General features: G+C 39.8%; 4 protein-coding genes across 7 annotated transcripts in view; 3 read left to right on the top strand and 1 right to left on the bottom strand.

Moving 5' to 3' along the window:
• The first annotated feature begins 13126 nt into the window (after positions 1–13126).
• ntd5 (ntl-dependent gene 5) lies at positions 13127–29691 on the top strand. Its single transcript, XM_036595590.1, has 8 exons — positions 13127–13238; positions 16444–16590; positions 20261–20452; positions 24124–24253; positions 24348–24424; positions 27232–27411; positions 28316–28513; positions 28700–29691. The coding sequence occupies exons 1-8, from the start codon at positions 13169–13171 to the stop codon at positions 28792–28794; spliced, it is 1089 nt and encodes a 362-aa protein (XP_036451483.1). The 5' UTR covers positions 13127–13168; the 3' UTR covers positions 28795–29691.
• A 3788-nt stretch (positions 29692–33479) lies between these two features.
• LOC118824961 (transcription factor Sp2) lies at positions 33480–46176 on the top strand. Of its 4 annotated transcripts, none has more exons than XM_036595457.1 (2): positions 33480–33587; positions 40155–46176. In XM_036595457.1, exon 2 carries the CDS (start codon positions 40474–40476, stop codon positions 42985–42987), a length of 2514 nt encoding a protein of 837 aa, XP_036451350.1. In that variant the 5' UTR covers positions 33480–33587; positions 40155–40473; the 3' UTR covers positions 42988–46176. The 4 variants fall into 4 exon arrangements, with proteins under 4 accessions (XP_036451350.1, XP_036451358.1, XP_036451374.1 ...); XM_036595465.1 differs by lacking the exon at positions 33480–33587 and adding an exon at positions 33609–33645; XM_036595481.1 differs by lacking the exon at positions 33480–33587 and adding an exon at positions 34016–34150.
• A 13865-nt stretch (positions 46177–60041) lies between these two features.
• On the top strand, positions 60042–92030 carry si:dkeyp-69b9.3 (myocardin). Its single transcript, XM_036595750.1, is given in 17 exon segments — positions 60042–60399; positions 63302–63448; positions 77758–77820; positions 78900–78955; positions 80541–80607; positions 81324–81449; positions 84278–84471; positions 85402–85494; positions 85496–85543; positions 86144–86448; positions 87181–87325; positions 88482–88922; positions 89564–89659; positions 90345–90485; positions 90609–90663; positions 91292–91457; positions 91459–92030. Coding segments are annotated over 16 exon segments (2298 nt in total). The 5' UTR covers positions 60042–60399; positions 63302–63393; the 3' UTR covers positions 91706–92030.
• Positions 92031–136480: 44450 nt separating this feature from the next.
• pitpnc1b (phosphatidylinositol transfer protein cytoplasmic 1b) overlaps positions 136481–136972 on the bottom strand; it is a 32562-nt gene continuing 32070 nt past the window's right edge. The window contains exon 10 of the mRNA XM_036595625.1: positions 136481–136972. This exon is cut by the window's right edge and continues 227 nt beyond it. The gene's annotated coding sequence lies outside the window, so the exon portion shown is untranslated.

Genomic DNA, 136972 nt, shown 5'->3' with positions numbered 1-136972 from the left:
TTTTCAGGAGTACGGGACTTTAATTTTGGCTTCTTCTTTGGACAGTTGAGCGAAAGAATGGGACGGATCATGACGCCGTGCATGCGCCTCTTTTTTTTCTTTTTTTCTTCCTTCTCCTCGTTTCTTTGAATCACGAACTGATTGAGATTAGTGTAAAGACGAGTCTTGGTTACACATGTACTCACTTTTTCCTTTTCTTGTGTTACTGGAACGCACACGTCTAGTTCTCCCACACGGCTTAACACTACAGCAGACATCCCAGGACTACAATACCCACAGTACCCCAGCGCTGGAGGGTGCCACAGTGTTTAAGTTCCCTAGTGTACTTGAACCCTCTGCAGAAACTATCCTTGCTGTGCAAAGCATAGATCTGTACTATATTGATACGAATAGTGAGAATTGCCCTTATTTGATTGTGTAGAAGATATCGTCTGTATTGTACACAGATATATGTATTTTTTTCAATTTTTCAAAAGAAAAAACAGGTTTGCATGAGGACATTTTGGAACGATTGTGCTTTTTTTGCAGGTATATGCAAACCAGTCCCAGGAAAACGTGCATTTTTAGCGTCTCCGCTTTACTGGAACGATGTTTGATTCTCAGAAACTGGCAGGAAACAGCGAGGAATCAGCTGCTAAAGACTGCCGAAGCGTTTGGTTGAACTTCTGTGGTCACACAGAAAACATTCGAGGATAAGGATGAGCGCATCAGCGGCGACTCGGTTGACTCGTTTGACTCGTTTTTTGACTCGGTTCTCCCTTCTGCTTCTCCGTGTCTGTTCCTTTCTTCAGAAGACCATTTTCTTTCGATCCATATTGTGCTATGATTGTTATTACTTTTAATATAATGATTAAATTTTTTGTTCTTCCTTTGTTTTCCTCTGTTTTTCTTTCTTATGTTCATTCCTTTTAAGAGCGAATGCAGTTGACCCTTCGCTATGCTCCGCCCCCTTTGGTAACTGTCGCCATGTCTGACAAGCTTTCCCAGAAATCCCCAGAAGTCCCTTCATCTTTATGTATCCTAAGAAGGTCCAGCTCGATGTTTAGGCCTCAAATGATCACAAAATCAACATTAATGCTGATTAAGATGTGATGATGATAGTCAATAATTCACTCCCGTCAAAGTTTTGACTGAGTTCTCTTCCAATCATCAGATTCATCCACTCAGGGAAGGGGTCTGAAGCGCAACCCACGCTACAAAATGTTCTTCTGCAAACCCCAAATCTTACGTAGTGCAGCTTTAAATTGAAAAACACATCAACTTGTACATTGAGAGCCACGAAAAAGCGCCATACATCATCACAACTGACCAATCAAAGAGTTTTCAGTTTATATGAATCAATTTCAAAATGTTAGTGCTCGTCTTTGCCTTAAATGTTCTACCTACTTGTCAATCAAATGCATTGACTGGGCCACTTTAGAAGGCGCCCTGCTTTTGAAAAGGACGAGGCCTTTTTGCTATTGTTATAATGAAACACATGCATTCGGACGCTGTTTGTGTCGGCTACGCAGCAAACGTTGACCAATCAGATCACAGGGAGGGCGAGTTTTCAGTGACAGCTGTAATGAAGGAGGGCTTAGCCATTAATTTGTAGTTAGCCTGAACTGTATGACCTCACAGATTAAAATTATCATGCCATAAACAAAAAGCAACTTCGTTTTTAGGATTAGCTTGTTCTGCTAGCAGCTCCATGCTTGCTAGTTAACAGTAGATCACTTTCTGAAAGCTTTCTACCACATTGCAAGACGATAGCATGCTAGCACAGCTGCTTGACAATAACAATGCTATTGTTAGCAACAGCAAGACGGGCAGCCAAAAGCAGCGCTTAAAAACACAGAAAGAACCCCCAAGAAAAGAGAGAGTAGCCTAAAGTAGGGTCAAAATGTGCTTTTTCTAAAGGCTAGCTGTGCTGGCTAGCCATTGTTTCAATGTACTGACAGAAATGTGGACTAACTCTGTTTATTAAGTGATCTACTGTTAACTAGCACATGTGGACCGGCTAGCAAAACAAGATAAACTAAGAAAAAGCTGCTTTTTGTTTATGTTGTGCTCATTTTGATCCATGAAGTTTTACAATTTAGGCCAACTCAGTGACCTCCTTCCTTCTGATCTGACTGGTCATCACAGAACCCATGGCTGAGGCTACTTTAATGCAAAAGTGATCAAAAAACATCTCAAAAGGGGCATCAGTCCTCAAAGAACACGTACAGTGTGGACCAATAGCGCTAAAACGGCTAAAGATAGAAGCTAAAGCCAACAGATCAATGTAGAATAGTGATAAGCCCCATCAAATAGTGATCCATGTAGGTGAAAATAAAAGAGCAGACATGAGTATCGTTTTGTTTTTGACAAGTTTAATCAGTAATGCGGTCTTCCACCATGTTTAATCCAAAACCACTTCAGTTTAGCGACCTTAAATGTCTGGACGATCTCCGGTGTTTTTTCACATTCACTGATTTATTCTGTGTCATCACATCACGTCAGTAAGGCTGCTGAGCTGTAAATTTGTAAAAATTGCTGCATAATGAAATGTTCGAGATGTAAACCAAGTCATTCAGACTGGTTTGGTGGGAAATGCTCCATTCTAGAGTAACTTACCGAGTCAGTGGTGGAAATAGGAGTTTAATGCCTCCAAAATACATTAAATGGTTATGAATATGCTGCCCGAGACACTGTCATTTGTTAGTTTTGAGTTAACGTTTTGGCCTAAAATGTACTTTTTAAACGTATCCATTCATAGTGGAGGGATACATGCAGGGCGCTATGAGGCAAAATAGTCCCCATTGGTAACTAACTTTTTCTGATTTACTGTTTTCAACATCAAATGATGCTCAGAAGACACATCCAGGTCCAAACCTGAGTCTCTGCAATGAACCATTTCACATCAAACCACTCTGAATGACCTTGTTTACATCTCAACCAATGAATTGTACAGAATTGTGGAAAAATTAGCAGAATTCCACTTTAAAATAAATTCACAGTTACGGCACTTGAATTACATGTTACGTACATTCTAAAATATACATCATTTGTCATAATATCCATTTCAAATGTAGGGGAATTCCACAGGCTGGGATCCCTGCTTGTGGACTAGATCAGATTAGAATTAAACTCAATCAGAATCCGATGAACCTAAAACGTTTTATTAAGTCCACATTAAGTCCATAAGTCTGCAAGTCCGAAGGTCTGAGACTTGTGGGCGATCGAGTATTTGATTTACCCTACAAGTATGCTTGTCAGAGGTCCCAAGGCCTAGCTACAGTTGCTAAGCTACTATCAGACAATCAGTATTTGTGGGAGGGACTTAGCGAAGTGGTCAACTGTGCCTCTTTCTCTTTGTTAGCTCCCACTTAGCTAACAATGGCAGCTGGACTGAAGGAGTGGCCACAGCTACCAGGTGGATCTGTTGATCTGAAGAACGTGTTGGAGACCATAAACTGTTTTCCTGTTGAGGAACTGAACCACCAGACAATCGTAGAACCGTTTCCACATTCTGTCGTTCTTCTTTTATTTCTGTTCTGAGGATGTAGGTGTTGTAGCACTTGCTAAACCTGCCACCTGTTCTCCTCAGAGACTGTACGACTTCCCAGCTGGATTTTGGGTAACGTAGTTTTTACCGTTTCACCCCTTCACCATAAGGATGATCATCAGCCTCTTGTATTGTATCCCACAATGCATCAGTGACCACGCTGCTCCTAAAGTGTTGCAGGGGAATGTAGTCTTTTCTCTGAAAAACATGAATAAACTGTTCCTACTCACCAAACTCAACCTGTGGCTTTTATCCCTTCAGGCTTCTCTCACTTCATAACTGCACATTATGAACTGAAACCAAATTTCTGAACACAGATAATCTGGCTGGAGTAGTTCAGCTCCACCCACTCACGTTGAAGTTAGAAGGAGTGTTTCAGCCAAGACTGCTTTTTCAATGAGGCACAGCCACTCAGAACAGAGCTCATTTACATATATCAGTCTTAAAGGCGCAGTAACAAGAAAACGTTTAATTCTAAGAGAGTTTGAAAAACAATTATGTAAAAATGATTTATGCCTGTTTTTTATGCAACAATCCACAAGTGGCCGTGCACTACAGTGATTTTATAACAGGTAAGGGTGTAATTAGGTGAACCGCAAGGTATAGAGTATGGTATTGTTGCCAAGCAGGGTTGGGCAGAATACTTTGGCAAAGTTTTGATGGCTGAATACTGAGTACACTGTCCTAAATGTATTCAGTAATGTATTTAATTACAATACATACATTTAGAATACATATTTACTTTTACTTTTACAGCATTTAGCAGACACTCTTATCCAGAGCGACTTACAAAAAGTGCTTTGTCTATCTAGAGAAAGTGTCTTTGCTAGTTACAAATAGGTTAGAGAGAAAGCCAGTCCTGAGCTCAGATACTGATAGAAACAAACTGCCCATGTTGATACCCAGAGGAAAAGAAACAGAGTTAAACACAGTGCAATACAATACATTTCAATAAGTGCAGTGCAATACATTACAGTAAATAACTCAGTGCTCACTTAAGTGCTATACTGACAAAGTACATGGGAAAAATTGTATACTGACAAAGTACTGTATACTGTGCTATAAAGTGCTGTATACTGACAAAGTACATGGGAAAAACTGCTGTAATTTTTTTTTTATTTCATACTGTTCTTCACTGTTAGTGGTTGGCAGTTTTGCTCATGTAATTCTTCTGTTAATGTTTCTTTAAAATAAAAAATTATTCACATGAATACCAAAATGAATACAAAATTCTAAACATTGTTTTGGATTTCATCGTCTGCTTTGGTCCACTGCTGCTCCTATAATCCCACTGCTGCTCCTATAATCCCACTGCCCTTTCATGACCTAAGTCAACAATTAGCCATATCCCAATAACAAAATCTTGCAAATTTGACTATAATGTGAGTAGCTGTGTGACTCTCGGTTTATGTTATGTATTTAGCTTAGAACCAAACACAGGAACACATGCACAAGTCCAATACAACACCAAAGCCTATCACAAGTTTATCACTTGTGAACATGTTCACTACTGAGGACTTTTCAGTTCAGCCCCCCCCTGAAAAGTTTACTAACACTCAGATTAATAACTGGCTCGTCAGTTTGGTTTATCCGTCTACTCAGTCTTTAGCAGGAACTTCAGTGTTTGTAAAGAAGCTGTTTTTTGAGTTCTTCCTTAGAATAAGTCTTTACGTGCTGTGTGTTGATTTTGAAACCATTACTAAACAAGCAGTGAAGATGTTTCTTTAAAAGATGGTATGTATTTTTTACATTTATGGGTATGTATTCTAAAAGTATACTCCTAAAATTGTAAAAAGTAACTCTGCTCTAAATACTGCCCTTACAGAATGTAAATTGGACTGAATACAGATATATCAGTATTCTGAATACGTATTCCTAGTACTTGATTTCCATTATGTCCCAACCCTGTTGCCGAACAACAATGGACTGCTGAAAGTGAACAAGAACGTTCAGCCACTCATCATTGATGATATATTCAACTATATTTCATGAACTATATGTTCATGAAATGACCGAAATACCCTGCTGGGAAAAACAGCACAGACCAGTACGAATTCTGTGGTGGTCTATGCTGATGTTGTGCTGGTCTGGGCTGGTTCAGCTGGTCACCCAAAATGGTCATGCTGGTTGACAAGCATACCAGCATCCACAAAACACCATGTGCTGGTATATGCTGTTTTTTTCTAGCAGGGTTTTGGCCTGTTAGCTAGCCGATCAGCCCAGTTCTAATCAAGAAAGTGACTTTTAGTTTTAACAAAACCAGGTTCTTGCTTCAAGAGATTTTTTGTGACTTGGTACAGTAATACAGAGTTCAGTTGTTGTAATGTGGTCATATCTGCGTGTTTGTATTGTGTTTTACAGCAGCATCAAACACAACTCAGCCAATCAGATTTTGGGAGATACTTCACATCTGCTTTTCATTTTGGCCACGTTTTCCACATGTTACTGTTTAAATGCAATCTCTGCACTGCATCTCACTATTTTGGCTGCTTTTCAATGAGACAAATACATTGAAGTACAAAAGAGAGGTCAAGCGTCATGAAAACAGCATAGTAGAGATTTTGCTTTTCATTTTGGGACGTATTCTGCTTGTCACCTGTGGAAAGGTAATGTCATGTGTGTGAGTTTCACTGTTTTCACTGTTTGCATTTCAATGAGAAAAAAACATTAAAAGTACTGCACAGTGAAAAGCAGTATAGCCATGCTTTGATAATACTTTAAAGTAGACTGTCCCCAATTCTGACACCAATTCAGCATTTCACTTTTAAAATGCAAACTCTTATGATTTGTTTTGCAGTAAAGAGGTCAAGTGATGTGAAAACAGCGTAGTAGAGGTTTTGCTTTTCAAGTTGGCACATATTTTGCTTGTCACCTGTGGAAAAGTAATGTGTGCATTGCATTTCACTATTTTCACTGTTATAATTGCATTTCAAAGAGGGAAATTAAAGTACTGCACAGTGGAAAGGAGTGTAGCTGTGCTTTCATTATACTTAAAACATATACATAAAGTGGATTGAATTCAACTCTGACACCAGTTCAGCTTTTAGAAGAGGTCAAGCGATGGGAAGACAATGTAATAGAGGTTTGTTTTTCATGTTGGCACATATTCTGCATGTCACTGTCATGCATGCATTACATTTCATGTTTGTCCTCTGTAGTTATTGCTTTTCAATTATATGTTAGCCTTGTGGCTTTAGTGCAAAACTAATGAAGTATAAGTACATTTGGAGTAAAGGGGTTTTCACTAAGCCATTTCCTTTTTCACAATCCTGAAAAAGAGAATATGATTACATTCTTCCAGCATAAAGGCACAAGTCTTCTCCTATAATGTTTAATATGTATTGTTTGAACTTGACTGAATTCATGCACTATGTATTCCAACAAGGTTTCCAGGGTCCTGGGAAGCAACGTGATTGTTCGTATTTTATGCCAAACCTGTCACTAATCTTGGTCAATCAAAGTTCCAATCATGTTTGGCAGATCCACAAACATGTTGTGATTTGATAAGGAAAGAGTCTTTCTTCTGTCAAAGCTTCCAAACAATCTGCTGGCATGGAGGTTGGCTCTTGCTGACCTGATGATGCAACTGACTTCTGCAATTCTGCATCACTTTTTTGCCTCTGTGCGTCATTTTCCTCGCTGAGGGTGAAGATAACAGGCACATGCATCACTGTCCTGTCAGGTTTACCACATCTCCACTTTGTCACGTTTCTGCCAAAAATCAAATGTAAACAGTTTTTCCCTTTACCCTAAATGCAGTCGATCAACCAAGACATGTTGTTGTCATTGCTTTGGCACTAGAGCTATGAGGCTACAGTGGAAGCTTATAGCCGCTAAGCTAACATGGTGCTAACTGCAGGCCTAAATGATCACACACTCGGGTGGAGATGTTCAGTATCTCCAATAGACTCTAATCTATCTCTAATCTGACATTGTATGTCTCACTCTTAGCTATAAACATGGCCTGAGGTACAGATGTTAGACTTTAGCTTGGCTGCTGTTTTTTAGCACTGTGGTGCACTGTTGTGTTTTTTGTTTCTAAGCACTGGTAAGACAATAACAAACATTTTGTAAACTGATTTTGGTCCGAACCATTGCTTTAGCTTCAAGAATATTCCGCTAATGTTAGAGAATGGCATTTTCCGTAGCCATAGCTATTATTGCTAGCAGTTCTTTGTCATCCTCTATCTGCCCATTTCAGTCCACTTTTAACATAAGGAAGCCCATTTTCCAGTTCTGTTACCTCAGGTGAAGTTTGTTAGAGCCCTTGCAGAGGTGAGGGATCGAGTGAACACACGTGTCGACTTCAGCAGCAGAACTTACCCAGAAATCATTGCAACCTGTTGCATCAAATGGCCCAAAAATGCTAGACAAAGCTCTTCATAAAACATAGCAATTAAATCTCTGCTGAAAAACAGCTTAGGTCAGCATGAACACCATTAAGCTGGTGTATGCTAGTCTTGTGCTGATTCAGCTAGTCACCCAGCATGGTCATGCTGGTTGACCAGTATACCAGGATTCAGAGCACAACACATGCTGGTTTTGCTGGTGATTAGCATAAGACCTTCCAAAACACATTGTCGCTGTCCAAAAAAACAACAACACATGTATCTCCATTATCTGGAAAAAAATGTTACGTACATGTTTTTGCTTTATTCTGTAACGTAATCAATTTTTTTTGACAGCAACGATGCTGGTTTTGCTGCTGACCAGTTATGCTTGTGATGGATTACAGACTCCATCTGTTATGACTGCTGATACAACTTCATTACTCTGCTAGCTTGCAAGTTAGCAAGCTAAATGCTACAAAACTAGCAACAACAAAATAAGTGCAATGAACGAGTTGTAAGCCAAACCTTACGGCCAATTTATGTACATTATGTTCAAACTTCTCAATACTTTTTTGCAAAGCTAGCTAATTAGCTCAACGAGGCTAACCTAGCTGAGGGCACGTGTGTTCTGTCCACTTAACGTAGGTGCGGCACACTTTTGATTGGTGAGTCGAAGTCGGAGAGGGAATGTTAATGAAGTGTTGAAACGATGAAGACGAGTATGGGAATAAAGCACGAGTGTCATGTGTTTTATACACTAATGAAGCAGGAAGTCATGGTTGACTAATGGTAAGTTCTTCAAGACTCCTCAATACAGTAAGTTTAAATATAAACGGCTAGTTAGATTTTTGTAATAAATCACAAAGTCATTTTTCTTGTCTTTGGGAAATACTGCGAAGTTCTTAAAGGCTGAAAATGATAATACAAAAATATTGAATTTGCTACTATTATAAATGTACAAATGTAAATGAGATTTTACTACTATTAGATTTTGTTTGTAAAGCAAATCTACCAATGGCAAATATTATGACAAGAATACTTTTGAGAACAATCTTTTGTTGAAGAAAGTCTTCTCCTATTTTCTGAATATACGATCGAGCTGGGAAACATCAATGACATCAATGGCATTTTTTCCCTCCAGGGTCAGTGATTCCAGAGGGCACTGTGTTTCCCTTTGGTTTGATATCCTATCACCCATTTACCCATCAGGAATGTAGCTGGACGGAACAGAATACCTTTAAATGACCAGAGGCCCACATCCACAATCAGAGATGAGAACAGAACACAGATAAGTGACAATGATGTCCCATAGCTGAGTGATAAAGCTGTTCTCTGACTGGCTGCTGCCTTAAAGAGGAACTCCATTTTGAAATTTCTGTCTAATTCCGTGGTTAAGATGTCATTCAGAGTCGTTTAGCCATTTTATTTACTATCCAAAACCACCAGTGAACCTACATGTGTCTTCTGAGTGTTTATATGAATGTTGATGATGGTAAAATAGTGGAAAATCTGAAATAATACGTTTTCTAGGGACTATTTGGCCTCACAACGCCATGTATATTATGGATCCCTCCACCATGATTAAATTTTAAGGTCGAAATCTTCTCAAAACTATCATAAAATAATGTTTCAGACATCAGGCAGTGAATTCATAACCATTTCATGTAGTAACTTTCTGTGAGGGAGCTTTTAGAGGTGGACGTCTGGTTCCTACCACCACTGTTAGCAAAGTTTCTCTAGAACAGAGCGTTTCACCCCAAACCACTGTGAACCACTCTGTTTACATCTCAACCATTTAATCATGCAGTAATTTTTTAAGATCAGGCCCTCTTAATCTCAATGAAGGACGTTTTTCTGATCAAACAGATTCTAACAGAGGATCTGCGCTGTGAAAATGAACTGACTAATGCGGTTATTTCAGAATTATGGTTGTCTAATACAAATATAGGTCTGGATGTGAGTAAGTGAGGGGGGAAGGTGTGACATTCATCACAGGGGTGAGAAAAAAAAGATCAGTGGACTTTCTGGAAGTGTTTGTATGGTTTACGTTGTTGGTTTAGCTGGTGACTCTTTGTTCAACTGTGTCTGTATCTGAGTTTAGCTGATTAGATTGTGTGCGTTTCCTAGACTTACAGCGGTGCTTGAAAGTTTGTGAACCCTGCAGAATTTTCTATATTTCTGCATAAATTTGACCTAAAACTTCAGCAGATTATCACACATTTATTTATTGAGGAAAATGATCCAATATTACAGATCTGTGAGTGGCAAAAAATATGTGAACCTTTAGGATTAGCAGATAATTTGAAGGTGGAATTAAAGTCAGGCAGTTTTTAATAAATGGGATGGCAATCAGATGCGAGTGACCACCCTGTTTTATTTAAAGAACAGGGAACAGGTTACATAACCATCTCTAAAGAGTTTGAACTCCACCAATCACAGCCAGACAGACTGTATACAATTGGAGGAAATTCAAGACCACTGTTACTCTCCCAGGGAGTGGTTGACCAACAGAAATCACACCAAGAGCAAAGCGTGTAATAGTCCGCGAGGTCACAAAGGAACCCACGGTAACTTCTAAGCAACTAAAGGCCTCAAAGTGGCTACTGTTAATGTTCATGAGTCCACCATCAGGAGAACACTGAACAACAACAGTGTGCATGGCAGTGTTGCAGGGATAAAGCCGCTACTCTCCAAAAAGAACATTGCTGCCCGTCTGCGGTTTGCTAAAGATCACATGGACAAGCCAGAAAGCTACTGGAAGATCTTTTGGTTTAAATGAGAAGCGGAAAACACTGCATTCCAGCGTTAAAAACCTTATCCCATCTGTGAAACATGGTGGTGGTAGTATCATGGTTTGGGCCTGTTTTGCTGCATCTGGGCCAGGACAGCTTGCCGTTATCCAGCAAATCCTAAAGGAAAATGTCAGGACATCTGTCCGTGAGCTGAAACACAGGAGAATGTGGGTCATGCAGCAAGACAACGACTCTAAGAACACAAGTTGTTCTACCAAAGAATGGTTAAAGAAGAGTAAATTTAATGTTTTGGAATGGCCGAGTCAAAGTCCTGACCTTAATCCTATAGTAATGTTGTGGAAGGACCTAAAGCAGCTGTTTATGGAGGAAACCCACCAACATAAGAGCTGTTTTGTATGGAGGGCTAAAACTCCACCAAGCCGATGTGCAGGACTAATCAACAGTTACTGGAAGCGTTTAGTTGCAGTTATTGGTCACACCGGGTACTGAAAGCAAAGGTCCACACACTTCTGCCACTCACTGATACGTAATATTGAATGATTTTCCTCAATAAATCAATGACCAAGTCAAGTATTTTTGTCCCATTTGTTTAATTTGGTTCTCTTTATCTACTATTAGGACTTGTGTGAAAATCTGATGAAGTTTTAGGGCAAATTTATGCAGAAATATAGAAAATTCTAAAGGGTTCACAAACTTCATCAGCATCACTGTACGTATGATGTGGTCTGAAAACGCTTCCCTTCATTCAAGTGTGAGTAAATCTATGGTCATCAGTCTGTCATACTGAAAAACATAAATACAGTAGTGTGCAAAAGTTTGGGCACCCCTGGTTAAATTATAATTACGTTTATGTTTATTTGCTGAGTTTAACATGTTCGGAAGAAAATAAGACCTAAAATGTGGCTTGTGCAAAAGTTATGGCACATTTCATGCTGTATGCTTCATTTTTCAGCAAAAAACATGCTTTTTAAAACTTACTTTCACAATCAACAAAATGTGTAGTCTGACCCAGGGGTGTTCAAACTTTTGTATATGACTAAGTCTAAATCTTACCAATTTCACAAACTCAAACAGGAGTCATTGCTCAATGTATTTAGTATAAATGTTGAAAATATTTTATGGTTTCTTAATTAAGTCCTTTAAAAAAATATCAGCAAAAAAATTAAATTTAAAGAATTTAGAGAAAAGAAAATCAGTAGATCTTGCTATAGTTTAAGACACTCGACTAGACATGCATGTATGAGATTAATCAGTGAGTTTTTAGAGTCTCTGTCTTAATTAGACACATTAGCTCTTACACAGACGAAATTAAATAAGACATTTATGTTTTTTAGTATGACAGACTGATGACCATAGATTTACTCACACCTGAAAGAAGGGTAGCGTTTTCAGACCACATCTGAACAGTTTTCCACTATGAAAGAAGAAAATTCAACACAACTTTGTTTATTTTAAGATTTTAACTGGACAAGCTTTCTAATCTTTACCACATTCCAAAACATTGCATTCGTAAAATAAGCAAAGTTGTCTTAAAATTTGCATGAAATTTGAATGAAATTTGAATGAAAATGAATGTAGCAGGTTATTGTATGGCTTTGTGTGCCTCATTTTAAGAAGTATTTTCAGGAATGTGTCTAATTTTAAGTATTGGACTGTTAATTTAAGACTGTTTTAAAGACACTTTGTTTACTTATGTGCAAAGTTTCTTCTATAGTGTTGAGCTGGACGCATTTTCATTTCAATACATTTTGAAAAATTTTAAGAAAATGCTTAAAAGAAGTTTTATGCTAGTTTTTGCTAGTTTTACATTATTTTTATGACATCATATCAAATTAGTGTTGCTGAAATCCAGCCACAATGTCTTACACCAATGACATATTTCTGTCTTATGACTGATTTCTAGATTATAAGGTCATTTACAGCACAAGATCTTTTTTCTAATTCTAAGAAATCTTATTAAGTAAAAATTTATTGCTGTATCTGCAGGTAATTTTGCTTGATTCATCAACATTTTTTCTTTATTTACTTTTATTTTTCTTCTTTTTTGACCGTGTGACCCTCCGGTCTGAGACCTTTGAATCTGGGCTAAATTAAACAGATACTTTATTATGGACCAATCAGCCAATCAGACCCCGCATATTACATCACAGCCTCCTGTAGTAAAGCTAAGCCAACTCCAGCTGCCCTCTAGGATGGGTTTTGCTCGGTGCCTCTGTGGACACTTAAGGAGTGACGTGCATCACAGAGCGAGGATGAGGATGAGCTTGTGGGTGAGAGAGTGTGCGGGACACCGTGAGGGTCACTGTTTGTGCTCGCTCGGCATTAAGAGAATTGGGTGAAAGGTCCTTTATAGGGAATTTTACCCAGAGTTCAAAACACAAACCAGATGTCCGTGTGTGTGTGTGTTCCTGCGTTCGGCCTCTGCTCCACTCCTCCCTCATGATCACCCCATCACAATACCCCCTCCTACCCCCCCTCCTCACATCTCCCCCATCTTTATAGCCCCCTCTTCTCCTTTACTCCCTCAGTAGCTCTCCAGCGAGCAGAAGCGAAGGATGGAGAAGTCTGTGCTGTTTCTTCTGCTGCTGAGCGTCTGGGCCCTCAGCAGCCTCGCCCAGCCTGCAGGTGAGTCTCACTCAGCACTCAGGATGAGAGTGGATGCATGAGAGAGAGAAAGACAGAGAGAGAGAGAGACAGAGAGAGAGAGAGAGAGAGAGAGAGAGAAAGAGAGAGAGAGAGACTTTAAGCTGTACACTAATGTGCCTCATTTTGTATCCACTGTGAATTATTCAGCCTCCATTATGAATTGTTCAATAACTGCAATAAATTATTTAGTATGTACTATGAATTATTCAGTTATGAACTGTTTAGTATCCACTTGTTCAGTATCTATTATGAATTGTTCAGTATTCACTATGAATCAGTCAGTATTTGTTACAAATTGTTCAGTATCCACTACGAATTGTTCAGTATCTAGAATGAATTATTCAGTATCCACTATGAATTGTTCAGTATCCATTATGAATTGTTCAGTATCTCGTATGAATTATTCAGTATCCAGTATGAGATATTTAGTATCCACTATGAATAGTTTAGTATCTAGTATGAATTATTCAGTATGCAGTATGAATTTTTTAGTATCTATTATAAATCATTCAGTATCCACTATGAATTTTTCTGAATCTATTACGAATCATTCAGTGTCCACTGTGAATTATTCAGTATCTGCTATGATTTTTTCAATATCTATTATGAATTATTCAGTACCTATTATAAGCCTTTAGTTTTCACTATGAATTGATTAGTACCTACTATAAATTATTGAGTATCTACTGTGAATTGTTCAGTACCCAGTATGAATTGTTTAGTATCTGCTATGAATTATTCTGTATCCACAATAGGTGTAAATGTATTTTTGATGAATCTATCCCTAAATGGATAAATGTAAATAATGCATTAACTCTAATTAGGTTGGAATTAGTAACATTTTATCATTCTTCAATTACACTATTTTCCATTTCTCCTTCCTTTTTCTTTTCTTCCTTTAAAAGAGAAAGGCACTGCTTACATTATTTTCCTACTCAGTGCATTTCAAGAAGTTCCAAAAGGGGTTCTTTGGAGTGATATAAAAGAACCACTTTTGGTTCCTAAAGAGCCTTCGAGAGGATTTTTGTGAATGAGATGTGCGAGTGTGAAGAACCTTTTTACACTTTTAACAGCTTCCACATCCTGTAAATGTTCTACACTGATAAAGGTTTTTATTCCTAAAAGCAAAGAAGCATTTAGGAATGTTTTTTTTACCTTTTTAAGAGTGTAGTGTAGCATTCAGACGAGCATGAGTAATTTAAGCGGCACGTGTTGACTTAAACCCCCACCCTTCTATATACATTAGACGGGTACATTGGGCTTTTAGAAGGAGGCCCTTCATCAGCATGGAATTTCCTGAAATCGCCTCAATCAGCACAGCTTCCATATACCTCACAAGTAATCAGGCCTAAATGCAGTGCACATGGAGTCCAACCCCCACCATCCCCAGTGGGCGAACTGGAGAGCACTGCACAGCCCAGTGTCCAGGATTCTTTAGATTCTCCTCTTATCACTGGTGTGTCTTATCAGTGCTCTGTTGTCATGCCTCCTGTGGAGAACATGAACCCTTTGGGAGGTTATTTGATTTATAGAGCCTTATAGTCCCACAAAGAACCCTTGAGGAACCCCTTTAAGAGTGTGTGAAGGTTGAGGGGAATGTTTAGTCTTTGAAGGAGGTCTGCAGCTCTGTGAGTCTATACATCAGAGTTAATCCATAGAATTTACTGAGGTCATATCCAAACTCCATTTTAAAGGTTTTCTAATGACAGCACTGATAACGTTTTACAGTTATGATTTTTTTATGATAACAAATGATTGTTTTGTTTTATTCAGTATCTGAATTATTCAGTAACTACTTAGAATTAATTAGTATATACTATGAATTATTCAGCAACTACTAAAACTACTAAATAATTCATAGTAAAAAAAATGACAATTTTAAGTAGTTATCAATCATAGTAGTTACTGAATAAATCATAGTAAAAATTATTTTTTTTTAGTAGTTACTGAGTAATTCATAGCAAATATGAAACAATTTTAAGTAGTTACTGAAAAATTCATAGACGTTACTGAGTAATTCATAGCAGATATTAAATACTTTAAAGTAGTTACGGAATAATTTATAGAAGTTACCGATTAATGCATAGCAAATATTAAATACTTTAAAGTAGTTCCTGAATAATTCATAGATGTTACTGATTAATTCATAGCATACATTAAATCATTTTTAGTAGTTACTGAAAAATTCATAGAAGTTACTAAGTAATTCATAGCAGATATTAAGTACTTTTAAATAGTTACTGAATAATTTATAGTAGTTACTGAATATTCAAAGTAAATATTAAATAATTTTAAGTACTTACTGAACAATTAATAGAAGTTACTGAGTAATTCATAGCAAATATTAAATACTTTTAAGTAGTTACTGAATAATTCATATTAGTTGCTAAATAATTAATGTTATTGAATAATTGTTGTAGTTTCTGAATAATTCAGAGTAGCCTTAGAGTAGAATAATATTTAGTAGTAATGTAATATAAAGGTTCTATATTACATAAAGGTTCTAATGTACACTGCTATGAATTATTCAGTAAATACTTCAAATTATTTAATATTTACAGTGAATTATTTAGTAACTACTATCAATTATTCCGTGTTTAAGTATTATACAGTAACTATTAAGAATAAGTTCAATAACTATTAATTATTATGTAGCATTTACTATGAGATTCAGTATCTATTATTTATTTAACATTTGCTTTGAATTATTCAATATTTACTATAAATTATGCAGTAACCACTAAGAATGATTCAGTCAGAGACAATAAACTATTATCCAGTCATGTTTTATATCAGTGTTAAGATTCAGTTTAGACTATATTAACATATAACTTATATGTTAAAGTCTCTGCTGTTTGATTTTCTCAATTATGCACTGAGTAATGTGGCTCTTTTAGACTTGCAACTAAAATCTCTAAAAACTGAAAAGATAAAAAAAATTGAAACTGTTGTTAAAATGCCAGCACTTCTCACGACAATGCGTCTTTGCGGCTGTACATCACGTGCATGTTTCATTATAAAATGAAGTAGAAATGGTCCAAAATTACATAAAAGTGATTCAATTCCATTTACATTAACATGCATTGAGGTTAAGAGTGTTTTTTTCCTCCTGCTATAAAGTTCCGAGGTTTTCTAATGACAGTTTATGGTATTTGTTTTATGTGTGATTTGCTGTGTCCTGTAGCGGAGCTGATCGAACAGTGCCCTGATAGGATTCTGGGTAACGAGAGGAGGAGAACATGCCCGAAAAAGTGCCAGCAAGACAAAGACTGCGCCAACAAGCGTCAGTGCCTCTGTGACGGACAGTGTGGACTCAGCTGCGTGGCCCCAGGTCAGACTATTAACATCACAACACCAACACTTACAGCCATAGACATCTGCAGTGTCATAAAAGAGGTCATAAGGACCTGGACAGCTCCAGTTAACACTTTAATTCAAGGTTCTAACTGCATAAAACACGTCTTTCATAACATATAATGAAAAGGCATGCATGAATGCTTATGTGTAATATTACCATAAGCGCTAAATAACCAAGGAAAAGGTTCTCTATAGCACCAAAAAGGGTTCTTCTATTGTTAGGATGTTGAGCTTGTTACAATAAAAAAACCCTTTTGGTGCTATATAGAACCCTTTTCAAAAAGGTTCTGTATGGAACCATCTGCAGCACATTCTCCATCAATCTAAAGAACGCATGATTAAAGGGTTCTTTGCATCATGAAATCGTTCTTTAGATTGATGGAGAATGTGCTGCAGATGGTTCTATACAGAACATTTTTGAAAAGGGTTCTATGTAGCACCAAAAAGGAAGAAGAACCCATTTTTGGTGATATGCAGAACCTTTTCCTTGGGTTTTCAGCACTTATGGTAATATTATACATAAGCATTCATGTGTGGCTTCACCCTTTCTTTGAGTGTTCATGGTTCTATACAGAACCATTTTCTTTACTAAAGAACCCTTGAAGAACCATCTTTTTTAAGGGTGTAGTGCTGGTCTGTTGCTGGTTTAGCTGGTCACCCAGCACAGTCATGCTGGTTGACCAGCATACCAGCATCCAAAACACACTATATCGCTGCTCTCCAAAGAACTTTACAGGAGAACCAAAGCGTTCTTAACTTTTAACATAAGTTAATGTAAATAGATTTTATTTCAAGCAATTTTGGAGCACTTCTGTTGGTCCATTCATCATGAAAGTCCCAGATGATGCACTGGGCAACTGCTGTGTACAAATAATATAGAAAACAAATGGACATACTTGGGATTTTTGGACAGCAACAATATGCTGGTTTTGGTGGTGACCAGCATATTAACTTACATTGCTGCTGACCTGAATACCAGCATCCAAAACACAACATATTCTGGTTTTGCTGGTGAGCCAAGCTGGTCTGTGCTGGTATTTCTAGCAGGATTAATTTAAACATTCATTAGAAGTGACTCAAATTTACACTACACTTTAAGCCCAGATGTAGTCAATCCATCTCTGACCAAGACATGCTCTGTTGCTGTTTTAGCTTAGTGCTGGGGGCTAACATTGCTAGCAAACAATAGAAGTCAAATCTTTTCTATAAATACATCCTCAAAACGTCTCTCAGACCACATCCAGCTCTTCATTAAGGTGGTCCAGGCTTATCAATGTGGTTTAGAACACAGTATGACTTACTGTGAGTATAAAAATGAACAAAACAGATGCTAGGTAAACAGGTGCTACATAAAATGGCTAGCTAGCTTTCAGCTACACGGTATTTTGTTCATTTTAGAAGTCTTTCCTGTAAATATATCCTTAAAACTTCCCTCAAACTACATCCAGCTCTTCATTAAGGTGGTGCAGGCTTGTCGATGTGGTTTAGAACCCAGTATGACTTACTGTGAGCTATAAACATGAACAAAACACTGTGTGGCTTAAAGCTAGAGGCAGCACCTGTTTACCTAGCATCTGTTTTGTTAATGTTTATAGCTCACAGTAAGTCCTACTGAGTATAAAACCACACTGACATATCTGCACCACCTTATCTAAGAGCTGGATGTAGTTAGAGGGAAGTTTTGGGATATATTTACAGGATAGATTGAACTTCTACAATGAACAAAACACTAAGCTAAAAGCTAGAGGCAGCAATTTTATGTAGCACCTGTTTACCTAGCATCAGTTATGTTCACTTTTATAGCTCCCAGTAAGTCATACTGGGTACTAAACCACACTGACATATCTGCACCATCTTACTGAAGAGCTAGATATGGTTTAAGTGAGCTGAGAGAAGTTTTGGGGATATATATTCACAGGAAAAACTGTTAGCCTCACCGCTCAAGCACTAAACAAAAAAGTAACATTTGGACACCAAACATGTCTCGGCTGGTCTGGGGTAAGTGGAAAATTGTGTAAATTTGTGGAACCGAAGAGGGTTTAATGGGATTTCTTGGGCAGCCAAGATGTTTGGTGTCTAAAGTTTCTTTTGCACTGGAGCTACAAGGCAAATGTAGCTAACAAGCTGACAAGAATGATGGCTGCTACTGTTCTGAGCTGTATGAGGTACTTTAGTCCATGTTTGTAGATAATAGTGAGTCATACAGTGTCAGAAACCACATCATCGAGTCTATTACACTGTAAAAGTAGAAGGCAAGTTCAGAAGTAGGCGAGTTCACCCAAGTCAAACCTCTTGAGTCAAGAGTTCTCCCATCTTCCTTTTCTAGCTCTGCGTCTCAGTTAGGTAAACAATGTAGAATTCGTCCTCTGATAGCTGGAACTCTTTCCATCACACAATCCCATCAGACATTTTCTCCTTTTGGGCTTTCAGACATGGACAGCTGTAGCTAATGGGCTTCAAACTCACCACCTCCTGTTATTGGGGTGAATTATTAGATAGTTGCACCTCATGTGACCATGCTGCTCTTCACAGTAAAAAAACACATTTTCTACAGTGTATTAAACATTTTTGGACACATAAATCTAAATAAATTAGTCTGTATTGAGTTTGAACCCCAGTGCTGCCATAGCCCTCCGTAAGTGACGCCCAAGAGCAGAAAATATGTGATGTAACAAGTTCCATGTGGGAAAATGTAAAACAAATTCAATATTATACACTAAACAGCAATGCAGAACTAAAAAATGAGAGTTGGAAGAACTTTAGACTAAACTAAGATGTCTGATTTGGGTGAACTCAGGTTGATTAGGGTTCTCAGGTTGTGTTAACTCTAGAAAAGCTGTGTAATCAGCTACTTTATCATTTTAAATTGAGCTGACTTTCATTTTAACAATGTAGACAGTGTGTGAAATACTCCTTGGTGTTTGGGGGGGGGTCCCATCTTGGTTGTCCAGCGTTGGCTAACTGCTAACTTACTCGCCTTAGCGGTACTGGTGCTAGCTTCAGTGGCACCAAAATGTTTGGAAATGCTCTTTTCTAGTTTGGTAATACACTCTTCCACAGATTAACTAAGATCTTACACATCACCTCTAGTGTCTTTAGTTTGAGAAATGAGTAATAATTTGCAAAATTGGTTTTCAGATTCCCAAATATGCTACGGCACACTGGAAAGTTTTCCAAAGGTATTCCAGTTGCAGTTGCTAAGCTTTGAATGACCAACAGGGTGAACTAATTTGCTACAGCGCCACCCTAGTTAGTTAAGAATAGTTAAGAACAGTGAAATACAGAAACTCGCTAATTGTCAAGTAGGACAAACGGTGACCTTTCCCTGAATTTGTATTTGAGTGTCTTTTTTCCTTAATGGACAGCATAACTTTATGATAAGTTTATTTCCAGGGGGTCCAAGAGATTAATTAGGGGGTCTTGGACCCCCCACGGCCCCCTGTATTTCACACCTTAATTGTAGAGATCACTTAACAACTCCAAACACTTTGAGGCAAATGTGTAATTTAGGCATGCAGTTAGCATGATGCTAAATGGTATGCATTGCTAGCTAGACTAGCCTCGTAGCTCCAGTGCTAAAACACCAAACATGTCTTGGCTGACTGAGTACACAATATAAACTGAGGACAGCTCTGTTTGAACAGGACGGACGTGTCCATGGCCTCTTTCTACCGGTCAACACTTCGACGTGGTGCTCCTCTCTCCATCCCCCTCTTTCTCTGCTCTTCTGGAGGTGCGCTGCCACTCTGGCTACACCATGGCCAACGGTCTGGACGCCATGATACGCCGGTGCCAGGGTGACCGACAATGGAGCGGTGATGAACCTGTGTGCATAGGTAGGCAAAGCTAAAACTGACCATTGATGAGGATATTTAACACAGATTGTGTGTCAACAGATGGGCTACAGTCTCTAACTGTACACCAGCAAGGTAGAGCTACAACAGAGGTGTTTCTAATAAAGTGGCCAGTAAGTGTGCACAGTGTGTAAAACCCCAGCAGCACCTCTGTGTCCAGCAGAAAACAATATCTTGCAATAGTTATAGTAATAAGAATAATACCCAAATAATGATATAGGCTATGTTCTGTAAACCTACAATGTGCACCTATATGGTAACTGTTTCTGATAAAATGACCAATGAGTCTACAAGTTTGGTGGACATAATGAACTAGCAACTCTGTCCAACTCCTTAGTTCTATTAGGATGTACACAGCAGTAGGGAACCCTCAGAACAGACCTAATGACTTCTATCTACAATTTTTAGTTACTTTTTATTTAATATAATCATCATGTTTGTTCTATTTAAACTCTGCAAGTACTCTTAATTCATTGTTAAGCTTTGGCTGGGAAAAAAGGGTTAAAATCTTGAAATGAAAAATGATCTAAGCAGGATTGTTTTCTCTGTGGTATCTAGAAAGCTACAGCCAAGCTGCTCTCCCACTGGTTGGGACTTCAGGAGCTGAAGAGAAGGCCTTACATGTCAGACTGAATACTAACATAATTAGAAAATGACAGACCTGAAAAATAGCCAAACAAATACAAACATAAACACCAGTGAAGGCCAGTTTGAGCTATAAATGTCATTACTTGTTCAACAAAGAGAAAAAAAGCCTCTAATAATAATAATAATGTTCATTTTCTAGCACATCTATGAGGTTTCTAATAGTATGTTATGCTAACAGCAATTCACACAAATGTTTTTTGGCTGTTCTCATTAAACACGGACCTCTGAAGCTTGTAAAAGTCAATACATGCATTTTATTTGAGTCTTGTAACAGACATAAGCCTGTGATTGAGCTTGTATGTGTCAGATTTAAGTCAGTTTTTCGGAAAAGAGTCCTGCTGTCGCTGTTTTTTATTCCTAACCAAATTAGTTACGGCTCATATTCACAGTCAGTGATGTATCTAGAACTTCCAGAAGGGCTAGAGTGTTTTTTTCTTACAAAATTAGCCCCCTTTCAAATCTAAATATAAATGGTTGATTCCTTTGTCAATTCCTGATTATCTGTGTAGTTGATCTAATGTGTAAGGCCTTCTGTGCAGCTCCTGAAGTCCTGACCAATGGGGGAGCAGCTTGGCTGTCTCTACCTGGATACCACTGAGAAAACTATCCTGATTGGACAGTTTTCTGTTGGTCAGTTCAAGAATGTAACCTTTTTGTTTCCAACTAAAGCTTAACAATGAAACAAGACTATTATTGATCCTTGTAAAGTCTAAACACAAGAAGTGATTATACTATTAAATAAAAATTAAATAAAGTATTTTAAGTTCATAGAGATCATTAGGCCTTCACTGAAGGCCTAGTGGACCCCAAGGGTTCCCTTCTGCAGCAATCTGAAATCAGGCTCAAACTAGTATCTGTACATTCAAAGATACTGTAACAGACACAGGAACATGCCCACATGTGTACGATGGGAGATATTTCCAGGAACAAAGCAGCATCCAGAGAGGAGCTGTGGGCGTTTAGAGTGAGTCCTACAACACCTGCAGCTCAGACTCACTGATGGAGCGCACATACAGTGTAAATGTGTTAGATTTCCTCTCTCTCTCTCTCTCTCTCTCTCCACCAGTCTCACCAGTAAAGTCACCCACACACATTAGAGCCTGTCAGATCTGAGTCAGTGGAATGTGTGAACAGATCAGAGCAGATGGATGATCTGAGGCTGCAGCGTTTAAACCAAAGCTGTACACTCGGCCTATTCATCTGTGCTCCGTTCCACCTACACGCGTTCGCCCACTCACTCACCCATCTGCCCACCATCGCCAGTCTTACACCAGTCTGCCTGTGCATTTCCCAGTGTCCTCTGTTATTACCTTAGACTTTAACTGACATGTGGTTTTCACCCGTTCATTTTTAGCAGCTCTCCTCAGTAAACGACAGCACGTTCAGAACGATTACATACACTAGAAACCTCACACAAGTGTTTCTGCAAAACTAACTTCAACTAAAATGAAGTATGAGCAACACAGATATACTTATTACATCCTCTACAGGGAACAAAGGGGGAAATTCCATCTATTTCCCAAAGCTTCTGCATAATTCAGTGTGTGAGATGTAAGCAGAGTGATTCAGAGTGGTTTGGTGTGAAATGGTTCAGTTTTCTTTACAGTGGTGGTGATAGGAACCAGGGGTCGCCATGACTACAACACAAATATAGACATTTTATTTACTATCCCAAACCACCAGTGAACCTACACGTGTCTTCTGAGTTTTATATGTACTACTGATGGGACTATTTTGCCTCACAATGCCCTGCATGTATCCCTCCACCATAAATAGATTTTTAAGGCCAAAACCTCAAAACTATCATAAAACTTTGAGTGTGTTTACATGCACACAATAATCCGATCATAATCACATTTCTGCAGTTATCTGATTATTGAAATGGTCATGTAAACTTCAATTTCCTAGATCTGAGTAAAGTCTAAAAATCTGATTAAGAAGTCTGATAAAAAGGCTGGATTTTACTTCAGTAATCAGATTTCTCAGTGCATGTAAACTCTTACTCTGATTTCTTTCGGGTTTCTCAGTCTGTGCATGTTAAAAAAAGTGAGCAGCGTCGCCGCGAGACGCTCCAAAACACTTTTGGAGCGACACTGAAACCGACTACATGCTTGACGAAATGAAGGGTTTAAAATTCTTCATTTCTAGATGATGTTTGTTCATATTTTCAGGTAAAGCGGAGCGATGTTTTAACAAAATAGCCCTGGCAGGAAGTTTGAGTTTTCTTCTGTGAATTTATTGGCTGGTTGTAAAGCAGAAATCTGATTACTGTCTGACTCATGTGGACCTGGAGTTTCCCCATTATCTGATTATCCAAGTGCAAGTGATTTTCTGCAGTTATCAGATTATTAAGTGCATGTAAACACACTCAATGTCTCAGACATCATGCAGTGTATTGATTTAACCTTTATACAATGGCAGTGCATAGATGACGTTGGGCATGGTGACCTTAAGCTCATGAGCGGCTGCTCCAGAGTGCCCGATTCTATTTATCAGTGCTTTTCTTATGGGGATCATAAAAATTGTGCACAACTCAAAGCCTGTATCAGCAATGGGTGCCCATATGGTGGAAATTTCCCATGTATTGTTCAAATAAAGGAGTTTGAAGTAATATGTAAATGGTATTGTTTCAAAACATTCAGTCCATACAGTCTATATGTGAAAACTAAGCAGCAAAAACAGCCCATATTGAATTCAATGTTTGTGATGTCACAAGAACCAAGTCTTTTACTTATATCCACCTATTCAGCCCACAGCAGTTTAGCCCTGCCCACTCACGCTGAGTGTTTCAGCTCTGAGGCTTTGTGAATAAGGCACAATACAGGGCAGTCATTTCAGAACAGAGCCCATTTACATACACAAGCCATTTACATACACAGTTTAATTCTGAGGTTGGAATAAGTGGAATATGTGGTCCTCAAGGGAAAGAATGTCTTTGGTAGTAACTCATCTCTCTCTCTCTCTCTCTCTCTCTCTCTCTCTCTCTCTCTCTCTCTCTCTCTCAGAGGGCAGTGTTGAGGTAAAGCCTGCTGTTTCTGAGGCCGGTGTTTCCTGCCCTCTCCCTGATGACGAGCTGCTGTCGGTGGAGGGCAGTGCTGCAGCAGGAGCCACTGTTCGGTACCAGTGTGCCATGGGGTGAGAAAGAGAAGAACACAGAGGAATAGAGAGAATGCAGTTTCTAGCCTTTCCTTTTTCTCAGCCTTTCTCATCCCTCCCCCTCCCCTCGCAGATCCGTGCTGGTTGGAAACAGTGAAAATTTCTGCCATGAGAACCAGACGTGGCGTTACCCTCATCCCATCTGTCAGCGTAAGTGTCTGTGTGTGATGTGTAGCAGCTTGTGACATTTTTCAAAGACAGCCCAGATGGGATTTGAACCCAAAACTTTCTCATCGGACGGTGAGATGTGTTGGTGGTGAGCCACATGTAACTTTAGCAGGCAAGCTTCATGCTTGGGACATTTTTCAATGCCAACTCAGGTGGGATTCGAAACCAGCACTTTTCTCATCGGAAAGTGTAGGGCTTTGACAGCAACCCACATGTAATTTTAGGAGGCAGCCTTCATACTTGGGACATTTTTCAATGCCAACTCAGGTGGGATTCAAACCCAGCATCTTCTCTTTGGAAGGTGAGCTGTTTTGATGGTGACCCACATGTAATTTTAGGATACAAGCTTTATACTTGGGACATTTTTCAATGCCAACTCAGGTGAGATTTGAATCCAGTACCTTCTCTTTGGAAAGTGAAACATTTTGATAGTGACCCACATGTAACTTTAGGAGGCAATCTCAGGAGGGATTCGAACCCAGGACCTTCTCGTCAGAAGGTGAGGGGCTTTGATAGCAACCCACATGTAATTTTAGGGGTTAGGCTTCATGCTTGGGACATTTTTCAATGCCAACTCAGGTGGGATCCGAACCTAGCACCTTCTGTTTGCAAGGGCAATGCTCAGTATTACAGAAGTGCTGACCGTACCAGTACTATACTCAAAAACATTTTATGACGTAATTTATCATGATAGCAATAACATATCGTCATATTAGCCCACCTGTACTGATGTGTAAGTCCACCTCCTTGTTTCTACACTCACTGTCCATTTTATCAGTGACCACTGACCATATAGTTTCACTTTGTAGTTCTACAATCACAGACTGTAGTTCATCTGTTTCTTTGCATACTTTGTTACCCTGTTCTTCAGTGGTCAGGACCCCCTCAGGACCCCACAGAGCAGATATTATTCGGATGGTGGGTCATTCTTAGCACTTTGTTTTAATGCGTCCTTACGGTGTTGTGATGATGTTCCAGTGGTTTTCTCATGGTGTTCTAATGGAGTTCTAATAGTTTTTGGGTGGTGTTTTAATGTGGTTCTAAATTGTAATGGTTTGCTGATGGTGTTCTGATGACATTCTGATTGCGTTTTAATTTTGTTCTAATGGTTTGCTGATGGTGTTCTAAAGGTGTTCTGATGATGTTCTAAATTTGTTGTGACTGTGTTCTAATGGAGTTCCAATAATGTTCTAATGGTGATCTAATGGTATTCTAATGGTTTCTGATAGTGTTCTAATGGTTTTCTGTTGGTGTTTTAATGGATTTCTAATGGTGTTTTAATGGCATTCTAATGGATTTCTAAAGGTGTTCTGATGGAGTTCTAATGATGTTCTGATGGAGTTCTAATGATGTTCTGATGGTGTTCTAATGGTGCTAGAGTTTTTAAACACTGTGTCCACTCACTGTCCACTCTATTAGACACTCCTACCTTGTCAGTCCACCTTGTAGATGTAAAGTCAGAGACGATAGCTCATCTGCTGCTGCACAGTTTGTGTTGGTCATCCTCTAGTCCTTCATCAGTGGTCACAGGACGCTGTTGGCTGGATGTTGGTGGTTCTCAGTCCAGCAGCGACATTGAGGTGTTTAAAAACTCCAGCAGCACTGCTGTGTCTGATCCACTCAGACCAGCACAACACACACTAACACACCACCACCATGTCAGTGTCACCGCAGTGCTGAGAATGACCCACCACCCAAATAGCACATGCTCTGTGGGGGTCCATGGGGGTCCTGACCACTGAAGAACAGGGTAACAAAGTATGCAGAGTGGAGCGTTCTTAATGAAATCTATGCAAGACTATAAGGTTGGATGTATGAGATTAGCAGGAAGAGTCTGCAGAAAGCAGGATATGAGATGCGTGTGGACGTGTGGAATGTGAAAGGCAACTGAATCTGTCAGAATCCGTGAGTGTCTGTGCATGTGAATGTGAATGAGCGTGTCTGAGCACTTCCGCTACAAACTATAGGGAGAGAAACTGGAGTGAGAGACTGTGTGGGCGAAGGTGGAGGAGGGTAGAACATTATGTGAGAGTATTTATAAGCACGCTATGGCAATATGGTAAAAATATCACTCCACGATACATAATACACATCACAATGTTTTGTTTTTCTCAGCTTTGCGAACAATTTGGAGCAGCTAAACAGCAGTGCTGTATTGAACAACGGCCACTCCCATAATAATGATTGTTTTTATTGAATGGTTCTAAACATATAGTGAGCACAAGAGGAAAAATAAACTGTATGAATAAAATTAAGTGCCATAATGGGTTGATATCTGGTCGGTATATTGTTCCAATACAGCAGTTATGCAGTTAGTCTGCACTGGTTGTTGTTGTTGTTTACAAGCTCTTTATAATTTGTATAAATCTGTCTTTATATGATCCATGCAGTTGTTCAGTGTACTGGTGATACCTATCAGTACCTACATACTCAGAAAAGCATCATAGTTGCCCACTACTAATGTGCACCTGGATTTTAAACATGTTTTCCTTTGCTATGCTGCCCTCTGCTGGATCAGTATGAAATTACACGTCATGCTGTATTTGCTTCTCTATATTAAAACCCTCACATGCCATCTGGTGGTTATTAGATGGCACTACAATCGTTTGTGGTTGTACTTTACATGAGGTCATAACAATTTAAGGCCTTGGCATTCATTTCTACTGGTGCAATTAGCCAATCAGCCAGTTAGCCCACAGCCAGTCAAATCCTGCTGACATAATAACAATGTTTATTGTTCATTCTTAAGTCTAAAGTTTAATCCAAAGACGTGTATTCATGTCCCGTAGGTGTGTTCTGTCCACCTCCGCTGGAGGTTGACCGTGGCTACTTGGTGGCCGTCCAGAAATCCGAATATAAAGTGGGCGACACCATCTATTACCTCTGCAAGAAGACCTATCTGCTGGACGGGCCAAACCAAGTCACATGTCAGTCAAATGGCACGTGGAGCACCGTGCCTTTCTGCCGAGGTGAGGGCATTTATTTCTTTATTTTTTGTTTGTTTGTTTTCCTTGTTTACAAAAGTACATGTGCTACTGTTAGCCAGCTGGCTAATTTTTTAGCTGCAAGGCCTGCAGGCCTCGGTAAGGCCTGACGTTACAATCCAAAACACACAATAGCAGACTTGCATACACACAAACAGAAAAAGGAAATCAAATTCTGCATTAAATTTCACATTTGATCTGACTGTATTTAAGCCCATAAACTCTGAGCTTATTATTCAGTAACTATTGTGAATTATTCAGTATCGACTATGAATTATTCATTAACTACTATAAGTTAAGTAACTACTATGAATTATTCAATATCTACTATAAAGTATCAATTAACTACTATGTTATTAAGTAACTACTATGAATTATTCAGTATCTACTATAAATTATTTAGTAACTATTATGAATTATTCAGTATCTACAATGAATTATTCAGTAAATACTATAAATTATTTGTATCTACTATGAATTATTCAGTATCTACTATAAATTATTCAGTACCTACTGTGAATTATTCAGTATCTACTATGAATTATTCAGTATCCACTATGAATTATTCAGTAACTGCTATAAATTATTCAGTATTTACTATGATTTATTCCGTATTTACTATGAATTATTAAGTATCTACTGTAAATTATTCAGTAAATACTATGATTTATTCAGTAACTGCTATAAATTATTCGGTATCTACTATGAATTGTTCAGTATCTATAATTATTCAGTAATTACCATTTACTATGACTATTATTCTATATCTTTAATCCATCCAGATTTACTCATATAATCATGTTCTATATTATTCCATATGTTTTTTTTTTATATAAACCATATTATTAAAGCATGGTTGTCTTTTGTGTTTGTCTTTCTCTCCACCCAGCCCGCTGTCCAATCCCAGCACAGAGGAGCAGGGTGATAGTGGGCGGGGCTAAGCGCTGGCCCTATGATTTGACGGACGGGATGGTCACTCATGGGGAGAATGTAACGTTCTTCTGTAAACACTCGCAAAAGCACTGCAGCTTCACAGCCACGGCCACGTGCTTCGACGGACAGCTCACCGCACCCAGCTGCTACCTCGGTTAGACACACCAACACTATCATTCACAACCAGTTCGGTTGCAGATGCATGTATAAAACCTTGTTTGCTTGTCCTGCTCAACCTCACAGCTTTCAAATACAGGAATCTATAAAAATACAGATTAAAAAAACATGATCTCTTCATTTCTCCCTCTCTCTCTCTCTCTCTCTCTCTTTCTCTCTCCAGACCCCACCTGGTTCCAATATAAACTCTACCCTCACCGATTGGTGTCTGAGATTGATCCGTGTGACCCCGCTGACCTGGAGGAAACACAGCAGTGAAGCTGCTCTCATTCTAGTCCTGGGTCACATAAACAAAAAGAACTGAACTATCTGAAGCCCTTTCACTGTCTTTCACACAGAGCTCGGCTTCAGAGAAGCAACTGCAGCATTTCGGAAGTTTCCACTGAAGGCGGTTTCTTAAAATCCTCATAGTTCACACGTTTGGAGGTAAAAAGGACTTAAGGAACCGTTCACTGTCATTCACAATATTACTGGGAAAAAGAATGTAGGGATACTAGTGAGTTATTTTCCGTGTAGCAACTCACTCACTTCACATCGCATTGACAAGGTTATCTTAAACTGAATCATTACATTGACAGTCATTCTTATTTTTGCCCAGAGGATATCGGCCCACTGTTGGCCTGCTTACGGCAAAGCTGGCGGCCCTCTGGCCTTTTGCTCAGCGATTTCAGTGCAGCCCACTGGTGGTTAAGCAGAGTGTTGGACACAGTGTCACTTTTCATTGCTCATTTTCCACTCACAGTCCTGTTTACTTATTTTTCCTTCATTTCGTTCTTTCATTATCCTTTATTAATTAGTTTAGTAAATCATTTTAACAGCAATATTATAAATAAAGCTGGTTATTCAGCTGTAACCAATCTAGCACAGTGCCAGCAACAACATTTTCAACAAAATTTTATATTAGGCTATTCATTAATCTTCTTTTCTCTTGTTTGTAGTTCATTTTCCAAAATAAAAGTCCATTTAATAGCTGTTTAAGGAGATTTGCAACCAGTTAGATTTTGTATGCAGGACAGTAATAGGTGGTCCGAGAGTGGACCGGCTGTGGCATACAGTCTGCAGGGTGCCAGCTTATCAAGACAGCAGACCAATATATCGCTGTTGTCGGAAGAAAACCTTGTATCTCCATTTTTGACGTTTTTCAGTTTTTGATATAATTTGAAATTATTTGTTATCCTTTACATTGTGTGTAAATTTCATGATGAACGGACTAAAAGAAACGACCCAAAATGACTTGGAAAAAAGTCTGGTTCCATTGACTTACATTAAAAGTAAAGTATGTTTTTTCCTTCTCCTGTAAACTTACCATTTTGGAGATACGAGGTTTTCTTCCGACAACAGCGATATGCTCGCTATCTGGGAACAGTTTATTTTGAACATTTAATAGTTTAACAGTAGGAAGATATGATAAAAAATATGACACTGGGTTGATATAACTCAGAAGCCTGACATGTTTGTAATAACCATCATTTTTTTTGTTCTGCTTTGTTGCTTTTAGACTTAAAATGTGTTTGTTTTTCTTGTAGTAGTACTGTACATTTTATTCTATGGTTCTGTTTTTTAGTTATAAGGTCATTTTTTCACCTATCCGATGCTCCTTTTGGCATTTTTTCCACTGCATAAAGTACCAGAACCTTTCACATTGGTACCAACAGGACCTAATGGTGCTACAAGGAGGTTTCTGTCTTTGCTAGCTAACACTTGCAGCTGATGCTAACAACAGTTTACTGAAATATTTACTCTTAAAGTCACCAAGAACTTTTGCATCACCAGTAAGTGCACCAGAATGTAAACTAGAACTGTATTTCAATGTTTTAATTGCTATTTTTTGAATTATTACTGTGTAAAGTGTTGCTAAGGTGACATACGGTAGCTGGGAATGTTATTAGCATTACGCTAGCCTCCACAGAACTTGAGTTTTTGCTCATATTTTCACACTTGACAGAAAAATATAAGCTTTGCTTGAATTTACACATGATTTTGTGTTACTGTACACATTTTTGTGAGTGTGAATGCAGAACAGTGCGGTATATTGTTTCATATCAGCGAGCTAATTAGCAAGCAAGGTAGCTAATTAGCCAAAGTGGATGCTTTAGCGTGGTGTAAAATGACCAAAAAGGCAATAAAATCATTATTTGCAGTTATTATGGTGTTTCCAGCTGTGCCTAGCAGATGGAAAGTGAACTACAACTAGAACCATGAATTCTGTTGGTTCCTCTAACCTCTTGTTTTTGAGTGTGCAGTGGACAAACAGGAAAGAACCGCTTCAGTCTCTTCACTTGCTCTGGAAATTCCACAGTAAACTCCGGGCCCCACTAGATATCATTCATTTTTCCTCAACGTTGTCTCAAACTGTTGGAGATGGGGAAAAAGGATGGGTCTGTAGTGAAGTACGTGTGATAAACCATCGCCTCATGTGGGACAAAGATGAATCATTTCTGCTGTGTCTTTATCAGAAGTCAAATTTCACTCAATCTCTTCTAGACAAGTCAAGCTACTCTGTTCGAGACATGGATTTTACTGTTGATAAGCTGGTTTGGCAATAAAAAAGCAGCTGGAAAATCTCATTTGTCTTTATTGTTATTAAGTAGCCCTACAGTTTGGATCACTTATTGATATATTTTTAATGGCCGTCAAATTGACAAGCAGAATTTATCGGGTTCACTCATTCATTTTGTATGCATAATGTTCTGCGCTCCAACCTGCTATCCCAAACTCCAGTGCTGGCTCAACTTCATTTACAAGTTACAAGAAAGCAGACTAATTACTGGCATACAGAAATGTAAAATATCCTCTGTTTGCCAACTTCCAGCAAATTCCAAGAATAAAAAAGAGCTTATAGATTCTAATATTCAAGGATTTATTTTCCATATTAACAAAATCAGCAACTGGAAAGCTCAGGGTCTTTCGAGCCCTGTTTACACCAGGTCACTTCCCGTGTCTAGTATCTGGATTGTATCCTGTTAAGATTTTGACCACATGCAGTTACACTTGGTAGTCAAATGCGTCTCCAGTTAGTTGGACTGAAATCCAATTTCCATGTGGGACGGAATATGCAAATCCGCTCGTTACACGGCAGCCAATTACCTGTTTATCCGTGAAGCAGTTTGTTTTGTACAGTCGTGTTTGTCTATATTGCTGTTAAGCCTTTCGTTTTCTCCGGCCCAACCATCTGCGTCCTCCATGATTCTCTTCCTCACAGGCACGAATCACGTACCCAGTAATGTACTGCACGTGGAGGGGTTTCAGTTGTACTGGGAGGAGTTTTGGTTGTACTGGGAGGAGTTTTGGTTGTATTGGGAGGAGTTTCGATTGTACTGGGAGGGGTTTCAGTTGTACTGGGAGGAGCTTCGGTTGTACTGGGAGGAGTTAGGTTGTACTGGGAGGTGTTTTGGTTGTTCTGGGAGGAATTTTGGTTGTACTGGGAGGGGTTTAGGTTGTACTGGAAGGAGTATCGGTTCTACTGAGAGGGGTTTCAGTTGTACCTGGAGGGCTTTCTGTTGTACTGGGATGAGTTTTGGTTGTACTGGGAGAAGTTTTGGTCATACTGGGAGGGGTTTTGGTTGTACTGGGAGGAGTTTTGGTTTTCCTTGGAGGAGTTTTGGTTGTCCTGGGAGAAGTCTCGGTTGTACTAGGAGGAATTTCAGTTATACTGGGAGGAGTTTCGGTTGCACTAAGATTGGTTTCAGTTGTACTGGGAGGAGTTTTGATTGTACTGGGAGGAGTTTTGGTTGTATTGGGAGGAGTTCTGTTTGTACTGGGAGGGGTTTTGGTTAAACTGGGAGGGGTTTCAGTTGTACTGGGAGGAGCTTCAGTTGTACTGGGAGGAGTTAGGTTGTACTGGGAGGTGTTTTGGTTGTTCTGGGAGGAATTTTGGTTGTACTGGAAGGTGTATCGGTTCTACTGAGAGGGGTTTCAGTTGTACTTGGAGGGCTTTCTGTTGTACTGGGAGGACTTTTGGTTGTCCTGGGAGAAGTCTCGGTTGTACTAGGAGGAATTTCAGTTATACTGGGAGGAGTTTCGGTTTCACTAAGATTGGTTTCAGTTGTACTGGGAGGAGTTTTGGTTGTACTGGGAGGAGTTTTGGCTGTTATATGTGTCTTGGAGAGCCGGATGCGTTTACGCTGCTATAACGTGGCTCAAATGCGTCTCAGTCCACCTCCTGAAGTGGTTTGAGTGATCGGATCTGTACCTGTTTTAAATGCGTCTTTGGTGCGTTTACACTTGTATTGTTATGTGGTCCAGATATAATCCTGATACTTAACATGCATAAAGTGACCAGGTGTAAATTGGGTCCAAGGCTTTGTTCACACAGCAGGTAAAAGTGGCCCAAATCCGATCTTTTTCTCCATATGTGACACAGATGTGTGTCTCTGTGTGTCAGTGTGAACAGATAAACACACTGAAGCAGACATTTTCAGTTCCGATTTGAGACGCTTTCATATGTGGTACTGAAATCCGATACCGTCTGAACAGCCAGATCGGAATTCAAGTGACTTTTACGTGAATCCAACTCGACATTCATCGTAATTTCACACTGCTGAGACTCATAAACATCCCTCATCTTCCTCTCTCTCTCTCTCCCCTTTCACTCTCTCTTCCCCTTTCCCCCTCTCTCTCCCTCCTCTTCCCTCACTATCTCCCTCCCCTTCCCTCTCTTTCCCCTTGCCCTCTCTCTCTCCCTCCCCTTTCCCTCACTCTCTCTCTCTCTCTCCCCCCTCCCTTTCCCTCTCTCTCTCCCCCTCCCCTATCCCTCTTTCTCTCTCTCTCTCCCTCTCCCCCCGCCCCTCCCCCCCCCTCTCCCCCTCCCCTTTCCCTCGTCTCTCTCTCTCTCTCTCTCCCCTCCCTCCCCTTTCCCTCTCTCTCTCTCTCTCCCCCCTCCCCTTTCCCTCTCTCTCTCTCTCTCTCTCTCTTCTCTCTCCCCCTCCCCTTTCCCTCTTTTTCTCTCTCTCTCTGCCCCCCCTTCCCTCTCTCTCTCCGCCCCCTCATTCATTCAGATTTGGTCTTCCGGAAGTGCGCGAGGCTGGGGTTAGGCAGTGCCGTCTCGCGGGGTGAGAACAGTTTCATATTCACTATAATTCAGCCGGAAAGCGGAGAGTGAGAGTGAGAGTGAGTGCTGAGGGGGGCTTTTCGGCGCTGTGTGAGGAACAGGGGGGCGGTCTCAGGAACGCTGTTAGGCTCAGAAACTTAGTGTTAGTGGTCGGTGTGCGAGCCGAGCTCTCCGTCTGTGTGTGTGTGAGAGTGTGTGAGTGTGTGTGTGACCGGCTCGGACCGCGGGTAGGGGAGAAAATGGCCGGCCGCAGGTTCGAGTCCTCGGCGGGTCTGTGTGTTTACCCTCTCCGCTCAGAGCGGTCAGCCTCGGTCCGTCTCCGCGTCTCTCTCCGCGGCTTCACTCTGTCCGGTTAACGAACCACGCGGCTCGGGTCCGACTCGCAGCCTCCGCGCGGTTCCTCCTCCGGTTATTTTCCATAATCGGACCTTCGACTCCGCGTAATGGCGTCCGCGGCGCTGTGTGTGCAGCAGGAGGACATGGCGAGGCGGAGGGCACCGACCGAGGGCTCGTCTCTAACCCCGAGCCGGGCGCGTTCACGAGCCGGATTTAGGAAATACTAGGGTATAAACAGTAAGAGCTAGTTTAGTCGGTTATATCGGTCCGTTTGACCCGTACAGGCTATCTGGGCTTTAGGAAACGGGTCTATAGTAACACTGCAGGACTTTTATCAGATTATTATAGTAAATACAGACATTAGCTTTACTGTAGTTTACTGTATAAGTAGTATATATTACTATAAGACAGAATCACAGGAATATTATTAGATAGGAAATTATTATAGATTATTAAAGAATAATAATACAGCACTATAGACATTACTGTTCACAATATCATTTCATATACATTAGCTTTACTGTAGTTTACTACGTAAATATTAATATATAAGAAGTGAAAATATTATAAATTATTATAGAATAATTCCACTATATAAATAATTGCACTACATAAATATTACTGTTCCTTATATTATTTTTAAAGATCATTTTTTGACTTAGAAATTTACGTTAAACCCGGAGTTGGTGCCGTTTACATTTTCACATTTTAAGAAATAATAATAGATAAAAAGTAAGAGCTAGTTTAGTCGTGTCATATCGTGTCACTGTAACCCATACAGGCTGTCTGTGCTTTATGAAACAGGTCTGTAGTAACACTACAGGACTTTTATGAGAATATTAGAGTAAATACAGACAATAGCTTTACTATAGTTTACTACGTAAGTATTAAATTACAGGAAGTGAAAATATAGATTATTATAGAACAGTTACTCTATATAAATAATTGCACTACATAAATATTACTTTTCCTTATATTATTTTTAAAGATCTTTTTTGACTTAGGAATTTATGGTAAACCTGGAGTTGGGGCCGTTTACATTTTCACATTTTAAGAAATAATAATAAATAAAAAGTAATACTTAGTCTCATCGTGTTATAACGCGTCACTTTAACTCATACAGGCTGTCTGTGCTTTATGAAACGAGTCTAAAGTAACACTACAGGAGTTTTTACAGGACTCTTATACGAATATTATAATAAATATAGACCGTTAGCTTTACTATATTTACTACACAAGAACTATAAATTACCATAAGACAGTACTACAGTAATGTTATTGGAAATTAAATATTGTAGGTCATTATATAATAAATATACAGCACTATAGAAATTATGCTGTTCCTTATATTATTTCTAAAGAATTTGTTAAACCTGGAGTCGGGACTGTTGACATTTTCACATTTTAGGAAATAATAGTGAATAAAAAGTAAGAGCTAGTTTAGTTGTGTAGCATCACATCATTGTAACCCTATAGTATCTATAGTAACACTACAGGACTCTTATGAGAATATTATAGTAAATACAGACATTAGCTTTACTATAGTTTACTACATATGTGTGTGTGTGTGTGTGTGTATATATATATATATATATATATATATATATGTATAAAATATGAGGAACAGTACGATTTCTATAGTGCTGGGTGATAATATTATATATCACCCAGCACTATAGAAATCCTACTGTTCCTCATATTATTTCTAAAGATCAACCATAAAGGCTGTATGTGCTTTATGAAAAAGATCTATATTAAGACTACAGTATAGACTATAATATAATAGTATAGATTGCTACAGGAATATTATTATAAATGAAAATGTTATAGATCAGTATAGAATAATGGTACAGCACTAGAAATGTTACTATTCCTCATAGGATAGGAATAGGATCGCATAGGATTCCTAATAGGTACATTTCTATAGCTCTGTTTTGACTGAGGGGTTTATCTTAAACCCGGGGTCAGAGCCTTTGACTTTTTCACATTTTAAGAAATAATAATGAATAAAACATAAGATTTAGTTTAGTGTTATAATCGCATCACTTGAACCTGTACAGGCTGTCTGGCCTTTATGAAACAGGTCTGTAGTAACACCACAGGAGTTTATACAGGTCTCATAAGAATATCATAGTAAATACAGACCATTTCTATAATAAACTACAGTAATGGTCTGTATTTACTATGATATTCTTATGAGTCCTGTATAAACTCCTTTTGAAGTGCACGTGCTCTGCGTTTGCAGTATAATGTTGTGAATGTATTATAGATTACTATAAGACAGAACTACTGCAATTTTATTAGAGGTGAAAATTTTATAGATCATTGTAGAATACAATACGCAGCACTATAGAAATATTAGTTACTTATATTATTTCTAAAGATGTTTTTTGACTTAGGAATTATGTTGAACATCTCTTAAAATCTCAGGTTAATTACATACTAAGGCTAATTATTCCGTAACTACAGGGACTTCAGTGCAAACTTGTTGAGCTATTCTTAGGATATAGAAGTGTGTAATTAAACTTTGGGCCTGCTGGTTGGGCGCTGGCCATTTACTACAGTTTACTACACAAATATTATAGATTACTGTAAGACAGTGCTACAGGAATATCACTGGGAATGGAAGTGGAATAGATTCTAATACAATAATTATATAACAGGGTTTGATTTATGTCAGATTCTGAGTTGAAGGCATTGACGTTTTCGCATAAAATTAAAGGGACTGACCTAGTTTTGTCATGTAACATCGCATCACTTGACCCTATACAGGTTACAGTGTCTATAAGAATCCTGACAATTATTATAATTATTTACTATTATTTACAATTATTTATGAACAAGTGTTATAGATCAATACATCACAGAACTACAGGAATATCATACAGGGATTTAAATATTATGGATTATTATAGATGTATTATACATAACTAGCACAGGAATTTTATAGTTTCTAATGTGGTAATTACCTGTAGTATTACTCTATATCTTTTTGATTTATGGATTAAGAGTTCATGTCATATTTTTAGGGGAATAATAGATACTAGTGAAAAAGAAGAAGTGGGCCTAGTTTTGTGTAACCTATAGATTACTACACAATACCACACAAGTATTATAGATTACTATAAGTACTACATATACTGGAATAGAATAGAAATTGATAATGGTGCTGCATTAATAAAGCTATACATTTGGACTAGGGCACTACAGGCCAACTCACAAGCATGGATGACTAGAGTTTGATGAAGATTCATAAGCCAAATATGAACAAAACGTTTTATTATGGAAAAGCACAAATGTTGAAAAGCTTGAAATTTGGTGGATGAGTGTAGTAGCTACAGTAACACTATAAGAAATGATAAGATACCTATAAGGATGTATAGTATTTATATAATAGTCAGTATACTGCAGTAAACTATAGCAATTTTCTGAATTTTTCTGCCTGAAAAGAAAAGGTTGTCTGCATGTTTTGAGACTGAATGATGAATGTTTGTGCCCATTAATTATTATAATATTTTAATCTCATGGCATTCAGATCTTAGTTCATGTTTTACGCAGCCCAAATGTTTTATAGTTTTTTCATGTTTTTCATAGTTGACTGCCCTGAGATGTGGTGTGACTTGGCAGCTCCATGATGGCTCTGGAATAGAAAACTGGCATCACTCACTGGGGCGAAATGCTTAATAACACGGTCAAAAATCATTCTCACCGGCAGCGCAGCAGGAAATGCTCAACTGCCCGAAGTTATGCACTTTTTCATTTCTCACCAGGCGACACGTTTGAAGCATGAAACGAGTATTAGTGTCAAATCACTGGGTCACGACCCCAACTGGCACTGATCGGTCACTATATTAGGAGTCACACAGTGATCGTGATGTCAGAGTTATTGTTTTTTTTGTCAGAATGTTCTTTGAAAGGGAGAAGAACAGCACAGGCAGAGCTGTTTTGTATTCAGGGGTTCCTTTTAGCTCTTGACTGTGTTGTTGATAGGTGTTAAAAGGTTATTTGAATCAAGAGCAAAAGCAGAATCTGAATCTCTTCAACATTTAGCTAAACGGCTGATGATATAATTACCTTGTCACTGGAATGTGTTCCAGGCCTCTCAAGAAATATCTACATGTGTGATAGTTTTTACATGTGTGCCTAGACTGCAGGATGTTAATAGACTACCAATACCATGTCTTGATCTAATGATATTAGTCCGATTTTATACGCTGTTAAAAGTGAGAGGTCAGCTCAGCTCAAAATGATATAGTAACTGATTACATGGCTTTTCTTGAGTTGACTCAACTTTAGGACACCAGAGTTCACACAACTCAAACTTCTTAGTTGAGTCAAAAATTCTCTAATTTTTTAGTTCTGCGTCTCAGTTTGGTAAATAAAATGAGCTTGTTTTATATACTCAACTTCCTCACTAGTCAGGACTCTCTGCATCACACAATCCTGATGGACATTTTTCCTTTTGGGTACACACTTATGGATGGCTGTGGCATTGCTGGGGCTTAAACTCACAACCTCCTGTTGGGTTGATGGCTTAGTCCACTGCACTCCTCAGGAAAACATGAATCCGCTCAGATTTTGTATCTACAGATGTTTAAAATACTGGAGAAAATATTTGTTGTTTTAACTTTAAAGCAAGGCAACGTTAATGTGGTGCAACTGTGTCATAACTCATCCCAACAGCAGGAGAGAAAACATGCCAGATGGGACTGTGTGATAGAAGGAGCACCAACTAGTGGGGAAATTGAGTAAAAAAAGGCAAATTAAGTTTTGTTTATCTAACCAAGATGCAGACCTAGAAACAGTAGCTGGGAGAATTTTTGACTCAACTAAGAAGTTTGAGTTTTGTGAACTCTGGTGTCCTCAAGTTAAGTCACCTCAAGAAAAGCAGTGTAATCAGTTACTATATCATTTTAAGTTGAGCAGATTTCTCATTTTTTACAATGTACACATACTGTTGTATTGCATGTTTGGATGACTTCTGACGTCGAAAGACACTTTGTCCTGGTAGACGATGTCAGTTTTCTGTTCCTAAGCTACTGAGAGAGCCCCACCTGATCCCTCAAGGTTGGAGTTTTTAAGTGTTTGGGATGCTCCAAACATTACCGTGATGGAATTTCAGGCAAACCATCAAAATGAAAAAGGATATAATCTATCAGAGCACTGATGCCTTTCAGCCTACAGAGTGGGGCCCTTATAACTTCACACAAATAGTTTGTCAGTGTTTGTCAAGGGTTGTGAATCACTGTGGGAGCGTAGATGCTCTTTGTCTAGAAATTAGGTTTGCATGATCAGAATCAGTCAGGATCAGTTATCAGATCGATTTTCTCTCCTAACATGCAGTTGCCCAGTTTATTTTTATTTTGGCCAATCTATGTTTTGACTTTATTATGTAAATATTTTGAAGTGCACATGCTCTGTGTTTGCAGTATAATGTTGTGAATTAATACACAGTTTCATGCATGAGTTTGAACATGTTTTGTTGATTTTCTAAGTGAAAATAAGTTAAAACATCCTCTACAAAGAACACACTAAAATGTGCATGATTTTATTGGAAGTTGAGTTTATTGGAAAAAAAATGTAACAACAAATATAAAATGTGTCATCACCCCATTTTATGTTTTATTTTTTCCTGAATATGTTACATTTAGTAAATAGACAGTGTACATATATATATATATATATATATATATATATATATAAACACAACTAACCAAAGCTTTTTATGGCAATTTTGATTTCTTTATAGTCAAATTGGCCAGTTTTTGTTAGGCAACAGTGCAACAGAAACAAAACAGTAGCATTTTTTATTTGCTTTTTACCCAAAGAGCACACTTTGCATGCCAAATGAACACATTGATCTTAATTGTAAATGATTTCTGTTCAGGCTGATCCCGATTGTGCTCTCCTATAATTAATTATTGTATTAGAACGTCCCATGCTTTGTTCTTTGTTTCTACAATTTGTGCGAAAAACACACAAGTAAAAACAATGCAGCAAGGGTGCTGTGGAAGAATTGAGCTTTGCATGAATTAAAAAAAATAGATATTTAAATGGACAAAATGGGTAAAAGGACTATCTTTCATTTTTATTTCTTTTATAATTCAATAAAACTTGTCCTCTGGTCAATTTGGCTGTAAAGGAATCAGAATCAGTGCAGCCCCTACTAGGAATCTGTATCACGTTTGTCCTGTGCAAATACTGAATACAGAATTCTGCACTCTTTTTCCAGATTAATGCTCCGACCAATGGCTGTGACGGTACCATGGATGGACACCATCTGCCCCATCAAAACAGGAAATGTTTCTCTTTGCATGGTTTGTACAAGAGGCTTTGGAGGAAATGCTTTAGAAGTTTCTCAGGTAGCAATAAACTGACTACTTCAGCAAGTATTGAGTGACGTCATCGCTCCTCCTCTGGTGAGATAACAACTGAAGTTAGGACACTCATGGTTCAAACATCAGAGGAGATTGTCAGGACCTTCTCACCCACGCACCAATCAAAGAGAGTGATCTTGGCTCCATCACAGAAAATCACGAGTTAAATTCTTAATGGAATTTGAATCTGAAGACCAAATACTCCAAAATATTCCCTCCGTCTCAGGGGTATCTCAACAGCACGATGAAGTAAGCACTGACAATAGAGAAAGTGACGGCAAGAAGAGATCACCAAGGCATTCCGTTTCAGACAAGAATCCTGTTCAGTCAAATCAGGCTGTCACAAATGGTGTCACCACTCCAGAAACCAAAACAGACACTGTGCAAACAGTTTTGCCATTGACACCCAATATCATGCCTGCAGAAGTGAATGAACCAATAACCAAAGTGATACATTTAAATTCTAACCTCGTATCCAGCGATTTACTAGTAATGAAAGTTCAGCGACAATCCCCTCATTCTGTTTGTAGCAAAGAATTTGATGAAGGACTTAGTCACGTTACCAAAGAGGAGGTGAAGATACAGGACTTTGCTAACATTGTTGACTCTGATGATATTACTCATGGAAGAAGTAAAAACTGTGAGGCTCTGGAAAAAACTAGAGACTGTCCAAAGAAAGAAAGACCAGAATGCAGTCAAGATTGCGACCAAGCTGCCTGTAAAACTCAAATTATATTTTATGAAAGACAGGAGGGATTTGATGCAGCAATTCCTGAAGCCATGACTTGTGCTAAAGACATCCCAGTGCAGGAAAAGGCGTTGGATTTAAGCCTGCCAAAAAAGAAGGCCAGGGATAACAAAGAGAAATGTAAATGGGTTCTAGATTCTGGATACGAGGGTTCGTTATTGATGGAGGTAGATGAGATTGAGGATGATACTCAACACGTAGAAGTAGATGAGGATGATGAGGAGTGCTGGTTTACCTTGAGAAATGATGATCCAAACAATTTTCTCCTAGAAAATTGGGATCAGCATTCTGTTTCTCATATAGCCATACCGTCTCCCCCTTGCACCAGCTTTTCGTCTCTTGATCCAAAGGACACACTTCTCATAGACGACCAAGGCATCCCCTACACTCTCACTCCAGATGGTCAGAAAGTCCCTCAGATAGATCCTTCCAAAATGCCGAAGGTTCCCTCAGAGGAGATCAGTACTGGATTTGCGCAGATTGAGGATGAGGCAACTGCATCCTCCCAAGATTCTGACACTGCCCAAGAGTTGTCTCTTCCAGGCACTTGTCTTGATCTTTCAATAGAAACCCAACAAGATACCGTAAGGACTGAGAAGAAATCTCCCCTTGACTCTACTGATGAGGCCAAGTCAGCAGCCTTACCGACCATATCAAGCTTGCCTTCGCTTCCTATTCAGATAGTGGCTAGTAACACTGGATCAAACACTCCCATCCTCCTTCTTCCTCAGTCTCAACTTCAGACACTTTCATCGTCAGCAACTAAAACAAATCCAGGAGTCATGGCTTTGACACTACCTTTGGCTCTTGCCCAGAACACTCAGTCTTCCCCTGTCTTTCTTCTCCTTTCATCTCCCCAAGTATCCGGTGGAATTCAGTCTTCTACATTATCAGAGCAACTTTCTCAAATTTCCTCCACATTACCTGTTGCACTTCCCACACTTGGCCTTAAACCAGAACCAGTCTCCTGTACTACTAATACAGACGTCTCAGGACAAAATAAGCCCTGTAATTCTTCTTCTGCCCCTACCTCACCCACTGCCTCCTCAAGCACTTCGTCAGCGACATCTAGGAGTCCCGCTAAACAAATGAAAACTGAGGCATGCTCTGACACACCCACTTCTTTTCAGGAAGCACTACTCAGATTAGCGGTATCTGCCGTACAAAAAGCAGAAAAACAACCTAAATCCAGTGAGACACCTTCAGTCGTTACACCCTCAACTGAAGCAACACAGTCAGCGTCCCCATCAGCAACTCATGCTCCAGAGGAACAAGTCTTGTCGCCAGTCTCTGAGCCAGCTTCCATCCCGGCGGACCAAACGGACTCTTTATTAAGCTCCACCTCTGCTGACGGCCTTCCATCACTGTCCTCCACTTCACCTCTTCGTCCATCGTCACCCATATTTCCCACCAACCATCCCAAGAACCAGGATTCGCAGGCATTAGGCCCACGTCGCATTCTTTACTGCCAGTATTGCCCGCGGGTTTTCTACTACCTCTCGGACCTCGAACGCCACTCCATCACGCACTCCCAGAGCAAGCCACACGTTTGCCAGCTGTGTGGCAAAGCCTTCAAACGCTCAAGCCATCTGGAGAGGCACAAGCATATCCACACGGGTCAGCGGAACTTCGTGTGCCAGCTTTGCCCACGGCGTTTCCGAGAGGCAGCGGAGCTGACAAGACACCAGCGGGTACACACAGGGGAAAAGCCTTTCCAGTGCCTGTTGTGCCACATGCGCTTCGCTGAGCGCAACACTCTACGGCGGCACACCAAGCGCAAGCATCAGGGTCAGCAGCAGGAGGCGATGAGCATGAAAGTAAAGCCAGAGACTGAAGCGGTCTCCCTTATTGGTATTCAGGGGCAGCAGGAAGAGAATGCAGAGTGGTACAGCTCTACAATGACTGAGATGGACTCTGACAATGACACGGGAGGAGAATGAACATTTAAAAATATCCATAAGACTTCTTTAATTTATTTAAACAAAACAATCAAAGTTGCACAATGTTCCCCACACATCAAATATGGTCATTCAGTCAAGACACGTTTGGTGACCAAAGTTTGCTGCTTTTGTTTTGCGTTGAAGCTACGACAAAAGTGTGCCTCATAGCGCAAAAGAGTAGTACCAGCCAAACATTTTGACAGTAAATGAAAGAAGAGGTGATGATGTATAATTAGGGATGCAAATTTTGGCAAATTCTTGTGACCAATAACCAACCGTTATTAGTCGGTTTTTAATCATTAGCTGACAAAACTAAAATCACAGACCGATGAAAACATCAGACACAGCACTGTTTTATGTAAACAAGACTTTAGGCCAGGGGTGTTCAGTCCAGGTCCTGGAGATCTACCAACCTGGAGAGTTCTGATCCAGCACACCTGGCTCAGATGTCCCTGCAGGCCTTTGTTACCTGGATCAGGTATGTTAGATTAGGAATGGGGCTCTGCAGGGTGGTAGATCTCCAGGACCAGGATTGAGTACTCCACTTTAGGCTTTATTGAAGGAAAAAAATGCAGCCTAACATAACAAATGTAATGTAATGTAGTTTACTTACATCTACCACATATTATTAGCCCAAGTGAGCAAACATACATGGCCTCACTGGGGCTAGCTTGAAGTTCATATTTAGCAATCAACATAAAGTCTGTAGCTCACAGCTTTTAAGCTTTTTTGTCATGGTACTGTTTACATAGGCTAACCGTTAGCTAACAAACACATTTGTAGGCTATAGCTTAAGGCTTCACTCAACAAAAAGTCAGTTTAAGTGTACCTTAGCAACGTGTCATGTGGCTAAACATCCTGGTTTAAAATAGTTTAATCTCTGGATTAAGTTGGCCGTCAACTAAGTAGGGCTACCAGAACAAACGGCGCTCCTGCGCCCTCATGCATAGAATTCAAACTCGCCTATTTGTTTATTGGATATTGAATAGTTTCTGACCGAGAACATTTGTCAAACATTTATCTATTTGTCGTTTAACATTTAATCATCAACATACCCTATGTATCTCTTCTGCGAGAGACTCTTCAAACTGCTATGTGTTTCGACCAGACAAAAGCACACCAGCATTACAAGATAGCTATCTCTATAGCGCCCCCTGGTGCACTGCTCAGAATGCAGCTTGCACTTGCCTTGCATAACCAATTGTGTCGTGATGTATTTCAAAATGCAACTACACATGAAACCGTACTTGTTCACATAAGCATGTTTCTGGCCTTAGGCATGCAGTTTACACAGTGATAATGGGGTTATATTTGTTAGCTACATTAGCCTCGTAGCTCCAGTGCAAAAGCACAGAAGCAAATGACATCAGACCCGTCTTCGCTGATTCACTACATTTGGGCTAAAGGGAGAAAATGTGTCAATTTGAATTTCTGTCCAAATTATTGCGTTGAGTGTGGCTTTGTGTGAATTATGCTTGCAGTTTTTGAACTCTTTGTTTTACACATACATTCCTTTGCTGCTTTCACCAGATATACAGCTACTTTCATTCCACTGATCATTAATTTAGTCAATATTGTGGCTGCGTTCTTTTATTTCAATACTGACATTGACTTTATTGCTTTGGAAAAGTATCTTACTTCTTAGATTGGCTTTTTTAAAAGCGTGTATTAGAGCGTATATTTCTTAGCCTGGTAAAACTTTGCTGTGAAGGTAGAGTCATCAGATATATTAAAAGGGAATTTCACTGTTTTTTGATAAAATTACTGCATATTTAATAGATGAGGTGTAAACAAAGTCATTTAGAGTGGTTTGATGCCGAATGGTTACCGTTACATGCTGACTCAGATTTCTCTACAGTGGTGGTGATAGGAACCAGGGGTCACAGTGTCTTCATTAAAGGTGATGGGGATGTGGACTGTGCAACTACACTGTTAGAAAAAACAGGGGTGGTTCCCTAAAGGGTACATCTCAGTACCTTTAGTCAGGGAACATAACTGAACCATAATCCACTGAAATGATATGTTCTAAGCTGTACTGACTCCACACACCCCGTCTCGTCTACAGGCTTTTATTTAACTGTTCTGTTTTAAAACATTCGGTTATGAAAAGGTACAAATACAAACTTTTCACCTGGAAACACTTATTTAAGGTTCACAATCAGACCTTAAAACCACTGTTGTACCTCTGAGGGAACATTTACATCATTTGTACCTCGATTAGTGAAAAATGTGCATGCGCATAACCTTTATTTCTAACAGTGCATCAGGCAGTGAATTCATAACCATTTCACGTAATAACTTTCTGTGAGGGAGCTCTCAGAGGTGGACGTCTGGTTCCTATCACCACCAGAACCGAGCGTTTCACATCAAACCACTTTGAACGACTTTTATTGAATTATGCAGCATTTTTTTGATTGGTGCAATTCCCCTTTAACTCAGTAGAGTTGTGAAATTAAAAAAAAAAACTTCCTCATAAACATTTATTCTGGCATAAAAGACTAAAAAGTAAAGATAATGCATCCAGACACCTTCAAATATCTAGAGAGAGAAAGAATAGAGGGGGGTTTATTTTTGTTTTTTCTATTTATTAACTGTGAGCAAATTGTAAAGATATGTTTTATTACCCTTGTGCCTTGAATTATTGTTTCATCATTTTCACGGAGAAGAAAGAATCACTTTGCCTTTGCTTTTATTTTTTTCAGAAATAATGTGCACTGTGGAGCTGGAGCGTTAAGTAATGAGAGTAATTCTAGTGTGCTGTGTTCTCTGAGGTCATCCTTATTGCTTTGAAACTGCTGCTGTGCAATGTTATAATTGAAATGAAAGGGTTCTCGATATCATTGATGTTGACAGAATCCCTCACTGACTGCTCACTTCAGGTCGCGTGTGGTGTGATTGACGCGCCGAGCGTAATTAGCATCGGCAGGATTTGCTGTGTGCATAGGCGGAGTGTTTGATCCCCGAGTTTGATTTTCATTGCTTCACTTGAGCGAGACTGGAGAGAAGTGCACAATCTGCAGAGTAAATATATTGTACTAATATATTAATATATTCCCTGTAAATAACAAAAGATCACCCTGGGCCTGATCGCCTAAGGTTAATTTGAACTCTCTATAGCTTGTATTTCAGATTTAATTAGGAATCTGAATATTTGCACACTGTAATTAAAGCTTGCTTGCTGACCCCTTCTCCCTTTACTCCGACGGTTCCCATGCTCAATTATCCAGGCAATTTACCCCGCTTTAGCCTCACTGGACCGCAAATATTGAAAGCATGGGGAGCTTAGGCCGGGCCGCTCAGAAATATCACTTAAACGGCTCTTATTTGGTTCGCACCCGTGTGCCGTCCCCTCATTTTATATTCAAATGGATTCGGATCGGCTTTATTTACTCAACTCATTTCACAGTAGACTTGCCACAGACCACAGAGTCATTCAGCTCGACTTGGGTCTTCATTACGGCGGAGCGCGGAATGCTATGTAATGGTATGTAATTGTCGAGGGATGTCATGTGCCGTAGAGCTATAATCATCATTCTGAAAAGAAGGCCTGAATTTGCACTCTTTAAATGTGACGCAGGAAAAAATATACTCTATTCACAGCTCATGATAACACCAATCACACACCTCACAAACCACAACATACACCGATCAGGCATAACATTATGACCACCTCCTTGTTTCTACACTCATTGTCCATTTTATCAGCTCCACTGGCTATATAGGTGCACTTTGTAGTTCTACAGTTACAGACTGTAGTCCATCTGTTTCTCTGCATACTTTGTTAGCTCCATTTTACCCTGTTCTTCAGTGGTCAGGACCCCCATGGACCCTCACAGAGCAGGTAGTATTTGGGTGGTGGGTCATTCTCAGCACTGCAGTAACACTGACGTGGTGGTGGTGTGTTAGTGTGTGTTGTGCGAGTGGATCAGACACAGCAGTCGCTGCTGGAGTTTTTAAACACTGTGTCCACTCACTGTCCACTCTATTAGACACTCCTACCTTGTCAGTCCACCTTGTAGATGTAAAGTCAAAGACGATAGCTCATCTGCTGCTGTACAGTTTGTGTTGGTCATCCTCTAGTCCTTCATCAGTGGTCACGGGATGCTGCCCACAGGATGCTGTTGGCTGGATATTTTTGGTTGGTGGACTATTCTCAGTCCAGCAGTGACACTGAGGTGTTTAAAAATTCCAGCAGCACTGCTGTGTCTGATCCACTCAGACCAGCGCAACACACACTAACACACCACCACCACGTCAGTGTTACTGCAGTGCTGAGAATGACCCACCACCCAAATAGTACCTGCTCTGTGAGGGTCCATGGGGGTCCTGACCACTGAAGAACAGGGTAAAAGGGGGCTAACAAAGTATGCAGAGAAACAGATGGACTACAGTCTGTAACTGTAGAACTACAAAGTGCACCTATATAGTAAGTGGAGCTGATAAAATGGACAATGAGCGTAGAAACAAGGAGGTGCTCATAATGTTATGCCTGATCGGTGTAACTACTGAAATATTACATGGTATAATCTGTCACTCTGACATTCCGGCCTGAAACTAGCGTTTAATATTCAATGTTGTCGTGTTATTCAGCATTGTGTAGCGTAGCATTGTAACATTAAACTCAGCGGTTCGACAGAATTCACTGTTTTTTACTGCATTAGAGAATTTGAGAGAGGAGAATTGCCACTCTGTAAAATCTCTGTTTGTCAAACACTAGAGGGCGCTCCTGAGTGAGTCCAAAATGAATAGATTTATATGGAGCAATATTATAGTTTGTAAATGCTTGATCATTTTTTATAGAAGAATGTATTCATTTCCTGAACACAGAACAGATTTTAACACTGCTGATATATTTTTGAGCGCTTTAAAACTCCAGTTATAGGACTTTATCAAGGCGCCCCAAGTACATTTAACACATCACTCTGCCAATGAGCTGGTCAGCTCACCAACCAGTCAGCACTCAGGAGCAGTAACGCTAACCGGTAATGCCAAACAATCAGCACTTAGTCGCAGTAATGCTATCCAATCAGCACTCAGTAGTAGTAATGCTAACCAATCAGCACTCAGTAGCAGTTATGCCAAACAGTCGACACTCAGTAGCAGTAATGCTAACCAATCAGCACTCAGTAGCAGTAATGCTAACCAATCAGCACTCCATAGCAGTAACACTAACCAGTAATGCTAAACAATCAGCACTCAATAGCAGTAACGCTAACCAGTAATGCTAAACAATCAGCACTCAGTAGCAGTAATGCTATCCAATCAGCACTCAGTAGCAGTAACGCTAACCAGTAATGCTATCCAATCAGCACTCAGTAGCAGTAACACTAACCAGTATTGCTATCCAATCAGCACTCAGTAGCGGTAACGCTAACCAGTAATGCTAAACAATCAGCACTCAGTAGCAGTAATGCTATCCAATCAGCACTCAGTAGCAGTAACGCTAACCAGTAATGCTATCCAATCAGCACTCAGTAGCAGTAACGCTAACCAGTAATGCTAAACAATCAGCACTCAGTAGCAGTAATGCTATCCAATCAGCACTCAGTAGCAGTAACGCTAACCAGTAATGCTATCCAATCAGCACTCAGTAGCAGTAACGCTAACCAGTAATGCTAAACAATCAGCACTCAGTAGCAGTAATGCTATCCAATCAGCACTCAGTAGCAGTAACGCTAACCAGTAATGCTATCCAATCAGCACTCAGTAGCAGTAACGCTAACCAGTAATGCTAAAAAATCAGCACTCAGCACTCATCTGAACTGCCAAATAAACACCATCTATTTATTATTTTACAGGGGTCACTGATTGGGGGTGTGGGAGCTCACTGATAGGTGGTGCTGACAGAAGTGAAAAATCAGAGGCAGAAAAAACCTCAGGAAAACTAAGCATGACAGCGGCCCAGCGTTCAGCTTTCACAGCAGTCACGACTCTGACTCTCAGACATCCTCTAAATGGGCGTTGTTTTAGCGTCAGTTAGCTGGAACCGAACCTGCACTGTGCTGTGTGCTACGTTTGGCCTGCTAACTAAGCTACCGCTAGCTTAGCCAAAATGCTACAGTCCCAAACACCACAGAACAGGTTTGATTTCAGCCTCCTGCTCTCAGACTTCAGTGTTTATCTACACTTTGTGTCAGCAGAGCAGCAGGTAGTCAGAATCAAACCTGCACTGTGGTGTGTGGCACTGCTTTGGTCTGTAGCCTGCTCGCTAAGCTAACGTTAAGCTAACTGATCTGGCTACAGGTCAAAGCACCATAGAATTTCACCTTTTTCTTCCCTCTCAACTGACTCCCTCAGGTTTGAATCTTTATCATCTGAACTTGTTTCGGCACTTTAGTTAGCCAGAATTGAACATGTTCTGTGGTGAGCAGGGCTGAGCTGAGCTAATGCTAGCAACCGTAACTCTGACCTCTTCATTAAACAAAATTATACAACAGTTAGTTCCGGCCCCACAAGCTGATTGGTTGAGAAGCATTCTGACCTAATGGTGGAATAACAACACGTTTTTTTTCAAACACTGTATCACTCCGCTGAGATGCCGTTGCTAAGCAATGACGTTGACAGCCGTAGGAGACGCTCAAGCTCCATTTGATCGTTTTTAGTTCTTACTTTGCCACAAACAGAAAATGGACACTTTTAAGATCACATTTGACCGACAGCTGATTTGGTCAGACTCTGAAGATGAGACGACACTAAATTCCCAAACTGTCATCACCACTGAGTGGGCGGAGCTCGTTACTCTGACGTAGCAACAAGCTGCTCGTTAAGGAACTATAATTTGGTGAAGGAACTGCGAACATTAAAACATATTAAACGCCGCGTTCACAGCCCAGTTTATTAATTTATTACTTTATTTATTTAACTGTTGTATTAAAGCAATAGAACACTCGAGGAGTGTGTTATCGCCAATAACATCACGGCTGTGATGATCTACGGCGACCAAATCACAGCCGTGATGTTATTTCGCGATAACACACTCCCTCACACTCTTCCCTCCTCGTCTTCTACTGCTTAATCGTAAAGAAAACTGATGTTTATTTAGTGCAAAATGGAAGCCAGAGACTAATTTTTTTACCCCTTTAACCAGAGAAAATAACCAAACTAGATAGTCGAGTGGCGACCTTGCTAACTTTTGAACTCCTTATTTGAAGAGTCACTTCTGTCATTTTGACTGATCCACTCTTTCTATTGTAGTGATGATTTCAAGACAGTCAGCACAGTTTCAGTTAGATATTCGACTTCATAACTGTAGCTTTAGCCATCTGACTTCCATTCACACTTGCTAGCTAGCAGGGAAAATAAGAATTACAGTTTACTGATGAAAATCCACCCCAAAGCCGCTCTAGTTCCTCCAAGATGCCTCATCATCATTAGAAGGTGGGTTTTCTTGTCTTTAAACTGGAAAATGTCACTGTTGTAGATGTGAATATGCACGTTTACAATAACAACAACAACAACAATAATAACAATAGTAATATAGGAACACAAGCAAAGTAAAAGATATATAAAAAGAGCAAGGTTATGAAAATGAAATAAATGAAAACAAATAATTATAGATTAGAAATGAAGAGGAACTACAGTTATATGCAAAAGTTTGTGCACCCCTGGTCAAATGATGTTTTGTTGATTTTCTAAGTCACATCCTCTACAGAGACACACTTCTGCACATTTTAATCCAAGATTACCGTTTATTTGCTGAATTTACACATATTGGATGAAAAAAAACCATAAAAGGTGGCCTTTGCAAATGTTTTGGCACACTTTTTATTTTATGGTTTTTTGTTTGTTGGTAAATCTCAGCAAATAAATAGAAAATATGTACAAAAATTTGCAAAAATAGTTTCCTGTAGATGATGTGTTAACTTATTTTCAGTTAGGAAATCAACAAAACATTGTTTGTCTGGGCTGTTAATACTTTTGCATATGAGTGTGTAAGGTAAAAAAAAACAGGTAGCGATGAATAGATTTGTCATTTTGGCTGGAGCGTCCCTGTAAACAAAATGCCTTGATAAAACTGGTATATTAGGTGCAGTTTTGCTCATTCTTAGCGTACAAAGCTGAAATACTGAGGCTTTGATCAGACCATCATCTGAAGTTTGGATGATTTTAAATGTTGTGGATTTTTATTTATTTATTTATTTATTTATTTATTTATTTATTCACTCTTGCCATACATTTTAACAACATACTATTAAAAATAGTATCTGAACTGTTTGTGATGGCTAATACTTTTAGACTTAAGTTACAGTCCTTTAGGAAAGACATTAATACAGAAGTCCGGGGGGCCATGAGCTGTTGCTATAATTTTCTGGATTGTTATCTTGAGATAACAAGATAAGTAACTTGTTATTTCAACATAACAACTTTGTTATCTTGAGATCGCAAGATAATTGACTCGTTATCTCAAAATAACTACCTCATGGTCTCTCTGGACTTCCATACATTAAGTCTCATTCTCCAATATCTTCCAGTTTCTTCTTGAATGTGTAGTTCTCACCTTTGTGCTCTTGAGTGTGTAGATTCTGTTCTTACCTAAGAACAAATCCCACATAAGAAAACACTGGTGAGTCAGAATCTTCATACAAACTGCGTGAGTTTTAAGAAGAAAATTCTTCTTAAGAACGGTTGGAGAATGAGGCCCAATGATTCTATGTAAAACCATGAACACTTAAAGAACCATTTGCATGCTTAATTGGTTCTTTGCACGTTTAAATGGTAGATATAGCATGTATGTGGTTCTATATAGCACCAAAAAGGGAAACCATTTAAGGATGCAAATGGTTCTTTACGTGTTCATGGTTCTATGTAGAATCATTATCTTTACTAAAGAACCTTTGAAGAACCATCTTTTTTAAATGTGTATGTTTGTTGAATGTAGGGATTCATTTGTTCTTGTTGAGCCTGACAGGTGTCGGTGTGCGTGACAGCGCATGCGCACACTCGCCTGAGTGACACCCCAGATGTGCCTTTGGTCTGTGTTCCATTTGGCAGCACCTTCAAAGAGGTGGACGACCCAGCACAAGCACGCTGACAGGGTGCGTATGAGTGTGTGAGTGTGTGTGTGTCAGAGGAGCTTGCTCTGTTTTTTCAGGCTTGACAAAAGGGGAACTCCACCAATTTTCCAAATTTCCTGCATGATTCAGTGTGTGAGATGTAAACAGAGTCATTCAGAGTGGTTTGGTGTGAAATGGTTCAGATGTCTTTACAGTGGTGGTGATAGGAACCAGGGGTCGCCTTGACTACAACACAAATATAGACATTTTATTTACTATCCAGAACCACTAGTGAACCTACACGAGTCTTCTGAGTTCATATGGAATGTTGATGATGGTAAAATAGTGGAAAATCTGAAAATGTCATTTTTCTTTGGGGACTATTTTGCCTCACAATGCCCTGCATGTATCCCTCCAACATGAATTGATTTAAAAAAAACAAAACTTATTAGGTCACAATTCAAATGGTAAACACTGTTTCAGGCCCTAGGCAATATATTCATAGCCATTTTGTGTAATAACCTTCTGTGAGAGAGCTTTTAGAGGCATTAAACCAGGGGTGCGTAAACTTTTGACTGGGGGGCTGGGCGAGTGCAAAGTTCTGTGGTGGGCCGAGGGTGAAAAAGATAAAACAATTTACACATAAAGAATGTACAAATGTTTGAAAATGACTTGTTTAAATGTATTTTACAACCTTACACTATTTTTGTTACTAAAATATTTCAGAAATAATTTAATTAGTTATAAATATTGTAAAATCAATATATAAATTCTAATAAATATTTATTGATAAGTAAAATGCCTCAGAAATGCAGAATTTATTTAGCTATATGTACTATACAATCAACACATAAATGCAAATAAATATTTGTAGATAAGTCAATATTATTATTATTTTTATTATTATTATATAATAAATAAATACATATACATAATAAAATTTTATTTACATAATTTGAACACTTCAGTTACACTTTGCATTGTGTTAAAAGTCAAAATTATCCTATCACAGTTTTATATGTAGGAACTAGACACACACACACACACACATACATACATACACACACACAGTGGCGCAGTGGGTAGCGCTGTCGCCTCACAGCAAGAATGGCCTGGGTTCAATTCCCAGCTGGGCGACCGAGGTCCTTTCTGTGTGGAGTTTGCCTGTTCTCCCCGTGTCTGCGTGGGTTTTCTCCCACAGTCCAAAAACATGCAGTCAGGCTGATTGGACATGCTAAATTACCCCTAGGTGTGTGTGTGACTGTATATGTCTGTCTGTCTGCCCTGTGATGGACTGGCAACCTGTCCAGGGTGTATCCTGCCTTCTGCCCAATGACAGCTGGGATAGGCTCCAGCACCCCACTGCGACCCAGAAGGATAAGCGGTTTAGATGATGTATGTATGTATATGTATACTAGCAGGCCACATATTGGCCAGCCCTCCATCTTCAGACGCCTGGTTCCTATCACTACCTTGTTTTGACTCCATTTCTCATAAGGCATTCTAATGTAATCTTTACCATTTAGCCATTTAGTCTAGTGCCTACAGAAATGGCCTCTGCCAATTGCCAACCTGTCCTCATATGACTAATGACCTTGCTGTAGTGCGCCTGAGCTGTTATAGCATGTCCCCGCCACCAGGGGGCAATGCTGCTCCAGATTTCAGCACATACAGCATTACAAACGCATCATAAAATAACACTCTAACCACATATAATGTATTCTGCACACATTCTACTCGTGAGGCTGATTTATTTTTACCCGGGAAAGTGAATAAATGACATTTCCGACGCTAAGCTGATCACATGCATTTCTGCAACCTCATGTACATACAGATATTTTGACCTTGTTCATGTCTGACTGAATTTAATCAGTGGTTAAGATTTAGATTAAAGTACTGAGTAATAAAGAAACCATCAAACTGAAGCATTTGAGCACGCAGGAGCTTTTCGAGCTGTGCCATCGAGTGACAAATGACACAGCCTGAGTGAAGTGAGAGAGCCAGAGGAGGAGGAAGAGAGGGAGGGCTGAAAAAGAAGGAGTGTAACAGGTGTTAATCAGAAAGGGATTCCCAAAAGGGAGGCATGCATGGAGGCGCTTGACGAGGGAGTGAGAGATTACATCATTTTCCTTTCAATAGGCCTCGGCAGAGTCACGGTTGCGTGTTTGTGTGACTCAGTACAGGAAACAATGTACAGAGTACAGAGCAGAGAGACACTTCAGGCACAGCTGTCGCTCTCGCCATGATCGCCCTGCCCAGAAAGTTTCACTTTGTCTAAACTCTCTGAAAGGATCTCCTCTGGTAGTGGCGCTACGGCCTGTCCCAAAGGTCACACTCACAGTTCTCACAGTAAGTGTCCAAGAGGCTGTTTACACCTTGTATTCACATGCATTTTTGGTGCTGGATCACACTTTATTTCACCTAACCGCATTAACACACCCAGGCCGCATTGAGATCGGATTACGATCAGAGCACTCGAACCACATTCAGGGGAGACGGAGGGGAGCTGGAGCCTATCCCAGCGGTCACTGGGCGGAAGGCAGGATACACCCTGGACAGGTCCCCAGTCCATCACAGGACATACTTGACAGTAGTTTTATTTAATAAAATGATGATGCTATTTAAATTCCATTGTTTCGATTTGGAAAACAAAGGAGTTAAAATCTTGAAACACTCAGTGGAAAATTACCCAATCAGGATTGTTTTCCATGTGGTATCTAGGTAGATACAGCCAAGCTGCTCTCCCATTGGTTAGGACTTCAGGAGCTGAACTGAAAGCCTAACACGTTAGATTAACTGTGACTATGAATAGTCTAGCCAGGTTTTGGTTAGTTGTTAGGAATGGAAAACAGTGGTGGCAGGACTCTTTACAGAAAGAGTCACTGTAAAACAGATACATACAGGCGCAAATCTGGGTTAATATCTGTTACAAGCTTCAAATAAAACTGAAATGTCTGTATTTAATCTAAAACAGCAAAAAAATGTTCATATGTACTGGGGTTATCTGAGCTTAGCACTAACATCTTATAAGAAACCCCATAGGGGTGTTAGCAGAAAATGGCATTATTGTGTTTTTTTCCTAGTTTTTTTCTCAAGTTTTAGTATTCATTAACATTTATGACCTGACCTGATTGACTCTCTCTAATAGTCACTAATTTCTGACAATACAGATGTCTTTTGCTCTTGTGTTTAATCTAGAACTGCCAAAAAATGTTAATGTGCACCAGTTTTAGCTTACAGCCAACATATTATTAGAAATCCAATAGTAATGCAAACAGAAATGAGCATTACCATCATGACCCAATAGTCACAGTTCACCACTGCAGTTACGTTAGCAAAAATGTGTCTGTCGAGTGCTGACCTGCAGGTGAGAGGATAAACAGGGAAGTGCAAGGTGGTCCCCAAACGTGCCTTTCATGCACCTGGGGCTGATGAAAGCATCCAAGCCAAACTTGTCTATTCGTATCATAACTGGGGGACATAAGTAAATGTAAGAAAAACGGAAATGACTCATGATATGTGGTGCTTTTAATGTGGGAAAAGTACAGTCAGATCTAATCTGGTCACACTGGGTGCAGAATGTAAATAGAATCTGGCCAAAGTATGTTACAAAGTAAGATACAATCCGGACACCAAACATGTTAATGTAAGATTTAAACAGACTCCAGGTGCATCACATTTCTCTACCGTGTAAAAGCACAATGCATGAGATCGCACAGAACGCACACTAAATGCACTGTTTCCTGAATAGCACATCAAAGCAGCATTGGGCGAAACATATATATCACAATGCACCACATTTCTGACGCTCTAACATGTTTAATGCATATCGTGAAAGAATATTAACATCGCAATGACGTTTGCAAGATTCTGATACATTCAGAAATGTGTCATAGCGCGCAACGCTAGCAAACCACAAGTGTGGACTCTGAGACAGGCTGTGAACCTCTGACCCCACAATGACTGGACTTATAATTTTTTAGGTAATAATTCAGTGAGTGAAGTCAGACCAGTAGAATTCATTATTTCAGTTTGATTTCAAATTATTTTAAAAGTTTAAAAATAGCCTGAGAATTTTGTTTCGTCCCAAAAAATTTGCATGTATTTGAATATTATAATCATTTCTAAGGCTGGCTTTACATGGTAAAATATTCACACAGCATACATACGTACAAAAATCATAGAAACCAATAAAGGTATCTGGATTGATATCACAATGTAAATGAGTCTAATGGTTTAACAGCTGTTCTGATTCCAGATGCATTTGTTGGTTTCCTGATGGATTTAAAGATGTCCTGCAGGAATGGTGACCAATAATCCAACTACCATTAGAAAGCAAACTCATCAGATTTTAATCCTAATGTTTCTAATGATCTTTATCAGTAGAGATTGCCCAGATGCAAACTTCTCAATTCATGTTTCATGAAACCTCTAACTGCTAATACATCAATAACATACCATGTAACCATGTCAACTCATATCATTTCAGCCCAAATAATGTTGATTAGTTGCAGAGAGCCAGTTAGCCTAGCTAGCTAGCCAGCTTGTCAAAATGACAGCTGTTTGAGCAGCTGCTTGTGCTAGTGTTGGTTCTGCTGTTAGCCTGCTGTTATCACGATCTTCTTAGCAGGGTACCAATAGGGGAAAGAGTGGCACCAAAGCATTAGCCCAGGATATATACGCTTGCATGTGATTTATTACAGCCAGAATGTCAGGGTATAGGATCAATACTGGCTAGCAATGTTGCTAACTAGCAGAATACTCAAATGTATTGCTTGAATACTCAAATGTTAAGTTGATGTAACTCGAAACTCAAAGTTTAGCCACTTAAAACCAGCTTTTAGTCCCAAAATGAATCCAGTCCAGATCCATCACGATCTCCTACTTTACTGCAGTTATGAATTTCGCTCTCGCAGACGCTCTGCTGTAGCTTCAACATCTGCTCCTCTCAGTCGAGAGCACTATATATACACAATCTGCATAAAATAATTAGGTTTGAACTTCCTGTAGCCTCCCACCCCCTCTCAGCTCTCTCTCTCTGTCTCTCGCTCTCGCTCTCTCTCTCACGCTGACCTGCTGATACAGCAGCACACACTGACGTGTCTGTCAAAGTAGCTGAACAGGTGGTGCTGTAATGACCAGCGTCCACCCAACCCCCTCCTCACACACACACACACACACACACACACACACACACACACACAAACACTACATTGATCCTCAGTGTTCCTTGCTGCTGTAGATGTGAGCGAAATCTATTCGATAATGCCAGCGCAGTGTACAGAGGCTGTTTAATGAATGCGCAGCGTAGGCTAACGTGCTTCAAACTGGTCAACGGCACGATCTTTGAAACCAAACACAGGCCACACAGCCCTCCGTGCCACGAGACCAAGTGCTTCATGCGTCCTGGAGGCATGGATGTTGCGTATTGAGTGTACTGTAACTCCATATGCATGAGGCAAGCTGGTGCTACGGCATACATGATGTTAGCGAAAGCACCCTAGCTAAAAACGGTAGCAGCAGCCATCTTGAAGATAACGGTATGTGTCAGGAAGCACATAAGCAAGTCTATTTGAGTTTGCTTAACAACTCCACACAGTCTGCGATGATGTAGGCATGCAGATTTGCATGATGCTGATTGCTAATACTCTTCCAAAATAGAGTTCAGTCTTCAAGACGGCTGCTACTGTTTCATGCTACACAGTATTCATTTTCATAGATGGATCATTTTACCAAACTCATTCAAAGTCAGAGTTGAAAACACGTTTTTGATTTTAAACTGTTTTTAACCCTAAAATCCTTTTGTTTTGAGTGACCATATACCTTAATATTGTTATGACAATAACTGATTGAACATTTCACTACCAAAACAATCGTAACACTACCAAAACTTTACCAAATGTTTCGGTGGTGACAACTTTAGCTCATTTTGAGCAGAACTCAAAACACTAGCCAGTGCATGAATGCAGCTTTGAACACACATAAAATCATCATATTTTTCTTAAAACACAGGAAGTTCATTTACTTGCAGAAAATATGTGACAGTTCTTAATGTTTCACACTGATTTTTAGACTTTGGGACACATTTACTTCAAAACAATGGGATCTAACTGCTCACCATGTGGCCACAAGGGACAGGGATGCAGCCTCACTTCCTGCTCTAAAATAGGCCTAAAATAAGGCTCCGCCTACGGACTAAAACTCCTTATGTTTCGATAGTGACATTAAAGTGTGGGACGGCAATTTATTTAAAAATTAAGCTTAGGATAAATCTTTCAACTTCACTTTAAAAGAAATAAAAAAGCTCTTTTAAAAACATCGAAAAGAAGTTTAAAAAAATGTAAGTATTATTTTCCCAAGTGTAAATTCAGAGGTTAGGGTTCGAGACATACGTCTCCCCATAGAAAGCACCCTATAAATTATGATTTTGTATATCACTGCTGTCGGAGGAAAACCTAGTATCTCCAAAATGGTAACTTTACAGGAGAAAAATGTTTCTTTTGGTCCATTCTTCATGAAATTTACAAACATTGTAAAGGGCAACAAGCATTTTCAAATTATGTCAAAAGCTGAAAAATGCCAAAAATGGAGATACAATGTTTTCTTCTGACAACAGCGAGATATTTTGCTTATTACTATCACAACTATTACAACTCCAGTGCAAAACTAAAGAAGCAAACTTAACAACTCAACACGGTTTGTGGCAAGTTTGTGATGACCTAGGCAGGTTATGCTAATCGTTAATGCGCTTCTATTACTTTTCATGTTGGTCTAAGCTGGCCTAGTTTATGTTGGTCTTTTTCTGGTTTAGCTAGTTTTTGCTGGTTGACCAGCATACCAGCTTCCCAACACAACATATGGTGGTTTTGGTGGTGACCAACCATGCTGGCCTAGGCTAGTTTGGCTAGCATGCAAAACTAAGTAAACTTCAGATGTCTTGGGCATTTGAGTTCACTTGAGTTGCTAAGACACTTACATTTGCTAATTTCCAATCGCTAATACACTTCCATTACTTCCCGCGAGTGAGTCCTCGAAGAATGGGAGTAAATAGAGCTCAACGGCAAAAACGAAAAGTTAAAATAGTTTCTAATCACTTTCCCAGAACTTTCCTTTAATTTTAGAAAGTAGAAGTGTATGTATGATGTATTTCACTAAAAAAGCAAAGAAAACTCACCTGTATGTTTCCTTTTTTCTACAGCAAACGGGGCAGCAGGACACTAACATTACTGATACTGAGAGCTGATTGGCTGGTGAGCGGAGCAGCTCATTGGCTGTTCGCGCTCACAGACGTCATGAATGTACATGAAGCGCCGTTTTAAACTCCTATAACTCGAGTTTAAAAGCTCTTAAAAATATAACAGCGGTGTTAAAGTGTTTTATGCTGCTCTGTGATCAGGAAATTAATGTATTCTTTTACATTAAAAATGTTTCAGCATTTATAAACTATGATTTTGCTCAAATGCTCCATCTTAACCCATTCATTTTGGACTTGCTCGGGAGCGCCCTCTAGTGTTTGAGAAACCTGGAAGACATTACAGTGTTCTCTGGTTTAGCTGGTCACCTAGCATGGTCATGCTGGGTGATCAGCACCAGCTTCCAAAACACAACATGCTGGTTTTTCTGGTGACCATGCTGGTCTATGCTGCCTTTTCTAGCAGGGAAGCAAACATACATCTCGACACAGTTTGAGGTAACTGTATGATGATCTAGGCAGGCTATGCTAATCGCTAACGTGCTTCCATTACTTGTTAGCTACATTAGCCTCATAGCTCCAGTGCAAAACTAAAGAAGCAAACTTCAGACAGGTCTTGGCTGATCGAGTACACTGGAGTTAAAGGGGGAAAACTGTTTTTAGCCACTTAAATCGCCTTAAACGTTCTCCTTGCTCACCCTTAGCCTAGCAGCTAGCTTTCTTTCTGGAACTGATTTCAACAAGTCAGACACAGTGATGGAAGCCTGCAAGTCACCAACTCTCAGCATCAATCAGTCAGCAGAGAAGAGTGTGTGTGTGTGTGTGTGTGTGTGTGTGTGTCCTAAGGTTTCCTGGGGTTGGGGGGGCAGGGTGGGTCGTCTGACAGCCCAACACAGTTGGCACAGCCTCCCTGAGAGTGGGGGTAGAGAGAGAGAGAGAGAGAGAGAGGGAGAGAGAGGGAGAGGACAGGGTGAGTTCGGAGAGAAGGAAAAGAAGAAGGAACTCTCAACTCCTTGTCTCCAAAGACTCACTTTCAGGAAAACCGTGAACGCACTGAAGAAAAGGGAAAAAAAAAAAGCAAAGCAGGCCTGGCACGGGATCTCCATAAATGCAGCTGAATTCCTGTCCTGCTTCTCCTCGTCCTTCGGTTTCTCTCTCTCTCTCTCTCTCTGGCACAGCCTGACCACCCCTCTGCTCAGCTGGCCTGAGGGCACCCAGCCTGTTTCTGTGAGTATTCACTTCAATTTCTCTTTTTTAAAAGAGGAACTGCACTGATTTTTCGAAATTTCTGCATAATTAAATGGTTGAGATGTTAACAGAGTCGCTCAGAGTGGTTTGGTGTGAAACTCTCCGTTCTAGAGAAACTTACCGAGTCAGAACTGTTCACAGTGGTGGTGAGAGGAACCAGACATCCACCTCTAAAAGCTCCCTCACAGAAAGTTACTACATGAAATGGTTATGAATTCACTGCCTGATGACTGAGACACTGTTTTACAAGAGTTTTTAGAAAGTTTTGACCGACAGCATACACTCTTAAAACAGATGTTCATCAAGCGTTCTTTAATAAAAGGTATGGTTCTATTTAGAACCATTTCATGCTTCAATGGTTCTTTGCATGCATGATGAAATGCTTCTTCAGATTGATGGAGAATGTGTTGTATATGGTTCTATATATCATCAAAAAGGGTTCTTCTATTGTTGCAAGCTTGACATCGGAGCAATAACAGAACCCATTTTTGATATTTTAGGGAATTAAAGATATTCAGCGATGACTAATATAACACAATTATCTGTTTACAGTAATATATCAGTACAGTAATTAAGTTATTTGCCTTGAGATTTGATCAGTAGGTGGGTCATTCTACAGAAACATCTGTTTTTGTGTCCCTAGCGTTTACAGATATATTACACTTAAAAACATGTTAGGGTTACAATTTATTTATATTTTAAAATGAAACAATAAGTTATTTGAACAGTTTACACCTTCTTGATCCTCAATTTGGCAATATTGGTTTTTAAATCAATTATATAGAATTCCAAGCACCACAGAAGAGCTCGTCCTCACAGTCATGTGTGAAGAATGAGGCCATATTTTGAAGTAAAAACATGTTTTTCTGCAATTTTAACTACAATAATCTATACATGACTATGGAAAATATAAATTAAATGACATAAAGAAAACAAAAGACAAATAAATATTATAAAATATATACTGAAAGTTGTCCCCAGGAGTCGTGTCACTGGTGTTACTGCGTAACAAAAAATCTCTTATTTTGAAATAAAAATCACACTGATGACATCACTCGACTTCCTTTTACCTGTTTTCTGAGGATCTATGAAGAAAAGCTCATGGTGAGTCCACTGTGTCTTTCAGTTATCAGAGATTTTCTCATTTAGCTCATGATTTCATATGAAGCTTTTAGCTGAAGTCACTGGGGTGACCTACTTTATTCTGAGGTAACTGTGAAAAAATAGAACACAAATGGATTAAATTCCATATTTTAGTGGATATTCCATGATGGACAACATGTGGTTTGATGCTCTGTAGCAGAAATTTTGTAAAATGCATTTTTCATTACCTTTCTTATGTGAATCGGTAACACCAGTGACTCCTATGGAGAGATAGAAAAGTGGACGTTTCTGTAGAATGACCCAGGTCTTTATTCTAGATAAGAATTTGACCTTAATTCTTGACTCACCACGTTCTACAGCTTTCTCAGTCATTTGAGAACCTTCTACAGCTCTGTTCATCATTCTGGACTCTTCTAACATCTCTTCCTACTAATTATGTGAAAGTCATACGAGACAAGCACATTAGCATCATTTTAGACAAAGACATTGTTTTTTATCACTGAACTCACAGATTCCAAACTTTTGCAGGGCAGCAGTTGCTGTACATGAGAAAAAAAAGGCCCAGCCTGACAAACTCGGAGGAGGAAGTTTTTTGTGATCTTCATTTAATGTAATTTCGGAGTAGGTGTCTCCTGGGCGGTGCTGTTTTAATCAATATTGCAGGCAGACGTACAGTGCGGTAATTGAAAGCCGGCGCTTGGCTGCGGTTTGTAAATAAAGTTAATCATTCTGTCTATCTCCACGGCGCCGCCGGTAGCTCCAACGGGCCTGCGCGCGAAACGCTTTCTCTCATCTACGAAATCTGCCTGTTTTATCCACAGCCGCTCAGCCTGAAATCCCTCCATTAGGGTGCTGTAGAGGAGGGAATCTGTCCTGTTTAATGACGCGCCTCTTTTTTAATGTGTCACTCTGAGTCTGCGTTAGCCACAGCGGTTAGCGCGGCACTTTCTTCTGGCCTTCTCTCTGCTCTGCCTCTCTTTCTCAGTGGTGGAGTGTTAAAGTTTGGCCAAAAATCAGATTTTAACAGCTTTCCCCCTTTACTTCGAATGTACTTACTCAGTTGAGGCATGTTTGGAGTCTTAAGTTTGCTTTTTTAGTTTTGTAGAGGAGCTATTAGGCTAATGTAGCTAGCTAGCCAACCTAAAACTGTGAGGAGTTGTTAAGTGAATTCTGATAGACTTGCTTATGTGTTTTCTGGTGAAAATAGACACAAATACAGATAAAATTCAGGAATCATATTGATTATAACTACACATTTTCTAGGCCGTTGTCCATTTTTAGGTCGCAGTTTAGATAACTGCGCTAGCTTGGTGGCTATTAGCTTCCATTACTTGTTAGCCACTTTAGCTCTGTAGTGCAAAACTAAAGGACACTAAAAATGTCTTGGCTGTTGAGCTACATTTGGAGTAAGAGGTAAGATGCATAAATTGGACTTTTTAGCTGAGCTAAAAGAGGAATTCCACTTATTTTTCCAAATTTCTGCATACCGTAGTAGTTAATATGTAAACAAAGTGTGAAACAAAGAGTGGTTTGGTGTGAAACGCTCCGTTCTAGAGAAACTTACTGAGTCAGACCTGTTCACAGTGGTGGTGATAGGAACCAGACGTCCACCTCTAAAAGCACAGGAAGTATTACATGAAATGGTTATGAATGCTGCCTGTTTTATGATGGTTTTGAGATATGGTTTTGGCCTAAAAGGTATTTTCTAAAAGCCGTTCATGGTGGAGGGATACATTGTAAGGCTTTGACCCTTATCTATTCTTTTTCTCTCTTTCAGGGCCAGAAGGAAACACCAGAAAGAGCCACCGTCCCCCATACCTGCTCCACAGCAGTACCTCCCTCGTCCCCCTCCTCCCCCACTCGTCCAACATGACCTTGCTGGCCTCTGAGAGGTCGCTGCTCATCCGCAGCAAATTCCGCTCAGGTAAGAGTAAAGGTCACTGTTTTCGCCCAGCTGTGAGATCATAGCCATAGCCATATATTTATATAAAATCTCTTACCTTTTAAGTTATTTTCCTCCAGATTTGACCACTTTTGAAATACAAATCTTTCATAATATTCACATTTGAAGTTTTCTGCGGTCCGGATGTTCTCTGAGCTTATTGCTTATTAATATAACTTATATTGCAATATGACATTGATTGTGATTATGAACAGTAGCGAAGGTGAATTAGAATTGAGGAGCTTCTCAGTAATGCCTGCAGAAGGAGCAATGTTCATTTCCCTTTGGTCTAAGGTCTTTTTTGAAAGGGGACTACCACCGATTTTCAAAATTCATGGCAGGTCTTTTGAGTTGGTCATTCAGGGTAGTTTCATGTGAAGCGGTTGATTATAGAGACTCGGATGTCTTTACAGTGGTGGTGATAGGAACCAGGGGTCGCCATGTCTACAACACAAATATATCCATTTTATTTACTATCCAAAAGCACCAGTGAACCTACAGGAGTTTTTAATACTGATATTATCATATGCAGAACTTTGGGCCCCCATGGTCAAACAGCATGTGAAAATACGTTAGCACAGCCTCCACATACTGCACATGTTAATGCATGATTACTGCATATTTCCTGAATTTAACACATTAAAAATAGCAAAAAAAAAAAATAATAAAAAAAATAGAAAGAAGCTGAAGTTATTAACTTTTAGGATTTTTTCAATATGTTAAATTTAGCAAACAAATAGTTGTGCATGAAAATGTACAGAAAAATGCCATATTTAAGTGTGTTCCCTGTTTTCACTTATTTTAACATATAAATGAACGAACATGTCATTTCACCAGGGCTATTCAAAATTTGCATACAAATGTAAAACAATGGCCTCATTTCATTTAAAAACTTTCTGTGAGGGAGCTTTTAAAGGTGGACGTCTGGTTCCTATCACCACCACTGTGAACAATTCTGACTCGGTAGGTTTATCTAGAACGAAGTGTTTCACACCAAACCGCTCTGAATGACTCTGTTTACATCAACACTTCAAAGATTGGTGGAATTCCCCTTTAAGGAAGATTTGCAGGTATAATGAAATATATTAGTATATATAAATAGATAATGTAAGCGAAATATCGCTGTTGTCGGAAGAAAACCTTGTATCTCCATTTTTGACGTTTTTCAGTTTTTGACATAATTTGAAAATACCTGTTACCCTTTACATTGTGTGTAAATTTCATTACCCAAAATGACTTGGAAAAAAGTCTGGTTCCATTGACTTACATTAAAAGTAGAGTATGTTTTTTCCTTCTCCTGTAAAGTTACCATTTTGGAGATATGAGGTTTTCTTCCCACAACAGCAATATATAACTTGTCAATATATTATATATTATATAAATGACGTATATTTTCATGTATTGAATTGTTCTTGTATGAAACCGAAGCTCCGTCACTTTTATGCTCAACATGCAGGATCACAAGTGCGATTCCAAAATCGATATCAGTTTGAAATGTGAAAATTCCCACTGAAAAGCAAAAACATCTCCAACAGTTGCAGTCCAGGGAACAAACTGGGGCTCTCTCTGCTGCGGGCCGAGTAATTATGAATGTATATTTATACATAATGGTGCATGTGAGGGGATGAAGAGATAGAGATCCTGCCGCTGAATAGGAAGCTCATTAAACGCCAAAGAGGCTGCATGAGTATAATTAAAAATGAAAAATGTCTATAAAAAGTTTATCGTCCATCAGCAGTTAATTCAGACGTGATTTATTTAATAGTTTGCTGCTATCATTTTCGGTTACAAGTCATAATAAACACTAGCAGTAGGGCACTGCAGCCTTAAAGCAAGATTTATTTACGGTTAAAGGAGAAGCCCATCCAAAATCCATAACTCAGGCTAGATTAATGCCCGTGAACACGGCTGTTTCAGACTAAACGCAGAGGCTCACTGCCACACTAAACTGGCATGAAGTGCCTTCAGCTGATTGGCTTTTTACAGCCGTGAGTCATTTCTATCTTGAGTCATAAGAGTCAGTCTGACATGATATTATGTACTGTCTATTGTGAGGATGTGCTGTTCTAGTGTGGCACGGTCAGTCAGAGCACTGTACGCTCTGTTTTTTCCTCTTTTTCTGCTGCTCTGACAATCAGACGCTCCTGACTGAACTCCTCAGCGACCAGACTCAGTGCAGGACTGTAGCTCTGAGGAGCAGCGGCTAGATGACTAGATGTCTGATCTACAGCACTGTGATGACCAGTGCTAGTGTTTCTGTAGAGCTGACTAGAACACTTATACTGTGATTTAGGAAAGATAACCCAACATCCTGTTCATTTTCATCCTGTCAATTTTTGTAATTTTATGTTCAAGAATAACTAATTCAATGTAGATTTTATTGTTCCCACTATTTTTGGGAAGTTATTAAATGATAAATAATATATTGTAGTTATCTATTATAGTCATTTCTGATCAAGCTGCCTTCTTTAACATATAATCATTACTTTTGAAATATGAGACATTCTGGACAACAGCTTACTTTGTTTAAATTTAATTTTGGATGATAATTTTATTAACTCTATCACTGGATATTAGTTATTTTGGGTGTTAATTAGGATTTTTATTCTTGAAATCAATTATATTAGAATGACTTTCAGGATATTAATTTTATTAGAATGTCATTCTGAATATTAATGTATTACAACTTAATTCCAGATATTCATTTATTAGACTGTGATTTTAAATATCAATTTATTAAAACTTAGTTTTGGATATTAATTTATTAGAACATCATTCTTTACATTCATTTTATTAAAGCTTGTTCTAGACATTAATTCTTTTAGAATGTCAGTCTAAATATCAATTTATTAAAACTTAAATCTGAATATTAATTAATTAGAACATCATTCCAGATATTAAGTTTATTAGAACTTATTCTGGATATTTATTTTATTAGAATGTCATTCTAAATATCAATTTATTAAAACTAAATTCTGGATATTAATTTATTAGAACATCATTCTTTACATTCATTTTATTAAAGCTTGTTCTAGACATTAATTCTTTTAGAATGTCAGTCTAAATATCAATTTATTAAAACTTTATTCTGGATATTAATTTTTTTACAACTTACTCTGACATTAATTTTTTTAGAATGTCATTCTAAATATTAATTTATTAAAACTTAAATCTGAATATTAATTAATTAGAACATAATTCCAGATATTAAGTTTATTAGAACTTATTCTGGATATTTATTTTATTAGAATGTCATTCTAAATATCAATTTATTAAAACTAAATTCTGGATATTAATTTATTAGAACATCATTCTGAATATTAACTGTATTGGAATTTCATTCTGGATTATCATTTTTTTAGAACTTCATTACAAATATAAATTTATTACAACTTCATTTTAGATATTCATATTATTAGAACGTCATTCTGAATATTAATTGTATTAGAACTTCATGCTGGATGTTAATTTCATTTGAATTTCATTCTGGATGTTAATATTATAAGAACTTCATTGCTGATGTTCTACAGCTTTCTTGGTCATTTTAGAATCTTCTACAGCTCTGCTCATCGTTCTGGACGCAGCAAGCTGTGAAGTTGTTCAGGACGAGCAGATCAGAATCATTTCATACATTAATCTGCGGCTGGTTTTGTCTTATTGTGAGCCTGTGAATCATAGTGTGAATATGCGAACGGTATTTTAAGCTCTTGCATGTTCTTTCGTTCGTCCCACTGTGGAGGGAGAGTCTCGTCAGTGAAGGACGAGTGGACGTGGGGCAGAGGGTTTTTGTGGTGTTCCCGTCGTGCTTGGAACTCCTTCAAATCCACTGCCCTCTCTCGCTCTCCTCGTGGTTTTGCTCATGAACACCAAACTGGCACAGTCCTCAAACAAACCTCCGACTGTGCGCCTTGGCAGCTCCGTCCATCATTTACTTATTAAACACAACGTCCCTGCATGTGTCGCCTCACAGAAACGCTCACACTGACCTCCACATGTTCGGTCAAATCGGATGATTATGCATGCCAAAGGGAGCTGTGGAAGAGAGGAGAGGAGGACACGGCTGGCTGTGGGTCAATTTGCTGCTAATACAGCATATATGAAAGCTAGTTTCAACTGAGCTAAAATGAACTGTACTGCAGTGGTTTTCAAGATTCGGTAGGCCTGAAATAGAGAACCTGCAGTTTAACACCTGTATGGAGAGCAAAGAACATCTGCATTGTCAATAAATAGTGACTATTAGAATCATAAAAGTCATAATGGAGATCAAAACTCCATCCAACACCTTTGGGATGACTTACAGAACTGACCTGACGTCACTAATGCTCAATCAAATCCTCACAGCAATGTTCCCACATCTAGTGCCTTCCCAGAAGAGTAGAGGCTGTTACTGCTGCAAAGGGGGACAAACTCCCTATTAATACCCTTCATCCCAGACGAGATGAATGAGTGGGTGTCCACAAACTTTTGGACAATATAATGTTTCCTTCTAAAGCTGGCAAATAACTGATGTTGCAACTGATGTTTTTAAAAAATGAATGCCAGCGTCTGCACCACTAACGAGGGGCTATTTAACGCCGTCATATTTGTGCGTGGGGAGAGGAGCTGCCCCAGCTGGAGGAGTTTAGTATCTCAGGATCTTGTTCACAAGTGATGGGAAGAGGGATGGTGAGATCGGCCGCAGACTGGGACAGGCAGCATCAGTAATGCGGTCACTTTACCGGACGGTAGTGGTGAAGAGGGAGCTGAGCCATGAGGCAAAGCTCTCTGTTTACCGGTCGGTCTACATCCCAACCCTCACCTGTGGTCATGAGCTTTGGGTAATGACCGAAAGAATGAGATCACGAATACAAGCAGTGGAAATGAGCTTTCTTCTCAGGGTGGTGGGCTACACTCTACTGACAGGGTGAGGAGCTCGGTTATCCGGGAGGAGCTCAGAGTAGAGCCGGTACACCTCCACATTGAGAGGAGCCAGTTGAGGTGGTTCAGCCCCCCGAGATGCCTCCCGGTGGGGGTTTACCAGTCTCGGCCTACTGGGACAAGACCCCGGGGTCATCCGAGGATCCGCTGGAGGGATTCTATCTCCAAGTTGGCCTCTGAGTGGCTGGTGGTCTCCCGGAATGAGCTGGAGGAAGTTGTGGGGGACAGGGTCGTCTGGGATTCTCTGCTCTCTTAGCGGCTACCGCAGCCCTATCTGGATTAAGCGGTTAAAGATGATGATGATGATGATTATGTTTGTGCATGGATTTGGCTTCATCTTTGCCCAGCTCAGAGCTGGGCCTGAAGATTTGGAGCTGCTCTGAACTGTCTTGAATGAAAGGTCAATACTGAAAGTGCAGGCTTGTAGTAAAATTTACAATTTGCTCTGTAATTAATGCATAATTCTAACAATGGTTGTACATTAGCAGTGTCGGTGGAATTAACTGAAACTCACATCTACTGGCCTGTTTTATTTGTCGCTCGTAGTCATGGTTACGGCTGAAGTAATTTAACTGCTTGTAATACTTCAGCATGACTAATGGCTGGATTTATTACACATAATACCACTTCAGTAAGCAGGAGGTGAGGCGTTGAAACTCCTTTATCCTCTGTCACTGTTCGTGCTCTGCTCTGATGTTTGACCCTTGACCCAAGGATGACCTTCGGTTCAGTGAATCGTGAGCCATGTGGCCACCTCCACTGACGTATCTGTCAGCGTTTCTCAGAGTGGCTTCCTCAGCCAGCGCATTAGACCATTAGACTACAACACAAATATAGACATTTTATTTACTATCCAAAACCACAAGAGAACCTACATGAGTCTTCTGAGTTTATATGGAATGTTGATGATGGTAAAATAGTAAAAAATCTGAAATAATATATTTTTTGGGTCTGTTTTGCCTTAGAACACCCTACATGTATCCCTCCACCATGAATGGATTTTAAAAATACATTTAGGCCAAAAATCATAAAACATTGTCTCAGACATCAGGCAGTGAATTCATAACCATTTCATGTAGTAACTTTCTGTGAGGGAGCTTTTAGAGGTGGACGTCTGGTTCCTATCACCACCACTGTGAACAATTCTGACTCAGTAAGTTTCTCTAGAACAGAGCGTTTCACACCAAACCACTCTGAACGACTCTGTTTACACCTTAACCAAGTAATTATGCAGGGATCTTGTGTCAGTTGCTGGTTCAGTTGTCAGTTGTGTCAGTTACTGCTTAAGTGTGTTTACACTTAATAATCTGATAACTGCAGAAAATCAGATTGTGTCAGTAACTGGTTCAGTGTGTTTACACTTAATAATCTGATAAATGCAAAAATCAGATTGTGTCAGTAACTGGTTCAGTGTGTTTACACTTAATAATCTGATAACTGCAGAAAATCAGATTGTGTCTGTAACTGGTTCAGTGATTTTACACTTAATAATCTGATAACTGCAGAAAATCAGATTGTGTCAGTAACTGGTTCAGTGTGTTTACACTTAATAATCTGATATGTGCAGAAAATCAGATTGTGTCAGTAACTGGTTCAGTGTGTTTACATGATCTTGGGTAATCAGATAATGGGAAAACTCCGGGTCTACATGAGTCAGACAGTAATCAGATTAGTCCAATCTAAAATCCTCCAATTTTTATGCTGCTTATGATCGGATTATTAAGTGCATGTAAACACACCCAATGCTGTGGGCAAATCTCTTCCAGTAACTTCAGCCTTGCTACAACAGCTGGTGGAGTAGGCTGTGACGTTAACTCAGCTAGCTAGTGATGCTGAGACAACTGAAACTAGTGAACCTTCTTCTCAGCCTAGGACTTATGAATCATCTCAGATTAAGCCATTAACAAACAATGCATCAGTTCTTTCACTTGAACCGGTGGAATAGGGGTGTGTGTCCTGATTACGAGCTGCAAAAGCGGATTATCACTATCGTTTTTACATTTGTCCTCTTGAGAACTTGACAGGTGAGATGCTGAAAGAACAGAACTCTGGAACTGATGGCGACTGAGCTGTCACCGAATTTAAGACATGAGGTCACTTTTCTTGTAGGTGTGAAGGGTTTTATTGGACTTTGAGACACATTGTGAAAGCAGATGTTTAAACATGAGGTGAGGTTTTCTTCATAAAGCAGGTGATGAAGCAGAGATTTCAAACCTGCTGAAAAAACAGCTCGGCCAGCTGGTTAAGCTGGTTAGATTAATTTAGCCAGTTAACAAGCATACGGTATGTTTTTGTGTTGAGTTTAGCTGGTTGACCAGCATGACCAGCATGAGCAAGTTGACCAGGACTGTGCTGATAGACCTTTTCTCTTTAATATCATGTAGAACTACTGTATTATGTTCAAAAGTATAAGCTTCAATAGTGCCATCAAGGAGGGGTAAGGGGGGCCACGGCTACCCTGGTACAATTTTTGGCCCCCCCAGTGCCCCCCCCTGGTGAGTCGCGTTCTTCCGTGGGCCTGGGCTGCTGCACTGAACGCACTGCATGACAGACGGGATCACACAATGTCACTTTCATAATTTAAAATATATTTGAAATGTATGTCCAGCTGAAACGAATGAACAGTTCAACAACAACTGTGTGGTAATGATGGCACAGAGTTCATGACCCAACTCGGCCGAAGAGAGAGCGATCTGCGCTCTGAGTGATCTAAGAAGCCCCGTCTGGAAATACTTCAGAGCAGAAGGTGTACTTAAAGGTCAGCAGATGGCAAAACTGTGGCGCCTCGAGATAAAGTTGTATGCGAGCTGTGTAAGCTACAGTTAGCCTACCATTCCAGCACCAGCAACCTGAGGGCACGTCTCAATAATATGAACCCAAATGCATCTAATTCAGTTCCTCCTTAAATTCAGGTTCCCCCTGATAAATCATGGTCGTGGGCGCGTATACATGAAACAATAGCCACGTTTACATGCAGCCTGATAATCCGTTAATAATCCGACTAATTGCTCAATTGGAATAGAATACGTCCATGTAAACACCTCAATTGGAATAGACTAGTCCGATTGAGGCCATTCAGAATACAGTTTCTATCTGACTGATCGAGGTGGGTAATCCTGTATATAATCTGTTAAATAGCAGAATAATATCCGTGTAAACGCCTGTATCTGATTACATTCCCTATCGGAAAGTTTAAGTCCGTTCTGATCATGTTCGTCACGTCATAGTGAGAGTTTATAACGTTCAACATGGCGGAGCAGAAACTGGTCTGCAGAGGAGACGAAGTTCATGCTCTGATCTTTAAAAGACGGCGGTGGGACCATCAGATTGTTGAGTAGAGTGAGAATAAACACCTCAGTCTTCATCTGTAGTCAGAATGTATTCAAACGGATTGGAGAAAAATTTTGCATGTAAACACAGTGCAAACAATGGAAAGTGGGTGGAAAAGTTTTATGCCTCAATTTAATAATCACTGCAAAGCGCAGATTTACACCTTTCTTAAACCTTTTTTACTTCCCGTACTTGTTGTTCAGTGCAGGGAATGGGCACTCCTGGCGACTTGGCTTATGGAGGGGAGCATGAATTTGAGAGGAAACTGAATCTGATGCAATATTACTGTTGTATTGGTTTGCCCTCTTATAGACATATTCGATATTCGAATGGTTCAAACCTGTCAAACCTTGGGAATGATTGACATTTTTTGGCTAATTTTGACAGCTCTAATGCACATCAGATCGTTAACATTAACTGAACAGTTACTGGTTCAGTGTGTTTACATGCTCTTGGGTAATCAGATAATGGGGTAACTCCAGGTCTACATGAGTCAGGCAGTAATCGGATTTCTGCTTTACAACCAGCCAATAAACTCACAGAAGATGTGACGTAAGCGTAACATAAAACTCAAACTTCATGCCGCAGCTTTTTTTAAAATCCAGCTCTCTTTATCGGATTTCTTAATCGGATTTCTGGACCTTAGTCCGATCTAAGAAATCCTCCAATTCCTATGCTGGTTACACAACAATTTAAATAATCAAATAACTGCAGAACTCTGATTATGATCGGATTATTAAGTGCATGTAAACAGTAACATTTACTATAAAATAAGAAACCAAAGTATATCCATATGCAATTCATTACCTCTCATACTGACACAGTATTCAACTAGTTTATATACTACAACAGTGTGATAGAACAGAGTTCTTGATATTCAGTCATGGCTTTTGGTTTTATGTGGCACTCAGAGATTTTCAGTGACCACATCTGGCCACCCGATGAAAAATTTCTGTAGGCTCCACAGGTTTGTACTTATGTACGTTCTGTCACATCATCAGTGGCTGTTGCTTTGATAATGAAGGGTCAGTTCATTATTTAGTAATCCAGATAGCAGCCAGGTTTGGGCCAATTCTGGGCCACTGGTTGGTTGACTACCAGGCAGATGCGGGCCAGAATAGGGCCATCTGCTGGACAGCTTCATCCAGTTTTGCCTTGTGTCTACATTTCTGAGCCAATTCTGGTGTGAATGTTGTGGAACAACAACGAAGTCGGGCCAGATTTGTGCCACCTTGGTCAGTTCTACTCACATTACAGTGTGTGGGCCAGATCTGGGCCAAGGACCCAGCTGTATACTGGGTCGGAACAAACCCAAGGATGTGGCCAGCCAGACAAATTTTGCCCATTGGGAACTGGGCAGTGTTTTTCTGTGTGTTTAGCAGTACATTAGCACCTGTAGCATCTAGTGAACGTGTGAATGGGTTGTAACATCAGCTTTTTAGACTTGTGTTTTTGCAGATTCTCTGAGAAAGTTTTTATAAGAAGTTTTCTTGCTTGTCATGTTGTGTCGTTTTCCTCTGAGCTCTAGAGACAGGCGTTAGCTTAGCTTGCTGCTTTTCTTGCCTTTTCTTGCTGTTTCTAATGGGCCCGAACGTTTTAAAGCCGCAAACAGGCCAAGCTGACTCACAACCAGACAGAGATACCGACACGCGCAGCGCTGTAGCGGAATTTCCACTTTGTAGGGAATTCATGCTTTCATGCTAATACTAGCTGACTGGGCTAATATTTTACTCGGCTAAAGGTGTCCGTTTTGGATGAAAGACACAAAACACAGAGAGGAAAAGCTCATGGATCTTGTCAGAATGTTTAAAGTAAAGTGAAAAGAGGAAGAAATTACTTAGCAGAAATGACAGAGAGAGAGAGAGAGAGAGAGAGAGAGAGAGAGAGAGAGAGAAGAGAGAGACAGAGGGAGAGAGAGAGGGAGAGAGAGAGAGAGAGGGAGAGAGAGGGACAGCTGAAGGGGGGATGGGGGATGACAGAAATAGAAATACTGAAAGATAAATAGTTACCCCCTCCCTCTCTTCACCTGCTGATCCAAGTAACTGTGGATATGAGTGTGCATGTATGTGTGTGTGTGTGTGTGTGTGTGTGTTGTGTGCGTGCATGTGTGTGTGTGTGTGTGTGCGTGTACACGCGCACACGTGTGTGTATCCGTGTGTTCATGTTTGTGTGTGTGTAAGTGAAAGAAGGACGAACAGAAGGTTGTTTGCTCCGTATCGGAGGTGTTAATGTGTGTTTGCTCAAGTGTGTATGATGATTTCAATACAGTATCAAAAAATTAGAAAAAAAAAGTATTGAAACTGGAGCTGTCAGACAATAATTGGGATTAATCACATGATTTTGTGGAGTTAATTGAGGTGAATTTGTTTTTTAGTTTTAGTTTTGTAAAGTTGATCATGATTAATCACATTGTTTTCTGTAGTTAATTGCAATTAACTGCATTAGTTATGTGTAGCTAATCATGATGAATTGCATTGTTGACATTCGAGATTAATCATATTGGCTCATGTGTACTTAATCTCCATTAATCACATTATTTTGTGCAGTTAGTTGTGATGAAGTGTATTATTTAATGTAGTTAATATTGATAAATCTCATTATTTCGGTGTAGTTAATCATGATTTATCATCTTAGTTGCTTAAATTTGACCATAAAGAAATATTTTCCACTTAAAAAGCAGTGTGTTTTGTTAAAGTCGACAAGGTAATCAGAATGAATGTATTACTTTCTATAATTCAATAATTCATAACCTTAACATAGAAATCATGTTAAGTCAACATAGTTTCCAATTTTCATTACTGTATACAAGTGTATATATCATGTATATCATATATACAGTCAACAGATGTGTATATCATATATATCATATACACCCAATGAGTGTATATATCATATATATCATATACACACTCGATGAGTTTATATATCATATATACAGTCAGTGGTTCAGCTCCTCCGTGATTGTAGCCTCTCACTCTTGTTCATACAGCTTGTTTCAGTGGAGGATCTCGAGGGGAAGCTGGAGCTCCACTAAGTTGCTGCTAATCTTACTTGATTTATCTGTGAGCGTCTGTCCAGCGTTTTCTGCTGAAGGTGCTGAAGGTGTAGCTGGGCTTCAGCCTGCACTACTCCTGGGTTAAACTAGCATGATGCTTTTAAATAAACATTTTGAAAGTTTGATTTGGACTTGTTTTGTACTTATCTTGGTCAAAAATGTAATAAAACCCAGTAAACATGCTCAATAATGTAATACAATGTCTAAACTGATAATGTGATATTTTATTTCTATTTTTATTAGTAATGTAAACTTTATTACATTATTGCAAATGTATAATTTTTGCAAGTTGATTTATTATTATTATTATTACTATTATTATTATTATTATTATTTAATGGCTGATGTAATACTTTTAATAGCAGTTACCAAAGGTCTTCTACAGTGCTCTTGTGCTTGTTATTATTATTGCCTGTTATTACACTATCATACAAAAATGTTATTACATTAACACTTTACACTTTGTATTACATTACTGAAGTTTATTAGGCCATTTTTTTGTCTTTTATTACATTTGGTACCACTTTGAAATAAGACTGCCTTTATAAAGTGTTCAAGAATGTTTTTTTTATTTATTTATTTATTTGTATATATATTATATGAGTTTATTAATGGTTATTAATTAGGTCATAAAGACCTTAAAATCATTAATAAGCATTTACATAACACACAAATTAAAAGGGTTACAGTGGCCTGTTGTTTCCCTTATAGTGGACGCATTCACTCATTTACTTTGTCGTTTTCATCAGTCAGCATCAAACCTGTCAGCTTAATCACATATTCATATTCATTAGATATAACATCTTACTTTTGAGCTGCTTATTAATGATTTTCAAAGTGTTTGAACCATGAACAAACTAATGTTAAGCCATTTATTAACCCTTTATAAGGGTAGACCTATGTTAAAGTGGTACCTTACATTTTTACATTATATTTCTGGGTGATATAAGATAATTGGCAATTTATTCCAGACTGGGTTCTGTAAGTGAGTGAGCATGCTTAAGTGCCCAGTGAATCACTGATTTATGATCCTGCGAAGGTCCTCAGTGGCGCGGTGTACTTTACAGAGCTTGAAGTCATAAAATCTTACACCTACAGAGCAGAGCTCAGTCAGAGAGTCCTGTGCTGAACGTGGCCAAAAACTACCCTGACAGGAAAAGGCTGTTGGACTGACATGCAAAATGAAAAGCTACTCAGTGCTTCAAAGAAAACTCTTGAAAAACTTTTAAAGTTGTAATGCTGTGAATGCCAGTGACGATGGCTGACTGAACGAAGGCTCAAAGCGGGCAGCTGATAAAACCTGCTGCACAGAAGTGCATATGCATAGATATGCAGCTAGCCAACCAGAATGCATTGGACAAAATCCTGATAGTTGTGGCCATCTTAACGGGGAAAAGATATCACACACTGGCCAGAAATCATATTTAGTGTTTCTGCAACTATGAGCACTTTTAAAGGGGAACTCCACTGACCTTTTTAAAATTCTCCCTAATTAAATGGTTGAGATGTAAACAGAGTCATTCAGAGTGGTTTGGTGTGAAACGCTCTGTTCTAGAGAAACTTACAGAGTCAGAACTGTTCACAGTGGTGGTGATAGGAACCAGACGTCCACCTCTAAAAGCTCCCTCACAGAAAGTTACTACATTAAATAGTTGTGAATTCACTGACTGATATCTAAAACACTGTTTTACGATAGTTTTAAGAAGACTTTGACCTTTAAAATCCATTCATGGTGGAGGGATACATGCAGGGTGATGTAAGACAAAATAGTCCCCAAAAAAATTAGTTTTGATGATTTTCCACTACTTTACCATCATCATTCCATATAAACTGATGAGACTCGTGTAGGTTCACTGGTGGTTCTGGATAGTAAATAAAATGTCTATATTTGTGTTGTAGTCATGGTGACCCCTGGTTCCCATCACCACCACTGTAAAGACATCTGAACCATTTCACACCAAACCAATCTGAATGACTTCAACTAAAGGTCATTTCAGAAATTTTGAAAAAATGATGGAATTCCCCTTTCTGTCTCAGGGATGGACTTATAGTAACATATTTTATTATTATGCAGTTCATATTAAAACAGTCTTACTGCCTCCATCACTTATTTTTCAACTTTACAAATGTGTTTTATGTAAGAATTGCATTGTTTACCCTTGACTTCTGAAGTGGTTCTATATAGAGCTTTATAGAACTCATGGTTCTAAATAGAACCATTGCCTTTACTAAAGAACCCTTGAAGAACCATCTTTTTTAAGAGTGTATTGTGTCAGAAACTACAGAATAGAAGCTTATACTCAACCAGTTAGCATGGTGCTAACTGCAGGCCTAAATCACCACACACTCGTCTCAGACCGTGTGGAGTTGTTCAGTATCTCTAATAGACTTGGGCCTGATCCCATTTCCCCCCTCGCCCCTACCACTTAGCCCTGGCCCTCTGTTTTGCACCATTTAAGGTGGAACAGGGAAAATTCGAACAAGAAGCTGGTGAATATCTGACTTCAGCTTCATATCACTGAAGAATTAGGGGTGGGTGATAATAAATAATTGCCCCCCTCTTTGAAGTCATATGATGCCCTAAATGTAACTAAAGCCCAGCAGTGAGGAGCTGAACTTTACCCTCCTCTGCTGTCACTGCAGACAGGCAGGGTTGCCTCCAGAGCAGCACTGGTAGCTCTTAATGAAGTAATGCTCTTTTTATTTGAGGGTCCCATTTTATAGGGGGAGATTTCAACCACTACTCAGTTCCAAGAGGAGACACTCAAAAACAAGGGGTAGGGTAAAATAAGAAATGGGATTGGGCCTTGATTATGTTGTTTCTCACACTGTGTGACTCACTGTTATCCAAAAACACGGACTAAAGTACCGACAGAATTCAGCTTTCAAGATGGGTGCTGCTACCGTGTTTAGCAATGCTTTGTCCACGCTGATTCACTGATTCACTCAAATGATTGACGACTTTATTGTAATTCTTTTTTGTCTCCAGTTCTGCAGCTGAGGATCCAGAACCGCAGGCAGCAGAAGGAGCTGAGCGCTGACTCTGGTGAGGGTGGGTTCGTCCGGGTGTGCTGTGGTCATTATCTCACTGCTAGCATGCACAGTGAGAAATAAGCACATTTAGCTCAACCTCCTCTCTCTGTATTTCACTCCCTGCTTTTGAGCTTTTTCATCTTCTCTGCTTTCCCAGCTTCCTGTGTTCTCAACCATTTAAACTCCAGACGCTTTTCTTAGATATTAATCTTATGACTGTTCGGTAATAACCATGACTTATTCACACTGAGAGAAAAAGTCACTGAACTGAAGTGACTCAAATGTGTAGATCGCTTCCACACAAATGAAATATGTTACATTAACTTAAATTAAGTAAGTTAATTAATTATTCAGACATAGTAATTAAATTGATGTAACATATTCATTCATGTTGAGCCAATGTACACATTTAAATCATGTAAAACTAAAAATAACTTTTAAGCAACTTTTTTAGTGCAAGAACTATTGTATTCAGTAACTGCTGTGAATTGTTTAGTAACTCAGTAACTATTATGAATTATTCAGTAACTATTATGAATTATTCAGTAACTATTATGAATTATTCAATAACTATTATGAATTATTCAGTTGCCACTATGAATTCTTCAGTAACCACTATGAATTCTACATTAACTATTATGAATTATTCAGTTGCCACTATGAATTCTTCAGTAACCACTATGAATTCTACATTAACTATTATGAATTATTTAGTAACCACTATGAATTATTCAGTAACCACTATGAATTATTCGGTAACTATTATGAATTATTCAGTAACTATTATGAATTATTTAGTAACCACTACGAATTATTCAGTAAATAATACAAATTATTTACTAACTACTTTTAATTATTCAATAATCACTATGAATTATTTACTAAATACTATATATTATTCGGTAACCACTATAAATCATTTAGTAACTAATATACTTTTTATATCTTTATATTATCACCTATTGTGACTCTGACATATAAATTATGCAGTTAACACCTTAAACAGGCCTATTAATCCTATGATTTATTACTTAGTGACTAATATACATTATTATATAATTAGTAAACAGTGCATTTTACTGTATTGTTTGTCTGCAGGTGTGAAGGCCTCCTGCCCTGACAAAGTAGGGGAGAAAGAGGCTAACGCTGTAGCGGTGAGTGATGTATCTGAAATCAATGATCCTGAAAACCTGTAGAGAAAAGCTGGTAGACCTGAGAGAATCTGCTGTAGCCTGTGGAAGTGAACTGGAAGCGGAAGTACTGACATACTTGAGTGCACAAGTATTCCATGTCAGAGTCCATAACAAAGAAAAGTACTAATATGTTTTTGCTGGGTGATTTTCAGACTGTGGTTGTTTTCTTCCACACTGAAAGGTCAGAGGCCATAGTTCATAAAGTATGTGCTAATACCTGATTGTACACTAATCTATGGGAAGAGGAAGTGATGACCAGTCTGAAATGGTCGTGCTAAGTAGAATTACTTTAAAGTTTGTTGGGTCTTCAATGAGGTAGCAGCAACTATATTTCTTTCACAGTTATGGAAATGGAACAACTTTACTTTGTAAAAACACTCAAAACACTTATTCTGGTGAAACTTTTTAAAATTCTGGAGATAATTCAAGTGCAGTAACTGAAGTATATTGTTGCTGTCGAAACAAAACCTCCAAAATCTCCAAAACAGCAACTTTACAGGAGAAGGAAAAAACTTCCTTAGCTTGTAATGGAAGTAAATGAAGCAAAACGTTTGTCCAAGTCATTTTGGATCATTTCTCCTGGTCCATTCATCATGACATTTGAACACAAAGCGGCCCACCGGTAGTTAAGTACAGTATTAGAAAAAATCCGCTTATCATCGCTCATTTTCTACTCACAGTGCAATTTACTGATTTTTCCTTCTTCCTTTCTTTAGTTATACTTTGTAAATTAGTTTAGTTAATAAAGTACATTTTCTCTCAGTCATTTGTATCCAGACAGCATGCATATATGGGTCCGCTGATTTGATAAGGTCGGCACCCCACTGACTGTTTCCCACTGCTGGTCCGCCCTCGGACCACCCAGATTATTTTCCTGCATACAAGCTTTAACTAGTTTTTTGATCTCCTCAAACAAATTTTAAATGCACAGAGACTTTTATTTTGGAAAATAAACTAAGACAAACATTACAAACAACTAAGAGAAGGAAATAATGACTAGGCCTGATATAAAATGATTTTATAGAAATGTTTCTGACTCTGTGCTGGATTAAAATTATTTACCAAAGTAATTTACAAAGTATAACTAAAGAAAGGAAGGAAGGAAAAATTAGTGAATTGGACTGTGGATGAAAAATGAGCGATGATAAGTGGAATTTTGTCTAATACTCTGTTAAACCACTGGTGGGCCGCCCGGAAAACGCTGAGCAAAGTGCAAGTGGACCACCAGCTTTGATGTAAAGCAAGGATGTAAGACTTAGCATGTAAGGGGTTAATGCCACAGAATCAGCAGATGTTAGTTTGCTGTATACACTGGATGCCGATGGAAAGTGAGTAATCAACAGCGAAAAAGGGAAAAATGAAAGCTTTTACTGCCACTTTTTAAATGTGCTCAAAGATATTTAACTGGAAAACTTAGTGTTTATGAAATGCCTCTATATGACGTCAGCCTGTATGCAAATTTTCATATGAATATGTAATAGGTATGCTGTGATAAGTATGTTTTATGTTGCTGGTTGGTCTGACTGGGTTATTTCCTGATATGCAGCACCAGACAGAGGATGGCGCCACTCTGAAGTCACCCCCTAGTGGTCTGGCTGCTGAAGCTGCACAAGGTGATTCACTGTCTGGGAGATGTAGTGAGAAATATCAGAAAGTGTTCCAGTTGTTTACTAAACGCTAATGTATGAGGTATATACAGTGTATTAATCTTAATAGCGTAAGATTTTGGCAAGTTAGCATAATATTAACAAACTGTCACTCACTTTCAGGTTTTTCTATAGGGAAACGCCGATGATTTTTCAAAATTTTGAGATGTAAACAGAGTGATTCAGAGTGGTTTGGTGTGAAATGGTTCAGATATCTTTACAGTGGTGTTGATAGGAACCAGGGGTCGCCATGACTACAACACAAATATTGACATTTTATTTACCATCCAAAACCACCAGTGAACCTACACGAGTCTTCTGAGTTTATATGGAATGTTGATGATGGAAAATAGTGATAAATCTGACAAAATAGTTTTTTTGGGGACTATTTTGCCTTAGAACATCCTGCATGTATCCCTCGACCATGAATGGATTTTATAAATACGTTTAAGGCCAAAAATCATAAAACAGTGTCTCAGACATCAGGCAGCGTATTCATCACTATTTCATGTAATAACTTTCTGTGAGGGAGCTTTTAGAGGTGGACGTCTGGTTCCTATCACCACCATTGTGAACAATTCTGACTAGTACGTTTTTCTACAGTGAACCATTTCACATCAAACCACTCTGAATATGTATAGCAGACCAGAGTATTGAGTTCTCACCCCCTCTCCTTTCCATAGACAGGGCCTGTGGCGCAGCTCAGAGGCAGAAGAAGGCTCGTCTGGCCGATGATGCAAGCGAGAAGGTTCAGAAAGGACCGGGACGGCTGGAGCTTCTCCAGAAACACATACTGCCTTTGGAAAACAGTGAGTGGAACTAATAGCACATTCAAAAACACAAATACATAAATGAGTGGAAGAACGGAATGAGTGCAGATGCTTCCAGGCAGCTGACATGATACAATTAACCAATTATATATTATATTATATTATAATTATACATGCTCTGTGGCATGTATGAACATGCTGAGCAGGTATGGTTGACCTTGACTTTGGATCTAAAGATCTAAGTGACTTTGGATGAAGGTTCATTATTGGGGCACGGATGGAGCTTCAGTCAACTGGCTGGTGTTTCAATAGGAACAGTAATTAAACTGAACTACATTTAGTTCTGTGGGAAAGGGCTCAGTAAACAGGCCTGGAAACTGTGGTATAAAGCACACATTCAGTGAGCGTGATGCTCTTATGCTCTTGCACTAGTCTGATGTGTAAGAGCAGCTGTTCCTCAGGTGACTGAGAATGTCAGTGCAGGTTGTGATCAGACTGTAAGCGAAAACATCAACTCCATAGAGAGGGATATTTCAGTAGGCCTGCAGTGCACAAACCCCTCACAGACGAATGACCATCTGAGAGGTCACATTTACTGAAATGGAATATTCAGACGAGTCATCTTTCACCATATTCTCCATAAGTGGGCGAGTGCATGTGCAGCGTGCACCAAGGGAACAGTACAGGTCTCAGTGCTGGAACCCCTGAGGGGATCCATATGCTGGCATGGTTTGGATCCAGTTGCACATCAATACATCAATCAATACAATAAGTTATTCCAACTAATCACTAATGAAGCCCAAAGCATACGATTATCATCACATGATGGTTTGCATCATGCAGATACATCTATATGATGGTTCTAATGTGATGCTGGTGCTCTACTACTTGTTATGTTTACAATAATTACTTGGAAGTAATCTCTGCAGAATGATGAATAAAACACACTTACACTCAAAGTAATGCTGGGTTAAAAAGAACCCAATACGGGTCGTATCCAGGGAGGGGGGAGTAGCTAAGTAGTGCACTACTTTTTGTAGCTAACTACAAATTTTTGTAGCTAATAGCTGTAGCCGCTACAGTTTTATGAAATGTAGCTAATGGCTGTAGCGCCTACGATTTTTTGTAGCTATAGTGATAATTTTCGCTACAATTTTTCTACAGGCTTCAGACAATCCGTGCAAAATCTGAATCATAGACTGCGGTCATTAACTGGGCTGGTGAATTAGCAGTTCTCCATTAACTCCAGAGTTTAAGATCATTTATTGTTAAACTGTGTTGAACGATCAGCAGAGCTTTATTTTACTGTAAAGGGGGATTATTTTATTATTACCTACAAATCTAGTGCTGTGACCCCTGGCTTGGCTAAAGCAAAAAAAACATTTTCGTAATAGACTATTACTAACAGTACTGCGCAGAGCCAGCGTCACTGATGAGAATTTTTAGGCTAAAGTGTTGCTGAAGTTTAACAAAGGACCCCTAATGTCATGTCTGTACAGATCTTGCTGAAATGCTTAAATTGGAGAAAAATTGTTTGGTTTGTATACGGTTAATTTTGTTGATTATTATTAGGAAAAACCTGAAATTTTTGTTGGACATCATGCCTTTGGTTGTGTAAATTTGATTGCTGGTTACACTTTTTGGTGATCTTTTTGTACATTTGCAGCTTTTCAATTATATGTTTCTTTCTGGCTCACGATTAAATGCAGTGTCTCGTTCACACTTTCAGTTGGGCTTGTTTGGTGTGTCAGGTGGAGATTCAGAAACACTCTGACAATCGCAGTTTGAAAGTAGCTAAAACCCTCGTCGTGTCCATAATCCAGTGCAGGGTCACTGTATAACATGACACATACTGGATTAAACTGACCCAGCATCGCTGGGTCATTAGAGTCACCATGAAATATGATTACTTTGACCCAGCAGTGGGTTCATTTGAACCATGTTACTGGGTTACTGTCCGATCTTCTTATCACCACCACTGTAAAGAGATCTGGTTGAGATGTAAACAGAGTGGTTTGGTGTGAAACGCTCTGTTCTAGAGAAACTTACAGAGTCAGAACTGTTCACAGTGGTGGTGATAGGAACCAGACGTCCACCTCTAAAAGCTCCCTCACAGAAAGTTCCTACATGAAATGGTTATGAATTCACTGCCTGATGTCTGAAACTATGTTTTATTTGTGATAAATTTTGGTCTAAAACATGCATTTGTTTGATCCATTCTTGATGAAGGGATACATTAAGGGTGTTCTAAGGCAAAATAGTCCCCAAAATAAAATTATTTCAGATTTTTTACTATTTTACCATTATTAAATTCCATATAAACTCAGAAGACTCGTGTAGGTTCACTGGTGGTTCTGGATAGTAAATAAAATGTCTATATTTGTGTTGTAGTCATGGTGACCCCTGGTTCCTATCACCACCACTGTAAAGAGATCTGAACCATTTCACGCCAAACCACTCTGAATCTCTCTGTTTACATCTCAATCAATAAATTATGCAGACATTTTGAAAAATCAATGGAATTCCTCTTTTCACAGATTCTGTTCTAACCAGTGTTGTTATGATTTGTAAATTACCCCTTTGGCAGGATTGTTATTGTGACACAGTCACTAATCCAGCAACTGGGCTCCCCAAAAATGACCTAAAACTAACCCAGCACTGTGAAAACAAGCCAACACAACAACCAAACTGGCTCAACCCAAGATTTGGGTAGAAAAAACAACTCAGCAGTTTGTAAATTGCAAACATTATGCAATTGTCTTGGGCATTATTACAGTATATTACACTACAGTTCATTAATAAAACTTGGTCTGAACCTCAAACCTGACCCTAATAGTCCTGACCCTTTTCTCTTTCTCTTCTCTCAGCTGCTGTTTCCTTCACCTCACCTTCAGATGTCTTCGAAGATGATGTCTCCTCATGTTCTTCGGCGTCTCCTGAGCAACTCGGGATTCACCAGTCCCCCGGCTTCTCCTCCTCACCTGGACTGAGCAGTGACCAATCGCTGAGTGATGTGTCACCTGTTGCCACGCCCATCAGCTGCAGTCCAAGCAATGTTCAGGTATTTCACAGTTAAATAATGTAGTCCAGTGTTTTTCAGCCTCATCTGCCTCTGCTAGATCTGTAGCGTACAGTCCTTTACCATGGACGATAAGCTCAGCTGCAGATGCCCATTGGCTTCTATTATAAAATTTATATATAATGTTTTTCTTAATTTTTATTATTATTATTATTATTTTGTTATATTATTATATAATTATAATTATTCTTTTACTTTTGAAATTTAATTTACAATCATATACACATATATACATATATACATAAAGATAAAGATAAAAGACATCATGATATTGCTAGAAAAATATGGATGATAAGTTCAGCTGCCCATCAGCTTCTATTATATATGAGGTATATATATATATATATATATATATATATATATATATATATTATTTTACTTTTTAATTTAATTTTCTTTACATTTATTTAGTTTTGTTGATTTTCTAAGTGAAAGTAAGTTCTACAGAGAACACTCTTCCGCTCATTTTAATGCACAATCTCTGTTTAACTAGCTAGAGGAAATAATAAAACGTGTGTGTCAGTGCAAAAATTATGTCACATTTTATATTTCATGTTTGATTTTTTCCCCAGTATGTTACACTGTGCTAACTTCTTTGTACTTAGAAAAACAAAACATGGAATTTGATTTGAGGTGTTCAAACTTTTGCACATGATTGTTTATATACAATTGAAGCTGCTGGAGGTTTAGGTATATATTTTTTCTGTATATAAATAATATTTTACTTTTTTTTCTTTTCATTCTTGCATGCAAAATCATACGATTGTCCCGTTTGGGTGTCCCTGAAATGGTGCTCAGAAAAAGCCCTGCACGTTATTCAGTAATAACATGTATATTGATTACAATAACAGTTGAAATCCAAATACAGCTGTAAACCTCATGTTATGATGTAATGATTTCTCCCAACAGCAGTGCAGCTTAGCGCTGTTTCCAGCTGCAGAGGGTGTCGGTCAGCCAGTGGCCGTGACGGTGGCGGGGTCAAACTCCATAGCAATGACTGGGAGACCCAAAGGGGATGTACATGTCCTCTCAGACAACACCACTGCTGCCAAAGGTAGAAACACAGACACTAGAGATGGGGTCAGAGGTCTGAACGCATTTGCTGTGTGTAAACACTGGAATTCCATTAGGGTTAAAAAATTTATATATATATATATATATATATATATATATATATATATATATATATATATGTATGTGTGTATATATGGGTGTGAATAATGTAAATCACGTAAATTAAGTGTAAAATTTGGGTCATTTCATGAAGTATTTTAATATAATTTTTTACTTTGCTTTTTATTATTTTAAATGTAGATTACAGCATTTTTTTTCTTTTTTATATAATAATTATTATTATTATTATTATATTTAATGAAATTATTATTTGTTACTTGATAGAATTGATAGAATTAATATTTTCATTATATTGGCTATATTTTCCTAATTTTATTATTATTGTTGTTGTTGTTGTTGTTGTACAAATAAAAAGACTTGACCCTGTAAATTAACTCATAGACTTAATTATGGTTTTATATGTATGGTTTCTGTTTATATTACATACTTTACAGTAAACAACAGAGTTAACAATGATTCTCTTTTTGAACTGTAAAGATTTTTTCTTTACTCTTTTTCTTCATTCCTTTCTGTCTCTCAGACAACTCAGCCCTCAACCCCACCCAATCTTTCCACCCTGGGGGGGTCTTTATCATCACCCCGCCCCCCGCGGCCACGCAAAACACGCGACTGTAAGCCTAAAATGAGGAAGCTGAAGTACCACCAATACATCCCCCCAGACCAGAGGGGCGGTTCAGGGGGCGGTTCTGGGAGTAATTCCCAAAAGAACAGCGCCAGTCAGGCTCAGCCTATCGACCCCGCCTACTCCCGCCTCCTACAGCAGCAGCAGGTCTTCCTGCAACTGCAGATTCTCAACCAGCAACAACAGCTCACTGTGGCAACCAGGTAACAAATCAACAAATAACACAAGAGAACCCTGAGAACCCACCATATTGGACTATAAGGCGTATTAACCCTTCAAATTCTGGAGTTATTCATGTAGTTTGATTATACTATTTAAATTTCATGATAATTGCGTAGTTGAATAGATAAGTAATTTATTACATTTACATTCATCTAAATCCTGTATCAACAGATTCAGCTTAAATCAAAGGGTTTCATTCCAAAACCCATTACAGACCACTTTAAATATACACACTTAAAAATTATGTTTCTTCAAAGGTTCTTTAGTAAAGAAAATGGTTCTGTATAAAACCTTAAACCCTCAAAGAACCCTTTGCATGATTAAAAGGTTCTTTGCATCGTGAAAAGCTTTTTCAGATTGATGGATAATGTGCTGTAGATGGTCCTATATAGAACCTTTTTTTGAAAACGGTTCTATATAGCACCAAAAAAGGGTTCTTCTATTGATACAAGCTTGACATTGTAGCAATAGCAGAACCCTTTTTGTTGTTATAACCATGAACCATGTCCATGTTCTTTAGGGTTTAAGGTTTTATATAGAACCATTTTCTTTACTAAAGAACCCTTGACTAGATGAAACCAATCATAATATATATACCAATCAGAATTTTGAAACACAGAACATTTAACACCTAAAGATGTACCCACCTATATGCTTATCCATACGCATCAGCAAAGAGGACTTCCTGACACCTACTTTATGTATCCAATCAGCAGTGAGAACCAAGTAGTGAGCTTTTCTGGAGCTGTGCCGCAAAGCTGCCCTCAGCCTGTTGCCCCGGCAACAAACCCCACCCTCCGAGAAACAAGTCCCACCCACAAGCCGGAATTACTTCCTCCAAACCTTGATGACTTAACGGTAAGACTCTCATTGCGTTTTTGCTTAAAGAGATTCAAACACCACATTTTCCCCGAAATGTCGTCTATCAGCCGAGACAAGGTCGCTTCTTTAGTTTTGCACTGAAGCTACAAGGCTAATATTGCTAACAAGTATGATATACAATCATTTAAAACAGTAGCAGCAGCTATGAATTAGTACTAGACTGAATTTCGACTGTATTTTTATCCATTTTTAAAGATAACAGTATGTCAAACAGTGTCCGAAACAACATACACAACTTCAGACACCAAACCTTGGAAAATGGTGTAAAGTTGGTAAATTTGGAAACTGCTTAGTAGATATTCCAAAGTTGATGCTGCATTCACATGTTGGCGGTAAAAGAATGACGACAAACTGGATATTCCATTGTTTTCAATGGAGCCGCAATGCAAAATTATGCCACCACCAACGGCAACGTTCTGCAAACCGTAGCGGTATGAGGAACTTTCCATCAAGAGTTCAGCTTTTCCATCTTTTGCCCTCGACCACAACAGTGGAATAAACCAAATGTTCATTTTTTGAGGGAGTTGTTGAATTCCAGACAAACCCAATATTATATACACACACACACACTATCTAAGCCACTTATCTTTTGGATCGCGGATGGTGCTGGGGCCTATCCCAGCAGTCATTGGTCGAAAGGCAGGAAACACCCTGGACAGGCCGCCAGTCCATCACAGCGTACATTATTATACAATAAAAATAGAAAGAGTGCAGATCCTTTTTCCACCTTAAATAAACAGTCTACACTGCTAAAGCTCCCCTCTAATGACCATCTATTTTCACCGGTAACCCAGTTGTGAAATACAAGGGGTCCTCGGGGGTCCGGGACTCCCTAAATAACCTCTAGGACCCCCTGAATGTCTTAAAATCAAAATTCTGAGGGGTCCCTGAAAATGAACTCATTATGATGTTTTGCTGTCTGTTAGGGAAAAATAGACGCTCAAATCCAGATTCAGTGAAGCTCAATGTTTATCTGCTTCACCCACAATCAGCTTCCGTCTTTGGTGTTCTGAACTAGAGCTGCAGCACTGCTCTGCCTCAGGGTGGCGCTGTAGCAGAATGGTTCACGCAGTTTTTCAACGCGAACATGTGAACCCAGCACAAGTGTTTTTCATGCATCTCATTGTTCCAGGTGTCTGAACTCCGACAGCAGCTGCGCAAACGTGGACTTCCGGTCTCCGGCACCAAACCCGCCCTGCTGGAGAGACTCCGCCCCTACCAGATGCCCCGCCCCCAGGTAACCCCCGCCCCTCTCTCCCAGATGGAGGTGACCCTGGACCCTTCCCAGCCGCCCAGTCTGAGCATCTCTAACGTGGATGTTTCCACCAGCCCTCCTCACATCTACATCCAGTCTTCAGGACTTGTGGAGCAGGGCTTGACTGGGGTCGCTTACCTGACCTCCCCGGCTTCTTCTGCGGGCTCCAGCCCGAGCCTGCAGGCCCCCTCGCCTCCACTGCCCTCCGTCGCCCTCTGGAGGTCAGAGCAGGCAGCGGAGGAGCTGAGTGTGGAGCTGAAGATGAGGGAGAGGATTCGGAGCAGACCGAGAGAGAAAGCGCTGGATACAGTCACAAAGGTAAGTTCCTGTGGTGCTGGGCGGGACTGTGTTGGAAGATAATGATGTCAAGTGACCAATCAGCGTCAGAACAAACTCTCCTTAGCTCTGTCTCGGTAAATACTAGCGAGCAAACTAGCTAGTATGCCTGGATGATAGGCATTATTTGTGAATATTCGTTTTTTAACATTAACTGTTTTAAAGAAAATCTTTATTGAAACCACCTATTAAATAATATAATACTAATTAAATGATATATAATAATATAATACTGAGTAACAGAACATCTCTTAGAAAGCCACATCTGTCACCATAATAAATGTTACTGTAAGCACGTGCATTCATGAGCTTCTTCTGGTGCAGATCTATAGTGAATTGTATACTAATAGCGCTCCCTGCTGGAGAAACTTAAGGCTGCAAGCGGTTTTCAAGTCCATGCTTTTGTGCTTTCCACATTAAAAAGCAACATTTTTATAATTCAGCCAACTACCGAGACACTTTAGCTGTATGGAAAATGCTGCTATCTATCTATCTATCTATCTATCTATCTATCTATCTATCTATCTATCTGTCTGTCTATCTGTCTGTCTATCTATCCATCTATCTAATAGTTAATCCTGTGGGTGTTTACTCGTCTTTCATTTTGTTTGTACGTCTTTCAGCCATGTGGAGGTTCCCTACATCCCTTCCTGCAACAGGACCCGGGATGCTCCAGAGGGAAACCAGACACAGACGGACAGGAAGTGCTCTTCACACAGGTCAGTATAAACCGCTGTATGTAGAAAACACTTTTGTTTCCAGAAACATTGTCGTGCTTACGAACGGAAGCCGTCCAAGCACACATTTGAGTATTTCAGAACTAAACTGAATGGAAAATGATCCAATCAGGATGTTTTTTTCCTGTAGTATCTAGGTAGACGTAGCCTAGCGAGCTCACCCATTGGTCAGAAAACCAGGCTTGGGTTAGTTGTTATGAACGGAAAACAGCAGCTGCAGCAAATAAAACATGTCTTTTACAAGCTTCAAATATCTGTGTTTAATCTAAAACGGCCAAAAATTGTTCATGTGCACCAGCATTAGCTTGGCGCTAACATAATATCAGAAATTCCACAAAGGCGCTAGCAGAAATTAGCATTATAATGGAGGTGGGTTTTTGCTAGATTTGTCATTATGGCCCTAAACTAAAGGCCTAACTCTAATATTCACCACTGAATTAACAGTAAAAAATACACCAGTTCTCAGCATGTTAAGTTTCACATTTTAATAAAAACAAAACAATCTATCAATTTTTAAATTTGCAGCTGAATCAGCTCTTTCAGATTGACACACTGCTTTTTACACCTCTAGTTCATACATATACTGTAAAGTATTCTCTTTAGACGTCTGAGAGAGCACTTAAACAGAGAAAGCTCCCCTCTCTTGCTCTGTTCGCTGTATCAGCAGGTGTTCTCCTGTCAGCCGTGTGATTCTATTGGCCAGGATTTTGAGCTCCCTGTCCAAATCACAGCAAGCCCAGTGCAAGCCTCCCCCCCCGCGGACCGCAGCCTGGAGGAGCTCCTGCAGGAGGCCATTCAAAAAGTACAGGTATGTGTCAGGAAGGGAGAGAGAAGGAGGGTTTTAGAGAGTAAATGTCCCCGACATCAGCTCTTTGAGTGGTGTTTAGGGTAAAACAAGCACGTCATAATTATATGTTTCTGTTTATATTAGATGGACCCAAGTGAGTCCATAGATGACATTTTGGAGGATCCTGTTAGTTGTTCTGGTGAGTCAAAAGCACTTTCTTCTCCCTCCATATGGAAAATATAAACATGCTATTGGGAGACTAAGGAGTCAGGAGATCGCTGGTGATGCCATAGCCATCCGTAAGTGGGAGTCCAACAGAGCATAACTGTCCTCTCTCTCTCTTTGGGAGGGTAGGATGGCCCTCCATCTCCATCCAATGCTCAGCATGATGCTGGCCAATGCAGACGTCTGTTAGCAGATGCAATGAAATTAGCAGTTAGCATTCTTCTTCTGTCCAGTGATGTGTAAGCAGCAGTTTGAAAAGATGGAGGGAGATCTAGCTAGCAGGTGACTAAATTAGAGAGAATAAAATGAGCAAAAAATCTTGTGAGTAACCTTTGAAACAATAACTTTTTAAGTGAAGAAAAAAATGATCTTAACATCTTTTAGTGTGGACCTAAAAAAACAACCTGAAAGTCTTACTTTTCAAAACATCTATTGGTCAGTTTGTCACAAAATGACGTTTGTGGCATGATTGTCAATATGATGTTGCAGAGTAAATATATTTTTGATGAGATTCCAGACGCATGCACATTCTTGCAGAACCCTGCTATAAAGACATTCTAGACACCTTGACGTTATTTCCTTTCACTGTTCTATTTTTCCAGATAATGTTCCCAACATTACGGAAATCCAGACGTCCAGCACCGCCGCCCCGAACTCGTCTCCTAGCCCCCTGCCTGACCAGCCCACCCAGCGAAGCTCCAAAGACGACAGCGCGCTGTCGGCGTCTCCGCTGTGCTCCTCACTGCTGCTGGAGCTTCCCCCCCTCCCCGGTCAGCGCCCCTAACTCTGCCCCCCCTCCTCCTCCACCCATCTGCACCACTCCGCCCCTGAGTGCCCCCTCCAGGAAGAGGAGGTCCAACGCGCCGACCTTTGACCCCGCCGACTGGCTGGAGTCTCTGAGCTCCGGCATGCAGCCTCTCACTCCGCCGGCCGCTCCGTTCCTGGAGAGCGACTTCGGCCTGGATTCGGACCTGAACATCAACAGAGTGCTCGACCTGATGGTGGAGCAGTGGTGAGGGGCACAGGAGAGCCCAAATACGCCCCCCGAACATTCTCTGCCCTAAAAAGTCCTGTCTGAACTTTTCACTTCCCTCACTTTCATCCATCTCGCACATGCGCTGGGCTCGTGGACTTCAGCTCAAGTGACCTAAAGTAGTCAGTCAGCCAAGATACGTTTGGTGGACAAAGTTTTTGCTTCAGTTTTGCACTGTCCCTGTAATGTTGCTATCAGCATCATATTGCTATTAGCATCATACAGGCCCTTCTGGCTGCCCATCTCTCTGTTGCTAAGTAACAACAGCATCCTAACTTTGTAACATCTAAAGGCCAGAAGTTTAACTACTTCTGTTAACTAGCTAACGTGGTGCTTCTTTAATTTCTTTAGTTTTGCACTGGAGTCTAATGTAACTAACATGCAGCAGAAGCTAGTAGCCTGCTGTTAGCATCGTACAAACTGCATGCTTCTGGCTGCCTATCTCCCTGTTGCTAAGCAACAAAAGCATCCTAACTTAGTAACATCTACAAGGATGAAGTTTATCTACTGCTACTAACCAGCAAACGTGGGGCTTTTTCTATAGTTTTATGCTGGAGGCTAATGTAGCGAACGTAATGAAAGCTAATAGCCTGCTATTAGCACCGTATAAACTGCATTGTTCTGGCTGCACGACTCCGTGTTGCTAAGCAACAACAGTATTGTAACATCATAATAGGCAGGAACTTTAACTACTGCTATTAACTAGCAAACGTGGGGCTTTTTTAGTTTCTATAGTTTTATGCTGAAGGGTAATGTAGTTAACATAATGAAAGCTAATAGTTTTCTATTAGCATCATACAATCTGCTGTCTTCTGGGAGCATGTCTCCCTGTTGCTAAGCAACAACTGCACCATAACTTCGTGACATGTACAGGCAGGAAGTTTAACTACTGCTATTAGCTAGCAAACGTGATACTGCTAGCAGAATCAAGCTAAATAAAAAAAGCGTCTTTTTGTTTATGTAGTTTTGTATTTTTGAATTTTAGTCCATGTTTATAGAAAACTGTGTCATACAGAATCACACTCTTATCCATAAACATGGCTACTGCTGTTTTTAGCTAAACTAACAAGTTCTATTTAGTATAATGAGCCATACACTGTCGGAAACTGTATTAGCAACACTGCTAACAAATAGACACAGTTTGAGGCAAATGTGTGATGATACGGGCATAAAGTTTACCCAATACTAATTGCTAATGAGGTTATGTTACTTATTAGCTGCATTAGCCTCGTAGCTCCAGTGCAGAACTACAGAAGCAAACTTAAGACGCCAGACGTCTCAGCTGATCGACTACGTTTAAGGAAAGCGGTGAAATTAGTCATTTTTGGCCACATTGTCACTTTGAGTTCATAAAAGCTTGAATTAAATTTGAGCCTGATATACATTAGAGAACCGGACCGAACCTCAAACATGACTGGTCGGGTTCTTTCAGGTTCAGACGAATATTTCAAACCGTGAGGGGTTGTGTACGCGCCCGTGCATGTGTGTGTTTGTAATTGGACGCTTGATGGGTAATTACCCACTTTTCAGATGGCGTCTCCCTGGAGAGGTGACACCCCCCCTTCCCCCTCTTCATTCTTTCATCCATCCTTTCCTTTCACACCCATCCATCTCTGTCCACTGATGTGACCAAACAGACTCTCTGCTCTACGCAACGTCGGGAGAGAGAGAGAAAGAACGATAGAGAGAGTGAGAAAGAGATGATTTGGTGACTCCTTCTTCAAAAAGGCATTTCACACACATTTGCATGTGCACACATACTCTAAACATAATCGGTCTTCCTACGTACAAGCCTTTTTTTCCAAAAAAATAAGCAGAGACAGTGATAAAAATAGAAAGCAGTGATTAGAAAATTCTGTTTGACCTGTATTATATTAAAAATGACACAGAAACATCATATTTGATGTTTGTTTTGAATTAAATTTAATGTTTTTTTTTGTAAAAATATGCTCATTTCAAATTTAATGCCTGCAACATGTTCCACAAAAGCTGGGACAGTTGTTTACTACTGTGTTACATCACCTTTCCAACAGCCCCTAATAGTTGTTGGGTGCCTAAAGACACCAACTGATCCAGTTTCTAAAGTAGAATTTTTTGCCATTCGTCCATCATGCAAGTTTCTTTAGCTGCGCAGCCACACAGTGCCTTTGTTATCGTAATTTGCACTTCATAATGCGCTACATGTTTTCAGTAAGAGACAAGCAGGTGATTATGTATGGACATCCCTGAAAAAGACGTTGTCTAGAAGGCAGCATGTTGCTCCAAAATGTGTATATATCTTTCAGCTTTAATGGTGCCTTCACAGATGTGAATATACAATAGACCCTGACTTTTGAACTTTATGCTGGTAACAGTCTGGATGGTCATGAAGTCCATTATTTCCCTCAACATTCTGAAAGTTTGACTCATCAGACCACAGGACACGTTTCCATTGTGCATCAGTCCGTTTCAGACGAGCTTAAGCTTGGCAGTGTTTCAGAATGTTGTCGAGAAATGACCTCAGCTGTGCAGAGTACAGTCTTAACTTGCATTTATGGAATCTGACAACAGTTTGTCAAAGAATTCCCGAGCCCACGGGGTGACATCCATCACAGAAACCTGTCGGTTTTTAATGCAGTGCCGTCTGAAGGATCGAAGACTCGCTTATCATTTTAATCAAATTTATCTGTCTATTTATTGAGTAAATGATCCAATGTGACAACTATTTGTCGTAAACTTTGAAAACAAAAAAATTAAAGTCTTAATTGATTTTTCCCATCTGGTTTCATTTGTTTTGGATTTTGCTATTTTGTTATTCGCAGAGCCATTGGCAAGGAGAACTTGTGCCTAGAACAGACAATCTGGAGCTTCCACTGCGCTGAGAAATCAAAGATCTTTTGTCATGGAAACCAAGTTTGATACGCTACGTAAACATTACCAAAATTTTAAAACCATTCACTCTCCATTCCAAACGGTCCGTAAATGGAAACTGCCCGTTCAGCCCACAGTAATTTAGCCCCGCCCCTTCAACCCACAGCAGTGATGTTTAGCCCTGATCATTCAGCCTACAGCAATGCAGTTTAGCCCCACCCATTTAGCCGACAGCAGTGCAGTTTAGCCCCACCCATTTAGCCGACAGCAGTGTGGTTTAGCCCGACCCATTTAGCCTACAGCAGTGTGATTTAGCCCCACATATTTAGCCTACAGCAGTGTGATTTAGCCCCACCCATTTAGCCGGCAGCAGTGCAGTTTAGCCCCACCCATTCAGCCAACAGCAGTGTGGTTTAGCCCCACCCATTCACCCTACAGCAGTGCGGTTTAGCCCCACCCATTCAGCCCCACAGAGATTTCTCTAAATTCTCTAAATCTTATAACCATATTATGCGCTCTAGAGGGTGAAATATCTCAGATGCTTATGTATGTTATTCTTAAACTGTGATGATTATTCTCTGGTGCATTTTTTGGTGAACCTCAACCAATCCTCGCTCATAAAGGACTAGCATGATTGCATCACCTGTTTAAGTTGCTTTCGCAACATGCTGCAGGCATCCTTTTCAGAATGAGCATATATTTACAAAAAAACAGTGAATTTGATCAGGTGAAACATTAAATATCTTGTCTTTGTATTGTTTTTGTTAAAATACATGTTAAAGTGGATTTATAACTGTTTTCTCACACTGTCCTAATGTGGAATTGGGGTTTGTAAAATACATTATATTGTTTATTCCTGCAGATGCACCTTCACCTCCGAGCCAGACAAACTGTCGGCGCTGGGGTGAGTGTGTGTCTTCAGGAGCTTAAGGCAAGCTGTGTGTGTTTGCAGGGAAGTGTATGCGCTCCCTGTGCGTGTACGCTTTTTTTTTGCTGCTTTTTTGTGCATATTTGTGTTCATACATACATGATCATGAATGCAAATGGACACATTCTTTATCTACACTTTTCCGCGCACTGTGAGTAGAATGCCTAAAGCATTCAAATGCACTTGTTTCCACTGGTATCTGCTGTTGTACAGTTTTTTCCCCTACTGAAAAAAAACCCATGTTTTCTTTCCATGTTTCAATCGTTTTAAGCAGTGGCACCATGCCAAAAAGGCCTCGGCTCAACAATAGGTCCTCAGGAGACTTTAGGTTTGAATGGAAATGTCTTTGCGTAGCATTTCATTACTCCGGCAGGCAGAGCACCTGCTTCCGAGCGCTGGCCCAGAGCCAAAACTTCTATCCTCCTTCAGCTTATCATATTATCAATAAGGTCAGGAAAACTGATCTCAGAGCAGAGTTTGGGAGGCGGATACTTTCCATCAATTTCCTTACAGCGAGCACACCTAGAGGCCAGTGCTGCCCAATTAAACACCACACTGAGTTGCCAGCTACCTTGTATTTGGGTTAACAACCTTTTTTTTTTTTAGCATTTTTAGTGCCCAAGCCCATTATTTTGCTATTAAATACTTTAATAAATACATAACATATATCATAGTACTCTGAAATGCCTTCTTTTCATGAATACATTTTCAGTGCATTAGAATAAAATTCGTTTTAGGCATCCCAAAGTCTAAAAATGTCATGTGGTGCGACCATCCAACCATATTTGCAGGTTAAGCAAACTGTTCTAAAGCCTAATTTAGTCATCAAATTTTTAGTTTAGTTTAGTTTAGCCATTATTTTATGTTTGCAAAATAGGGCCGCTTTAAAAGTATTCAACTCAAATTTCACACAGCACAACCGAAAACAAAGGACTTTTATTCTGACATGCTTTTAATAAAGTATGAGCAGGGTATTGCACCATAAAAAAAGACCCCTAGTGACCTTCAATGCCAAAGTAGCCCCTTTACAAATATTGAACATTTTTAAAAATGTTTTCAGCCTCCAGTTTAACAAGTCAGCTGGTGCGACCCCAGGAAAACCCTGAACACGTGTTTTTATTATAATAATGCTTATTAATTCTCCATTTTCTTAATAAATTAATTATTGTGTGGTTGCACCACTTGACATTTCCTTAGTGGTAAAATTGGTCCTGTTTACAAAGGAATTCTGTAATAAAAGCTATGAAAAATAAATTTTAACACATGAAAGATTTTTGCAAATACAAAAATGTATTCAGTTATCATTTTGCAGGCCTTATTTGTCATTGACCCACCTACCCTCATTGGCCGTTTTATCAGAAACACCTACCACATCGGTGCACTTTGTAGGTTTACAGTTACAAACTCTTGCCTGTTGCTGTGGACAACCAACCTAAACTCTCCAGGAGCGGCTCTGCGGTCAGAAACTGACCTTTAACGAAAGGATACTGAGCTTCTAAGTGGGCCTACAAGGGAGGGATGTTAAATGGTCAATAGGTGTACAGCAGCACAATGGTGCACCACCCAAATAACATCTGGTCAGCGATGGTCCAATGGTGGAGGGGGGCTGCACCTATATGGTGGGTGTTTCTGATAAAATGGCCACTGTAGCTGCAAGATACTTGTAATAAACTGGCAACTCAGTGTATGTATTTCAGGGGACACCCTTTGAACACACTTTGAGCTTATCTGATGGGACCCACTCAGTCATCGTCCACAATAGCTGGACAGTAGCCACTTTCAGACATACTTGGAGCAATACAGTATATTAGATACACGGCTGTTGGCCTAAACCCGTGTTGTCCACACTATTCCACTTTGTATGAACGCCTCAGTCTTGTTGGTACAGGACAGTTTGTTTGATAATCAGCACACTGTCCAGAATCAGAACGTGTGAAGGTGCTGGAGAATCACAGCATCTGTGTAGATGGACCTCAAGCACAAGTCTGTAAGACTATCTGCGTGTTTCTATTCCTTTACTGCTGTTGTTGCTTTAATTTGATTGGCTCATGTCAAAACGTTCAATGAGCAAATGGCAAAGAGCATCAACCTACCAAAAAAATGAGACCCTTCCCATTTCTGTGTTTATTTATCAGTTTATTTATTGAGTAAATGATCAAATCTGACAACTATTCATGTGACAACCTGTCGTCAACTTTCAAAACAAAAAATTAAAGTCTTAATTGATTTTTCCCATCTGGTTTCATTTGTCTTGGATTTTGTTATTCGCAATTAGCAGAGCCAGTGGCAAGGATGACTAATGCCTATAGCAGTTAAGCCCCTCCCATTTAGCCTACAGCAGTTTAGCTCCACCATTCAGCTACAGCAGTTTAGCTCCACCATTCAGCTACAGCAGTTCAGCTCCACCATTCAGCTACAGCAGTTCAGCTCCACCATTCAGCTACAGCAGTTTAGCTCCACCATTCAGTCTACAGCAGTTTAGCTCCACCATTCAGTCTACAGCAGTTTAGCTCCACCATTCAGCTACAGCAGTTTAGCCCCTCCCATTTAGCCTACAGCAGTTTAGCCGCTCCCATCAAGCCTACAGCAGTTTAGCCCCTCCCATTAAGCCTACAGCAGTTTAGCCCCTCCCACTGAGGCTACAAACGTCTAGCCCCGCCCATTCAGCCTACAGTAGTTTAGCCCCACCTATTTAGCCTACAGCAGTTTAGCCCCACCTATTAAGTCTACAGCAATTTAGCTCCACCATTCAGCTACAGCAGTTTAGCCCTGTCCATTCAGTCCGTAGCAGTTTAGCCCCACCATTCAGCTACAGCAGTTTAGACCTCCCCATTAAGGCTATAGAAGTGTAGCACCTCTCACTCAGCCTACAGCAGTTTAGCTCCGCCCATTCTGTATACAGAAGTTTAGCACTGCCCATTCAGCCTACAGCAGTTCAGCTGTATTAGAAGATAATACAAGTAAACGCTGTGCTGTTCCTGGCTGTCAGGAAGCAAATGAATCCACACATCCAAAAGAAGCAGCTGAGATTTATTTTTTCCCTGAGCATTTCAGTCTGAACTCCTCTCATTGGCGGAGTGCTTTTTGAACGTGGCACTATACAGGGCCAATCAGAACGAAGCTCATTTACATATATTAAAGAGAAGTTGGAAGATGGTCGTATAAAAGTTAAATACTTGTTGTTGTGGTGCAGAATAAAGTAACTGAGAAGCATCTGTGCCTCCATAATGAATATCTGATTTTATGTATGATATAAAAAACAAAATATCAACCCTTGAAGATGTTTTTTTTCCTGAAGCACTTGAAATTCTCTGAATGTAAACCTTCTAGAGGTATTTCAGATGCCCACACTGCTAGGCCGAGCGAGTGTTATGCATAGACGGATGGCAAAAATAAAATGAGTGTGGCTGGTGTGAAATGATCTAAGGTAGTCATGGCGTTCTCCGAGCTTTCATCTTACATTCCTGCCCCTCAGGCTTTCAATAATGATTTCAGAGCACAGAACGTTTCTCTAGAACACTGGAGTGTCAGCGGCGGGGTCTGCGCTTTCATGCACTGGATTTCACAATCTATCAGATTTTACACTCTCTTTCAGGGTGGACGAGGAGCCGCAGTTACCTCGCCTTGCACACACACGCGTGGAGTGTAATTACTCTGGCCGGCCCATTTCCTACAATCAGCTCATCTGAACTGGATGTTTCGTTAAAGGGAAACTCCAGCATTTTTCAACCTGATCTCTATCTGCTGCAGCTGTTGTGTGCACTCCATTAGCACAGACAGTGGATTCAAAATGCTTCCCTGAACTCAGACAAGAGCATGAAACCTGTTGACTTAAAGCTCGCTTATAATAGAAGTCAATGGGCAGCTTCTTAATTCTGTGAGTAAACGTTAAAAATGAGTGACTATATAACATAAATTTGAAACTACACTGTTTACATTCTAAAAGGGCAGTGTTTAGATCTTACCAAAACTGTTCTTAGAAAGTTTTACTGGAGAAAAATGGCAAAAAAGTAGTTCTGGCTACTTTCGTTTTACATTAGGTTCTCAGGCAGAGGCAGTGAAATCTCCAACCACACCACTACGCTGGTACAGGAAGTATGAAAAAGACAGGAATACAGTTGTGTGCAAAAGTTTGGGTGCCCCGGTCATGATTTTGTTGGTTTTCTGAGTGTGAATAAATGAACACGTTCTCTACTGAGAACACACTTCTGCATAATTTAATGCACAGTTATTGTTTATATACCGAATAATGTAATTAACACATTAGGAGGGAAAAAAAAACATAAAATGTGGCCTGTGCAAAAGTTATGGCACATTTTATATTGTATGTTTTTATTTTGTCCACAAAATGTTAAACTTTATTATAGAACATAATACACACACACAAACACACACACACACACACACACACACATATATATAAAACACAGGAAAATTGCAACACTCTAGAGGATGTGCTAAGATATTTTCACACAGAAAAACAACAAAATATATAATTATAGTTTGCTATAATAGCATAGTTGGTTTGCTTACATCCATGACTGAAGTACGCTGTGTTTGCCTGCCAATTTGTCTCATATCTGGCAACCCAGGGTGTTGAAATGTTACTGGGAAATGGGCAGTGGGTGGGATCGCAGGCCAAAACACAAACAGACTTTCTGCTTGGGAACTGCAATTTTAAAGGAGAACGTACTGTTTTCGGAGAAGTCAGTGTTTCAACTTGTGCTTCATACCTGTGTTAAATTTCATCATAAAATGATGTAAAGATTGTGTCTCGTAATCTAGATGTCATCATAAAGTAAATAGAAAGAATCTGAAAAGGTTTAGCGCAGATAAAAGTTTGTCTTGATGTTTAAATGTTTACTAAGGAGTGCGCAAAACCTTCTAGCGCACGCTAAGATTTAGAGGCACATATGGCTGCAGTTTAAATGACGTCAACCGCAAATTGGCTAATTTAGGTTCAGATCGACTCATTTCAACAGCTGTAGACAGATGAAATCAGAAAGAGAGGAGAAATTCTCTCTGGAAGAGCTGGAGGTTCTAATAGCCTAAAATGAATGCAAAAAAATAAAAATAAATAAATACATTTATTTTCTTACGTTTGCAAATGTATTTAATAAATAAACCTTGCTTATTTTTTCCTATGAGAGGAGCTAAAGCGCCGCCCAAAGTGAAAGCAAAAATAAAGACGTGACAACTATACCGCAAATCCTAAAACAAGTTACACGTCTATAAGTGAAAAGATAAAAAGAAAAACTTGCTTTTAATAAATACAGTCTGTCTTATCTCACCTTCAGTTCACATTAGTAAATTGCTCTGTTTGTAAATTTGCATAGTCTCCTCCCCGATTCCGCCTCTCAACAGTGCCACAACCTAAAATCCAAACTCATGAAGTCAGTTGCTGCTCAGTGGCGCCCTCGTGTGCAAAATGCATTAGCACTGCTATAAAGGGCCCTTAGTTGCTTAGTTGACTGATGGCTTTAAGCGTTTGGTAACATTATTTAAGCCCAGTTCAGATTTTCACTATACACATTATTCATTTCTGTCGCTCGTCTTGATAAAGTGGCTCCACCATCTGCATGGATCAAGATGTGTTAACCAGATCCCACAACACGATACGACAAACAAAGCCCATATTACTGAAATCCATACGCAAGCCGTTCTGATCGTTAGGTTCTCATGAGGGAGCTCAGGCCAAATATTATGATTCTGAGTGATGACATGAACGCTGAGCTCCTCGAGCAGAAAAGAGGTAAAAAAACAAGCAGCATTCGGCTGGAAGCACATTAACATAAATCACTGCGTCTGAGACACTGAATTCAGTAATAGACAAAGCTAAACCTCAACGCCTTGACAAGGATTAGAGAAACGTACTACATAGATCTGCTCAATTATATGCCATTGATCAGTCTCGGCCTATTGACTATAAAAAAATGGTAATGCGGTCACTGTACCAGACGGTAGTGCTGAAGAGGGAGCTGAGCCATAAGGCAAAGCTCTCTGTTTACCGGTCGGCCTCATTCCAACCCTCACCTGTGGTCATGAGCTTTGGGTAATGACCGAAAGAATGAGGTCGCAGGTAGAAGTGGTGGAACTGAGCCTCTTTGCAGGGTGGTGGGCTACACTCTGCTCAACAGGGTGAGAAGCTCAGAGTAGAGCCACTGCTCCTCCACACTGAGAGGGGCCAGTTGATTTGGTTCAAGCCCCCTGGACACCTCCTGGTGGGGGTTTACCAGTCTCAGCCTACTGGGACGAGACCCTGGGGTCATCCTAGGACCCGCTGGAGGGTATTCTATCTCCAAGTTGGCCTGGAAGCGACTCAGGTCCCCCGGAATGAGCTGGAGGAAGTTGCGGATCGTCTGGGTTTCTCTGCTCTCCCAACTGATACCACAACCCCATCTGGATTAAGCAGTTTAAGATGATGATGATGATGATCCTCTTGTCCTTCATCAGTGCACACAGGACACTGTTGGCTGGATATTTTTGGTTCTCAGTCCAGCAGCAACACTGAGGTGTTTAAAAACTCCTAAAAACTGATGTATAAGAGAAAAAGGAAGACAGATTCAAGATTAGTGGATGAAACATGAATAACCATCTATTTGTAGATGACACGACACTTGTAGCAGAAAATCTGGAAGACCTGAAGGCTCTTAGAGTGAAATGATGGGACTTCAGCTTAGTATGAGGAAAACAAAGGTTATGACGATGGGAAAGAGTGTGATGGTGAAGATGTAGAAGGGGTGGACAGCTTTTGCCCACTCTGATCAATTATTAACAACAAAGGATCCAGCAGTCAAGACACATGACACAGACTGGCACTTGGCAGAACTCGGCTGAAGGGGCTTGAAAAGATCTTCATATGAAACAGTGAGTCTCTGACAACAAAGATCAGAACTGTCCTGGCCAGGGGTCAACAACATTCGGCTCTTTTACTGTCCTGTTCGGCTCCACAGCTGAATTAGATTTGTAGGTAAAAATAAAATAATCCTCCCTTACAGTAAAATAAAGCTCTGCTGATCGTTCAACACAGTTTAACAATAAATGGTCTTAAACTCTGGAGTTAATGTAGAACTGCTAATTCACCCTTCAACCCTGAAGATCAGCGCAGACTGCTGGTCACCATAGCAACGCAGACAATAATCTCGCCTAGCTAGTAGCTAACGAAACGACAAAGAGAGAGATTTAAGACGAACATTTTTACAATAATTTGGAGATGAATGGACTTATTTACGTTTATAATCTCTCCAGCTGGTTTCCTGATACATTTAATCTGCAATGAGAAACTGTCAAACACTAAAAAGTTGCAAAGCTAAAGTCAATTTCTCATTCACAAGATTCTTTTTCGGATTTTCCCTTTCCACCTTAAATGGTGCAGCAGTCACATTCTGCTGCATCAGGCGAATGAAAGGCAACTTCAGCTTTGTGAAAAGTTGAACGTTAAGAGACATTTTCAAGAAACTGTTCCACTTTTGAGGAAATGTTTCCTGCCAGAGATGTGAGAAAAGCGCCTATAGCTGATCTAAAGTCTGCGTTTTTGTTTATATAATATTTTTAGCCTATGCTAGCACATCAGCACATACTGAGACATATTTACAGCCAAGATGGTAAAAAGGACATAAAATGTTGTGGCTCCCAAGCTGGTCTGATTTTTGTTGAAAGGACAAAATGACTCTTCTTAACATTTGGGTTGCGACCCCTGGTCCATGCTGTGATCTCCTCTGTGGTTCGTTTTGGATGTGAAAGCTACTGGCATTTTGAAGCATTAATATATTTCCAAACCAAGCTTTTGTTATTTTGAGAAAAGCAGGGATTTATGCGAGGCTCTGAGGAGCTTTTAAACAGTTGCAACTCAGCAATTCGTAGCAATTAGGTAGCATAAAGGGTAACATCAGCCTTGAGTGTTGGGCGGGTAAGCCTGGTATTTTTGGCTGCTTTGGGAAAAAACTCTGATTTCCTCTGAGATATCTCACACTGTTTTCTCTTGATAAGATGCCATTTGTTTAATTCACATTCATATTGCTACAGTCTGTAATTGTAGAACTATAATTTTTCTCTACATAATGTGTCCCTCATAATGTCTGTGCAGAGGCCTGCTGGGCTTTTATCGGATGTAGCAACAGTAACCAAGTGGGCTGGGTGGAAGCTTTTTAACGTGCATGTATAGCTGTGTGCAAAACCTTGGGCACCCCTGGCCAAACTGCATACTTTGCAATTGAACCAATTGAACCATAGAACCATGAACACTCAAAGAACCATTTGCATGCTTAAAATGTTCCATGCATCATGAAATGTTCTTCAGATTGATGGAGGATGTGTTGTAATGGTTTTATGTAGCGCAAAAAAAGGGTTCTGCTATTGTTGTCCGATGTCAAGCTTGTAACAATAGCAGAACCCTTTTCAAAAAGGTTCTTTATAGAACCATATACAGCACATTTTTTATCAATCTGAAGAACGATTTCACCATGCGAAGAACCATTTAAGCATGCAAATAGTTTTTTGAGTGTTCATGGTTCTGTATAGTGGCTGGTGCCATTACTACAGGTTGGCCTCATTTCAAAGATTGTCAGTGAAGAATTAAATAATACAAAGATATACACTCCTAAAAAAAGATGGTTCTTTAAAGGTCCTTTAGTAAAGAAAATGGTTCTATAAAGAACCATGAACACTCAAAGAACCCTTTGCGTGCTTAAAGGGTTCTTTGCGTTGTAAAATGGTTCTTCAGATTGATATAGAAATTGATATAGAAAAGTGCTCAGTTCTTCTGTTGTACAAGCTTTTATCATAACAATAGCAGAATCCTTTTTGGTGCTACATAGAACCCTTTTCAACAAGGTTCTATGTAGAATCATACGCAACACATTCTTCATCAATCTGAAGAACCATTTCACCATGCAAAGAACCCTTTAATCATGAAATAGGTTCTTTAAGTGTTCACAGTTCTATATGGAACCATTTTCCTTGCTAAAGAACCCTTGCAGAACCATCTTTTTAAGCGCGTATTTAAGTATGCGCTCCTCATTGCTCAAATCCGATCTCTCTGACAGGATGGTTCATACTCGTTTAGGTAAGTGATTCAAATCTGTCATTAATGTGACGAACCGGCGTCCTGAAATGACCCACGAGTGTATAGTAACTAAATACAGCATAAAGAAAAAACTCCCTCTATCATGTCAAACTCTAGTGGCAGTGACCGATATGCCCTCTAGAGACGGCTGGTGAAATTACTACAGGTAGGCCTTATTTAAGATTGGCAGTGAAGAATTAAATCAATTAATGCAATAATATAATAACTAAATTCAGCATAAAGAAAACCAAACATCGTCAAGAATCTCAAGAAATAAAATGTATAAAACTGGTTTCAACAAACAGTGATGAATGTTTACTGTTGCACACTGAGTTTAACCCCTTAAAATTCCAGGTTTATTACTTACTAAGCCTTATTATTCAGTAACTACAGTGACTTCAGTGCAAACTGGCTGAGCCATTCTTAGGTTATAGAAGTGTGTAATAAAGCTTTGGACCTGCCGGTGCGCCCCGGCCAATTAATACTACATATGTCAGCTCTAACTTAGCTTAAAGCTTCTAAGAGACATGGTTAATGGTGTCTGGCCCAAGGAGTATTTCCCCAGGTCATATTTATACAGTGATCCCTACACTACATGATTCTGTTCTACCAAGTTCATGGCATCATTTCTCAAAACTGTCCTCTCGGAAATGGCTGTTACAAACACAAAGTGTCAGACGCAAGCCAGTCCGGAGGAATAATCCAGGAACGGAGCCTCTTTTAAGATGAAACACTGTAAACTCTGGAGTTCCACTGGGGAAAAGAAAAGAAACGAGGAAAGGAGGTGAGCGGAGAACAGCAGAGATAGCCATCTAACAAGGGAACGTAATAAAAATAAAGGGAGCGCTCATCCGTCAGCAGGCCTGCGCTCCACAGCGCAGATTTAACGCTCTACATGTGATAATCAGAGCCCAGCAGTTTCAGCAGAATGAGAACCCCTCCTCCCTCACTCTACCATTTCATGCACATTAATACTGAAAAGGTGTTTCATATGGAAAGCAGGCAGACAGAGACGGATAACGGGAAATGTGTGTGTGTGTGTACCATAGGCGTAATTATCAGGGGGGTACTGGGGGGATACAGCCCTCCCAATATCTGTAATGTGGCTGATACAACCAATAATCCATCTTAGTATTAATTATTTCGTAAACAAACGTGACACAGATATTTTTACTAATATAATGAATTCTGAATTTTGCCACAAATGAAAGTATCAGTATTACTAATACAGATCTAATAAATATTGATGACAGTATTTTCATATATATCCCTCAGTTCTAAACCTGGTTGCGCCCAGAGCGGAAAACAGGAGCTTAAACATTCTCTGGCTTCACACTGAAGCCCCCAGTCCCGTCATATTTGCAGGTGAAAATTACAGGAGTGCACATGGTGTGTGTGTATATATATGGAATATAAATATAATAATCATTCTTTATTTATCAACGCTGATTATCTTCCTATGTTCAAGAGCTTCTGGAGAAACAAAACTTTTCAGTTGCTGGTCACTTCAGCTTCGCGCGATGGGGAGGGACAGTCTATTAAACATATGAGGGATTTCCTTTGTGTGTATGATTATTATTAATTATTTCTGGGCTTGAGTCCTTGTGGAATCTACAGATAACATTCAGTTAAATATATACACACAGTTCACAGACATAAAAGACAGAAGCATAACAAACAGCTGGAGTTTGCAAGTGAACACACTTATTTGGTATTGTCCATACAGTTGGCACTAGCAGGTTCGCAGTATTCCATTCAACAATGGCCACAAATCTACACTATACAGACAAAAGTATTGGGACACCCCTACTAATTACTGAGTTCAAGTGTTTCAGCCACACCCATTGATAACAGGTGGATAGAATTAAACGCTTTGCCTTGCATTAGACAAGCACTAGCAGTAGAATGGGTTGTACAGTGAGTTTAACCATGGCACTGTCATAGGATGCCACCTCTGCCACAAGTCAGCTTGTGAAATTTCTGTCCTGCTAGATCTGCCCCTGCCAACTGTAAGTGCTGTTATTGTGAAATGGAGGCACCTAGGAGCAACAACACAAACTCACAGATTGGGGCCGCCGAGCGCTGAAGTGCACAGTGCCGATCCTCTGTTGAATCACTCACTACAGAGCTCCAAACTGCCTCTGGCATCAACATCAGCACAAAAACTGCGCCGGGAGCTTCATGGCGAGAGTTTCATGGCCGAGCAGCTGCACACGGGCCTTACATCACCAAGCACGATGGCAAGCGTCGGATGGAGTGGAGTAAAGCGCTGCCACTGGACTCTGGAGCAGTGGAAACATATTCTGTGGAGTGACGAATCACGCTTTACTATCTGTCAGTCTGATGGACGAGTCTGGTTTTGGAGAATGCCAGGAGAACGTTACCTGCCTGACTGCACTGTGCCAGCTGTAAAGTTTGATGGAGGAGGGATGATGATATGGGGCTGTTTTTCAGGGGTTGGTCTAGAACCCTTAGTTCCAGTGAGGGGGAATCTTAATGCTTCAGCACCAAGACATTTTGGACAATTCTAAGCTTCCAACTTTGTGTGAACAGTTTGGGGAAGAACCTTTTCTGTTCCAGCATGGCTGAGCCCCAGTGCACAAAGCAGCTCCATAAAGGCCTGACTGGGTGAGTTTGGTGAGAAAGAACTTGACTGACCTCACAGAGCCCTGACCTCAACCCCATCTAATACCTTTGGGATGAACTAGAATGGAGATTGCGAGCCAGGCCCTCTTATCCAACATCAGTGTCTGACCTTACAAATGCTCTTCTGGATGAATGGGCAGAAATTCCCACAGACTCTCTCCGACATCTTGTAGAAGCTTCCCAGAGGAGTGGAAGCTGTTATGACTTCAAAGGTGGACCAACTCCATATTAATGCCTATGGATTTAGAATGGGGTGTCATAAAATGTCCTGTGGGTGTGATGTGTAGGTGTCCCAATACTTTTGTCCATATAGTGTAGTTCCCAAGCCAAACGTTATGTCCCAGTTTAGCCACATTTTGGCTTTGAGCCAGACGACAATGTGCAGCCATTGAATTTGGATGAGGCAGAATGCCGAATTTTTAGGAAAAAGTATCTGTCTTGTGAGGAAATATGTCTAATCTAAGATCACAACTTAGACTTACCCGTCCTGCAGTGTTTGTTGGACTTGGCAGCAGCACACCTGCCTCAGACGGAGGTACAACCGCGGGCCAGCAGTGACAGTTAGGAGTCCCTGAGGCCTTTGCGAGAGGAGTGAAGTACCACTGTGATCGCACCACAGAACAGGTTTGATTTAGAGTTTCTGTCACTCACTTGGCTTTTGCTCTGTCAGACATCTCAGACATTAGTTTTTATCATCTAAACTTGAACAACAGTCAGAATCAGGCCTGTACTGTGGTGATTGCACTGTAGCTGCTCGCTAAGCTAACGTTAAGTTAGCCGATCAAGCTGAAGATTCAAACACAATAGAACAGGTTTAATTGTGCTTTTCTGCCCCTTTAGCCCCACTTGTCTGACTTCACTCCCTCAGAACTGAGTCATTTTTATTTAGCTAAACTTGTGTCGGTGTCAGAAAGGCAAGCTAAGCTCGCTAAGCTAACGTTAAGTTAGCCGATCAGGCTACAACTGGTTAAATTTCGGCTTTCTGTCCCTTTTTAGTGGAGCGATAAACCACCAAACCACGGGAATACTTCATCGCAGTAAGAAAAAATCCATACTGTTGTATATTTTTACATACATTAGTCACTTCATTAAGCACACCTCCTTGATTCTATACTCAGTGTCCACCTTATCAGCTCCACTGACCACATAGGAGCACTGTGTAGTTCTACAGTTACAGACTGTAGTCCATCTGTTTCTCTGCATACTTTGTCACCCTGTTCTTCAATGGTCAGGACCCCCATGGACCCTCACAGAGCAGGTACTATTTGGGTGGTGGATCATTCTCAGCACTGCAGTAACACTGACGTGGTGGTGGTGTGTTAGTGTGTGTTGTGCTGGTCTGAGTGGATCAGACACAGCAGTGCTGCTGGAGTTTTTAAACACTGTGTCCACTAACTGTCCACTCTATTAGACACTCCTACCTTGTTGGTCCACCTTGTAGATGTAAAGTCAGAGACGATAGATCCACTCATACCAGCCCTATATGTTTATGTATGTGTGTGTGTGTATATACACCCATATGCATGACCTTGTATAAAAACAAACCTGAGTATGAGTGTGAGCATGTAGTCTCTCTCTCTCACTCTCTCTCTCTCTCTCTCTCTCTCTCTCTCTCTCTCTCTCTCTTTGATCGCTGGCAGAAGGTCAGTTTTGTTCGATTTTTCACAGCATCGTGTGTAACCCGCCTGCTCTGCTCCCCTGGGGTGTGTGCATGTGTATTGAGGAGGTGGGGGGTGTATGGGTGGGTTTAATTGCTTGGACTCTTGCGCAACCGAGCGTGATCAGAGACTTAGCCGAGCTGATCCTGTAAACACACAGCAGGCTCGTAACGTAACTGCGGTGTGACTGACATTAAAGAGAGCTTAGTCTACCCTCTAAACTCCAGCCTTATATTAATTACATTATGACTTATTATTCAGTAGCTACTATGAATTGCCTGTTATGATGCTCCACCCACTATGTGCTCACAATACCTACATTTAGAGTCGGTTATTCATTCAACCTAATGAGAAACTGTAGAACAGACTCAGTTTATTTCACAATACCTACATTTCGAAAGAAACAAACACGCAGAAAAAGAGAGAGACAGAGAGAAAAAGAGAGAGAGAAAGTGGAAGACAGAGATAGAGATCGAGAGAGAAACAGAACAAGAGACAGAGAAAGAGAGAGAGAGAAAGAGAGAGATTTGACTCTTTTATTTTCCTTTTCTTTTTCTTTGATTACTAATAACCCTGTAAATAACGTAATTTCTAGTGTTCTATTATAACATATTATATCATCTTTTTCTTATTTATGTTTATGTGTTTCTTATTAACTGCTTTGGCAATAGTGTATTTTATTACATTCATGCCACTAAAGCACTGTTGAACTGAACTGAACTGAACTGAGAGAGAGAGAGAGAGAGAGAGAGAGAGAGAGACCAAGAGGGAGACAGAAAAGAAGGGTGTATTAGAGTCAGTAAGTTTCGAAAGTTTTAAAAAATATTGTGATCTGAAAAACCTTGCAGTGTCACAGCTTATAATATTTCAGTCTACACTGTTTACATTGACTAAATAATAACAACACTTATTAATAGAGAGACAGAGAGAAAGAAAGAGAGAGAGAGAGAGAGAGAGAGAAGGAGAGAGAGACTCTGAGAGACAGAGTGCAAGAGACCTAGAGGGGGAGGGAGGGAGAGAGAGAGAGAGAGAGAAAGACAGAGTGCAAGAAACCTGGAGAGAGAGAGAGAGAGAGAGAGAGAGAGAGAGGGAGAGAGAGAGACTAATTGTGAAGAGCCGCTGATCACGGAGTGTTTTATGCCGCCAACCTCTATCGATCGTTGATGTTACCTTGGCCCATCATCATTTTTACAGCCTCGGCCGTGTTCGGCCCATTAGGCACCGAAGATACACGCGCACATCCGTCCAGTCTGAGCCTCCGCACTGTCCCCTCCATCACTGACCCATCCTGAGCACTTGTATCCGACCCAGGAGGCTTCAGGGTTTAAGGGCTTTTACTGCAGAGTCCACTGTAATGGAGAAATAAGAGAAAGGCCTGAAACCGAAACGCTCCAGAGCTTCAGACGGACGATAAACTGTCCAGGAGGGCAAAGGCTCCTGTTTCGGGGCAGCTTTTAACAATTTATTGCATCTGAACACAAGGAGCAAATCATGTGGCGGTTATTATTTTATATACACATGCAAAAGTGCATTGATTGACGATGATCTATCAGTCTAAAGGTGCTAATTGACCTGCAGCAGCCTGGAATTTCAAGATAGATTATAATCATTTATAATAGCAGTGAAGAAAATGATGGATGAGCTCATTTTTTAGGCCAAAATTAAATTCTCAGGCGGTTTTCCTTGCTTTTATTGTGTACATTCATCTACTGTAGTATCATCCTCTTAGTGATATACAGCCGTGTGCAAAAGTTTGGGCACCCCTGGTCAAATTCCATGTGTTTTCCAAGTGTGAATAAGTAAACACGTCCTCTACAGAGAACACACTTCTGGACATTTTAGTGCAAAATTACTGTTTGATTGCTGAATTTAACATATTTGGGGGAAAAAAACAAACATAAAATGTGGTCTGTGCAAAAGTTTTGGCACATTTTATATAACCCCCCCCAAATATGATAGATTTAGCCATCACTTTACTGTACTGTGTTATTATAGCATTTGATGTTCTTAAATGAAAAACCAGTTGCCTTTAAATATCATAACTCAAATGAAGTGCTACACTGACACTAAGAGGCGACGGGCTATTTAGCACATTAAGTTGCGTATAATTACGCGGCGACATTTTGGTATAGAGCAGCGTTCAAATACAGCGCCTCACCTGCCTCACTATACGTACCTCATAAAGCACAGATCAGACAAAATCAGATATAAGGAGTGTTAATATAATGAATTGGCTGATTGCCAGTTGAAAATCAATTCTGATTAAATCATAGTGTAATCTGAGATTTCACGATGCTCTGGATTGTTTCCTAAGGAATCGTAATCAAGTCAGATTGTTGTGAGTTACATGTTTAATCTGAACAGTAAGGAGCCCTGCTGGACACATCCTGTATAAATAAAAATAATGTGTGGCCATGATTTAGTAAGGTGTGGGAACGAGATAATTAATTTGTGGCCACAACTTAGAAAGGTTTGGGACCGAAATGATTAAGTGGTGGCTACGATTTAGTAAGGTGTGGGAACAAAATAATAAAGTAGTGGCCATGACTTAGTAAGTCATGGGAACGAGATAATTAGGTTGTGGCCACAACTTAGTAAGGCATGGGAACAAGAAAATAAAGTCGTGGCCATGATTTAGTAAGACGTGGGAACTAAATAATTAAGTCATAGCCACAACTTAGTAAAGCATGGGAATGAGATAATTAAGTTGTGGCCATGAATTAGTAAGACATGGGAGCAAGATAATTACATCGTGGCCACAACTTAGTAAGGCATGGGAACGAAGTTATGAAGTCATGGCCAAGATTTAGTAAGGCATGGTAACAAGATAATTAAGATGTGGCCACAACTTAGTAAGGCATGGAAATGGAATAATTAAGTTGTGGCCATGACTTAGTAAGGCGTTGGATTGAGATCCTAATACGTGGCCATGACTTAGTAAGGCGTTGGATTGAGATCCTAATACGTGGCCATGACTTAGTAAGGCGTGCGGACTAAATAATTAAGTCATAGCCATAATTTAGTAAGGCATAGAAATGAGATCCTAATATGTGGTCACAACTTAGTAAGGCATGGTAATGAGATACTTAAACCTTGACCGCAGCTTAAAAAAGCATGATCTTGTTCCCAGATCTTGTTACGCACTACAGCATAATATATAACACAGCAAATCACATACTAAATGTCAGTTTTAGGTCATTTAAGATGACCTAAATCTTTGGTACCTAGTCAGGAAGATGATGCTTGGTCAGTGGCCTTGTGGCAATGAGCTATACTGACCTTCTGAAGACAATAATGAGTGAGGTCATTCCCATGGAGACAGTCATAAATAATAAAGAGTCATGTCTAGTCTCTCATAAATGGCTCTGTTGGTAAGTCATATAGTCAGTAGTTATGAGCTACATTGTTTGTGACAGGTTACATGAGGCTGATAACTGATGCATTTAGGGGCAGATAAATAATCTGGACCATGCTATGTCCTCTTCGTAGGCTCATTTTCATTCAGTACGCTTTGTGACTGCCTATTGATTATCCAGCGACCAAACACAGTTGTTTATTTTTGTGGGCATTTGCAGGGAGAATGATTTTTGGTTTTGGTGAAATTGGAAAATTATTGGAATATACAAACAAACTATAATTTGTAGAGCCTCTCGTTTGAGCAAAGTCCCTTTCGCCTCTCCTTGCATGTGCGCCACAGGCTACGCTAGACACTGCGCACTGCAGCAGAACAGAATTAGCATTTTAATGGAGTCCTTGCTCTCTCACATGTATGGCACACGGCTGACCTCTATAGAATTCTCTCTCAGTTCAGTTCAGCTCAATCAAAGTCAATTCAATTCAGATCAGTTCAATTACATTCAGATCAGTTCAATTCCATTCAGATCAGTTCTATTCAGATCACTCCAGTTCAGTTCAGTTTAAGCCAGTTCAGTTTAGATCAGTTCAGTTACATTATGTTAATTTCTGCTCCATTCAGATCACTGTAGTCCAATTCCGTTCAGATGAGTTCAACTCAGATCACTTCACTTCACTTCAGTTCATTTTAAGCCAGTAAAATTGAGATCAGTTCAATTACATTCATTTCTGTTCCACTCAGATCACTGTAGTCTGATTCGATTCAGATTAGTTCTGTTCAGATCACTTCAGTTCAGTTCAGTTCAATCCAGTTCTGTTCAGTTTGGTTCAATTAAGCTTAATTCAGTTAATTCGGATCAGTTTAATTGAGTTCAGTTAATTCATTTCAATTTAGGTCAGTTCCGTTAAATTTAATTTAGCCTTTCATTTACATCAGTTCTTTTCAATTCAAATCAGTTCAGCTTAATTTTCACAATCCAATTGAAATTCAGTACTATTTGACTCGGTTCAGTTCATTCCAGAGAAATTGGTTTAGTTCAGTTTAATTCAGATCAGTTCAGTTCAGTTAATTCAGTTCAATTGAGCTTAGTTCCGTTAATCCCACTTCAGTTAATTCAGTCCAGTTAAATTCAGATCAGTTTAGTAAATTTAGTTTACTTCATTCAGATCAGTTCTGAACATGGGCGTTGCTAGGCCAATTTTAGGGCGCCTAAAGCCCCCCTAGATGTTATTTAGCCCCCCCTTCCTGAGTAAATGTACATTACTAGCCCGAATCAATACAGTTTATTCTCATTCACAATATACTGTATACTGTAATAACAGGGCGCGCCTGAGGGAGGCGCTGCTGCTGCAGCTGCTGCTGCAGCGCTGTCTCTGCTGTACTACTAGAGATTGACTAGCGTAACGTTCAGCCAATCATATCAGACCTCATACGCTGTAAGCCAATCATATTAGGCCTGGGGGCGGGGCTCTGTTTATGCACTGCAAGGTAGTCAGTAGCCGAGCTGGAGACAGGATTTTGGCTAAAAGCACAAAAATAAACATTATAACGTATACAAAATCTAAAATATACAGAGTGAAACAGTGTTAAACAGAGTGAATCTCCACCTACAGTATGGATTTGAGGCGAATTATGGTCAGTGTAGCTGAATATCTGTTATGTTTATTTAACTTTGGGTTTAAGTGAGGTAAAGAAAAGAGGCTAGGCTAATGCTAACGTTAGCTCAGAAGCTAACTAGTTTAACCCGCAGAGTCTGCGGTTTAATTCGGCTCATAGCGAGTGAACGAACAGGAGGGGCATAAGTAACGTTACTGGCAGCTCTTTATACTCTTAGTTTTTAGGTTTCTCCTCAGTATTTTGGGAAATGCCGCCTGTATTCGCCACATACTGTTGTTTACAGTAAGCTAATGTCAGTGAAAAGGACGAGGCTGTTCAGATTCTCGCTGAATTTTCCCGCCAGAGTGAAACGGCTGCAGCATTTAAGGTGGAAAATTCAGACGAGAAGCTTCAGCTTTGTGTGAAAAAGTCGTAACACAGTTTTATATCCCTCAATTCCTCAACCTATAGATGGAAATTAAGAGGCAGCAGCTCCGTCGAAGGCCAGCCAGATTAGATTTTTACCAGGTAAAACAAAAAACATTGAATTGTTCATTATTTCCTCGAGTTCTTGTAAATCTGTTTAATAAATGAATGTATTAACTACTAAACACAGGAAGAGAGGGAGAGTAAGGAACTGAAGGACCAGAGTGAAGGGGCAGATATGACAGAGGTTAGTGATCCAGAAGAAAGTGAGGGAGAGCTGTGTAAGTTAAAATTAATATTCAATTCAGTTTAACTGAGAAAATATAATATTTGTCACCATGACCTTGAAATTCTGTCACCTGGCTTATTAATTATGCATACAGAGCAAAATCACACTCTTTCCGAGACTAAACTGATCTATAATCTGTTTGAATAACGCATTTTGGACCTGCAGCTGATCTGAGAGAGGAGACAGCACTGCTGGACTTCAGTACCTTTGCTTGATCTGTGCCTGTTGTAAGTGGATGATACAGTGTTCGTTATACTGATTCTGTGCTTAATACAAACTATGAAGAGGCAGAATTACTGTGGGCCAAATTAACTAAATATCCATTTTTATATACTTATAACGGCTGATGTACTTTTTGGCAGTTGCTGCTCTAAAAGTGCATTATAAACATTTTGTGGCCAATAAAAAAAATCTCTTTGGGGACCATGCCCCCCAGACCCCCCAGTACAGGTTTAGCCCCCGATCCATGAACCTCTAGTGACGCCCCGGTTCTGAATAGATCAACTTTAATAGTTCAGTAATTAATTCCAGTCCATTTCAGTTCAGTTCCATTTGACTCCGTGCAGTTCATTCCAGTTCAGTTAATTCAGTTCAGTCTAATTCAGTTCATTTACTTCTAATTCAGTTCAGTTAATTTCAGATCAGTTAAATTCAGTTCAGTTCAGGACAGTTCAATAAGGTTCAATTCGATTTAGCTCAGCTTTGCTCAGCATAGTGCAGTTAAATCAGTTCAATTCAGATCAGTTTGTCTGTTTGGTTCAGTTCAATTCAGTTCAGTTCAATTAAGTTGAACTCAGTTACGTTCAGTTTAGTTTAATTCAGTTCAGCTCAGTTCAGTTTAATTCAGTTCAGGTCAGGTCAATTAAATTATTCTGAGTTCATTTTGATTAAATTCAGTTCAGTGTAATTCAATTAAGTTCAATGTAAACTCAATTCAGTTCAATTGAATTAAACTCAGTTCGGTTTAATTCAGTTCACTACTTTTCTATCCAATTAATTTAATTCAGTTCAGTTTAATTCAGTTCACTACTTTTCTATCCAATTAATTTAATTCAGTTCAGTTTAATTCAGTTCAGTTCAGCTTAAACTCAATTCAGTTCAGCTCAGGTCAGTTCAATTCAGTTCAGTTTAATTCAATTCAACTCAGTTCAGTTCAGTTAAATTCATTTCAGCTCATTTCAATTCAACTCAGTTCAGTTTAATTTAGTTCTGTTTAATTCAATTCAGTTCAGTTCAGTTCTCTCTCTCTCCCTCTCCTGTCGTTTCCTCGTTGCCTCTGCTGTTTTATTTATTTATTTGTTTGACTTTCTGCCCAGAGGTTCATTAGAGCAGAGGTCAGAGCGTGAAATGCAGGCGCGTGCATGCCGGCTCTGTGCGGCGGAGTGCGCGAGCATGTTAGCTGAGCAGGAGCACATTGTGCGGATCTGTTGTCTCTGCTGGGTGCCTGTTTGAACAGGTGGAACTGTGGGAGCCGAACGAAGCCAGAGAAAATGATTACATAATGACCAGCTCATCATTACTCTACATATGTCAACAGCGCCAAACACACAAGGTCATTACCGCTCGCCACACACGTCTTTTTTAAAGGCCAGTCGGCTCGGCCCCTTCGGTATTCGCACCGCTCCGGCTGCTTGGTCCAGCTCTTTCAGGTCTGAACCATCCTGCCCTGTTCGGGTCCACTCCAGCTGATTCATTCTGACCAGTCTCATTCTGTCGAGTGGGCTTGATGATGCTTCCTTTGGTCTCCTTGAAGGAGAAAGTGCTGATATTGGCTGAAGAGCTGAGGGGAAGTGAGAGCGAGGGAGGATTTTTAGGGTGGATTTAGAGGAGACGAGTCACTTGAGTTAATGATAATAAGCTCTTGCAGCGTGTAGATAACTATCTGAACGGCATGGTGAGAGAGAGTAATTACAGCCTCAATTAAACAAGAGAATCTCACATCCAGGTCAAGAGCTCTACACAACCATATCTCTGACACAGTGTCACTTCATATCTCTCTCTTTCTCTCTCTCTCTCTCCCTCTCTCTTCATTGCCTGCTCATTCTTTCCATTCACCACTCTTTAAAGGGCCCATACCCTACATTTCTCATGTACCCTATTTTTCCCCCTTTAACTCCTCTTATAACGTCTGTAGAGTTTTGAGTCAAAAACAGCCTTAATTCATTTTAACATGACCATTTTCCAACCTCTCTTTAGAATTTAACGGGCTGTTTTTGCTGCAAAGTTCCCCTTTAAAGGAGAACTTCACCGATTTTTCAAAATTTTTGGCTTATTAAATGGTTAAGATGTAAACAAAGTCATTCAGAGTGGTTTGGTGTGAAACGCTAGAGAAATTTAGAATCAGAATTGTTCACAGTGGTCGCGATAGGAACAAGACGTCCACCTCCAAAAGCTCCCACACAGAAAGTTATTACTTTTGACAAGATAGTTTTGAGAAAGTTTTTGACCTAAACCTTATTTTTTAATCCATTCATGGTGAAGGGATACGTGGAGAGTCAGGGTAGGTAAAGTAGTCCCCAAAGAAAACATATTTCTTCAGATTCATCACCATCACTATTCGTCAGAAGACACGTGAAGGTTCACTTGTGGGTTTGAATAGTAAATAAAATGGCTATGTTTTTGTTGTTGTCATGGCGACCCCTTGTTCCTATCACCACCAGTGTAAAGAAATTTGAGCCTCTACAGTCAACCATTTCACACCAGACCACTCTGAATGGTCTCACCTCAACAATGGACATAAACAGAAATTTTGAAAAATTGGTGGAAATCCCCTTTAAGACTGCTATGCCAACGAGCTCTGTTCTGACTGGCTGTCCTGTGCCGTGCCTCACTCAAAAGGAAGCCCATGCCAAATTGTGGAGCACTGTTAGTTTGGAATGGGCGGGGCTAAACTGATGTCGACTGAATGGGTGGTCATATGGAAATTGTGACATCACAGCCATGACGAATTCAGAACAGGCTGCTTAGTTTCCATATATGGACTGTATGAACTGGCTGATCTTGAAACTATACTAAAGCTTACACACCACGTCAAACTTATTTCCAAAGCAAGGGAAATTAATTTTTCTATCATATGAGCCCTTTAATGTTCTTGCCCCCCCTTCACTCCTCCTTCTGTTCCTCCATGCGCTCCCCTCCTCCTCCTCCTCCACCTCTCCCTCATTATCTCCCCTCCAGCAGCGGCTTGTAGTCATGTTAGTTTAATAGTAATGATCTTATGGGCCGCGCTCTCGAGATGGGCTGCAGTGTTTGGCCCGCTGGGAGACGGACCCTCGATATTCATGAAAGCGTAACCATCCTTTCCTCTGAAGGTCAGGCTCTCCGGGCTGTCCACAAGAGCTTCTGAGAATTTAAACATGTACGTAGGACGGCTGAGGAGACGCCACAGCCCACAGCGCACACTTACAGTTCATTAGATGAGCTCGGTCTGTATAGATTGTGTGTGTAATGAGGTTCATGTCCTTATTTATCGTGTTTGCTGGAGAACGGATGCCACTGGGTTGCATGACTGTGTGTGAAGATGATTGATATCTATGGTTCTTTCATGTAAGGAGCCATTAGGAACCCTCATTAGGAGCAATAGAGAGAAAGAAAGCATTGATTTAGAGAACGTCTTTGAATACGTCAATACGGTTTCTACAATACAATAAACCTCTGACCTCTCAGCCGTTCAGTTCAGTTCTGACTCTTTAGGAGATGATTCGACTCATCGTGAAATCTCAAGCCGTGTCTGAAAAGGTCCCCTAATCATTGTACCCCACACTCTTGAAAATGATGGTTCTTCAAGGAAACACAGTGTTTCCATATAGAACCATGAACTCTCAAAGAACCATGTGCATGCCTAAATGATTCTTTTGATTCTTTCCATGCTAAAGTGTTTTTTCAGATGTAGAAACGTTTTGAAAATGGTTCTGTATCGAACCAGAAATGGTTCTGCATTTATGACAAGCTTGACAGCATAAGACAGTGGTAGAACCATGAACACTCAAAGTGGTAGAACCATGAACACTCAAAGAACCATGTGCATGCTTAAATAATTCTTTTGATTCTTTGCATGCTAAAATGGTTCTTCAGAATGATGAAGAAAGTGTTGTATATGGTTCTATGTAGAACCTTTTTGAAAATGGTTCTATATCGCACCAGAAAGGGTTCTGCTTTTGTGACATGCTTGACAGCATAAGACAGTGGTTCTATATAGAACCATGAACTCTCAAAGAACCATGTCTCTGCTTAAATTATTCTTTTGATTCTTTCCTTGCTAATATGGTTCTTCAGATTGATGGAGAATGTTCTACATAAAACCTTTTTGAAAATGGTTCTGTTTCGCACCGGAAATAGTTCTGCTTTTGTGACAGGCCTGACAGCATTAGACAGGGGTTCTGTATAGAACCGTGAACTCTCAAAGAACAATGTGCATGCTTAAATGGTTCTTCAGATTGATGGAGAATGTGCTGTATATGGTTCTACATAGATCCTTTTTGAAAATGGCTCTATATCACACCTGAAATGGTTCTGCTATTGCTATGCTGCCAAGCTTCGTCACAAAAAGAGGAACCGTTTTTGGTGCTATATAGAACTATTTTCAGAAAGGTTCTAGATAGAATCATATAAACAACACATTCTCTTTCAATCTGAAAAACAATTTCACCATGCGAAGAACCATTTAAGCATGAAATGGTTTGATATAGGACTCATGGTTGTAAATAGAACCATTCCTTTACCAAAGAACCCTTGAAGAACTATCTTTTTAAGTGTGTTGTTTATAGTAGAACCATTTTTGGTGTCATGTAGAACTATTTTCAGAAAGGTTCTAGATAGAATCACATAAACAAAAGATTCTCTATCAATCTGAGGAACAAGTTCACCATGCAAAAAAAACATTTAAAAAGGAAATGGTTTTATGTAGAAGTCATGGTTCTAAATAGAACCATTCATTTACTAAAGAACCCTTGAAGAACTATCTTTTTTGTGTTGTTTAGTTCTCACCTGCTCAAGAGACAGAAAGAAATCTCTACAGTCAACCATTTCACACCAAACCACTCTGAATGACTTACATCATTTACATCATGGGGGCAGTTGTGGGCTGGAGGTTAGAGAACCAGCCTTGTGACCTGAGCTGACAGTACGTGACTGAAGTGCCCTTGAGCAAGGCACCTAACCCCCAACTGCTCCCCGGGCGCTGTGGATAGGGCTGCCCACCACTTGGGGCAAGTGTGCTCACTGCCCCCTAGTGTGTGTGTTCACTAGTGTGTATGTGGTGTTTCACTGCACGGATGGGATAAATGTGGAAGTGAAATTTCCCCATTGTGGGACAAATAAGGGTCACTTAACTTAATCATGGTTCCATCTTAACAGCAGACATAAACAGAAATTTTTAAAAATTGGTGGAATTTCCCTTTAAGACTGGTATGCAAATGATCTCTGTTCTGACTGGCTGTCCTGTGCTGGTCCTTGCTTAGAAAGCAGTCCAGGCTGAAATGTGGAACTCTGTTAGTTTGGAATGGGCGGGGCTAAACTGATGTAGTCTGAATGGGTGGTCATATGGAAATTGTGACATCACAGCCACAACGAATTTAAAACAGGCTGCTTGGCTTACATATACATATATATATATACATATATATATATATATATATATATATATATATATATATATATATATATATATATATATATATATATATATGCACATATGGACTGTCTGAACTGGCTAATCTTGAAACTATACTAAAGCTTACACACCACGTCAGACTCTCATTCTACTGCAGTTCATTACTGCTCCAGTTTAAACACACTAACAGAGGCTGATACTCCGCAGAGCGCTGGACTAGAGACGCAGGGTCAGTCTCTCCTCCAGGGCTGAATCAACTCTGGGGTGGACTGTGTCCCAAAGGCATTAATACAGAATTAGTGGCTTGTTTACTTATGGTCACCCTGCACACAGTGACCCCTCATTAATATGCATGGGGAGGGAGTAGAGCACGGTGGATCTGAGTGTGTGTCACTGGTGTAGGTTACTCAGTTCTCTACAGGCTCGACTCAGGGCAACTGACTGTAATATCCTCTGATAACACTGAGTACAACACGGCAGATTAGAGCACAGACCTACATCTACAGAGAGAGAGGTAGATATACGTCTGTATAGAGAGATAAATACATCTCTTCAGAACTCTGCTAATAACATTGGGCCTCATTCTCCAATATCTTCCTAAGTTCACTTTTAAACGTGTTGGTGAGAAGAGTCGTAAGAAAAAGTCCACGTCATGAATCTTAAAGCGCAGAACTGTTCTCACCTTTGTGCTCTTGAGTGTGTAGATTCTGTTCTTACCTAAGAACAAATCCCAAATAAGAAAACACTGGTGAATCTCAGAATCTTCATGAAAACTGCATAAGTGGGTTTAAGAAGAAATTTCTTCTTAAGCCGGGGTTACACTACACAACTTTTACTCTGATTTTAGCCCCGATTTTTAGTCTGTGCTGGTCGGCTCTAGTCTGCAGATTTTTTTGGTCAGTCGGAGTCGTCAGTTGGAGAGAGAGTCGAGTCGTGTTTGAGGGACGCAGACTAAGTTTTATAGCCTCCCGATCGCGTTTCAGACCATTCAGAGTTTATCAAACATCGATCCGACTCTGAGTGTAATCTAGTAAAAACTGATCAACGACGCAATCTGAACAGACTCCTGTAACAGCCAATGAGAACAGAGAGGGCGAAAGAAGAAAATACAGCAAGTAAACAAAGGAAAATGGTGAGAAGTCTTTCACATGATGAGCGAAGCTTTTTAGTGAGCTGAGTTTAATGCATGAGCACAGTTGAGTTTATGTACATTTAAAACTCTAAAAATACCAAACTGATCACATTTTTAAATCCATGATCCTCACTTAAACATGTCTACCTGCTGCTTCTTTACTGCGTCAGCACAAACAGCAGAGAAAACAGCAGCAGCAGCTCATGTTTGTTTATTTGCGTCTCCTAGTAACAGGAGAACGAGAGAGTTCATGCGAGTTCAGCGAGCTCCGTTCGGTTCAGCAACAGCTTAAAAGTTGAGTAGTGTGTGATCCCTAATCGTTTAGTGTGGATCCCCAATAGTTCAGTCGCCCAGAAAAACCTGCAGAAACCAGTCTTAGTCATAAAATGCCCAGTCTTTTTATAATCTGTTAAGACTTTAAAAGTCGTGTAGTGAACCGGCTTTAAGAACAGTTAGTGAATGAGGCCAGATTTGTTTTCTTAAATATCGCTGCTGTCAGAACAAAACCTTGTGTCTCCATTTTTTATAATTTTTCAGTTTTTGACATAATTTGAATGATGAATGGACCAACAGAAACGGAACAAAATTAATTGGAAAAAATTCTGGTTCCATTGACTTACAATAAAAGTAAAGCATGTTTTTTCCTTCTCCTGTAGAGTACATATCCTGTACTATTTTGGAGATACAAGGTTTTGTTCCAGCAGCAGTGATATGATACTTAAGCATTTTTTTTCATTTGTTTGTTTGTTTATGTTACGGCAATTTAAGTTCTCTTTGCTATCGACTCAGTCAGGAAGACTGACTCCACTTGAGGCACAAGGAGAGAGGCAGTCATATGCATTCACTCCAACTCTGGTTTATTGACACACCTTGGGTAGTATGTATACATCAGTTGTCACGCATCCCTACATCCTGTTATTCAGGTCTCCCTATCCTATGGACTTCTTCATCCTGTTTTCCATTTTCCCCTTTCGATTCGGACCATCTTTCTATGCCATTATCCATACATATTACTGTAGGTAACCTTTTCATATATTTCGCTGATGTTGGAGCAAAACCTTGTATCTCCAAAATGAGAACTTTACAGGAGAAGGAAAAACATCAGTGGAACCAGACTTTTTATGAAGTAATTTGGGCCGTTTCCATTACTCATCATATAATTTATGTAAAGGACCTCAGGCATTTTCAAATTATGTCAAAAACTGAAAAACAACAAAAATGGAGTTACAAGGTTTTCTTCTGACAGCATATATAGGTGACAACCTTGTGTATAATGTACACGTGTGCTCATATATATATATATATATATACACATATATATATATATATATATGTGTGTGTGTGTGTGTGTGTTTTTTATTATTGTTGTTAGTAATTCATGCCAATAAACCTATTTAAACAGAAAATGAAAACTGAAAGAGAGATAGAGAGCAAGAGAAAGAGAGCGAGATAGAGAGAGAATAAGAGAGAGAGAGATGGAGAGCGAGAAAGACAGAGAGAAAGGGAGGGAGGGTGAGAGAGAGCGAGAAGAAGAAGAAGGAGGGCGAGAGACGTGATGAGAAGTGGGCCAGATTACTCATCAGGACAGATTCTCTCACTCTCTCCACTTCCAAATGCAAATAATGGAGCTGGAAATGAAAGAATTGCAGGTGTGAATAGAAATGAGAGCGAGATAAGTGTGGAAAATAAAAAGAGGGAGGAAAGTAAAGGAAAAAAGGAAGTGTGGGGACAGAATAACAGAGGGAGATGGAGGAGATGTAGCCCGCGGCTGTGTGATGTGTGACAGAAGCTCTGCGCGCTGGTTAAAGAGAGCGCTGCTCCGCTCAGCTCTTTATTTTCTTTTTCTCTTTTTTTCCGCCGGCCTGGTTCTCATCGGTATTCGGCTGGTGTTCGGGGCGGAGAGGCTTTTTGGCTGTTTGTCATAGGGTGAAGTCTCTCTCTGTAATGATGCATAATGACCCCCGTGTGTGATGCTGCTGCGCGTGCCGCGGCTGTGTAGCTGAGGCTGAAGTGGCTGTATAAACGAAATATATTCAGTTTGTTCCAAAATGTAAACAGAATATTGCCACGGTCACATAAGCATCCCATAACTCTAACAAAATGTTTTTGTTTTACACTGTTTACACCAGCTTCATTTCTTGATGGATGGACCAGTAGAAATGCTCCAAAAATGACTTGGAATAAAATCTCATGATATTAGCTTACATTGAAGGGGAATTCCACCAACTTTTTCAAAATTTATGCATTATTAATTAAGCTGCGAACAGAATTCAGAGTCAGAATTGTTCACAGTGGTGGTGATAGGAACCAGACGTCCACCTCTAAAATATCCCTCTCAGAAAGTTATTACATGAAATGGTTATGAATTCACTGCCTGATGTCTGAGACACTGTTTTTGGGCTACAGTGTATTTCTTTAAATCCATTCATGGTGGAGGGATACATGCAGGGCGTTGTGAGGCAAAATAGTCCCCAAAGAAAACTTATTATTCCAGATTTTCCACTATTTTCCATCATCAACATTCCATATAAACTCAGAAGACTCGTGTAGGTTCACTGGTGGTTTTGGATAGTAAAATGTCTATATTTGTGTTGTAGTCATGGCGACCCCTGGTTCCTATCACCACCACTGTAGAGACATCTGAACCATTTCATACCAAACCACTCTGACTCACTCTGTTTACATCTCACACACTGAATCATGTAGAAATTTTGTAAAGTGGGTGCATTTCCCCTTTAACTTACATGAAACCATTTCATGCCTCCACATACAGGGAGCGGCAGAGACAGAGGGAGAGAGAGAAAGAGAGAGAAAGGGACAAGGAGGACGAGAGACATAGAGGAAGAAAGAGCAAGCAAGAGAAAGAGGGTAAGAGACCTAGAGGGAGAGAGAAAAAGAAGATGAGAGACAAAGGGTGAGAGATAAAGAGCGTGAGAGAGAGAAAGAAGACGAGAGACACAGAGAGAGGGTGAGAGGCCTAGAGGAGAGGGAGAGAAGAAGAGAGAGAGAATAGGAAAAAAGGAAGATGAGAGACACGCTGCGTCCCAATTGCGCACTTAATACTAATACTAATTAGTGTATGTAGTATAATCACAAGTGTCACAAGTGTCAAAGTTGAATATACTCAAAAATCCACAGTGCATACTTAGAACCGGTCGATTTTTGATTATAGTAATGATGGACACTACTGTCCCACAATCCAACGGGAAACGGAAAGGAAGGAGGTTCTTGCGTCTGGAAAATTCTGAAAAAGTGGCGGACAGCGACGCAAGAGCAGCTGCAGTGGTACCGGGACCAGAAACGGTGTATAAATGTGAGTTCATCCCAAATTTGTAAAATATTCTGTAAAAAAACAAATGAGTTATACTTACTAATGTTTTCATTTGTTAGCGTTTCTGTAAGAAATTTGTTTGAGAATGCACGTTAATGTATATGGTGTGTAGTACACAATTGGGACGCAGCCACAGAGAGGGAGAGGTTGAGAGACCTAGAGGAAGAAAGAGAAAGCAAGAGAAAGAGGGTGACAGACATGGAGGGAGAGAGACAGAAAGAAAGGAATAAAGAGAGAGAAATGGAAGATGAAAATCAGAGAAAAGGAGGGCGAGTAAGAGTCACTAAGTAAAGCATTTCATCCCTGCACAAAGAGTGACAGAGACCGAGGGAGAGAGAGAAAGAAAAAGGAGGGTGAGAGACATAGAGGAAGGGAGAGTGAGCGAGAGATAGAGGGCGAGAGACGTAGAAACTCCCTTTGTTGTTTCCTGTATAGTTACTATTTCAGTCTAGACTGTTTACATTGACTGAATAATCATAACACTAACTATTATAAGACTAGTGATAATAAACGTTCAAAGAGCAGCGCACTGTAATACACTGCTGAGCAACATTCAGAGACCCCAACATTTAGTACAGTTTGGTGGAGGAGGGATGATGGGCTGGGCTGTTTTTCAGGCCCCTTAGTTCCAGTGAAGGATGATGTTGATGTTACAGCACTCAAAGATATTATAGACAATTATCTGCTTCCAGCTTTGTGTCAGCAGTTTGGGGAAGAGCCTCTCCTGTTCCAGCATGACTGAGCCCCTGTGCACAAAGCAGGTCCGTAAAGACATGGAGTGACCAGTTTGGTGTGGAGGAACTCCAGTGGTCTGCAGAGAGCCCTGACCTCAACCCCACTGCACACCTTTGGGATGAACTAGAACGGAGATTGTGAGCCAGGCCCTCTCGTCCAACATCAGTGTCTGACCTCACAAATGCTCTTCTGACTGAATGGACACAAATTCCCACAGACACTTCCCAGAACAATGGAGGCTGTTATTGCTGCAAAGGGGGCGACTCCATATTAATGCCCCTAGTTTTCCAACAACCTCATATACAGTCTTAAAAAAAGATGGTTCTTCAAGGGTTCTTTGTAAAGACAAATGGTTCTAGATAGAGCCATGAACACACAGAGAACCATTTGCATGCTTAAAGGGTTGTTCAGATTGATGGAGAATGTGTGGAGTATGGCTCTAAAAAGGGTTCTTCTATTGTTACAAGCATGACGTAGTAATAGAAGACCATTTTTGGTGCTATATAGAACCCTCTTCAAAAAGGGCTCTACACAGAACCATCTACAACACATTCTCTATCAATCTGACGAACCATTTCATCATGCACCGTGAACCCTGCAAATGATTCTTTGAGTACACTCTAACAAAAGATGGTTCTTTTAAGGGTTCTTTAGTAAAGAAAATGGATCTATATAGAACCACGAACACCTAAAGAACCCTCTGCATGATTAAAGGGTTCTGCAGATTGATGGAGAATGTGCTGTATATGGTTCTAAAAAGGGTTCTTCTGTTGTTACAAGCATGACATTGTAGCAGTAGAAGACAGTGCGACAGAACCTTTTTCAAAAAGGTTCTATATAAAAACCATATACAATCTCCATCAATCTGTAGAACCATTTCTCCATGCAAATGATTTTTTGAGTGTTTATGGTTCTATGTAGAACCATAGTCTTTACTAAAGAACCCTTGAAGAACCATCTTTTTTTAAGAATGTACACTTTTAAAAAAGATGGTTCTTCAAGGGTTCTTTAGAAAAGAAAGTGGTTTTATATAGAATCATGAACACTCAAAGAGTCAAAGGGTTGTTTGCATCGTGAAAGGGTTTTTCACATTGATGGAGAATGTGTTGTATATGGTTTTATATAGCAGCCTTTTTGAAGAGGGTTCTATATAGCACCAGAAAGGTTCCACTATTGTTACAAGCCAGAGAACCCTTTTTGCTAAGAGTGTAGGTGTGATGTTCAGGTGTCCGCATACTTGTGGTGTCCTGAAATATGAATAACATACCCAGTAGCAGCTTGGACTGGAAATGAAATAGATGAGGGGTGGTCTCTGACTGTACTGCTATGTCAAGCCCCCCGGATCCCCTGTATGTGGAGGCATTTGGATTATGATGTACACCTTTATTCCACTGTATCCAGGGGACGGCCGTAATTCCGGCTTTGTGAATCAATAAAAAGTGTTCTATTAGGAACCATTGGGCTTCATTAGTGAGCATATGCTGCTCTGCAGTGCAGCACTAAGTATGGAATTAATGGCCTGGGTGGGCCAATTAAATTTGGGCCCTTTATAGTTGCGCTGATTGCCATATTTAGGGGCAGAATTTCAATGAATGCCTCCCAAACATTCCCTCCGTCTCAGGGGACGGTGTATGCGTGTGTGTGTGTGTGTGGTCGTGGATGGTTGCTTTGCTTGCATGAATAGAAGCGTGTCGTGTGTGCGCCTCTATACGCCAGACTCCCGCAACATAATTGCTGTTCATAAATTACCCTTGAGAATTACCCTTTTAACCCACCTGCACTTTATTATGGTAATAATGATAGGTTAGGAAGGAGAAACATCTCTATCGGAGTGCCTTCAGCACCCCGCCCCCCCGCCCCCTCACGTACCCCACCTCTCTCTCCTCCATCTGAACTCACTGACCCTGTTTTTACAGTAACACACAACACAAACTACAGGAACAATGCCAGGTCAGAACTGGCAGCAGTGGATTAACCTCCTAGGTGCCTGACGGCGCACACGCCTCGAAACAGCTAATTACTAAACGTTTTATTATTTCTGAGAAATTGTGAAAATGCAGATTCTAAAGAGATATTTTAGTTTATTTCGTGATTCTCATTTGATTTTGAATTAACATCAAATCAACATGGAAAATAAAAGTAAGAAGTTTAATGTGCGCTCATAAAAAAGATGGTTCTGTAAGGGTTCTTTTGTAAAGACAGTGGTTCTATATAGCACTGTGAACACTCAAAGAACCATTTGCATGCTTAAAGAGTTGAAATATATATATGATATATATATTTATAATGTCATAACAGCTTCCATTCTTCTGGGAAGCTTCTACAAGATGTTGGAGAGAGTCTGTGGGAATTTCTGCCCATTCATCCAGAAGAGCATTTGTGAGGTCAGACGCTGATGTTGGACGAGAGGGTCTGGCTCACAATCTCCGTTCTAGTTCATCCCAAAGGTGTTGGATGGGGTTGAGGTCAGGGCTCTGTGAGGGCCAGTCAAGTTCTTCCACACCAAACTCACCCAGTCAGGCCTTTATGGAGCTGCTTTGTGCACTGGTTTTGGCTTTTGTTGGTTGATTGATGTCACAATAGCCACGTTTACATGCAGTTTGATAATCCATTAATAATCCGACTAATATCTCAATCGGAATACCGTTATATACGTCCGTGTAAACACCTCAATCAGAATAATCTAGTCTAACTGAGGCCATTTGGAATACAATTTCTGCCCGACTGAACGAGGTGGGTAATCCTGTAAATAATCCATTAAATAAAAGAATAATATCCGTGTAAATGCCTGTATCTGATTACATTCCCTATCGGAAAGTTTAAGTCCGTTCTGTCACGTCATAGTGAAAGTTTATACCGTTCAACATGGCGGAGCAGAAACTGGTCTGCAGAGGAGACGAAGTTTCTGCTCTGATCTTTAAAAGACGGCGGTGGGACGGACATCCAGCTTATGTGTCTCAGAACACGACGTCTTCCTCTCGGCCTTCTTTAATAAGGACATGTGAAGGACGTTTTCCTGAGTCTGACATCATTTTAAAGCGGTTAAAAACACAAGCGCTGCTCACTGCTGCTCATCTCACTCTGACTGGACTCACGTGATGCTGGTTGTCATGGTAACGTCTACACTAAGTGGTTCTCTACGCATGCGTGTAATTTTGGATCGGATTACTTGTCGTAATCATGTAAATGGAGATTTTCATCAGATTGTTGAGTAGAGTGAGCATAAACACCTCAGTCTTAATCTATAATTGGAATGGATTCAGTCAGACTGGCAAAAGTCTTTGCATGTAAACACAGACACTGCAAAGGACCCTAACGTTTTAATTGGTGACTGATTCTAAACACTAATTCTAGTTCTAAAATGGATCTAAAGGTGTCCTACAAAAAACTGGTGGTCTCTAATGTTAACTATTAAGCCAGTTCCCATTAGGAAGCACAAACATCAGGTTTTAATCCCAACGGTTCTATTTTCAGCTGTGATATTTGTAGAACTTTGCTGTATTTAGTATCGCTAGCAGAGAAAACCCAACAGTTGGGAAACTAAGACCTTGCCAAGGCCTGCAGATATACACAGAACTCGCTGAATTGGGCCATCTGCTCACAGACGAACCTGATCCTCACAACAGTGGCGATGCAGAGTGTTCACCTTGAAAACGACGCCTCACTGCCTGTCAGAAGTCGAGAATTCAAGGATGAAATGAATCCATCTAATCAGGGCTGTGCTAATGCTAGCTTGAGGGTGTAGCACACATGCCAGTGGTACGCATGAGTGTGTGTGGTAGAACTTCGAGTCAGCAGAGCTTGTGTTTACCTCCGAGTGATTACCCACCCTGATCGGAGGAATTAATTTTAATTCAGAAACCTGCTATAGTGTTGAAGCCTAAACCACAAGCTCAGTAAACACAGTTAAAGTGCTTCGATGCAATATTGACTCAAGTAGAAGTAGCAAAAAACAACTCAAGTAAAATGTATCAGGTCCAAAAACAGTGCTGAGCTACTCCATAGAACTGCAGCGGAACGTCTTCGTACATAAATCATCTATCAGAATAGGGACTGAAGCCTGTTATACTCTATTCTTCTTTCTTTGGTCTAAAATACAATGCTAAAGCTCCAAAGTGAGACGTGTGAGCTACATTACAGTACTGTGCGAAAGTCAGAGAGTACACTTTGTTTGAGCAGTTTTCAGTTAAAATAGCCATTGAGTAATTAATTTTTCAGGAGATATTCGTGAGGAGATTAGATATAAAATAATCCATGTGCACTAAGAAGGAGAAAGTTAAAGTAAAATACACATTTTGCAAAACTGGAGTTCAAAAACTGATTAAAAGCTACAGAGAAAATGGCGCTCCTAACAACCACCTGGAAGACCTGGTAGACACCAAAACTGTCCCCATCAGATAAACAGCACTTAAAGCAGCACTTTATGATATTTTTTGTTAAAACTGAAAAAAGTAGCATGAATGAGTATGGAGAAAAAAGAACACACTAAAATATGGTGAGCGATCAAGTTGGCCTGTAAAGCCTGAAATAATCAGTTAAAAGTCAGAGGTACCGGGTCAGATTTGGTGGGAGTTTTTCGGACCACGTTATAAGTCTTTACATATTAACTTCACGTACACAGGCTCATAAAGACAGCCCGACTCGATGTTTAGGCCTTAAAGGCAAAATCAACACTATACTGATGAAGATATGATGAACAGTAGATAATTCACTCACATCCTCCGAGGACGCATCCTTCACCAAGTTTTGGCGGAGTTCTCTTTGAATTCTCTTTTAAAGCACTCACAAAATCAGATTCATCCACTTGTGGGGGTCCGGAGAGCAACCCACATTATAAAATGTTCTTCCGCACGTTGCATGCAATTACAAGTTTCCACCAGAGGTATCCAAATCCTACATAAGCCACGTTTACATGTAGCCTAATAATCTGTTAATAATCAGACTAAAAGCTCAATCAGAAAAGAATACGTCCATGTAAACACCTCAATCAGAATAGACTAGTTTGATTGAGGCCATTTGGAATGCAGTTTTTATCCGACTGATCGAGGTGGGTAATCCTGTAAATAATCCGTTAAATAGAAGAATAATATCCGTGTAAACGCCTGTATCTGATTACATTCCCTATCGGAAAGTTTCAGTCTGTTCTGATCATGTTCGTCGCGTCATAGTGAAAGTTTATACCGCTCAACATGGCGGAGCAGAAACTGGTCTGCAGAGGAGACGAAGTTTCTGCTCTGATCTTTAAAAGACGGACGACGTCTTTAAAAGAACACGACGTCTTCCTCTCGGCCTTCTTAATAAGGACATGTGAAGGACGTTTTCCTGAGTCTGACATCATTTTAAAGCTATTAAAAACACAAGCGCTGCTCACTGCTGCTCATCTCACTCTGACTGGACTCACATGATGCTGGTTGTCGTGGTAACATTTACAATAAGTGGTTCTCTATGCATGCATGTAATTTTGGAGCGATTACTTGTCGTGTGCATGTAAACAGAGATTTTCATCAGATTGTTGAGTAGAGCGAGCAAATAAACACTTCAGTCTTAATCTGTAATCGGAATGGATTCAATCAGACTGGCAAAAATCTTTGAGAGAGAGGAGAAAATCAAGCTGCTTCAGATCTGAAAACATCCACAGGTGTTTCTGTCCATCCTTCCACTGTGAGAAGACGACTCAGCGCTGTGGGTCTGAAAGGATGTGTAGCTGATCAAGAAGAACCTCACTGAGAAAAGGAGACGGACACATCAAACAAAGAAGCTGAACAATGGACTGACCACCCCAGAGTCCAGACCTCAACACCACTGAATGTGTTAAATGCTAAACCAGCTTCTAAGACTGAACTTTGGAGGTGTGGAAAAATACCCCTGCAGATTTTTTTTTGTAAAACTTATTTTTTTGTAAAAATTGAATAAATGTAGGGTGGTCTCTGACTTCTGACTCTCACACAGTACTGTATGTTCCATAATGACTAAAAAGGAACTGAGCAGAAGTAAAATTAACATCATTTGAATTTGCTCAGAGAAGGAATATGAATGCTACTTAAGTATATATAATTAAGTAAATACTGAGCACCTCTGCTCCTCAGCGGAAGAAAGAAAATGAGGGAGAGGAAAAGGGCCAAGAGGGCTGCACACACACAGGAAGAGTTTTTCTTTAAACATCAAAACAGAATAGTCAGCCATTTAGCAGCGAGGCAGAATAAAGCAGACTTTGAACCTTGTCCGCTTGTATCCTTTCTAATCTCTGGCCTGGCTTTGATAGTAAGGCCCAGATTGTGCTTTCTGTCTATGTGGCTGCTGCTGTTCCCCAGGATTAGATGAGAGGGTGCCTTCCAGAGAGCTTTTCTCCTTTTTAATGAATTTCATGCAGCTCTAGGAAGGTTTTCCTGTGAGAAAAAGAGTGATGGGGAGGGGGCAGAAAAGAGGGAAGCCTGGCAATGAGATATGGAGATGTGGAAAAAAAGAGGAAAGAGGCAGAGATCTAACCAAAACAGCCTGGAGTCATATGTGGGTTAGTGGAATATTTCTGACACCCCTTAAAGCCGAAACATAGACCTCCCTTCCTCACTAACATAATTACATACCTTATACACAGCCACAGTTTTCACTGGGGACAGGGGGTCATTGCACTTATTTCCATGTTTCCATATTTTCACTATACCAACTTCCATTGTATGCTATACTCTACAGCCATGTCTATGGTTACTCTACACCTGTTTACACAGTTATGCTAGGAGTTCTGAGGGGACTAAATGCTGTTACAATAACGTCAAAGAGGCAAATAGATTTGTTTAAATATTCAAAAGTATTGAGCAGAAAAAGAAGAAAGGAGACACAGACAATAATCCATCCTGTCAGTAGTAACTTCAGTAACATTACAGTTCTGAGGCTGCATACTCCAGCATAGAGCCGCTACTCCACAGCTTTGAGAGAAGCCAGTTGAGGAGGTTCAGGACCCCTGGACGCCTTCTGGTGAGGGTTTACCAGTCTCGGCCTACTGGGATGAGACCCTGTGGTCACCCTAGGACTCGCTGGAGGGATTATATCTCCAAGTTGGCCTGGGGGCGGCTTGGGGTCCCCCAGGATGAACTGGAGGAAGTTGCGGGGGACAGGATCGTCTAGGATTCTCTGCTCTCCCAACTGCTACAGCGACCCTATCTGGATTAAGCAGTTTACGATTGTGATGATGATGATGATGATAAAAAGCCTGGAGTTGAAAGGGTTAACACATCACAGAGATAAACAGAGGAGATAAAGTGTAAGAGCTGAAAAAAGACTGCAGTATCCATAAGAAGGAGGTTGTTTTGCTGCAGTTATCTGTGAGCAATGTTGGAGATGACAGTGGTAAAAAGAACACAAACGCTTGAACACCACAACTGTCCCTTTTGTGTACTCTCCAGCTTTTCTCTGTGGAGCTGAGATTTATTTACTCGTACCTTCACAGAGCAATCAGGTCTTGAAGCATCAAGGTGTCAGAAACTCATTAAAAGCCTCAGAGCTTGTAACAATTGCTTTATTTCCTCCATTTGGCCCCTTTTTTACGCTGGTTCAGGCAGAGGTGCACAGGTGTATGCAAAAGTTTGAACAGCCCCAATCGAATGACATCTCTAAGTGAAAATGAGTTAACACATCCACTTAAAATGCCCTTAAATGTGGCCTTTTTCTGCAAATGTTTCTGTTTATTTGCTGAGTTTAAAATCAAACATGAAACGTTAAAGGTGCCATTGCTTTTGCACAGGTCACATTTTATGCTTTATTCTTTTTCCCTCAACATGTTTTCTGTAAAGGACACGTTACCTTCTCTTCAACATGTCATTTGACCAGAGGTGCACAAACTTTTGCATAGCTGTGTAGTTTGACAGGTTTAATTGACACATTAATAGTTTTTTAATCAACTTAGCTGACAAATGAATAAGACAAATGCTAGCCCTTAGTATTTTTTTACAAAACAGTTCATATACATCTAGAGCTGGGTGATATAGCAAAGATATTACATCGCGATAAAGAAATTTTCATGGTACACGTTGTATCACGAGTTTTATTTTTTTTGATGTCTTTTATTTATCGCGATAACAATAAATATTGTCATATTGCCCAGCCCTATGTACATCAGTAATTCTCATATACATACATTGAATTATACAGATTGTTTTTTTCATTTGTTTTTATATTTAGTTGTGAGTTAGCGACCATGCAGACACCAGATTGGCCCATTGGGAGAGAGGCCCATTCCGTGCTGGTCTAAGCTGGTTTGTGTGGGCCTTTTGCTGGTTTAGCTGGTCACCCAGTATGGTTTTGCTGGTTGACCAGCATACCAGTATCCAAAACACAACATATCGTTGCTGTTGGGATAAAACCTTCTATTTTTGCCATCATTTTCATTTTTCAACATAATTTGAGTTGCCCTTTATAAGTTTTCAAAATTTCATGATGAACAGACCAAACTTGGAAACTTCCATTACTTGGAAAAAAAAATATTTATCCATATACTTCCATTAAAAATGAAGAACTTTTTTTCTTCTCCTGTAAAGTGACCTTTTTGACGACACAAGGTTTAGTTCTGACAGCAGCGATATTCTGGTTTTGTTGACCAACCATGCTGCTCTGTTCTAGTTTCTCTAGCATGGTTAGCGTTTTGTACGAAGATTGTGACAAGATTGCCACAGGCTAATTCATTTCAAAGGTGACCTGGATAAAGAATAGTTAACCTAGTTACCTAAACGGACAGCTTGTCTCAATTTGAAGAATTTATACAGTGATATGACTGTAGCCACAGTCCCTGATTAAATAGGACATCCAGCAGGCTTTCACTGAGTACATTAGGTAAACGTGAGCAGCTAAACTGCTAGCTAGTGCTAATAACACTCCAGAGACATTATAAAGGAGGAGGAGACGGTTACTGGTTGGAAAATGAATGGTAAAGCACGTAAAGTGGCGTCTGTTCCGTCCTCCAAGAAAAAGCCAATCAGCTTACTGGTAAAGCATCAAGCGATAAAAGCCCCCCTTGTTGTTGAGAACATAACAACAAAAATTCATGTTTTGTGTGTTACTGAGCCAAACGCTACTAATTATTGATGAGGTTTTTGTCAGATTTTGTCAGTGATTTCAAATGTGTTTTTTTAAAACGGTAATTTGATCTGTCAAGTATTTTGGTCTCTGCTCATTCAAAAATATAGAAGCCTGATCTTGTATGACTGGAAATAGCTGCAAAGATGGCTGCCAAGTGAACTGACTTTACTATAAAGACTTTGATCACTCTGAAATAAGGTCTTAAACAAAATACACTGGAAGGCTGTCACTGCAGGAGTTAAACAGTACTTAACGGCATAAACTACATCGGTTGAGGTTGGACCAGTTCAGCAGGGATGACCACTACGGTCACCACAGGAAGACTAACGACAGAACAAATCCTGCATTTTGTTGCAGCAAGCAACTCAGCAGTGACTAGCAAACTACACAAAAGATAGTTATGCCATCTAATCCAGCTATACACCATACCGTCTCTCATTTGTGTATAAATCTGCACCTCCAAAAATGACATCTTCCCATGTGGAAGAGAAATTTGTGTAAAGTGTATTTATCAAATACATTAGAAAATGCTTGAAAATGCCTACAGAATGTTCGCTTAGTGTACTTAAGTGTTTGAAATGCATTTGGGAATAAAACAATGTACAACCCAATTTCCAAAAAAGTTGGGACTTGGCATGAAATTGAAAATGAGCATATATTTTTCAAAAAACAATAAAACCTCTCAGTTTCAACATTTGATGTCTTGTATTTGTTCTATTTTTGATTGAATGAAGGTTTTAATTAATTTGCACATCACTGCATTCTGTTTTTATTTACATTTTGCACAGCGTCCCAACTTTTTTGAAAATGGGGTTATATTAGAAATGCATTTCACTGTCCATATATTTCTTTTCCATATGGGTTATCAAGTGAAAACATTGTACACTGCAAAAAATAGTATCTTGTCAAGTGACATTATCTTAATTCTAGTCAAAATATCTAATATTTCTTATTTTAAGATAGTTGTGCACTTATGATAAGATTATTTAGCTTATTTCTAGACATTTTAAGTATTTTATTAAGTAAAATTATTTCGCTATATTGGCAGATAATTTTGCTCATTTCAAGCACATTTCTTAAAATAAGCAAAAGTATCTGCTAATATAGTGAGATAAACTTAATAAAATTACTTATAACAGGTACAAAAAGTTTGGAAATAACTGAAATAATCTTAGAAGAAGCTTAAAACAATCTCAACAGGAGAAATATTAGATATATTAAATAGATTTAACATCATTTCACTTGACAAGATACTGTTTTTGCAGTGTGTGGTAAATGTGTCTAATCTTTCCCATTATGAGTTTGTTGTAAGAATATAATAATGTTATTTAACTTACTTATAGATATTTTTTTACTTGTTTTAAGTAATTTCATTTTATGAGAGTGTCTTGTTCCACTGACAGATTATTGTACTTGTTAGCATTATTTCTCAAAGCTTGTGAAATTATCTGCCAATGAAAAAAGACACTTTCATAGAGTAAAATTACTAAAAACAAGTAAAAATGTATAGAAATAGATGGAGTCGTTTTACAGTATTCTTACAGCAACCTCATTATGAGAAATATATCAGATATGCTGACTTCACCTAGGCTACGTTCACGTTACCAGGCTGAAGTGGCACAAATCCGATTTTTTGCCTTAATGTGACTCAGATCTGATGTTTTCAGATCTGTGTGGACACGCAAATCTGATCTTTTCAAATCTGACCTGAGCCACTTTCATATGTGGTCCTAGATCGGATATGTATGCAATTTATGGTCATGCGACCTTAATGTGACACTCAGATCGGAATTCATGTGCTTTTTCCACTGCGCATGTGCCATCATTCAGCGTTACCATGGCAACAGCGCCGAACAGAAGTTAAAGCCTGTAAATGGTGGAAAAGCAGCTCATCTCACCTTTTTCTCCTTCGTCTCGCTCTAATAATGAAGCTGAGAGCTGATCAGAGTTAATGATCTTCTCAGCGAAGCTCGTTCTGCTCGTTAGTTTGTGCTGATGATGCTCATGATTCATTCACGTGACGTTACTGAGTAGGATGAGCTCATGAGGGTCATTTCAGGACGCCGGATTATCACATTAATGACAGATTTGAGTTACTTACCTAAACGAGTGTGAACCATCGTGTCAGAGAGATCGGATTTGAGCAATGAGGCTTGTAATGTGAACATAGCCCTTGATGTTTTCACTTGTGGTGCTACACGAAGGACAGAGGTCAACACAGCTAACGCAGTTGTGCTATTGGTCAATGATGCAAATCCTCATGTCAAAGTTCTGCTTGCTATAGGATTTCTGCGGTGCGGCTCATTCCTGACTAATTTTGAAGCTAGTGTGTGGGCCTTAAGGCAGCTTGGTGAGGTGAGCACAGACCACGCCTTTGGAGTTATTAGCTGCCACTAGATAGATTAGCAGCTAACCTGAAGGAGGGAACCTCTCACAGGTAGTGAGTGGATTTGGCATTTAAAAAATCTGTGCGTAGCTTATATTTATTTTACTCTAACAATGATTATAGACATCCTATTGAAACTGTGACCTTTAACATCTTTGAAAAGTACAAAGTTCT

This window comes from Colossoma macropomum, unplaced genomic scaffold (assembly GCF_904425465.1).
Source record: "Colossoma macropomum unplaced genomic scaffold, Colossoma_macropomum, whole genome shotgun sequence".
In the NCBI taxonomy this organism is placed as follows: domain Eukaryota; kingdom Metazoa; phylum Chordata; class Actinopteri; order Characiformes; family Serrasalmidae; genus Colossoma; species Colossoma macropomum.
The sequence above is the reverse complement of the archived record's forward strand: the minus strand, read 5'-3'. Positions and strand labels throughout refer to the sequence as shown.

What these genes read in the sequence shown, in the direction of transcription:
- LOC118824961 (XM_036595457.1), top strand. Translation starts at nt 40,474, where the DNA reads ATGGAATTTGAATCTGAAGACCAAATACTCCAAAATATTCCCTCCGTC.
- ntd5 (XM_036595590.1), top strand. Translation starts at nt 13,169, where the DNA reads ATGGAGAAGTCTGTGCTGTTTCTTCTGCTGCTGAGCGTCTGGGCCCTC. An exon ending in TGATGAACCTGTGTGCATAG is followed by an intron (nt 20,453 to 24,123) that starts GTAGGCAAAGCT and finishes TCTCTCTCTCAG; the next exon opens with AGGGCAGTGTTGAGGTAAAG. An exon ending in CACCGTGCCTTTCTGCCGAG is followed by an intron (nt 27,412 to 28,315) that starts GTGAGGGCATTT and finishes CTCTCCACCCAG; the next exon opens with CCCGCTGTCCAATCCCAGCA.